We start from the raw sequence: 121,896 nt of genomic DNA on the forward strand, positions 1-121,896 counted from the left end.
AAATGCTGAAGAAAATGTAAATGTTTCTGAGATTAATTTTATACTTCCATCCCCTACTAAGAATGCCACATGTGAGCTAAATGCAGTGGGTACTGTACCATACACTTGCAGGATGGGGGTTATGGTTACATGTATCCTATGCAAAGTCACAGAAATTCCCAGTCTTCCTAGAGTATTGACATTTACATCCACCTCCAGCAGCTCTGTTCAGAATTATCATATAAGATCAGAGCGCAGCTTGGAGGTCAGCGTGATCATAATTTGGCCATGCTGGTATATTTACTCTTGTTAATAGAGTTTACTTCTTTTCATTTTTCCTTACTGCTGCTTTTACCTTGTTTTGTCCCTGTGGAAGTTTAACCACGGCCTATCAAGGAGGAAAAAAAAAAATCAAAATTCTGGGAAGAGTGTGATAGATTTATCCCACACACGAGGAAGAGAAACAACCAAACAGCAGAGACACAGATGAGCATCAGGCATTGCAAAAAGTGGGGTAACACAGGGTGCTACATGTTTTGGGAGCTAAGCAAAAAGCTAACGTCAATAATGCCTGCTTATAGGACATAGCTGAGTAAACATGTAAACCTAAAAGACACATGTTCATCATATGATAGATGGTGGATCCACCTAACTCTTCCCAGAGATTTCTTTATGGAAACCACCAAAGAACCTCTGTAATTTAATCACTATCCACTGCAACTGCCTGACTGCTTGTTAATTGCTCAGACAATACCCAAATTGTCAGACCAAAAGACCACCCAATGATTCATTGGGCTGTCACTCCATATAACTGAACCAACAAATATAAGAAACAGTGCCTGGAATGAGTCTTTGCTTCTGATGTCTTCCCTGATGCTTTTCTCAGTTTACAATCCATTAAAATTGTTCATCAACTTCTTTAAAGGCTTGAAATCTTATTGCAGCAAATCTCAAGTTCCTAAGGAGCAGTGATACTCCAAGGCGATTCTGCAAAAATACCTCTTAGAAGGCCATGTTTGGTAGTTCTCAGAGTTTCTATACGATATTGCTCAGACAGTTTTGTCAATTCAGCCTAACAAGTTTGGGCAGGGGTAACAAAAATCTATCAAGCTTTTTATTATGTAACTTTGGTGGTGTGTTTTACTTACAAAATGCCATTACCACCCACACAGCCCTTATTATATCCTAACAAAACTTCTCTGAGGTAGGGCCTTGCAGGTATTTCCATGCCACAGACAAAATACGAACACACATAAAGGGATTTTAAGTTTCCAAGAGCTTTTAAAATATGTATTCTTTATAGGTCATAATCAGCACTAATATGAACTGTTTGAATCTTAATGCAGTTTTGGTTGCAAGGCACAAAACTCTTCCGTAAGTGTGCTACCAGTGCGATAGAGGAAAGGTGAAGAGCTATTTTTATTACTTAAGCAGCAGCATCATTCTGAAAATACCAAATTCCCCCATGTGGATTTGGGAGACCTTGAATCTGCTCACTGGAATGGAATCTAAGATTGATTTATTGGTTGCTACGAAGTGGGGAGTAAAACCCACCAAATCTCTAAAACATGCCCTATAAGCAGCTAAAATACATTTGCTCTTGGCATGAATTTACGTGGAAGAAATGCAAAAAGGGAAATGCTTTTCCCATTTGCACTGTCCAATACAGCAGCTGTAGCATTGGACTCAATGTTATGCAGGAGAGACAAGAGCTGCCTATCCCAGTGCTTTGATGGGCCATGTATCCTGTTGCTGTTTTTTTCCTAACCATCATTCTACTCTTACTGTTGTCACAAGTTTTATCAGACACAAATTCATACTTTCCCTGTATTAGTCACCTGAAGGACATGTATCATGACAAGTGTAATGTCTTTTTGGTCCTTGACCTATTAGGTATTAGGAGCCTGTGTGGTCACAGATCATCCACTGACCATAGCTTGAAGCTATAATAGACCCTCCAGCATGGAATTCTGTCCTCTGAAGATTGTCTGCCTGACTACAAATGGCTGGATGATAAACTGGGCCAAGGATTTCTACTTCATACCATGTAACAAGGGCATCAGAGGGATAATGGTGCCTGTTTCTCTCCCAGCTTCTGCAGAAGCCTAGAACAGACCTGTCCAAATTTGCAGCTCTGGCACTTGCACGGGGATAGTTAAGCGCCACAGTCTGCCTACTTTACCAGGTACCTTAGCTGATTCCATGCTCAATGCAGATTAAACATCCACCAAAAGCCTGCCCAGACAGGATTCTGTGTACTGAGAAACGCTTTCAATTGGATATTTAATCTCTCTGTTACTTCAGCTGCTACTGGTTAAGAAACACGGAGGGAGTTAGTGCTGATCTACTTTGTATGACAGCTTACTAAACCACAACCGTTTGCCTCCAGCATTTAAACATTTCCTAGTTCAAGGAACTACAATCACTATGCCTTTTTGTGCTATTTTTTTCCTCTGTGCACAGTCACGTGTGTAACACCTGCTTTTATCTCCCAGGGCCTGGAGATGATCCCACAAAGCCTCCCTGAGGTTTCAGCTGATGCTGCAGAGACAGGCTGCCAGACAGCTTTGATTCTGGGTCTCAGTTTCGTTGCCTCTCTTACAAAACCCCTCTCTACTTCTTAGCCAAAGTAAATGTCAGTATAGACAATTCCACACTATGCCAAGCGAAAAGATATTTGGACCTTCAAAATGTTTTTTCCCAGGATAATTTATGATATTTTTTATAAAGCACTATGATTAGTAGAGCCCATAGCACAAAATCCTACACTGTGCATCCCACTGCCTTTCTCTGCCCTTCTTCTTTGTATCATTGACAAGGATACTCACAGCCGACAGCTTTCCTGCCCAAGCACCTGCTAGGTGCATCTCATTCTGCAGAAATGGGTGTAGGGATTATCCTAGCAAATCTTAACATTTTTCAACTTTCAGAAACACCCTGTGTGTCCTGACATCTAGCACATGAGAAAAACATACTAGCAATTTAATTTAGAGAAACAAAATACATCATAATGTGCAAAACCCCCAAATAGTGGCATCTCTATTAATGCAGGCACAGTGCCTTTAGAACACTGATACAACGAAGTTACAGGCTTCATTAAAGGTGTATATATAACCAAGCTGATATGCACCTTTAAGGTAATCATGCTTTCAGTTCACCCTCAACAATAATATTCTCAAAAATGGAGTTTCAGAATAAACTCAAGAAAAAGCCGGACTGAATTTCAAGGCTTGAGTGCTGCTGCCATCTACATGGCAGGAAGACTACAAACCAAAACAAACAACAAAAATATGTATGTTGCATCCACTGGGCAGGGCTGCAAGTTTGTTTGCCAGTGTGATTATGGAAAATACAGTTCTGAAACTGAACAGAATCTTTTATTACCCTGAGCTTCTGTGCAGAAAATTCACGATTGAGAGTATGATTTCCCCAGGTCCTGATTATCAAGAAGTTTAGACATTATTTAGATAAGGAATATAATAAGGAAAATATTATTTTATTAATGTTGAATATTTTTAATATTTCTCTGCTTGAGTATTAAGCTTTCAAATGCTAATATGTATATACATAAAATCTCCCAGTTGCTGTAAAAACAGAGAGTAAGGAACTTAAGGAAATGACATATACTACTTATTTCAGCGATGCTGGTTTTCACAGCTGTCTTACTGAGAGTATTGTCAGAAGAAGAAAACCAGTTTTTATCCCTGTTTACAAGACACAATGTAAATTTAGGCTGCACAACTCACTCTTCTCAAGCTAAGGTTTCTAGAAATACATGACAGAAAAAGATAAGTGCAATTAAATTTGTACTGTGTAAGAGTTTCATCAAATGCACAGTCCACTCTAAAAAATCCTTAAGTTTCATGTTTAAAATTCTTTAGCAACTTGCACTGCTTCACCTTGACAGCTATATTTGTACTTACCTATCTCACCATATCCAGGACGCTCAGATTCATTGGATGACAGGGAAGGTAGTCTTCATGTGATGTGCCTCAGTCCCGCAGCACAGTTCTTGGACACACTTTAGACTTTCCAGCAGGTGTCATTCAAGAAACAAACTTCCCATGGTCCCTCATAAGGCAATTCCAGGTTATTGTGTGAATTTTATGTTGCATCCAACATAAAATTACTTCTTCAAAACTAAGATTGATGAATTTTCACTTTGAGGATCTATGAACTCAAATTACAACCCATCTCAAACCCTAGTAATAATTCTAAAAGCTTTGCCTAACACTTCAGACTGCATATCCTATGAGTAAGGAAAAGCAGGAAGGCCAGCCCTTGAAATTCCTCTGCATCCTCTTCTCATGCAAGAAAAATGGCCTGCAAAATTCAGCAGAGATACCCAGTGCAAGAAGCAGGACTTTGCTGTCACAGATGTCCTGTCAGGAATGTGCATGCAACTCCACAGTTTTGTTAAAGTGTCTCTTTTTCTTAAAGAAACACCGAATCTCTCATACATATTTCAAGTTCCATGTCAATTTGCTTTCAGAACATCTTTCACTGGACTGGGGAAGAGCATTGCTCAACAAAATACAACCCAAAATACAACAAAATATAGAAGCCATTGATTTCAATGATCAAATTTAAAATACGTAAATAGCACAAGAGATTTCGAAATATAATACTTTGATTTGGAACCATAAATATTCAAAGTTTAGGAATATTTCAAGGCAGGAATCTAGGTCAGTGACCACTTAACAAGTATGAATCATTTGGAAAACTCAAAACCCCTGAAATCAAAGAGACATCAGTGAGTTTTTGTTTGGGCTTATACTAAAGGATCAGTAATTTGCTTTTTAATTTTCTGTTAATAACATAATCAATTATGCACATAACATAAAAAATGCCTACAGCCTCTGAAAGCTGAAAATCTATGGTCAAGACAGACCCCTGCATGTATCATCTTAAAACTGCAATTTCATGCTGAAATAATGCTGATGGATGTGTGGGTCATCTCAAGACACTTCTGTGGTATCTCTACTTTCTTCTGGCTTGCTTGTTCCTCCTTTGCTCCTTGAACTGAGGCCAGTGCTTGTCTTGACACAGCCTGGCTGTATAAGCACTAGTGCAAACCTAAGTGGGGAGACATAGAAGCATATGGCTGGAGAGGGGAGAAGTCATACTGACTTTGAAACCACAACAGTTTATTGAGCCCTGTGACTTCGGGGGGGGGGGTGGGGGGGGGTAGAAAAACAAAAGACCTTGCTCCTTAAGCAGTTTAGGCATTCATGAATTTTTTAACCCCTATCTAAAATTTAGACAACTAATCTAAAATATTAGCATATTACTCCGTTTGGCAGGATTCCTTCAGTGTAACCCAATGTAAAAACATATTCTTAATTACCTTGCAACTTCGTTATAAAATCAATCTCCATAAGCATTAATACAGCTTTACATCAGACTGCATTAGTATAGAGATGTTTCTTCAGTTATGGCTTACAAGAAACAATTGCAGGAGGTTAATATATATTTTTGTATATAGCTCTAAAGTTGTCACTTTGATGCAAAAAGAATGTTCTAAGCAAAAGTTCATCTTGAGCATATACTGTAAAACTGGTGTTTGAAAGACACTCTGACCACATGGGAAATATGTTTGCTTTACTGGGAAATAAATGTACCTACAAAAAAGTTCCTGCTTTACCTTACTGACACTGTAATTATAATTAGCACAAAGCACGCATAAGCATGTGCCAAACACCAATCATGACTGCACAGACCATTCCAAAAGGCTGTCTATATTGGCAGGCTGATGATGTGCACTGCTTTGCAGAATTAAAGACAAGCAATCAAATACTGTGTTGCACAAATGTAATTGCTACTACAGCATTACTGGGTGTTAAGGACAATGCCAATTCCTTGAGCTATGAGACCTCTTTGAACCTATCAGGTTTTAAAATAGCTAACAGAAATAGTCTTAAGGAGGTTTGTTACCCTGCAACTAAGAATGGAGCTGGCCCAAGCAAGCAGATGCTGATGCAAAGCAGGAATGTTTGCTGTGAAGGGAAATGGACATTTCAATGCCAGTGGAAGCCTACTGCAGCAAACTAGAGGTGACTGGTGACAAGGATGTGTGGCAAAGGAGATAGCAAGGTCCATCCTTTATTTACCACTTATTTTACAGACTGCAAGGTTCCTGTAGAGTTACTAAGTTCCTCTAGTTATATTTGCAATTTTATTTTTACATTCTTGATGTCTACATCTCTGATTTAACCATAAAAGAGTATATATGTCAGCTGAAGACATATTCTGCTCTCAGTTGTATTGTACAGGTATAAATTAGTCAACGAAATTATCCCAGACATCCAGCACAATAAATGAAAGAACGAAGCTCTAACACTCAACATCCAGATTGTTTAGTCACCATAATTCAAATACAAGCTCATATAAGTAAAAGATACATAAAATATCTTTATCTTCTCTGGATTGCAACCTATTTTAAAGACATATTCTTTAGGTGAATAAAAAAGGAAATGCTACTTCTCAAAAGGCCCATCCATCAATGTTTCTGTAGACCTCGCTGCCATACACTGCATTTAGAGATATAGACTTATGAGATATAAATAAACAAAAGAAAAAGGTTTAATGTTTGTTTAACCAAAATCAGGCCAGAGTACGGCAACAGAAACCTGGTTTTGTCACTCCTGTAGCCATGACATTTCCCCACAATTAAGAAAGAGATTCATTGCCAGGGAATCGCTCCACACTGGAGGAATCTTCATTCTGCTAGGTAAAGCAGCTTGACAGTTAGGAAGGATCACATCAGATCATTATCTCCACCAAAAGGTACAGATCCAGAAAAGCACATCCTCAAGTCCCCTTGGCTTCATTAGCATTCTGACAATTTGTAATACAGAAAGTGAGCTTACTGCTCTGAGTAGCCATTATTTATCAAACCAGCATAAATCCCCAAGAACATTAGGTGGCCAATGAGTCTAACAGGCTTCAAATATTCTCCAAACATAATAATATATATTTTTTAAAAGACAAAAATGTATAGCTGCTTTTCCCAGTGAGCACAAATAGAAGTTCAGTATCATTTCAGAAGAGGCCTCCAATCAGCTTCTCCAACTTCATATCGGTACCACATTTCCAGAGACGATGGTGATGGTAGTATTTATAGGAAATGAAAATTCACATCCTAGATACCACCAGATTTATAATCAATTTCCCATGCTCTTCTCTGCAAATAACATTGTTGTATTTTAGTTGTTTCTAACTACTCCAAGGTAATTAATTAAATGCAAGTAATTTTTCTGATTATTTCAAATGCATTTGCTTTTGATCAGTGCTAAAATGTTACTGGCAATAAAAGCCAGAAGCAAGGAGAGAGAAAAATTTAAATTTTATATATATAAAAGATTATTAAAACTGATGCAAATTTTTATGGTCAAAGTTCTAAGATTTGTGATCACTACATAAACTAGAGAAAAACATCTAAAATAAAGAGTTCATATTTTCTATGCTAGAACTATCTAAATTTAGTTGAATAAATGTAAAACTATTACTGATGGAAGTGTGAACTGAAGCCAATAAATGAGCAAAAAGAAGCTGATCTTATGGCATGTATTTCTTCTGAAAATGAATTGTTAAATGCATACAATAATAACTACAATAAGCCATTTCATGTCCAGACCACATATATTCTTTCTTGGTTGTTCTTGAGCATCTTCTAATTCTTCTGGCTATGCAGGTTTTCTAACACACCTTACAGGAGCACACCTTAGATATCCAGGGATGTGACTTCATCTCATCTGGAAAAGAAATGTGTTCATGTGCCTTAACGATTTTACAATTTTGAGGTAAGAGGCAAGATTTGTGTTTTTTTAAAGGAAATCACTTCACAATCTTTTTATAGAGTAATAAGCTCTATAATTTTTGTAACAGAATGAAAACTTTCAGCACTATCATGCTAGTGTTAACAAATATCAAAAGTCTACCTCCAGAAGACTCTTTACACAATCATTGCTATAGCACAGGGGGCAATATGGAACCCAAAAGAGCTCAAGAGAATAAATGGCATTCCTCAAAAATTTTCACCTGAACAGCCTTCTCCTTTGTCTTCCTTTTTTGTTGTAAGGGAAAACATGCAGCAGATCAGCAGAGAGATAATTTCTGTTTTAAAGTAAAAGATTGTTGATGTTTCCTCTGCAAATGTAATTTTCAAATTCTATGTATTTTCTTTTAGCAGAAACAATCGTACAATAGCTGTAAACGGAAGTAATGGGAAGTTACGCTAATGAGACACTGTACTTTAATTCTGTCGTGCCTTATTAGAATTCCACAGAAGAACACTCTCAATCATCTGTTTTCAGCTTAATGATTTCTCCTTGTTTGACATATTGTAATACTTATAACCCGAGTTTTAAATATTAGTTGTATCAGGAACACTTTCTAAACAGATGCAACACCTTCTATGAGTCCATGATTATGAAGAGAGCTTCACACACTGCATTTTCCCAATCTAATGGAAATCTTGTACATTTATCGTATCTATCATCTTTCTGCCTCTCTGTGTCCTAGAGACAGAGGTATACGTTTTCCTAATGTCCACTGTGTAGTCTTCCAGTTATACAGTTTGATTTACTATTTAAAACAAAACCAAACCTGTGATTCAAGATACTAAAAACCTAAAATGCTGATAGTTTGTGACACTGCATCTACTGCAGTGAAGCTCTTACAGGTTCATCTCTGCCTGCATTCCAGAAATTCTTTCTGGAATAATTCCTAGACACAGCCACTGTATGGGTGATCAGTGCCTGAGATCAGCAGGCTGCCCCTACATTGCATCCTAATCCTGCTTGTTATCATCATCAACAACCTCAAGCACTCCAGTCCACAATCCGTCCTACTTGTCATGATGATGCAGATAGAGAAAATCATGCTTTTCTGGAGTGTTTCATACTTGGAAATGTACTGAATATTTATTTTTATGTTCTGCCTGTGTACTGATAAACAGCCGTATTGGTGACACAGGGATGATTTCAATAACATTCTCTTCAGTGGATGAAACATGGAGCTGGCGAGTGAATATTCAATAGAGTAATCATAACCTGCCTGATAACAAGATAGTCACAATTTTAGTGCTGTATTTTTAAGCACATTGTGGCTAATAAGAATCTGTTCTTGATACATTCTCATTTCTATTTGCTGCAGTTCTGTCTCTCATAGACTGTATTTCATGGACAGTCAGAGATCTTTCCCCTCTCTATGCCAAGGTCTATCTAGGATAAGCAAGGCTGTGGAAACTGTTTGGATATTCACTATTATTTGCTACTCACCAAGAATCACATTCTGCCTTGAAAAGTAAAAAAATGAAGAAGGAAAAATTTAATATGGGCAATGTTTCTGGAATGAATGGATGGAAGAGGTCATGAGCTGCAGGAGGAATCAGCTGGCTCAGGTAGAGACTGGCTACTGAAGGCCATAAGCATATAGGGCTCTTACCATTTATATGGTTTTCATTCGGAAGATAGAAAACACTGTAATTTCTGTCTACAGCTTCCAACTCAATCTTCCATTAGGAAGACTCAATTTCCCCCTATAACCAAGTGAAGTAACAGTCTATTGCCTAGACTACTGCAGTATCTCTGCACATCTTCATAGGGGATGGCTTGTGCTACTGCTTGTAGTGCACTGATTAGGGCTTATTTGGAGTTTGATGCTCAGCCTGACCATAGGATCGAGTAGTCTGCTAGAGGGGATATAGCTAGGAGGAAGAGGAGGCCTAGGTTTGGGTCTATGAGGGGAACGGGAGGAGGAGTGGGGAAATAAGAGGCAAAGGACATCTCTGCCTACATTGTTTCCTGTCGCTTCAGCTAAAATCTACTGCTTTTTCTCACCAAAGCTGTACTTGCAGAACCCTCATTAGTGGGCTTGCACCACATATGAAAGCTAAGACACCTCAAATTGTGTCAATCCTCTTACATTTTGACTGGCAAAATTCAGAGTGTTTTCAATCCCCTTAAAACCCTTCTCAAGCAACTCCCTTTGGACAAGACAATCTGCCCTCTGGAGGTGCGAATTTTCCACCACTGTTTGTACAAGAAAACTTGGGTGAAGAGCTCAGACCTAAAAGTCTAACTTCCGAGTTAGACTGAGTTAGTCTTCTGAGTTCACTAACTGAGTGAACACATACGTGTTCACTCAGTTGTGGCCTCTTTCTCTGTTTTCCTAAATGTGGAAAATTTGTCTGATAAAATGAAAAACACTGCTGAGAGTATTTATTTATATTAAAGAAGCACTCTAAGGGATAGTGAATTCTTTATAGGAGGTTGATATGATCAAAAGTAAAGTTCTATAAAAGCTGATGTTCTATAAAAGCTGATGTAATTCTTATCTGATTATTATGTTCAAGGCCAAAGCAGAGACAAGTTTGAAAAGCCAAGGCTTTGCATGTCAAACAGAAGTAGTCCTCAGCATGGGGGGAAAATGGCAGTGATAAACCTACTATTAGGCATCTGGGAGAGAAACCCAGCATCTCCTCTGTGTGTGGGCTAAAATAGACATGAGCCACTATCACAGATAATGGCAGCTTGTAGGCACATGAAGGGAGCAACTAAAATCCATTTCACTTAGACAAGAAACTGCAGTCTGATATTTACCTGTGTCCATCACATGTGAAAAGTGTTTAGTGTGAATTATCCAAAAGAAAAGTGCAGGTTGAGGGGGTTTATTACCTATCTGAGAGTAGCTCCGATCACACATTGAATACAAGAAATCACAGGTAAATCTCAGGTTGGTGTCTTGGGTAGTCAAATGGATTCCTGCTATTCATCTGAGTATATGCCTTTTTCTACAATTGCTGGAGGCCCACATCCAGAGCAGTGAGAACATGTTCAGGACACAGGAAATGTGGAAGAGAAATAAGCAGAGTAAGCTTTATGTGATTTTAGGAAATGAAGATCACTTTTAAAATAAGTCTCAGTCTAATGTCAAGGTTAGAGACTGCTCCTCTCACCAGTAGAAAACACAACGCAGAGATCTCTGTTAATGGCTGCTCTAGAGCCTTCCTGATTCTTGTAGAAGTTGTAATAAAGGACCCTTTCTAGGAATAGTTGGAATTCCTTGCAGGTACATTGTCATATTTTCACCTTTTCCTCATCAGAAGAGATAAGAAAATTAATGTATTTCTTAACATCTTTTTTTTTCACATATGACAACCTATTGCAAGTGAAGCGGAAGAGGCTCCGCAGAACACATACAGTGACTTGAAAATGAAAACTGTAAAATGGAGTTCGTAAGTTTGCCCAGACTTTCAAAGATTTTAAAGTCAGAGGCTGCACCAAACCAAATGCTGACCTCCCAGGCACTCTCAGATTCCAAGATACGATTCAAAGTTAATGCACCTGAGAAATACTAGAGAAAATCATAGCCAACGGATTGTCATATTATTGTTTCAATGTTTGCTACTAAACGGTAAGTTTTAAGTAAATGTATTGTGTTACCAAGTCTTTCCTTTCAAACAAGCACTTCTGTCAGAAGTGTCTTAATTTCTTATCACAGAATTTCATCCGCACAAGGAGCAATAAATAATTCATGTTCCTAGCTCTTTGTTGTGTGTCCCTGAACTGCACAGAGCTGGAAGGCTGACAGCTGTGTCAGGACAAGCACCAAAGATCTGACATGACAAGTGACTAACAAGTTTCTTTCAGTCTATAGTGAAAGAAGACAATGGCATAAAGTGCAAAACCGAAATCCTGAAACAAAATGAAACTGTTTCTTTCTCTTTACCTAAGTGTTTGCTATGAGCTTATTTCCGACCCATAACCTCTGGTCATTTTATAGTACTGCCCAACCCCCTTTACTCCTCACATTCGCCTGGCCATTTACGCCTGTCCACGGATCAATATGAGCAATTCTTGGAGAAATACGATGTCTCCATGACAACCAAGCCACAAATTCTCAGTGGAAAGCAGTGAGACCAGTAGTGAAATCTCCTGAGGTTTTCAGACCTATAAGACAAGATGTCTTAAAATGCAGGAATGGACAGAAACAAAAGCCAGAGTAATTCATTGTTTATTACTAGTTTAATGATGTCAGATGGACCGAATGGAACTCAGTTTTTAAGTTTAGATGCTTTATCAACATGTATTTTTGCCAGTCAATATCACCTCCTGACAGGCTTTTATCCTTTCCATTACTTCATATAGATATGCAGAGTGCAGAATTGGATATTCAAGTTCCCATCCAAATGTGTACACTTTGCCACACAGAAGTAATTTAAGGTTAAAATTAATGTTATCTTTAAGGCACGTGAGTTCTTTACCTGGACACTTTAGTGTCATCTCTTTTTTAATTTTTAAAGTGTTTTAATTCTTTCTCACTTCAGAACAATCACAACTTGGACAATCCACATTTTTGTCCATAGTCATCATTGAAGGGACTATAGACAGTTTCTGAAGGAGTTGCCATGCACCACCGCAGGTGTGGTAAGGGACCAAACTTGGCTCCTTCCTGAGCAGATTATGTATTTCTTTCTAAATCTCATGCTGGTTTCTGCTGTACAGTGCTGAGTCCAAGCCTATGTGGCTTTAAAACAAATATGGATCTACAATTCATTGGTTTCAATTATTCTAACATATACTGGTGTTCATTTCTGTGGAAAAGATGAAAAGGGAATGTAGTTCAAATCAGGTATATGACAGCAGTTGAACTCCCAAGGAATCTTGGAGGAGTGGAGTGTGCTGAAATATAATCCCCCAGACATGGGTCCTATCTGGGGTCTGAGATGACTTAGGGGACCTGACATGGATTTCAGACTGCACCCTTTGACTGAAAATTAAATCTCAGCAGTGTTCCTTGGGGAAGGATCAGGGGACTGTTGGCAGCTGCCCCCTGTCAGCACAGGCTGCAAGATTTGGAAATCTCTTAACTAAGCTGACAGGCCACAGAGACGATGAATCAAAAATATGATACACGGATCAGCACACAAAGATGCAAGAGGGTACACAGAGACCAGATAAAGCAGGGAAGGGAAATAACAAGTGAAGAAAGACGTTTAACTCTTTCACTAATGAGTACTACATGCAGGTTACATATGTGGTGTATGTGGGTCAAACTCACAGTTTGCTTAAAAGATCTTAGCATTTAGTCACAAAGAATGTTTTTAATCAGCTGTGATTCGATACGTTTTATATTTAATTGTTTCCCTTTGGAATTCATTTAATAAATTTTGTAGTTGTTCCATAACGAGAAAGATAATGAAATGACATGAAGATAAATCTTTTAGTCACCAAAAAGGATGCACTCTATGGATGTTCTTGTATTTAGCTGAATCAATGTTAAAAGCCATTAAAATGAAATAAGGATTGTGAGCTGATTTAAAGAAAAGGACCAAGCTATTTAACGCCACCAATTTTCTTTCCCCCAGAAATACAGCATTTGAATGTCTGCCGCTACACTCAACTGCAGTATATACAGTCCTTCTAATTTTTCATAATCTCATGCTACCTTCAAAGGGTCAGACACTGTACATATATTAAGTAAGCAGTGTAGTCCAAAACTAATTATAATGAACTAGTAGTGTCAGCTTTCTTTTTGGTCATAAAGCCTTTATCCTTTCTAAGACCTGAATTCTTGATGAAAGAGGAAAGGATAACAGCTCCACACTGTGACCCCTGGAGGTGACCATTAATTTGACATTGCAGCTGCTAAAAAGGAAACAGCATTACAATGTGCTTTTTTTTACAGACCCAAAAGCTGTGTCAGATTTATCACTTGATACTTGGTGTCTGTCTTTAAATGCCTCTCACCTGGACTCTCAGACTCTTCCAAGACGCATCTGTCAGGCGTATCCTCCACATCTTGGAAGTTTGCCGAGTTGGAGCTCTTGTCATGCTTCAGCACACTGACTGGAGCAATACAGAACAAAAACAGGGGGAGGGAGAAATGTAATGTATTCACAAACAAACACTTCATGGCTTTCTGCAGAGCTTTCAATGCTGAAGACATAATTTGTAAACACAAATAAGAGATGGAAATAAAACAGAAACTCAAAGTACTTATATGCAACCACAGCACAGTTGAAAAATCTATAGACAAGAATTCATTCAGGGAGAAGTTTGAGGCAGTGGCTTAAATGCGATCCCTTTGAAGGAGAAAATCAGTTTTTTCTTACAGAATCCTAAAATAATTAAATGAATTAGAAGCCATAAAAAGTGTTCGTCTGTTTCACCAAGGAACCCAGTAAAGAATTGTAATTACTGCAGTCATTCACCAGGGAGAGAAATGGTGTTAGTTTTAAGACGAAAATATGTTGTATATAACAAGCTAAAATGTGTAATAAAATCAGTGATAATGGCAAAGTGCAGTAAAAACCAGACTGAGTTATGCTTTAGAGATTGCCCAATTTGATTTCTTCTTTTACTTAATTGCTAAAACCATTTTCATTTCAGAGCAGGAAAATATTTTCATGAAAACCATTATTTGTCTGTGTAGGGCAAATCCCACATAAGTCTTCCTGAACAGAAGAGAGGTATTTCCCTTGTCAATGTCCTCTCTTCTGCTCCTCATCATCACGTGGAGCCACAAACACAGTTTGAAGATCAAATACAATTACTAAACAATATTTTACAGAAAAGCACCGTAAAGACTCGATCTCAGTTTTTCAGTCCCATTAAAACTCTTAGCTCATCCCATTTCTTATGAAAATAGTGGTGACAAGGAAATACTTATTTTTTCCTAATACCTAGAAAATTAAGCAAGGTTCTAGACTTCCATGTGGATGGGGATACCAACGGCTATACACAGTCTCAGTGTAGTTTTGTCCTGTTCTTAAAACAAGAAATTTGTTCTCTCATAACTTTGGGTGGATTTTCTTTATATATTATTTTATTTTACTTAATGAATATTTGCTGCAGGATCACTTCATTTAAACAGCCCTTTAAATTTCCCAAGATTATGAGTGAATCAACAAGGCCTCAGGGCATTATTCAGACAGGAAGAGCTCAAAGGACACATATTCCACTTCAGTGCTTTGCACTTTCCCTCAGTTTGGAGCTATTGATCCCAGGTCACCAAAAGGTTCCATCATTTTTGACTCCTGCATCTATACAGTCTGTTTGAAGCAATCAGAGCTTCCATACAAGTGTGGAATTAGATCCTTGAAAATACAATATTAAAAAATGATAAATAATAAAATCTACTATAGTGACACCATGCATTTCACCTTCAAACAAACCAACAGAAGCCAGTAAGTTTTGCCTAAAAACCTGCCTTGGATGGCAACTAACCATCCAAGATTAAAACTCTGCTTGGGTAAAGGAGGAACACTGGTTAAATCTCTAAGCTTACAAAAAGCGAGCAGACTGGTATCAATGGCCAGCGTGTCCACGTGAAGTGGATTTTCAGTTCTTGCCTCTGCCATGGAAGTGCTGACATGATAATCTGCATGAGGTGAGTTGACCCTGAAGAAAAGCTTATAATAAATAACAAATGTTCTTGTTTACACATGAAAATAGTATGATATGTGCAGGAAGAAATGTCTTCAAAGATATCTGTACTTTTCTCTGCTTCTTCCTCCATGTAGATGATTTTCCAATACACTACTCGAAGGCCAGAATTCCCACTTCAAGAAAGAAAACTTGGAAAACCCAAGTGCACATATTCTGTTTTCAAAAAATTATTTTGTGCCAAATTTATGAAAACATTCCTTCTGGAGCAGCTCTTCCCATTCAGCAGTCAGCTCCACTGTGCTGTGATAGATGGAGTCATAACAGCTGCCTGAATTTAAAAGTCAGAGCTGCTCTGAAGTAGAGCAATAGGAAAATTTCCAACAGAGTATAAAAGGTGGCTATGCCTCTGCAGACAAAGAGAAAATCATAAGAGGTGTCTCCTCCATCACACAAAGCAGTGACCCAAGATTCAGAACGAGCCTTTCAAAGCGAGTTGTGTGTTTTCACCCAGTGAAGAACTCTCATAGTGAACCAAGAGCGGAGATGCTTTCGCAGCACCAAGCACCAGTGTCAGAAGACGGCAGGTACTTCCCTTGGTGGAAGTCTGTGCCGTAATTGCTCCTGAACAGGACTAGGACAAACCTGTTCAAGTGCCCTCCCTTTGTCCCAGACCCTGTCAGCATAAGTCATATAATTTAATCTGACCTGCTTGATTTTACAACAAGGCAGAGCTGAGCAGGTGTTTTTTAGTGACGGTATCACCTGAGAAATAACTCAGAGCATAATGAATAAAAGTCAGCTGGAAGCAGGTTTACACAGATGAGATACATCAGAAGGAAGGTGTGAAGTGAACAAGAAAGAAACCAAGACAGGCTGGCAAGATCCTCTGACAAAGCAGGAGGCTCTCCCATTGATATGCTTGAGTAGAGATTGAAGAGATTTGGGGAGATTCAGGAGAGGATGGAGTCATTGAAAGCTAAGAAAGACAAAAATGATAAGAAAGGGATCACAGGCAGAGCTGATAATGCTGACAAATGACAAAAACCAATGATGAAACACTCGCATGAGTAGCTGGTGGCAAGGAGTCATGAGGAGCAGTTTAAAGGGAGTGGAAAGCATGGATGGAAAGGGTTTTCGGAGGGACAGAGAAGCAGACCTCTAGCACAGCCTGTGTGAAAACAGCTCTTAGAGAACGTGGGTCAGCAGGAGAAACTGAAGGAAGGAAAGTGTGTATTTCAGAACAGCAGGAGAGAGGCCCGGCAGCTCGGATTGGGTCACTCCTGCGAGTGAGGGATGTGTATCTTAGCCCTGTCACCTTCTCAGAAGTACACACACCTCCCTAGACAAAACACAGGCAAATAAACTTCACCACAGCCTAGTTTGTGAAGTTACACAATGAGCGTATGCGGTGAGCAAGAAAGGGATCTAGGAGAGACCTTTAGCACTTTCTCTCTTAAAATATCACATGACATGCTCAATTTGGAGAGGAAGGTTGCTTAAAAATATCATAAAAGAACAAAGGGAATTGAAAGTTAAAAATAAGGATGGAACGGACTGGCCCACATCCAGAGTGAAAGTAAAAAAATGGCATTATATAATAATGAAAAAAATGAAAAACTCTTAACCCTAAGATCTACTTCACTGTATGTTCCTTTAGGGAAACAAGATTTTATGTGCAAATGTCAATAGGAGAATTACAGGATGCTGATGGAATTTAAGTTATTTAAACATAACAGTGTGATCTTTATTCATTCTGCGGATACTCTGTCCTACTTTGGGTTTAAATGGACCTTAAAATTACTTTTGCTTCCATGTGAAAGCTAATTTTTGTAGCCAAAGTGATGTAAATGTCCGGAGCATAAATGAGCCCCAAATCTACAAGTCAGAGAAAAAGTAAAGAAACAACAATCTCTCCTACAACAACTCCAATGACATTTTTTTTCTATTCAGTATGGTGTCATTTCAATTATTACAGGAAAGTAGAAATTACCTTTGTTTGTACGGAAATAAGGAAAAGCGACAGATTTAACTGGGGCAAATGACCTTGAACTTAGCATGTAAAAATGATATAAATCTTCATTGTACAGGATCAATCTTGAGAGTAGTGGCAATTTTTTCTGATTCATCTTAATAAGCTCTTAAGAGTTGTTTACTGAACTTGATAGCTATTCTCTTACATTATTGAAGCAGAAAAACACATTAAAAATAGGTATGGCATTTACAATAGTAAAATAATGTTGCAAGATTGTTGTATTCAATGAAACACATATGTAAGTAGTTTCATATCTATAAAATTCCACAAAATGAAACCAAACTATTCCTTAAAAGAGATCACAGCCTGATTGCTGATCAGTCTATGAAAGAACAGTCTTTGTGTGAATGAACTGTTGAACTATAAGCCGTTCTTTGTGAACATACACTAATCACTAATTACAGCAACAACTCATCACTATCATTTATTTCTTCATGTTCTGTTTAAACTCTGAAAATATCACACACTAAAGCCTAAATAACCTGCTCTGCACACCAATTTTCAGAGGGCAGCCGTTAGAGAGAGAAGTCTGCATAACACAGGTGAATAAACCAGTTAGAATTTTCTGATACGATGCCTTTGTATTGATAAGGCGGATTAGTAACTTAAACACAGTCTGTCTGCAGAGAAAACAAGAACTTATTTGTTATTCAAAAGAATTGGATAAGGCAAGATTATTTTTTAATAAAAAAATATTAGGCAATATGGGCTATAGATGAGAAATATATTTAAGGTCCAGTGCAGAACACAAAGCAACCTGAATCTAAATAAAACTGCATGAAAAAAAAGCTGCAAAGGGAAACAAAATGCTGGTATTTTTTATTTCATAAATGGATAAAACAATCGTGCTGCAATGCCACTTCTAAGATGCATGGGATCTATGGGCGCCTACCATATTATATCTAAGAAGCTTGATAGAGAGCAGGGCAATAAATGCTTTGAGTAGTATTTTAAAAAGCAGATTTCATAGATATCATAAAAAGCATAACAAGAGCTATACTTGCTGAGATGAAGTATCGTGAGGGTAGGACTCCAACAATCACACAGTAATACTCCTAAAGGCCAATTTGAAACCCAGGGAATTCCAAAAGCTGGTTTTTTTTCTTTAAACATTGACTAACCCACAGTTATTCCACAAACTCCTCAAGTTTCCCTTAAACACAGAGAATTTCCCCTAAACACATAGAATTTCCATATCCTTAACATCCAACTCCCTAACGTGTCTTAACATGGCAAGCTCCATTGCTTTACCACACAGGTAGGCATTTTGTTTGTTTGCGTATGTCGCTATTAGATTACTGTAAAACTTGTGAGAGAAAAGGAATGTGCACGAGCCCTGCACACTTTCTCCATGATGCTTGTGACTGAACAGTCCTTTGGTTTTACCCTCTTTTAACCATCTCTTTTCCTGGTTGAAGATTACTGTCCTACTTAGCTTTTTGTGCGTATTTTGATGCCAAACAAAAAGGTTTCACTAACATAAGAAATGTGCAAAACAGTCATGAAATATTAGCATCACTCACCACAATCACCTGTAAATGGAAAAAGCAGATAGTGAAGTTACACTGTCCAGTATGGAGCACCCATCCTTCCGCTAGGGTGGCAGCACTCTCTGCTGAGCAGAGCAGGGAGTCGGGTAGGCTGGGGATGTGCCCTTGATGGCACCAGTGCTGAGTACAGCACACGGGTTGCTTCACAGGTTTTACAGGTGATACTCCTGTTTACAGAGCCTGCTAAGGTGCCTGCCTTTGTTGCCACTGCACAAACGCTGTTGACTCATGCTCAACATGTGATCCAGATTCTTTTCTGAGAAACTTGCCTTGCTATTTCTTCTCCATCCTGTCTCTCTGCAGAAGATTAATCCCACCTCAGTCTAGATCCTTGCTCTTGTCCTTATTGAATTGAACCCTATGTTTTTTCCAGACCATTTCTCAGGCCATATAAACCACTAATTCATCTCACTGACAGAAGACATCAGTTGCTGGTCCTTTCATAATTTTGAGTGTCATTTAAAAAGCCCTGCACGGATGTCTGCAGTTGTCATTTAACTGAGAATGTCTGGCTGTTACCTTCTATGATTAAATATCATAGTGGCCCAATTTTCACTGCATTTTAATTTTAAAAAGAGAGATTAAGAAAATAACCTGGAAAACACATTATTAGCCTAAGTGAGTGCTGCAGCATATGGAAGTTAGAACTGTCCTTGAAAAAAGCCAGTATGGAATAAGTCAAACTGGAAGCTACAGTGATTTAAATCCATTACACTGAATGCAGAATTAGGACCTCAGTGCGCAGAAATACTAACCCACGCACCTGAGGTTGCTCTTGCACTGTGTGAAGTTACATGCAAACAAAGCTCATTCCACTCACTAAGTGAATGGCAACTAAACATTTCTTCTGTAGTGTGAGGCTTCCTTTAAGGCTTCTGTATATTTTAAATTTCCAAAGCTCCTAAAACTTCATTTTCCTCCCTCCCTGTATGGCTGAGGACAGCATTGCTCCAGACAGGAAAACTGAAATTTTCAGTGATTCTTTTCCCAATATACCTTGAAGTTTTATTCACCCAGAGGGACTTCCCTACTTCGCTCAACTAAAATATAATGGCATGTAACAAATTATGTTCTCAAAGGACATCCCATTTTTGTTTCATTAGTGCAATGAAACATTCACTCAATTTTAAAGGAGTTGTCTTGATCTTAGTTGTGATTTATACCAGAATCTGTCCATGTATTCTGTGCAGTATATATAATAAAACACCTAACTAGTTAAACTCGTCTCAGTGGGTTCTGCTGCAAGAAATAAAATACTTTCCCATAAAATCCCACACAATGTTCACAGCACAGCTCTGTAGCACGTGCTGCGGTAAAACTCAGGAGCATTTAAAAATGGATTTTTTAAGAATTATTATTATTATTATTAAAGGATTTAAATAATTAATTCTTGTCATTATGCACTCACTGCTTTTTCTCCTCAATGTCCTCCCCAGTTAGCAGGCCCAAGTTTCTTTTTTCCAGCATCGCTAAATGTGTGGTTGTGCATGTTTAACCAACGCGATCATATGTGATCAACATTCTTAATGCCTCTCTCTTTCTCTTTCCCCCCAACCCCTCCAGTAACTGAGATGCAACAGAGAAACAATTTTTACAGGACCTGGTAAAGAAGGCCGAATTTTCAGTTCTGATGCAGAAAATCAGCTTTGGGTTTGTTTCTGAACTGAAGCACAGAGCATCTTGTCACCTGTCCCCTTCTCTAAAAATATATAGCAAAATCCGCCCTCGTTTCTGCTCATTAGATCAATGGTGTGGGAGAGTACATAGTGCAGATATGGCTGCTTATCAGTGTATCAGTAGCTTCTATAAAACCAACAAATAAAGAAATACTTCATGCTTTTAAAATCGCAGCATTGACAGTATTGACATTATTATCTTCATGACAGTAGATTGATTGGTATTCAAGCAGAAAAGCATTAATCAGGGAATTTTCAGAGGGTTCTGGTTCAGTCCATTTCTACAGAGGCATTCTAGCTGTATATTACCTTAATTTGCTTTTAAAACCAAAATGAAATGCAACTGCGCAGCACAGTTATAGCACTGACATATCCCTGTGCATAATGTGAATGTTACAGCTTGCATACTTTTCCTTTCTCTTGATCAAAGCTGTTCAAATAGCTTAATCCATGGGAAAAAAAAATATACAGAGAGCTTCTTTATTAATCTCTTCTGGCCAGATTATTGTTATTCTTTTGCATTATGGCCTTGAAGATGTATTACTGATAGGGAGGTAAAGCCAACTGCAGCACAGCATGACTCTACTGAATGGCTGCTGCATGAAAGTGGAAGTACTTATTTCCAAGACATTTCTGTGATGCTCCCTACTGTTAAAATGTTATCTGACTTAAAAAGATTTTCAGTTCAATTGTAAGCAATAAGTAAACTCAGGCAGTACTGTACTGTATACTGAAGAGTTTCACTAGCTGGTCAAACAGGCATTATTCCAAGAAACTAATGTTGTATAGGACTGCTTCCTGGTGGCTGAGACCTCTGATTGGCAAAAGACTGGACTTTTCAGTCAGCAAGCTAGTTACCCATGGATGTGGCTCAAGGCTGACACACAGATTGACTGGTTCACACTAATTTACTTCACACAGATTCCATTTATCTCCTAGAAGATCCCCTGGCAGCAGCTTATAATGGCATATCCTAGGATGCCTGCCTGCATGAGTTTTTAAAGCGGCAGAGCTTGATGAATCTAAATCCAGAAAACAGTTCACAGATTGAGGACTAGGTGCAATCAAAAAACATCAAGTAGCACAGCTGGGACTTGCTAGCTTGCTTGACTGGTTTGAGCAGCTGAGCATTAACTACGCTTGCTTTCCTGCTGGCAGCCCTGTGTCACTAGGACAAATCGGAGCACTACCTAACAGAAAAGAAAAAAGAAGAAAGGAAAGAAAAGAAAAAAGAAAAGGGGAGAAAAGAGGAAAGGAAAGGAAAGGAAAGGAAAGGAAAGGAAAGGAAAGGAAAGGAAAGGAAAGGAAAGGAAAGGAAAGGAAAGGAAAGGAAAGGAAAGGAAAGGAAAGGAAAGGAAAGGAAAGGAAAGGAAAGGAAAGGAAAGGAAAGGAAAGGAAAGGAAAGGAAAGGAAAGGAAAGGAAAGGAAAGGAAAGGAAAGGAAAGGAAAGGAAAGGAAAGGAAAGGAAAGGAAAAGGAAAGGAAAAAAAAAGGAAAAGGGAAAAAAAGGAAAAAAAAAAGGGAAAAAAGGGAAAAAAGGGAAAAAAAGGGAAAAGGGAAAAGATGTTGAGCAGTACAGATTATCACATTGCATGGATACTATTAATAGATGCAAGAAAACCTCATTAGAACATTTAATCTTTATTCAACTGCAGGATTATCAAACTAAATAATTCTCTGGGTAGCAAGTTTTGAGGCTAAGAGTCTAGAAAATGCCTTTTGGTCACGCTAACAGTTCCTACGAAAAAGACCTGAATAAAATTAAAGCAATTTCTTTCCTGTTGACTATAAACCTATAGGCAACCTAGTAATACATGTACAATGAAAAATAGCTACAAAGGTACTGGATTTCATGTTATAAAAAGGCAAGGTAGAGGTCAATGCAATCCCTCGCCTCCATAGAGAACAGCAGACTTCAGCAGGAGCAAGCTTATAACCTGTATTTTTAAAAGGACTGAAAATACAGGCTTACACTACAGCTCCTCAACCTCAGATAGACAGAGACTATTCTTTAAAGTCCTTCTCAGAAAGGAATCAAAAATTAATATTATTAGACAATAACATTTGACAGCAAATGCATTGTGAGAGATCCAAAGCACATTTAGTACTTAGGAGGTTAAAGACTCAGCTGTAGTGCTAGTTGATGAAAAAGTAGGATTAAGGCTTTAGTATGAGTCTTGACATGATCATGTTGTCTGCCTGCTGTCTTAAGCTTCGAAAAACAGCTGGGATCATCTTCTTATAAGCTCCAACTCAAAGATGTTTAAGCAGTTCCAAATCCAATTAAAGAGAGGTAAATATAAGGAAGGGCCCTACTGAGCCCAATCATCTTATTTTTTTAATGAAACCCAGCATAATTGCAGGTTACACAACTCCTTAATCTCACTTTAAACCTAACAGACTGCTGCCTTACAGTGCACATGGCAAGCCCAGTTAACCCAAGCATTCTGTGTTGGTGTGCTTAATTTCTGATCATTATCCTTTATTATCTTACTTGTAATCCTAAAAGCCTATGATTGTGTCCAGATATTTGGCAAGGATTGTACCTGGATATACAGGGATTCCGCTTGTAAGAGTAATGGATTAATTGGATAGTACTGTATGACTAGTAGATAGTTTGCAGTGAAACTGCCGTGCAGTCCTTACTTTGTGAAGTCCACTTCCTTCTTCTTCTGTCCCTGTCCTTTAAACAAATTGCCTTTTTGAACATTAGCAGTGCTGAGGTAGTAAACTATCTATTCTCACCACTAACGTGGCAGTACTACGGAAATAACACTGCCCTACAGTGTATGCTAACTGAAATCCTCTTCACAAAAGTTAACAGAAAATAAGGAAATCCTTTTCTTTTTTTCAGAGGGATCTGCATCTTCAATATAAAACTGCCTATCTCACATGCATGACCCAATCATAGTATTATTACTTAAAGGCTTAGAGAATTAGGCCACTTATTTTCTATGCAGTGAAGAGATTTTTGAGGTGTGCATATGTGATCAGATTGTGTCAAGGTATGTATACTTTAATGCTTACAGCTAATACCATGAAAGCAAAAATCCACATATGTAATCCTTCTACTTTGTCCTATAAATATGCACAAGGACATTCTCCAAGGATGTAAAAGCAAAATCTCATCAGGGACTACTTCAAATACAGGCTCCTCATGTCTGTAAGAGCAAGAAGGAAATTTAAATGATCACGAGTGAACTGTTTGCAGTAGCTGTGTTACATTATGCATGATTCCTGGCTGCAGAGGATTTAATTAATGATTTCTAGTTACATGGTTAGATCTGCAGTGAACTCATGTTTGGGGAAGCAAACCAGCATCTGATGTATTTATATAATTTTGTGTTTTTTCCCAAACACCATCTACTAGGAGTTGCTGTCCTTTTTTTGTGTAGGTGGAAATCTATTTTGTATATACTGACAATGATTCTGGGCTGTGCTACAGGAGCATGGATCTAGATTAACATTAAGGCAGCTACTCTCCTCATGCAGTTGAAAACAAAATCTGGTCTTTGCTATTCCGTGAATTAATAAGCACTATTTGTTGATATGTGTAAGTATCAGGAAGGTGCATTGTTGAACTGATGAATGATACATAATTATATTGCTAATGAATGTTGACCATTTGTTTCAATTACCATAAAACAGACACAGGTTTAAGAAACAGACTCTCCCCTTTAAGCTCCAAAGGATATGTCTCCAGAAAATGAAGGTAGCATTCCCTCAAATAAGAAGATAAACAGAGAGCTGTGAGGTACTTAACAGATAAAAGATGATCCCTGTTTAATACTGCACCTCCACTTTGTACGCTGAACCTTATTCTTCAGGCCATCAGCAAGATGTATCTGTAAGTGAACAAAACAGCCTGGACCCTCCACTTTGAGACAGGTAATAAACAGGTAAGACAGACACTACAGGGATTTCCAAGAAGACAGGCATCTAAGGAGATGACTGACAAGTGTCCCTGTGGTTCAGAGGCCATTTGAAACCACACGTGTGAGGAACGAAAAAGAATGGTTCAGAAAATGCAGATGATGTGCTGTTGATAGGTAAAACATGGTACAAGACCACGTTCTTACTGGAGTTAAGCATCATGGGGGAGATGAAGAGCAAAGGAGAAACACAAGTGTGAGCTCCTACACGCTTTCTTTGCTGCATTCAAGTGCTACATGAGGGTGTGAGGCAGAAACTAGCTGGAGAAGCAGCAGGATTTTTTAAATGTTAAATTCTTTGCACTTTGCTTAAATATGGTTGGTAACAGGAACTCACTGCTCAGTGCTGCCCAACTTAAAAGGCTGCAGTTTTGGTACTGCCCCGCTTTGACCACAATACTTGATTCTTCAGTGGTACGAGGTTTCTTTCTCTTATACTAAAAGTTAATACTTTCATATTATCACTTTGCTGTAAGAACTGGGACATTCAGAAACGAAACATGAAGGGTACCATAAGATTTGCCATAAAATTACGAAGATTGGTGAAACAACATTACATTCACTGGCTGTATTATTGTGGTAGCCAAGTCACTGGTTAGAATTTGATATTTTGTTGATGTAAGAGCATTAGTTTCTTGTTAATTCTGAAAGCAAAAATTTCTATTGCTCTTTGCAATATACCTAGTCAAAAATATCTGGAATACCTTTATTTAGGTATTCTGAAAACTACCTCTCTCAGAGCGTTGTTTATTTGTGCACATTTAGATTTCAATTCACACATAGAAAAGTTAGGTATACACTGGCTATCTGGAAATGATCTGGTCCTCAACAAGAAATTCCATATGGAAGTGTCCCTCCCACATGTCTCCTGTAGGTACTTCAAATTGTATTGCTAGTATTCTTCTTTTTTACTGGTTGATTTGCTTATGTTCCTACATGCTTTCAACTATCAGCTTGTCTGCACAATCAGAGGTGAATCTAGGGACAGTTGTATATATCCCTTTATATATGGAAGGATAAAGACAAATTTAGTGTTTCAGGAAACAAAACTGCCACTTCAGGAGATCACTAAAGGTTGAACTCCAGCCTGCAAGATGAGTGAAGTGGAAATGCCAAAAAGGCTCCTGCACAAAAAAGGTAAAAACGTGCAGCAGGACCTTGACTGCAGTTTCAAAAGCACAGTGCAACGGCTCCAGCATAATTAACAGAGAACACAGCATTCTTGTAAAATAAATCACAGAATGCTCACGCCCTGCTCAGGGCACTCAGTTCATCTCTGTGTTAACCAGGTGCACTTTTAAACAAAGCAATAGAGCTGCTCTTGATTTACCACAACCTGAGTTTGGCCAAGGCGATTGAGATGAAGCAAGCAGTATAGAAATGATAATGGATGTGTAAAAATTACTAGAACAGATGATGTACACTAAAATGACTTTCTGTAACTAGGCTCAAAACAGCAGGAGACAAATTCACTTCTACCAGAATATAACTGGCACTCTGGAATCTGCCTAAGCTTTTCCAAAATAACCCAATAAACTCTCAGCTCCAAAATAATGCCTCAACCTTACTAGTCCAATGATTTGACACTACACAGCTGTAGCACAGCAGCATACGCAATTTCAATAATTAAATGCACAAAGCCACCAAAGCTCATAGGCACCCAAGTTTTTGCACATCCCTTATCACAGTCAAATGACAAATGCAGGTGAGCTTCTAGCCATAAACTGCTCCATGGCTGATGCTTTTTCCAGAGGGGAATAACCTGCCTCTGCCACTTTACATCTTTACAGAACTGCAAGAATTCTTGGGGCAGTATATGAAAGAATATCTACAATGCGTGTGGCCTATTAGACATCAAGTGTATGCAAACGAATCTGCTGATTCTGTAAGGCATTTACTACCTAGAGTTTGTTAATTAATTTAGAAACATTCTTTGTTCCTAGGAAAACCTGAAAGGCTAAAGAACAGATTAAAATTACTATACCAATGTGAAGAGTTAAACTCAAGTTTAGAAAATTCAGATCACAGCAGTCTATTACCATACTGTATTGTTATAAAACACATTTACTATATCTGACACTTTTATAGTTGCATTCAGAGCTGCCACTTCAGGCTTCATTCCAAGGGAATCACTCAGTCATTCAGAAAGTGAAAATGTGGTTTAGAAGAACCAACCACTTGTTTTGTTTTAGTTCATAAAGACAGCTATTGAGTGCAAATGAATAGTCAGGGCTCACTTTCCTTGTTGTTGGATTTTATACTCTTACAATGCCACCCACTGAAGAGCAGATTTTTTTTTTAAATCAGTGTCCTCAAACTGCACATTCCTTTGGATGTATATTCATTTTCTTCTCACTTAAGTTTCATGTAACACAAAATAGATCATCCTTTTTCTTTGTTCATTTAATTCTAGCAGTTAACCCTACTTAATGACAGGAATACTGATAGGAATACCTGTAAAGAGATGTCAAACTCTAAGCAGCTAAATGTTTGTTAGAAGTGAAAGACAAAACTTTTTTCACTCATCTACTTTGTATTGTTTTCTATACATTTTTCTTCTCATTTAATTCCACAAATTGTTTTTGGCTTCTAACTAGCAGTCTTGGTTTCTTTCATCTACAGCAATAGCATGCCATTTTCCACATTTCCAACCTAAATTTTAGAATCTTTGAAATCCTTTTATGTACTCTGAAATGTATCCCTGATCTCATCTGTATACACACCTTCTGCTAAGTATCTTTCATAGACATGCAATATTCATGATATGTGGAATGAGAATGATAAATGCCTTTTTTCACTTCATAAAGGACACTGGGATACGTGCTATGGTATTTTGCAAGTGTTAACATGGAAGGTGTTTCTCAAACTGTCACATACAGTGACTATTTATTTACTGCGATTGTAACAGAATTTGTGTAATAACAAAGGCTGGAATAGGACCTGGGGTGACCTCACATGTAACAATAGCCAGAGACATCCCTAAAACATTCAGAAAGAATACAGAGAAATCTCAACACAGCTCATCTATGCTAGAAATAGGTTACTTCTTTGGGAGCATAGTGTGTGCTTAAAAGCAAACAAAATTACAGAATGCCTGCAAGATACAGGTATTACTTATGTATATGAGAAACTCTGTACATCAAACTCTGCACAGGGCTAAGTACTACACTGTAATGTTAGCATTTCACTAACATCTGACAGCTTTGTTTAATTTTCAATTTAAAACAAACCAAACCAAATTCCCCCCAAATATGTGTGATCAAGACAGCTATAAAGAGTACAAGACTCTTAAAGCTAAGAAATTTGTTAAAAGGACCATCACACTGTTATAACTCTCCCCACAATAACTGGAACTCCAAGCTTACCACACTCTGAAGAAAACATCTCATTCCTACCAAACATTACGTACACCTTGACATCTTACCAGCACACCATTATTTCTCTCTGCTAGTGGAAATATCAAAAGAGAATAGCTGATAACCTAGCTGAATACTGAATTATGACAGAGCGGCATGTACAAAGAAAACTGACTACAGGAATTTCAAACACTAAATATAAAGTATTCACAACAATTTGAGTATCTGTGAATAGAGATGTCCTTTTTTTTGCATAACTTTCATTTCATGGCTGCTTGTTTAAAGTACTGCTCTTATTTATACATATATGGTTGGTTATACTTCAGATATGTATACATTCTGCTACTTAAAGAATATGTATTTTACAGCAATATTTAACATGCCATAAATTCAGTACAGTATTACTAGAAGAAAGCCATTTCTATGAAAGCTGTATATTCACAGTGTATCGTTGAAGTATATATTGCATTAATACTTCACTGTGCTTATAAATGTTAATATAGGTTATTTGTTTATTACTACGTCAAGGTTATTCATCATATGCAGTGTCAGAAAGCACAAGCTGACATCTCATATTGTCTGCTTCAAGGGCAAGACCAATGTGACCTTTGGCTCCTTCTTTTAAAAAGGATGAAATCATTCCAGAGGAATAATGCTGCACTGCACAGCTCCCTTTAAGAATCAGGCTGGCATTTATGGTTCCCTATTTCCCATACTGTAGTATGACTTGTTAAGAGCTGATGGCTAATTTTCTTTTCAAAGTTTAGTGTTGTAAAATTCCAAAAATATTTTTCTTACTGTCATTCATGCTTTCTATTTATTGATATAGAATGAAAGTACCAAAGCATCAGTTCTTTGTTAATTTTGCCAGGGTCTTCTTGATTCTCTCTGGGACTGAAATCATGCTGCCAAGTGATTCCCTAGATCAACATTGCGTTTGTAATCAGAAAATATTTAAACAAATATTCTACACTCAGGGATTATTTTTTCATTCCAGAATCTGTTACAATCTCCAAGAAAACAGTCTTCATGTTTATTGGCTTTTCTTGCTTTACAGTTCTTCTAAGTTCTCCAATATTCAGCTGGTATATGTGTGCAGGTAAAGGGGGAAATGTATTTCAGTTACTGCTGAAAACACGTTGGATATGTATATTGCACAAACAGTGAAAAGGAATCTATTGGTAAAAATGGGAGGTCATCTGTTAACTATGGAGCTCTGCCTTTAGCTGCCTCAGTACCGCAACAATGGTAGATGCACAATTTGAAGCACGAATTAGACGTGAAGCTACATGTGCTATTTCAGAAGGATGATAAAGTACACATGGTCTTGAAGCATACATGCATTTGCACAGGGAACTCTTCGAACTTCATCAACCCCAAAGTGAGTACATTTTTAGAGAGAGAGGGATGAGATTCACATGAATTGGTAATTATATTATCTGCGCATGATACTGATTTCACTATAAAATTCAACCAAGGAGAATGCAGCATTCTTTGACCTAGCTGATAAAAGGTCAGAAAGCAATTTTGAATAATAAATGAGACCTGCCGACCTCATGACCCAAGTCTGGCAGGGTCAGCAGCAGCCCTCTCACCAGATGCTGATGGCAGATATACAGACACAGACAGCTCAACTAATGAGCTTCCTGGATAAGGGGTTTAGATCCAGTGACATTTAAGTGCTATGCAGCATATAAACTTGCAAATATGTATACTGTAAAAAGCTAAAGTGATATTTACAGTGAGATGTAATATGACATGCTCTGTAATCCGTACTGCAGAAATTATTTTACTACTTCTCCTAGGTGGTCTTCAACCACCAGATATAATACCTGACTAACATTTCTTTAAGATCTTTTCACATGTAAAGGGTTCCCAGTCAGCAGATGCACTTTGAAGAGATCTACTTTGACAGTGCATTTCTTTGGCACCTCATTTAGTACAAATCAACAAAAATTTAAGATAAGTTTAAATTTATTTCATTTAAATTCAACCTAATGTATTGCTTCCCCAGTGAGTAAAAGACAAGCCTAGAACATGCAAGGCCAAGAAGAATTTTCTCCTGATCACTTCAACAGCTCCATTCAGAAAGAGTTACAAACTAGATGGTTCATGAAGAACAGAGGGCAGTAAACTAGAATGCGTTCTCTCACTCACTGTTAGATTTCACTGTGAAAGTGGCCTAGGGTCACTACTGCATTCCAGACCTTGGAAATGCTAAGATTTGACTTCATCCTGGGTGCTGGGTCTGATCTCCACAACCTGCTCATTCCTCAAGTACGAATTTGCAGTAGTGTATCTACATGCTTATGCTCCGCGTGAATTAGCAACGTAAGGCCAAATTTCTAAATACCCTTATCGGAGATTTTTTGTGATGCAATTTGTAAAGAAAGAGAATTGCTTGGATTCTTCTGGGGCCTAAATACTACACCATGAATACAATTAGTTACACGAACTACAAAAGCTATAGTAGCTTTTCTATGTTTTTTTAAAGTCACCATAATTACTTTTAGAAAGGATGTCCTTTAGACACTGAAATCTTAAAGCTACATTAAAACACTATAGAAAAGTTATTGTGCTCTATTCAATTCTTTATTACTTTGCATAAGCTAATTTTAACTTACACAGCAACTGGTATTTAAGAAATCTGAAACTTTCAATATTTTGTGGGGCTGGAGAAAAGATGCTGCCCCATTTCATTGAAGGGGAATCTGGGGAATTAAATGTAACCAAGAAACATTTCCTTTAAGCTATTTAAAGCTTCTGCCTTTCAGTTTAACTGCATGCCTGCATGTTCTTGAATCATGAGAAAGGATAAAAAAAAGTAGCTGATTTGCTTTTGCCAAACCATATATAATTCCTTATACTCCTACAAGATTATTTTCTATTTATCTCCTCTTTAAATTAACCAGCTTTTAAAATTGTGCTTATATATAGCCCGTTAATTTTTCTTGTCTATCTTTAAGTTCTCCTCTATTTATGCCACATCTTTTCAGAGTCAACAGAAAAGAACATAACCTCCCCAAAAGGACTTGATATCAATGTACATGACTTCGTAATATTTGCAGTATCATTCACCTTCTTTTTATACCTTCACAGTGTATCAGCTCTTCTGAAAGCCACTGTACAACTTTTGACTGAAATGTTACCCCTGACATTTATAGATAGAATTTACCTCCATTGTGGTGACTGGCATACCACAAGGGAGAGAGCATCTGTATCCTTCTGATCCAGGGGCTGCCTGGAGCCATTTAGATCTTTTTAATCAGTGCTGATTAAGGCAAGTCAGATGACTACCCTCAAATTTATCACTGCCTCTAAACACCTTGTAGCAGCCAATACCTAGGGTAGCTAGCGCAAGGGATTGTCTTGAGCACACATCCTCCTCCCTCTGCACTTGTGAGGACTTTGCAAGGGGAATTACACACTGTCTCTACATAATCTATCCCAATTTTTCACTGACTCAAGTGTGTGCCCAGAATACAATTTTGGGACTTCAGTACTGTGTGTAGATACCAATTAAACTCATTGTTAGTGAACCCAGCTTCTAAATCTCAGTGTATTCATTTAGGGAACCAGCAATAGCAACCAGCTCCTGCACTACCAGCCTGCTTGCAATTGAAATAAAAATTGATTATAAATAGATTAGATTACAAAAGTTGCTCAAAAATCTGCTTGCAGCTTCGCTTCATGTATTTAAGGCAGCAGCATCATCTAAAGGGGAAAGAATTCCTTACTGCAGCCACTGCATCAGTAAAATATACTTAGTCTTGCTGCTTTGATTTGTCTTGCTGCTAGGTAATACATGTATTTTTGTGAGTCTGCTAGATTTCCTTAAAAAAAAACCATTACACTCACTCTGCTTTATGATCAACATGAGCTCTATAGTAGGTAACCAGTATCTAATATACAGTTGTGCTCCTAATTCAACCCCTATGCTGCTCCTCCCTCCCAAATAGTGCCTTGGTACTCCAAAGGCACATCTCTCTTCAAAAAGGAATATATCTGGGATATTTGGAAAATATCAGAAAAAAGAGGGAAAAAAAAGTGCTGAATTTTTTTATGGCTGCCCTATTTTATAGCTATGAGAGTACAAGTCATCTTAGAAATCAACAAAGAGTTGTTCACAACAGCTTCATGCCCATTTTCCCCTGACAAGACCCTGCAAGGCTGGGCACCATCACAAGCTGCTGCCTAGCAGACTAAATCATCTATTACATAAATCGGCTGGGTTTATGTTAATTGTTTACTGGTTAAACAATGTGAAGCAGAACAGTACAGTCTAGAATTAGATTTCCAGGTCTGAGATACATCTCTTAAGCAAGATCTGAAAATGCTTTAATTGGAGAGTGAGAGAGAGGAGGAGCTCAGGAGATTTGCTAATGGGAATGCCTATAAGCAGAAATTCTATTTTTCTTTGCTCAGCAAGAGCCAAAAATGCTTGCTGCGGAGTGGATCTCTCTGTGGGCTTACAAGGGTTGAAGCGTGGCAAGGAGAAGTCAGGAAGAAATAATTTTGTTAAAGAAAATCATCCCAGATAGGTCCAACACACAAAATTTATTAAACACATCTCCTAGGGGTGCTCCGATGTACCCTCTGCCCCTGTGCCACTGTGGTGACAACTAATGCATGGTGGGCTGCAGTTTTCCACCATTTCTCCTGTTTTTCATGCAGTACAACCGCTCCGTTCCATTTTAATTTTTGTTCCGCATGCTTATGCAGTGACACGGACAATGTTATTTCTTACTACACCCACCAGAGGATCTATTTTTAGTATTACCTCTGTGCCCTAAATGAGGAATGTGTAAATTAGCACCATCCGCAAAAATCAACATGCTTTCCAGAGTATACAATATTTATTCTTCTTGACCTGGAATAGAGCATTCCCCAAAGCAATTAACATACCCTCTGCTCTCTCTTCTCCTACTAAAATCACTACAGAGAAAAGTAGAAAACTAGTTTTCCATTTTGGTATGTTTTATATCTAGCTTTGGTCCAAATTGAAGTACTAGTTACCAGTTTTTAGCAAATTTTGCTTTATAGGAGCCACCCTGACACATCCCAGAACAGTTTCTGCTATCTGTGGCTTTCATTTGCTGTTAAGAAATCATTTCTTATGCCATTATTTCCCTGAAGAGATTTTTCTACTGTGATGCTAAATGCAAACTACAGTTTTGCAAGCTGCATAACTAATGACCTATGCATAAACTAGTTTTCTCAGTAGAACTTGCACGTTGTCACAGTGATAAACACACTGCAATCATTTATTTTTTTTTTATTACAAAGGAACAGCTCCTCTGCACATAAGCTCCAAGAAAACAACCCGAAACACAGCGCTTTAACTTACACGCCTCATTAGGGCTTCAATTTTCTACAACACATTTACATGCTATTTTGTCCGAAATCATCACCCCTTCTCAATCATTAAACTGCACTGAATTTCAGTCTTCTCTTTTGAATTTTGGAAGACTAAGTGCTAAAAATGCATGAGCTATGCAACTGCCTGTGGAGTTTGTGTCCAACTATGAAAACTCTTCCGCTTCCCCAGATTTTACATATTAGTCCCCATATCCAATTTTTAACTTTTACCAACCTTGAGGTCCTTTTTCTGTTGTATCAGGAGTGAAGTTCATTTGCAGACAGCTGCAATACGAGTTTCCTCACCCTGCCCTGCCATTGACCTACAACCTGATCTAAAAGAACCACCTTCTTTCAGAGTGAGAAGTTATTCATTTGCTGTAATAGCTCTATTTTGGGCCTCCTCAGCAAAAACAGACAATTGTGGCCGAACAGCATGAGGTTGTGTGATACCAGCTCTGTTTTATATATACCGAAAAAAACCCATGAAAATGTTTCACTTAAGACTGGCTCACAAATGAGAGGCAAAAAAACTTAGATTTAAAAATAGCCGTAATATATACTTTGCTATAGAAAAAGTATTAGAAATTTATACTTCTTGTTCATACAGGTTCACTTTTTTCTTCATACCATGCAGCTTTTTCACTAAGTAAAATCTAGTTTTCTAGCAGGCCATTGTATGCAGGGCAGCCTTCAAAAGTTACCACTGCCAGAGAATAAATGAAAAAAGGGAGAATCAGGGACTACAGAATAATAATTGGAAAGAAATAAAATGTTTCTGATGAAAACAATTAGTCACAAGCATTACAAGTTGAAATTCAGTTCAGTGTTAAAGAGACAGTTTAGAAGCACATGGTACATTTATCACAGCTCCACAGACAAGTTATTGAGCTGTCTGTGAAAAACAGAGCCAAACAGGAAAGCTTTCAGCAGAAAGCAGTGGTTGAGGTCCTTGATTGATAGAGTTAGATGATGCAAAGCTGTCTGATGGCCTTTCTGCAAAATAAAGTGAAGGAACTCAAGGTCTTTCATGACGATCTCTGACCACAGATGAACAGCTACTTTATTACAGCACAGATTGAGGTTGCACCTTAGTCCATATTCTGCCACTTTTGGATGCACACGGTTAACTTTACCAACAATCCACTGTGTTTAACATAAGTGTCTGCCATCTTTACAGGATTTAAAAAGGGACAGCAGACTGCAGCAGTTAAAAGCTTCGCCTCTCTTCTGTTTAACTGTGGTAACTGAAAAGAATATAATCAAGTTTTAACACAGGCTTCTTATTGCAATGATAGGGCTGATTATTCAGGAAGAAGCGCCTCATTTAAAAGGCAGAGAAAATCCCCGTTGTGAGTAACAGCCACAATCTACCTGCTGCTCCTCTTCCCTCAGAAATGAAATTATTTACATTTCCCAAAATGCGATCTCTTTCTAATGACTTAGGTGTGGTTGCATTCTTCACGGACACGACAGCACTGATTTCACAGAACACGTAATTGCAAAACCTGAGGATTATTGCACTGCATTTGCTTTTAGCAGAAATTGAATGCTTATCTCCGTGCTTGCGATATCTAGGAAACATTTCTTTTAAGCAAAAGAGCCAACACTGCCTGACCAATACCACGTGTTTACAGTTGCCTAAATAACCCTGCCTTGTGGAGCAACTACTAAATTCAGGTGGAAGCACCGACTGCTCTTTAGGTGAGGAACCTGGGATACTTTATTCAGAATTTTAAAGGTATTTAGCTGCCTGTGATTCACACTGGCTGAGGCTGCTCTGCTTTTCTAGTCTGAAAGTCCCAACTTAGAGCCAAATGCTATGACCTCAGTCACTTCCAGGCTTCTTGCATGTAGGGCACGGATTCTCGCACTCCAGCCCATCCATGTCACTATTCTCACATAAATGCTGTGGTCTCTGTTTGCTTCATATTAAGACTATTAAGATCAATGCATGGGCTTGAGCCCCATGTTATTCTCCAATATTAACACAAGTATAGGAAGCTAATAAGATTTTCTTTGCTGCTGAAGTACCCAAACTCTGTTTACAGGGATTCTGGCCCTCTCTCTCCCCACAAACTTTCCTCTGGATATCTCAATGCAGCCGTAGGTGCTGGTTTTAAATTCTACGGGGTACTTTCAAATTAAGATGACCACAATAGGTGGAAAAAAAGAGGAGAAAATATATGAGGACTACAACTGTTTATTCTGTAGACATTTCCACACTGACTGACATTCTGATCTGAATTATTCTAGTCTAGTGCATTTTATATTTGAAGGGCTTTCATTTATTCTTGCATTCATTTGTATACTTCAGTTTGTGTTACTCTTTCAGCTCTAGTGCTCCAGTGTGAGCACAAAGGTTTAAGGGGGAGCATCCTCTTACCAGAACGAGTTACAGTAAAGCCCAGTAAACATCTCTCCCCAGAAGGTGTCTCCAATAAGCAACTGAAGTGTCAGCAACTACAAAAAAGCACAGTTCTAACACGGACAAGTTCATGTGTTCAGGCAATGCTTAAAAGAGTTATTCAGCTTTCTAACCACTTCTGTTCTGCAGTTAAGTGATGAGCCTTACTAATACCAACACACTTCCTTACCACCTCTTTGCCAGCCTTGTTTTTAAAGTCAGTGTTGATCACTGCTCCCCAGACTCTCTTCCTCAGAATAGCTTTTTCTTTTCATTACCTTAGCTTAATATTTGCTTTAGAGGCTGCTGCCTAAATTGTCTCTGGTTATGAAATTCAGTGTCACAGCTATAAAAGGACTGACAAGAGAAACCTGCCTTGAAATTCTGACTTTGGAGTGGCTAGTTTACAAATGCTTTTTAAACTATTTCTACAAGCACTTCTCACCAAATGCACATTTAAAATGTGAAAAATGTATTTATTTTGGTGTTAGGCCACAGTCACCTGACAGTAATAATGAAACCATGAAACCAGTAACTGATCAAGTAAAGCAATGAAATTGAGACTAAAAAAAATCCCCAATCTCAATGAATCAATGAAATTAAAATAAAAAAAAACCCCACAACAAACCAAAAACCAGCAAAATAACTGCCAGTATTTAGTGTTCAAAATAGAGAGTCTGGTACTTTAAGAAAACATTCCATAATTCTATGGGTTATTTAATGAAAGTACATTCATTAATTCATTAATGCAAGTAGCCAACACTTTTATTTAGAAAAGGAGCACACAAAAACATGTTCATTAATGACAGGCTGTATGAGCATTGTACAGAGTTTGCATTCACAGAACTACCTAGCTCCTTTTCCATGGCTGATGCCATGTATATACTTTGGCCTATGTACTCAGCTTTCAACAACAAAGAACTGCCCTTTTTTAAAATAACAAACATCAGTAGTAGTTTTAAATTACAACATTATAAACACCTCATGATATTATTTGGTTGGATTTATTCTGACTGATGGCATACATGGTGCAGGTCTTGCAGGATTTTTACGCAAAATGAGATTCAGAATACCAACTAGGTTTTTCTTCCTGTAGCATATACTCCTCACCACAGTACAACCTGATAAAAAGGAAGATGCTCTCTATTGCCTAGGTTAGATATTGGTCCAATGGAGTTGGGGAAAATTGAAAATAACATTATCAGTAGAGAAAGACATTGGGAAATAAAAGAGATTTCTGTATTAATCTTTAAATTGATGCTGTGTGTTTCTAACCACAGAATTTTAAAACAAACTTTAAAGCATTTAAAACTATTTCAAAGTGGCATTTCTCTCTGGTTAATATTGCGAACACTGTCTTCCCATACTGAAGGCTTAACTGTGAAGGATTGCAATATTACACTTTTCTGTTGCATAAATTCAATCTTGTAATAAAACCCCTTTAAAAACAAAACACCATTTGTGGTTCATATAAATAAAGGTGTTTTAAAAACCTGTATTGACTTTTCCATGTTATTAAGCTCTTTAGACGAATCCAGTTGTTAAATGGTTGTTCTAGTAACTGGCCTGTCATCTGGAAATGTTCTTAGATTGTTTTTTTGACACAATGTCCCTGCAGAAAGTTGGGCAGTGTGACATAAAGAGCACAGGTTTGCCTATCACGCTGATTACTTGATGTAATAGTAAGCAAGCTTAAGTGAACTGTGTGTCTTCAATCTTTCCAATCACTTAGGGATGGGCACCAGAGGATACCATCCATCATCCATGGCCTGAAACATATGGTGCATCAGCAATCTTAGGCTGACCTAAATGATAGTAAAAGCTGCTATGCTGTTCACAATAAGAAATTGTTGTCCACTGAATTACAGGTTTGTGATTAGATTGCTAACATGGCCAACTTGATGTATAAGTGAAGTGTCCAGGAAAGATATTCCCTAGGATCCTTTGAAGATTAATTTATACCCTTGAAATGTGCACCAATCACAAAATGAAAAAATATGTCAAGATATTTTTCTTGTGAACAAAAAAAGCTCTGCAGTGGTAACAGCTATTAATTTATTTTTGGCAGTTTTAGCCAACAGAATTCAATAAACAAGGCCCTTAAAGGTTTTGGGTTTTTTTTTTGTGTTGCTTTGTTGCAAGGCTTTTACTGCTTAACTCCTAAATGCACTGAGCATGACAACAATATCTTTTATAAAAGGGACAGCTCGTCCTCAGATTCTACTCTAAAATCTCACGTACAATTACAAGTATCACACAAAGACGGCTGGAAAAATACTGAAATTTCTTAAAGCTGCATTATTACGTTCCTATGTAGTTGTTCTATAATACAATATTAAGTATTTTTAAGATAGATAGAAACTATATTGTAATATATCTGACCACTAATCACCAAATTATCAGTCTTTCTTCTCCATAAAGTAGATTATGCTTCTCATGTTATTCATTTACCAATTTAGGAAAAAATGCATCCAAATCACACAGTTAAGGTTCAAATTGCAATTACTAACTTACCTGGGACTTGGGGACAGGGGGCAGTGAGGGAAGCGGGTGGTTATTACTCCTGTGTAGCCCTACCCCTCAAATCCTCTTTAGGTAATAGAACACAAATGGTGAAAGGCACATTTTAAAAGGCATGGTCAGAAAGTGAAAAAGAACACTGCCTTGTATCTTTGATCTGTATTATCACATAGCTAAAAAAACTAGGATAAGTTTCTCCCGACCATTCGAGACCATTCACAAAAACCTGTTTAGTCCAGGCTGAAGGAAATTATTCTCTTATAAGCCATGGAACTTTAGAGAAATAGTTTTGCAATTATGGCTGCTATGTACAATTATCACAAGAAGACTGGAAACAATGGTTCTCTCTGTCCTGTCCATCAGTCTGCCCCTTTTTGTGAGATACTTTGCTGTCCCCATACGTGTGAGATAGATCTGCTCGCTATGTCTGTTAGACTTTCTACTGATGCTTTTGCTTTATTTCTACCATGCTTATGACTGTTTTAAGTTCTTAACCACATACAGGTCCTATTTTACAACATTCCTAACCATGCACTAAAACATTAAATTTTATTACAGAAAAGCATGGGTTTACACTCATGGTCTTTTCTTACTATTCCTTAATATAGTCCATTGCCAGCAGTGTAATTCATATAATATACCATATATCATACCTTGACATTGATGACAATGGTCACTAGTGAAAGGGGTTCCTTTTCCAAAATGCATATACTAATTAAATAATGAATTCTTCCCTGTAGATTGAGGATGGCTTTAATCTGCTAAGATTATCTGGGACACACCTATTTGAAAGATCTTCCTAATTTATGTCAAAAAAGTACTCTTCCCTGAAAACACAAATTAAAACCAGTGCCTGCTTAACTTACATAACAATAAAAAAAATTAGATTGTCCCTTCAGTCAAGACAAAGATATATGTTCACTCTCAGCATTAAACTCTCCAGTCTCAGGAGATGCAAAACCCTGACAGCATTCCACTTCCCAAAAGAAACAGATAATTTAGCAACAGAACATTACCAGAACATAAAATTGAACAGGTGTGCTTTACTTCTGTCAGGTATATTTTGGTTTTTTTCATTTTAAATTCACTTCTGAAGCTTAAGGAAAAAGAGAAAAGAAAAAAGCCATCCAAACCCTATCCTTATAAAAGTGTAATAAAGAAGAAAAGAATACACAGAGCAGCTATTAATTATTCTACAGAAAGTACCTCCTGGATTCAGGACCCTACTTCACCCTCTTCACTAGGCTATCTGAGCATCTTCTGGTAGTGCAGCAGGTGATGTGACTACCATCCATCATATGAGAACAACTCAGGCACCTGGTCTTTAGGGAATTCGAGATAGGTATCTTAAGCGTGATAAGAGTTGAATTTTTCCAATAGTAGGGAAAGAAAAAGAAAAATCTGCTGCTGATACATCTGAGGAAATTTATTCTCAAATTCAAAATGCACTGGAAAGGTTTCTGTAGTCACTAACATTTGAACTGTCATTTTTTTGTAACTACAATTGAAGAACTAACAAATAATGCTGAGGCAAGATAGGATACTCGGTGTATCTAACTTTGGGCCTTAAAGCATATGATGAAACAATAAATATGAACCCAGGACAAGAGGAGAAAATACTAAACAACATGAGTATTAAATTTCTGAATTTGGAAGTAATCTTGTGTTAATCTGTTCTATGTACCATCCAAATATGAAACGCTATTTCTATTAACCATGTTTATCCGCTTTGAAACAACACTGATCTCATCTTTCTACAAAAAGCAAAATAGCTTCTGGATTACAGAAGAGATGTGAAATACAAATGGATGTACTAAGACTTCTAAAAATGTGTGAAGATACAGAAGTGCATACAGAGAGGAACACATTCTCCATCCTGAAATGTAACAGTTCTGTTGATACACTTTCTACATAGTGATGGCTATTTCCGTACCTCCAACTGGTTCAACATTTTCCTCATAAGTTTCATAGGACAGAAAGGCTTCTTGAGTTATTTCCATTTTTTTTTGCTGAGACAGATGTCTTGGTCTCTTATTAGATGCTCTTCCGCACCGTTTGGTTGTGTTGCTCTGCTGAGTGTTAACTAGACTCAGCTTCTATACTAATAATAAAGACTTGTATAAAGTAATTCTACCTTTCAGGGTGATTTTCACAAAACATAATGGAAAAATTCCATCTTACTGAAAACTAGATTCCAACTTATTGAAAACTCTACTCGCAGTAGAGTTTGAAGTAGTTTCTCTCTTTCCATTGGCTTTTTTTTTTTTTTTAAACAAATAATATTAAAGAATTGAACTTGTGTTACTGCCAGATAATTTGGGATAGGGAACATTATAATGGGGGTCTCTCCTACAGGCCACCTGACCAGGAAACCAAGTAGACGAGGCCCTCTATAGAGACAGGTGTAGCCTCACCTTCACAAGCAGTGGTCCTCACGGGGGACTTCAACCACCCCAATATCTGCTCATGGGACAAGACACCAGGGCACAAGCAATCCAGAAGATTCCTGGAATGCAATGATGACAGCTTCCTTCTCGAAGCGGTAAGAGGAACCAATGAGGGTTGGTATCAACTAAACCATAAGGATTACAAATTATATACTATTAGCAAGTCTGAACACTGTGTTTGACTGAGAACAGCAACATAGGCAAGGAGACGTTCAGAATAAGGAAGCAAGATGTGACAGAGTGGCTCTTAAAAAAAACCCAACAAACAGTAAAAGACAGAGGAGACAAGACTTGTCCCCCCAAAAAACCTGGGGATATCACTTTCAGAGTATTTGCAGTTCAGTCACTTCTTACTTTGAAGCCCCAACTCAGAACCAGCTTTCACATATTTGACAGGGTTGTGTTATGATTTGCCTGTACCAAATGAACTTCTAAATAATAGAGACTAAAATGAACCAACAATAATTTTATGTCTGTATTAACAACCCCAAAAGTGTTTACTTTAAAAGATCTAAATGGGAGATATATTAGAGATTCTTCCCAGTCAGTAAACACTGAAAAAAGCACACAGAAAACCAAATTGTCCAAACTATCTTGCACATTTGAATTTAGAATACATGTCATCCTTACTACCTCCTTGACCTATCCTTCCTAATGTTTTGGAGGAGTCTGAGATGGCGCCTGTACAATTTGATTTTGTGTAAAAATACACACCAAATCTGATTTCTGCTACATTAAGGAGTTCACTGGTAAAATATATGGCGTTTGGAATGAAATAAACTGTAGTTCTAGAATGAGTCTTTAAGCTTACTTCCTTTAGTACTTGACCACTAATATTAAAGACTACTGGATCAGAATACAGTTTTAATTGGATATGTAGGACATGATACAGTGGTATAGTTAAGCTGCAGGTTAGATGGTGAAATACAACATTGATTTGTATTCTTTTACTGGAAATATTTGTAATCTGAAACTAGGATACAATACACTCATTTTTAATGCATATTCAGTGCAGAGGAAAGCTCCTGCTGTCACCAGCTTACACTCAAAGTCCATTCATCAAACAAATGCTGTTTCACTAACTAAAATGAGATTACAGATGAATTTAATTCTCATTAATGGTGATGAAATGTTGATTACACAATTATTTCTTACACTGCTTATTGCTAATGTGCACACACACACAAAATTGGCCTGCCAGACAATTCTTTTAGATCAGCCTGAAGTAAATCATGTGGAAGATGTAACATGTGGCGGAAGAGGGTTAAACTGGAAAAATGTGAGAGATGCCAGACAGGAGGAGATCTGAAGCCAAAAGTCAAGCCGGATGAAAAGTAACAACTGCAAGTAAGACTGTAGTGGTTTGTTCAGATGTTGCTCTAAAACCAAAGTCTGGACATACTTCAAAGCAAGGAGACTATGTGAGAAAAGGGACAGTATTGATCAGTTTCATTCTAAATACTACGTGCTTTAATCAGACATACAGTGAGGCTCAGAAGGACGTTTCAGATTAGACATTTTGGAGGATTCAGGTATGACAAGAATTCCCAAAGTATAAAGACTTCTTCCTGTCAACGTTCTCACTCATTTTAACCAAGAGCTTTGCCTACCTCATGACAATGGTGGCCTGATTCAGATTTCCGTTTACATGAACAGGACTCTGACCTAAGCAGATCAGCTCTCATTACATTTTGTAAACAGAGTTTTGATATAATGCAGAAATGTTCTCGAAAAGAATTTAGGGTGGGTGCATGCAAGTGTAATTTCATCACTATTAAGTAAAATCTACTAGTCCTGCTGCATGCACTTTTTGGCCAGTGCAAACATAAGCTGTGGAGACATACTGTAGATCTTCATATGCCAAACTGAAGATACTTAATCTCAATACCCTTGAAAAATTGAGCTAGTCTGAGAAGGCAGCAGGAAGTACTATTGGTTCCTCTAAAGCAATAAAATCTTTAGAACAGCCTGCATATGGTAAATCATCTTAATGTTACTTCAGATTTCTGCATATAAAACAAAAAAAACCCAAACCAAAACCAGTAAAATTTGTGAGTTTCACAAATAGGTTATAAAACTAAGAACAATCCTTCACTTGCTTTGCTTTAGGATATCTGTCATAACGAAAGATGTTTCTTATTGTCTCTGGTTTTATTCCAGACAACTGAATTGTCCTTTTCTTTCACATGATTTTAATGTGCTAAGAAAGGAGCATTTTCGGTTATGCTCTTTAAAACCCATGCTGCAGGGATACACGGATTCTTAACTGCTTATGCATTTAATGGTCTTTTTTCTCAATTTCAATAAAAAAAAAAAGCCATGCACACTGTCCAAATTCACTCATTTCCTAGTTCCTACTAATCTCAAGAACCTTTATCAACCAGAAATGGGATCAAATGCTGCTCTTGAGTTTTCTAGTCAGCAACCAGCTTCCTGCTTGTGATATCCTTTAGAGGACTGCTAGCCCTCTGTACGCACTCACATTGCCATGCTTTTACTATGATTTTTTCTTCTCCCTTTTCCTATTTTTTTTCTTACTATCCCATTCTCCTTCTTCTCTTCGGCCTTTTCTTCTTTTGTTTATCAGAAATCCTTCCATGAGTCATCTGGACACCTATTTCTGTATTTTGCTTGATTACTTGTTTCATGCTGGATACGGAACCCAGCCACAGCAAGGCAAGCAGTTTCAAAGACTGAATACATTATCTAAACGACAAGCCCCCCAAAACCTTGAAACTAACACAGTAATGGGTAATGTAAGGATATGAGAAGATGTGCACTTCTCTGTATGCACAACGTTAAGCCTGAAATTGATTCATCAGATGTTCAAGTTTTCTGGGCATGAAGTATTTCACCAGAATGGAAACAGTACAAGTTACATTAATATGGCCACAGTAACAAGGAATATCAATGCATTTTATGTCCCTAAAAGTTACTTCTCCAACAATCAGGCAACCAAGTACAAGCTGGCATTGCAATCTTGTGTAATCTTTGTGCTATCAATGGTCCAAGCAGACTAGAGCTCAGACAGGGCTGTCTTTTGGGTCTTTGTTTAAATACAGAGACAGAGTGTATATTTGGACTAATACGAAAAGGCAGTAGGTTGTAACAAAATGGCAGTATGAAGGAAAATACCAGAGACAGAACAACCCTTCTCCTTATCTGCACTTCCTTAACAAAACCTTAATACTTTGCAGACAGGCAAGAAGATTCATTTGCTATACAGAAAGACACAGCCAAAGAATGACTTCCTAAGAGCCGACATAAAGTTGTCTGCAATTGGACAGATTTCTGAAACCCAGACAATAGAAGTGTTTGAAACCCTCTGCTGCAGGTCACTACACTTCTCCAGTGAACAGAAGCTGTTATATCCCGCCTTTCATTGATTTACCATTACTGAATGGATTCCTCATTTTAACAAAACATATTATTATATTCTAGATAAGTCTTTGACAATTTTTTACACTAACCTATGGAATTCAATTGCCACCATTAATTTCACTCTGGTATTTATCAGGAGAAGCTTTTTTCAAGCAAGAACCAATTTATTTAATTGAATAGTTTAAAGAGCTCCAAAACCACATACAAAAGATGAGGTTATAGCTAATAGCTTTCAAATATACTTAAAAGCTTGAATCATTAGCAGTTGCTTAAACTGGGAATTTGTAAGTGCAAACCAGAATTTAATGCAAGCTAGTCTTGGTGGTGTGATTTTTCACATTTACATTTTTCACAAATACAAGAGGCAGCTAAAATAACATTCTGTATTTAGGAATAAAGCCTGTAATTTATGCTTTCCTTTCATTTTTTTTCAGCTTGGCATGCTGCAACATCACATATATCAGTCTCCCAATTTAATATCTAAGCATTAACACCTTTAACACATTTATCCTCAGCTGTCTTAAAAGGTAAATAAATCCAGTTCTTCACACCACACAAAAAACCAAAACTGATGCACACAATTCCGGAACAGCTTATATACTATAAAGGTATTTCAGATAAGAGTTTTTCGGTCCTATGCAGTAGAAGAAATAGGCATCCAAGGATGCTTCAGTGCAGTAGCTAAAATGAAATCACAGTCCTACAGACAACACACCTAGGTGTAAAGGAATCTCATTTCTAACTCTCACCCTTGCAAATATTTTGAGATTCCCATTAAAAGTGAAACAATTTCTGTAGACGACATAGCAGAATGCCCTGAACATAAGCAATGAATTACTGTTGAAGATACAGGTTCAGATCAACTACAGGAGGGACTACCCAACTTGTTTGTACCCGATCACTGGGCTGTTGAATAACAACAGTGGTATAGCCACCATTTTTCTCCGATCATAGAAGTTCTGCACACAGCTAGGTATAAACTACATATGTATATCATAAGATTAAGTACTACAAATGAAAAATGAATGAAGAATGCCAGTAAATTTAGTTTATGCATGTAAAAGCGGATAGATTAAGACTGTAAAATCACTGCCTCTGACTCACATGGCAGTGGAAAACAATACCATGCCGACAACCTGTTAAATGGTACCATTAACCAGAGATTATCAGTGTTCAGGAAGGAGGCAAAAAGGAATAAAGTGCAGTGTACTTTTTCAGAATGATGATGAATGTCAAAAAAATGAAGGAAAACCTCAGCTTCTTTGAAGAACTGAAGCAAAGCTTGCAGAAATCAATGGTAAGATTGCTATCAATATGTTTGGAAAAGGTCCAAAATTATTATCTCTGACATTAACATAAAGAAATTGCAACTGTTTGCATTTATATTTCCTTTTAGCAACACTGAAAGAATGTACTAGGAGAGAACACAGTTAACCCTTTCCCTGGCATGCTTTACGTTACATTTTAGATGATGTCTAAATACTATCACCCTTAATGATGAAGTAAGGATGCAGGAGCTCCCTAAAGAGTTAGGAGCTTTTAGAAAAAAATAACTACACAATATCCTATAAACTTTAAAAATAATAAAAACTGAAGGTCAAATCCTGGAAGTTCTGTTTGTCTTTTTAAAGAAAACTTCTACGGACTTCAGTGGAAATCTGTTGAGTTAAACTAGGTTTAAACATCTCCATATTAAATCTATTAATTGCAATTAAATAAAAATGCAATATATTGATGTTGGCAGCCAAGATTCAGATACCTTTACTTTGGGTCACAGTGCATGATCCCAGTCTTGAATTATGACTTAAAAACCTGAAACAATATTTGACCTTTACCTTGACATTGCACAAGAGGACACCTACTGTACAACCCATGCATACAGAGTATTTAATAAGATGATATACCTATCAGGTGAATGACTAAGACTAGACATAATTACTTGTCTTAGTAATTACACTGGTCATGGACTTACTCTTGGACAGGTTTTTAACAATTTCTGCATATCATTGCATGCCACTTTAGCTTTAACATATTAAAAACCAGTAAAAAGTTGTTCAATTCTGAATAAACCCATCAAGTTTTGCAGTGCATTTTAGAAAACCATGCAAACTAAACCAAAAATATTTGTGCTATTTACAGTGATAGATAATGCAGCCATGTAAAGCACAAATGGAAAAAGAAAGTTAATATGGTATTAAATACTCAATGTAACATCTCTTTCCCAGTCTTCCCATATGTTTTATGTCTATTCCAGAATACATTAAGTTGCTGAACAATGTAATGTCAAAAATCCACTGTTTTAGAGGTTGTATTTATGTAGTTCAGATCATGGGTATGAAAAAAAAGTCCTACCCAGTATAAATGTATATGAACACTGTGCTTATTCTAGCAGAGCAATTTTCTAGTTGTTTGTTGAATAACCCTCAAATAACAGGGTTAAGAACAAAATTACAGTAAAAATCTTTCACTATATATACAACCAGCCAAGTCCCCCTTTGTGGAAAGCTGAAGTAATTCCTCTGAATTCCTAACTTGTGTGATCCTTAATATGTAAAATTAAACAACTGACTAATAGATTCTTGTAGTCATTCCAGCACGCTTTACACCACAAAAATGGCTTTGGGTTTGTTTTGTTTGGGTTTTTTTGGTTTGAGGTTTTTTTTTAGGGTCTTTCTTTTTAGTTTTTCTTTTTTTTAACCTCATATAGAAGGTTTTGAAACAAACCCAAATACCTAAACGTATCCAGAGTTTGCAGATTATCTGCATTTGCAACTTCCAGGGAGTCCTATTTCTGTTGGAAGCCATATCAAAATACCACACTGAAAAACACCCTGAAAATTCAGAAAATCTGAAAACAAATCCAGCTGGGAATGTTTTACTTTTAATGCTTCTTGCTCGAAACCACATAAAAAGAACAGGATTCAAAGCAAATTCAGTGTAAGAAAAGTACAAACTCAGACATGACAATTATTCAGTTTTGCTATATTCCAACAGTTCAAATTATAGAGATATTGTTTTGTTTCATGGCCTGAAGCAAGTATCACTGCTCATTTTTAGTATTCCGGAACAAGCAGGTCAGTAACAAATTTTTATGACAGACACACTCAGTGAGATTATAAATCAGTTCCCCAAGAGAAGGCTCACTAATAAGACTGGATCTAAAATTTAGGTCACAATTTTAAGACTCAGGTAATGGGCTAAAAATAAAGAGTATAACTTTATAACAAATTCAGGTTTAATCTTTTTTTTACTAGCATCACTGTAAAGTTGCAAAGAGCAAGCTTCTTGTAAAGAGAAATTATTTAATTGTAAAATGCATTTGATATCTCCTTGCAGGGAGGTTATTTCTCAAAGAAAAAGAAAATATTCTGTATTACACTATGAAGTTATAAAAATTAAGCAATTAATTTTTAGTGTCATTCCAGTTGTTTTAGATACTTGCAAAACTTATTTTCAATACGATTTATTGATTCTATTTCAAACACACTGCTTCCTTTATTTGCAAATGCATTTACAGTACCAAAACTATCATACAATCAAAGAAACTTTACCTTTTCTTGTTTAATGTTCAGGGGTGATGAGAGAGCATGAAAGTCTTGTTGACAATCACATGAGAAAACTCATAGCCTGATAAAGGCAGAAATAGGCTATTTGGCTTTTCTTACACAGAAATATATTATGAACTCACTCTTAACTTGTTCTGTGTACTACAGAAAGTTCTTCTAAAAGAATACACCAATAAATCTTCCACCTACATGGCTAAGAAACATTTTTAATATATTGTAAATCACTCTACTCAGGCTCTGGCAATGTCTGCCACTCACCATTTCCATTCTCTACTATGGCCAATGGCTCTCTGCAGATCGCTGTTTTTCTTAAGGTATCCGTAGTTCTTTGAACTTCTGCCAGCAGTACTGCTTGCATTGCCTCAATAACCTGTCATAAATGCAAATTATATTGGATGACATCAGTATTTCAGTTATTTATCCGAGCATTTGGCAATTTTAAATAACCACTACAAAATTTTAAGACTCTTCCAATGAATGTCATTAGAAAGTCAACACTTTCAGACACCGATAATTATGTGTCTCTACATTCATACTGAGAAATAAACATTAACTGGATAGCAATAAATGGTGGAAGTTGTCAATCATGACTGCTTCCCACTAACTGAACATTCATTTTCTTTAATCTCAAAACTAGAATCAGTTGTCTACTGTCTCCTTCATTTCGAGAGGTCATGACAATACGCATTAGTAAAGCACATGGTGATAACTAAACTACCTTTTTTTCCCTCCCGTGTGTACAAAAATGCTTCATAAACTGAACAAGGACTTTGTATTTTTGGCTTTTTAAGGAGTTTGGTGGCTAGTCTCTATCTGAAAAGTTTAAATAATATTTTGTGATTATAAATAAAGTGGTAATCTTCTATTCCTCTAACTTGGATGTCATAATACTGTATTTTTTGTCTAATACAAAGGGAAACACCACTCCGCAAACTCCTCTTATCCAAAAGCAGTATCTGCTGAAATTATAAACAGCCTATAAACAGCACTTGCAATAGCTAATGTGCCACACGTGGGTGGTAAGGCTGTATGAAAGTGTGGAGACTGTATGAAAGAATTATTACTTTTCTTCACTTCAGCAGAGGAGCCCCAGCAGAACTGAGAAACCCTAAGACGCTTATAAAGCATATGAAGACCTTGTATAATGGATCCAAACTTCCACAATCCTGACTCAGTCTAGATTTCAGCATGGTGCAGAAAAGCAAGATGCAGATCTTCCCTTCATTTGGCATTTCCTTCAGGAAGGAAATACAGTTCCACCCCCCACCTCATTTTCAAGAACACCGAATTTCCTGAAAGACAGAAGTTTCCAGGACAGTGTACTCCACCTCACCTTAAACATTAGTTTAAATTGGATATGAAAATTTAACTAACTTCATAAACATTTTGTGTTTGTATGATATTTGTAAACAACCTATTAAAGTTATTTAAAGTTTAATATGAAGGGAAGTTGAAATGTAGACTCCCACAAACTGCCTGGCAGAGAGACTGTTTCATCTCACTAATCAAGAACAGTGAATTCGTTGGCTGTCCTCAATCACATTTCAAGCTGCCCTTGTAAATTCAAATCATTAAGCAGAATAAAGGCTGTAGGTGTCCTTTGTGACAAAATCCTTTATTGTAGACAAATACACCATAGTCAGGTCCACAGTGTAAAAGTTCATAGCAAGTAACCCAGTCCTATGTGTTTTGATGTAGCACAAACCTTCATCTTGTTATAATAGCATTTTATTTTTCCGGGGAAGCCAAAAGCAGTTTCCAATTCCACAAATCCATACATCCCTGACCTTGGGGGATTACAGATCCTGACTTTACAGCAGACTTTTACAATACATCTACAATAATTAAGAAAGAGAAGGAAACACTGACATGTTTTCACTGTCCTGGGAAAAGTTTTGACAAAGAAATGTCTTACAGAGGTACACGAAAGAATTGCACACATTATGTGTTTTGCATGGTGTTCTGATCTGCTAAGAACCTGCCACTAATTTGGATCAGATAATCATTACCTGAGCCAGTGCTGTGTATGCCAGCCAGGCAGCATTTGTAATGTCACTTCCTCTAACATGTTAAGACAAAATAAAAAGCTGTTGCAAATGGCACAACCTGACACTGTAGAGGCACCTGAAGGTCTCTGCATACTACTTGTCTATCACCTTGTTGAATCTGCATTTCCACAGTGCTCAGAGTGGTTTCACAAGTTTAGTTTTGTCCTCTCATTGCATCTTTCCCACGAATTCGCATACCTCATCTATTGTTATCACCAAGTTTACAAATCTCCAGAAGTGGTTCCTGTTTCTAACACAACAAATTACATAAGAAACATCCACCTTCCTGGATAGTTTCCACTATATCATCCTTCTGGATTACATATACATTACCTATCTTTTTGGTTACTAATATGTGTTCATTTTTCCCCATTATTATAACTACTGTTATAAATACTAGCTGCTTTTTAGTTGGGGTGGTTAAATATGACAACTTATGCTTCTCCTATGGCTGAGAAAGTATAAATAGCATGTATCCATCTATAAAAACAGCTATAAGAAGTGAAAGGTAATTGTTTGATTCCTCAGCAGCAATGCTAGAAAACAATTCAAGAAGACAAGTGAACAAAAGTTGAGGCAAACTGTACCCTTACATCTATAGTAAGTTATAGTGGCTTTCCTTTCTGCACTTTATCAATTACTAAGTATTACTCTTTGTAATGAGTGGGACTAAGGAGAAAAGTCAATAGACATCACTCCTGGCTATTACTCAGGCCATAACCTATACAGGTCTGAGCCTTGCAGAAACTGCCTCCCACATGCCTTCATAAGGCAGTCACACTGGGGAGCAAAAAAAATATAGATCAAAATATCAGACTTGTATTATCCAGTCTGCTTTCCTTTATTTCTGGATAGTAACTATCAGGAGAGTTGTCTAGACACTTATACTGTAGTCAGATGGCTTCAGGTAGACACAAATGCTGTAAAAATAAATGCATTCAGAGATTGCTAAGAGAAATTACCGTAAACAGGCATCAGTGAAGAAGGCACAAGCTTACCAGCATTGCTCTCAGGAATGGCCTTTACATTCAAAGAATACACCAGTTCACATGAAGGCCATTGTAATATATGTGAGATTCATCCCACCTTATTTTAGATAGTAATGGAAATTAAATAACTGAAAAACATACAGGTGCACTGCAGGAAATGACAGAAAGAAATGAGGAAGCCTGCGATGATCCACTCCTAAAATTTCAGCAGACACTCCACAATCTCTGTATTTTTCCACTGGTGAAAGAGGAAGGCTAAAGCATCTACATTCTTCATGCAGATGATGATGTGAGAGATCTAAATATGGCACCAACGGTTTTCCTGAGGCAATACTGTGCAAAGCTATCAATGTTCACACTTTCTGCAATAATATAGTATTATTAATAATAATATATTAATATATATATAAAATGAAATACCTATCACAGATATAGGTAAGTAACTGGCTATTTTAAATGCAGAGTAAGGACAACTCAGGGCAGAAATGCAACCACTGTTTTCTCTTATTAAATGTTCCAGGGCAAGGAATTTTTTGTATCTATCTGAAAGGATGAGCACACTGAAGTCACTTCTGGGCAGGGTGGGAGCGTGGCAACAAGCAGCTATATTTTATCTGAAAAAACAGCCACTCACATGAAGATGGCCTTTCTCTTCAAATCATTTGGGCAAAAAGCCCTAGAAAAGTATTTTTTAAATATATGCATCATTAGAATTTAAGAAAGAAAAGGATGGAAAGGAAAGAAAAGGTCCTCAGCCCTTCAGATCAAGAGACCCCAGATCAATCATTGGCAGCAGGGTTTTTGTTTTGCAGGTTTCTTCTTTGCACAGAATCTGTTACAGGACTGTAAGGAGATGAGGAATCAATAAATGGCAAGTCCTTTGGGTCATGTCTGAGAGTCAGTATCATCCACTGAAGACCACGATATAAGAAGTTTTTAAAAGCAGGGTATCTAGTGATGTTTTGGTAAACGTACATGAGTGCTTAATCAGGCTGCTCAGCATTAGTAAATTGACCATAAATCTGTGTATGTATAAAGAAAGCTTTTACAAAACCACCACACTATCAACAAAAACTAAAATTGTATATAAATCATTGGTTGCTGAATACCCACACTTACTGCCAACATCACAAATTATTATGGATGTTAAAACTCCTTGTGGCAGTTTGGCTGTAAAGGACCCAAAATCTGCACTACAAAGCAGGGTAACAACGCTTATTGCAACTACAAAGCTGTGTTTGAATAAGATTGAAATTTGAGAAGCATTGATAGACTATGGTTTGCAGTACTTGACAATTTCAGTGTCTTAAAGTCTTTTCAGAGGACAAAAGAGTAAGGCAGCTTGTTTCACGCTTTATCCTCCTGCACACTTCTGTGATAGAGACAATAGATCAGTTTATACATTATCATTGTGTAAACTGATCAGTCACTAAATTCATCAGCAAATCTAAATACATAGATCTCACATAATGAGCTACACTACAAATAGAAGCTTCATGGCTATATCCCTCTACCCTGTAAAGAGTTTCAGTGACTGACCAGGTCAGCGAGAGATTATATGGATTTCACATAACAATTGCAGCTATTGAAACTGAGGCCCTGTATTCAATTTTATTAAAAGGATTCAAAGAAGCTAAAAACCCCACACCTTATTCTAAGAGAAAAGGAGAGAGTTTGAGGGAAGAAGAATGATGAATAATGCTGAAATAACACAGAAGATGTGCAGGCAGTGGGAATATAATAAAACCTGATAAACTCAAGATAAAATGCAGAATTCAACTGAATGTGAATATTTGCAGAAACCATTTCTGTCTTTCTAATAGAGCAGGGGACTATTGCTGCAGTAACCCTGCACACCCCAGCTCTGGAAAATATTCTTTGCACTTGAACTGCAGGACAGAGTTGTATTCAATTTTAAAAGTAACATCATAAAGAAAAAAAAAACAACCTTGTAAGACATATATCCCTTTTCTGGAGTAAAATCCCCTCTGGTCATAGTAGGCTGTCTTGATTTTTATATTCCTGAACATTAACTCACTCAAGCAACCACAAAACTTTATTTAAATGCATATTTTCAAAATGAAAAATGGTCTCCAGATTTCCCTGTTCAGAGTAGTTCACAGTTACCTGTCAACTCTCAAGAAACAGTAATTTATCTCTCAAGACATCAGATTCTTCACTAACAATAGGCATAAGCTTCACCTGACCTGAGAACCCATAACTTACTTCTCTAAGTCAGTCTTGAAGACTGGTCTAATAAGTAAGGACTTGGGATTAATTACTTATCCCTTTAAGATGACATTTTCTGTTTCTTCTGTAATAATACATTGGTATATGACTCTGCCCTTATTTTGGCCTTTATTTTTCTGGAACATAAAATGGCATTTGTAATGTAAGTTACATCTGGTTGATAGAGAACAGGTAACTTACGGATTCCAAATACTAAATTACAGCCAACTACTTAAGGATTACATTGCAACAACTGACACAGACTATTTCTTACCTTTACAGACTGGTCACTCCAACAACAAATGAGTTTCAGCAATGAAACACTCCCAAAGTCCAGGGAATGATATCTACTTTTACCTGAAACATAGACTTTATGAACTCACAATACACAGAGAAGTACACAAATAGATATTTAACATTGGAATTTTCTCACTTCAGCAACATACCTGAAAAGATCTGAAAAAGCGTAATTTCTTAGAATCTGCTTTCATCGGATGTGATAAGCACAAAGTTTCCAGATAACAGTGTTTAAACCTTTCCTATCCTAAATCAGATTAGGTTGGAGTTTTTTTTGTGTGGTTTTTTTTTTTCATTAGTTTTGGGTTGGTTTTTTTTTTGTTGTTGTTGTTGTTGATTTGGGGTTTTTGGTTTCTTTGTTTTGTTGTTTCCCCCCCCCCCGCCCCGTAACAGAGGTCTGGTATCCCACATAGTGTTTTTATCATTCTCTTTTTTTTAAGATATAAAGAATGCTTTCAGATTTTAACTTCTTAACTATGGATTTTACTATGCAAATTCTAAAACTATTTGAATATATTTCTTTACCTTTAAACCAGTAATACAGTCTATGCAAAAATACATTAAATAACATTTTGTACAGTTACAGATTCAGGTTTTCTTTCCTGCTATTGGGCACCAATACTAGTGTGTGGTCAATATGTCTCAATGAAAGTCTTTCACTGATCAAGAGTAGTACAGCCAGTAAGGCACCTATCATCTAGCTTTGTCCTCTGTTATTCCACTTCAGTTTCACATCCATGTATGCCCAAAAGAATTAGGCTCCTATTTTTTATTTTATTTTGTTCCCATCACTGCACACATGTAAATAGATACAGAAAGTCCAGAAACATCAGCAGAATCAAGATTGCCCATTCTGCTGTCCAGTGCGTCCTATTGTCAAAGAACGGGTCACTCCTAAAATGTCTGAGACATCTGCAAGTCTTAGGTAAGATTTTAATTTGCAAATCCTAACAACTGTGTGACCTAGGAGATACGGCATATGAGTTAGATTACTTCACAAGTTTTAGGTCACTAAGTAAAAGCGGTTTTATGTCTGCAAATGTTTTAGTCATCCCTACACCTTCCATCTACTTATTTTCTATTGTCACATGATTTTATGTTCCATCTCTTTCTTCCAACAGGGATTTCTGCTGTTGTAACAAGTTCTACAGTTATGGTGCATAGAAGAGTTACAGAAGGAAAGGTACACTAAAACCCGATTTTAGAAGAGAATATTAAGGCTTATTTACATAGGAGAGGGTCAAGATTTGACTTCAAATAATTAGTGTTAGCAATTCATAGGCAGTACTTAAGTCTATAACAGGAACACTGATTGCTAGGTAATATGTACTGACAAATACCCATATTCTATTTGGGTTTTTATTTCAACATTCCTTGCTTAGTTGCATATTGTAAACAAATTTCTACTTGCTTGCAAAGCCAAGATTGGTGAACAATTGCCTTTGGGATATTAACGTTAAGAGATTACTTTATTCTGCCCTAAACCAAAAGTCTAAGGGCATTATTGAACAGTCAAGGTAGCTCTTGCATTACTAAGGCAACAGTTTGCTTGAAGGGCTGTATATATTACTGGGCAGGCACATAATGGTGATGAGGGAGATGGGGGAAGGGGAAGTCAACTGTGTTTGTCTTATTACATTTCTGTTTTTCAAATTGCTAGAAAACATCTTTAGAAACTCAGCTGAATGTTTTGCCATCACAGAAAAAATATTCTTGATTCCTGTATTACTTAACAGTCAACTTTTTTTAAACGCTTTTGTGATATTCACAGAACTGGATAACTCAGTTTCTGTAACTGAAAACTGGACCTGCTTGAAGCAAAAGAATTCAATATTTTTATTTTTTGTTACTGAAGAATGACATATTTTAGCAATAAAAAGCATGCAACATATTAATATATAAAAGCTAGTATTGCCACTCCTCTATATACTTACTTCTTGTTAACTCTCCATAAAAACTGGGGAATGAATGTGTTAGTGCTTCCACAGTTCGCCATTTGTCATATACAGATTCTGATTTCTGTGGACTAAAAAATATGAAACTATTAAACAAAACCTGAACATATTTGCAGAAATCTTACATCTTAAGGTAGGGGTTTTTTTAAGGTAGGTACTCTGATATTGATTACTATCAATCACAATTCAGTTTCTCCTTAAATGTCACTTGCATTATTTCACCCACAACTTGCTATTGAAGCATTCACATAGACACTACTACTGAAAAATACCATCCGTATCAAGGGACTTTACATTCAGCTTAAAAGTTATTACATTTAAATTTTGTTGTATTAAAGAAACAATGTCATATTTGCAAAGGACTTGTGGTTTTTTTTCTATTACATGAGGAAAAAAGTTCAAGGAAAACTAGCAGCTTTATTTTAGAGGTTTCCATTTTTTCACAGTATTAAGTAATTTACAATATTATTGCAATGTTTGGGATTTCAACAGATGGCTACAATTTAGGAGGCTAGTGTGTATATCTACTGTTCTTCAGTACTTTATCACTAATTCAGCAACCTAGCCCTTGAAGACAAAGGATATAAATGGAGGGAAAAGAAAGGGAAAAGCCTCTCCAAACCCCTGCACTATTTTAAACTATTTCTTTTAAATACATTGCTATAGTGACCCTGCACAAACTATATTTAGGTGTCATTTAAAAATAATATTTCACCTTTCCACTTCACTAGAGTCAACAGCAAGTCATAATATTTCGAAAGCCTTGCAATACTAAACAACTCCGAAAGCTTTCAGCTCAAGAGCTTTAAGTTACAGATACAAATCTCAAAAGGCAGGAGAAAGACCTTTTCTTACTAGCTTCTTGTTTCTGTCCCACTTTTATAACCTGACATATTGTCCTGGGTTCAGCAGTAGCAGTATTTTACTGCAGGTTCCTTTATTTTCACAGGCTGAGCCAAGGTGCAAGAAAACAGATACAGAAACATCAGGACACTTACAAGCTGTTAAAGTTTTCCTAATTCTTTCTGCAAATGCTGTGGTGAGTTAGAATTCAATACTTAGTTGTCTCCCTTGAGTATGCTGTAGCTGCAGCTAAACCAGATGCCCAAAGAGGTTTGGCTACACACCGCACTTTTAGAAGGCAAACTAGACAAAACAGCATTTCCTTGGTTTCTTTCAAGCTTTTAATTTGGCAAAAGTACGTTAACAACTCCGTCTCACAAAGAAAACTTATTTCAACCCTCAATAGAGTAAAATACGAATAAGGACAAATCAGATAAAAATATCTAATGAATGAACTAACACAGATTACAACAGTTCATTTAGACCCCTATTATTTGCAAGAGGAAGAGGTGAAATGAAGGCTGAATCCTAAGATCATGGCAAATAGCCCAAGTCCTATTCATGCTATTCTTATGACTGGGGAGGGAAGAGGGAAAGGGAACTTCACAGGAACCAAACCACATCAAAATCTTAAATAAAGCACTCCAGAGCCTTTGAATAAAATTAATAACCTTTTTTTGTAACCAAAATTTATGGCAAATTCTTTTCCTCTCATTTGTAAAAGCATTCACCTTTTCCTACAAGAGATGCTAAAGCTTTCATGGCTTTAGCCCAGGAAGCCAACCGTATCCTGGCCTGCACCAAAAGAAGCGTGACCAACAGGTCAAAGGAGGTGATCCTGCCCCTCTACTCTGCTCTTGTGAGACCTCACCTGGAGTATTGTGTGCAGTTCTGGTGTCCTCAACATAAAAAGGACATGGAACTGCTGGAACAAGTCCAGAGGAGGCCATGAGGATGATCAAAGGACTGAGATAGGCTGAGAAAGTTGGGGCTGTTCAGCCTGGAGAAGAGAAGGCTGCGTGGAGACCTCATAGCAGCCATCCAGTACCTGAAGGGGGCCTATAGGGATGCTGGGGAGGGACTCTTCATCAGGAACTGTAGTGACAGGACAAGGGGTAATGGGTTAAAACTTAAACAGGGGAAGTTCAGATTGGATATAAGGAGGAAATTCTTTCCTGTTAGGGTGGTGAGGCACTGGAATCGGTTGCCCAGGGAGGTTGCGAGTGCTCCACCCCTGGCGCTGTTCAAGGCCAGGTTGGACGAAGCCTTGTGTGGGATGGTTTAGTGTGAGGTGTCCCTGCCCATGGCAGGGGGGTTGGAACTGGATGATCTTGAGGTCCTTTCCAATCCTAACTATTCTATGATTCTATGATAAAACTTGAAATTACATTGTATAGATTTCACAGAGAGGAAAAAAAAAGGGGGGGGGGGGCATTTATTCTTGTAACAACACCAATTGTTATAATTTTATGTGTGATACATTCCAAATCCAGGATGTTTAAGTCTGTGAAAAATGTTTGATTTTCGTATGCTTACTAACTTCAATTGCACCATATCTTTCCAACAGAGTACTGTATGACACAAAGCAAGCATAAAGTCCTTTCTTGGATGGAAAGGAATGCATGTTCAAGCTGGAATACTAAAACAATTTTCCATATAAGAGCTTATGTTGAATACGGACCAGTAGGCAATGTAATTAGCAGTAAATGTAACTTAGAATTATGCAACTGTCTTGCGGTATGGTGCGCATCTTGAGATATGCTGAATGCCCAGAGCTTTGTGGAAGATGTGCAGATATCTACAGCATCAGGATCAATATTTTTTGTCCCCCTTCTTGCCTCAGGGCCATTGCGTCACCAACATTGAAGTTAATTGTCCTTAAAATGCTAAATACAGACCAACCTAGGTCTGCAGAACAACAAAAGTCTGTGGACATATCCATTGCCTGATTAGTATGCTCTATTTGGCTTGCTGAAATCATGTTGAACATGCTATTTTTCCTTTAATGCTGAAAAAGCATTTAGGCAATAAATTTGTTTTGAGTAACACAACTGTTATTTGGGATGGCTGTCAGAACATAAGGGCTGATGAGGCACTCATTCCCAGTAGCTGCCATTATTACTGGGGGCATTGTACTTTACATTGTGTAACTAGGACAGACTGTTCTTGTGTCTCATGTTTTATTTATCTGTGAAGCCAAGGGTTTCATAGTAAAGGAATTATACTGCTTGCAGAGAACTGAAGTTAAAACGGCAAAGGTACTTAAATGAACATCTCGCAATGAGCCTGAAGACAACCTCAGTATTCTATTTAGTTTAAACTGTGAGGAAAACAGTGATCTCAGGAAAAACAGGGTGTGATAATTCAAATTCTTGTTCTCCTGAGAAAAATTCTTGCATCAGGTCTCACCTTCTAATAGAAAAATGTAAAGATAATTAAGTTTATCCCTATCTGCTTTTGTTCAAAGAACATCCTATAAAAAAACTCTAGAGAAAGACTGCAAACTCCATTGCAAAAGTCTGTATTTCAGAAAAGTTTGTTGCATATTTTTCAATTTTTAACCACTATATAAAAGACTTGCAATGAAAAGGTTCTTACCTTTCAATGTCATCTGTAACTGTTGAAGGTATGTTAATAATCCTGTTGATCAAAGCTATTCTGCTAAATAAGAAAAATACTGTTTCCAATCCCTTTGTTCCAAAAACATTATTCTCAGGTCCATCCTTCTTTCCTGTTTGTCCTTCAGTTGCAGCAAGGTACTTGTTTGATAAATCAAGCACTCTTTTTGAAAACAAGTTGATTATTGCATGTTCTTCTAGCATGCCACCATCAGTACATTTCCATCCTGGCAACATTAGCGATAGGTGGTTTTCATTTGACACAAGTCCAAAAGAAACAGGATGCTGAAGCCTCAAGACATCTAAATGTCTAACACAGAGATTGTCTATTTCTTTATCTACACCCCATGGTAAAAGACACGACAAAAGCAGTTTAGCTGTATCAGTGACAACATTCACATCAATGTTACCTGATGGCTGCATTTTGATTTTTCTGGAACTCTTCATTTTCTTCTGTCTTTTTATGCCACTTTCTTCCAAAGGCCTAGCTGTACTGTTATCCCTACAGACCTGGACTGAATGAACAGTATCTACTTGACTGTCCACTGGAGATACAGAGCCAGCAGTTTTATTTCTTTTCAATGTCAATGCCCTTTTCTCAGTAGCACTTTTGGCTCTTTCTAGAGTGTCATAATTGTGGAATGAATTTGATGACTTTAATCCATTATGTTGAGATGACAGCAGAAGTTCCTTGAGTCTTTCCAGATCAAATAAAAGAACATGGAAGTTTGCACTGTTCCATTTTGTCATAACTGGTAAAATAGTAAAGGGCTGTTGGATGCAGCTGGTATCAGTTAACTGAAAGAAAAAATACTAAGTGTTCAAACACAAATCCATAGTACTTTGTAGTTTTCAAAATATCAGCATATGGAATAGACCAAATCTATCAACTTCATTAAGTTCAACTTAATTACATTTATTTCTTACTAAGAGGGATTTTCTGATAAACAGCTTAAGATACACAAAGACATATGCATGTAAATACCACAATACAGGATCCCTAGCATCTTCAATTATACAATTATACAGCCATGCTCTAGGCTGATATTTCTTAAGTCTTACTTCAAGCTAAAAGACTTTTAGGAAAGTTTCGAAGAATACACATTTATTTATTTTAAAGAAATAAAGCTAGGGAAACAAATCCTACAATGTTACAGAATTCTTGTAAATCCTGGGAATTTGCATGTTTTGTAGCAACTTGATATATGCCTGAGAACGACTATGCCTTTTGCCATCTCAAAACATGCAAAATTACCTTGCAGTTACTTAATTCTGAGTTAAGCCACACATACTTCATCAGCAATAAAGAACATAGGTAATTAGATATCCACTTAAAAGTCATGCAGTTAGATAAAAATAACAGAGAAAAAGGCTATAGAGCTACTACAGCGTTTGTGAACATCTGACTTCACCTTGTGCCACCCTATCTCCAACCTGGATCTTTCTGAAATTACCCATACTTCTTCACATATTGTGCTGGTATCAATACATATGCTTGATTATTGCTGTTAGTAAATACCCAAATAAAACAGTTTTGGAATCCTCCTAAAATTTGGTAGGAAAGCATTTCAAATTCTTTCTGCCCTTTTCCCCATACAACTTTAGGCGGCTGTATATTCCCAACACGACATGCTTTTCATGAGAGCTTCCACAGGTTTCAGAAAGCAGAAGAAATTTATTAGTGAGGGCACAGTAGAATATTAGCCTGTCTGCTTACTTACTCCTTTTTTATTAAAAAAGGACTGAATCTACCTACCACCCATTACAAACACAAATTTCTAACTTCTGTCTGAGAAAGATTCACTTTCTCAGAAGTAGAAGAGCAACTACTTTCTTTCACAGGAATCATCGTGTTGCACTATGCAGCAGCATTCCATGAAGGTACTGGGAGGATCATCCAATGGTAAAGTTATGAGATTCTGACAACATCTTATATTAGAATCCTACTGTATCTATTAAAGAGGTATCTTTTACCTCCAGGGGAAGAGCAGATGTGAGGAAGTATAAATTCCTTGTTTATGCTTTCGCCCTTTTCTGTAAATGCTCTTGACTTGGATGTTTTTATTGTCCTGCTCAAGCCTATGCTCTCAGCATTGTGCTCAATCTAGCTACTGCACCTTTAAAAGCACACATGTATGACAGGAAGGATATCACCAAGAAGCAACTTTTCAGCCCAGTGATACTTTCGCAAACCATCATGCCAGCTTCCATAACAAATGACAAACTTTTCTAGATCACCATATCAGTTTTAATTTTCCTGTGATAATTAGAAATATTTCACTAATGCAAAGAACTGTTTTGTGCTGAAAATAGCTCAATCTTAAAAGAAACCATCAAGCGTTAAAGCCAGCTGTTGCCTGTTTCTCATCTTGATTACAACATTGAAGAACTCATCTTTCTCAAGACCACTCTCTACCTATCTCCTTTTATATTGTGATCTTATAGGATAACCTATTTTTAAACTGTTAATATTGCAGTTATAAATAACACAAGAAAAAATTATTCTATAGCCTGTAAGTTATTTCACTATTTAATTTTTGGTATTAAAGTAATTTGGCTTTCTCTTTTAGAGAATGATGCTCCCACCAGATGAGGATGCACACTAAATACATAATCTTATCTGAAGGTCTCCATAGGGAGTCAATAAGCAAGAGATTATGACTTGTTCAGGTTTTCTTTTTTATGCCTTTCCTTTTCAAAAGAATATACATCGTAGGTAACAATGCACTAGATTTTAATCTTTAATGATGCTCTTTCCCAATACATAGGGAGATCCCCGTGGAATGCAAACACTAGAATTCACAAGCTAGCCTATCATTTTAATTTTCTCTTTTGTATACATTTGTATTTGGTTGATTAACATTTAGAAACCTTTAAGAAAATCACCATCTAAAAGAATGTACTGTGACAATGTCTTTCTGTTGAGGCATCTGGTGATGCTACTGTGTACAAAGTCACATTAAATGTTTATTGGCAATATGAAAGCTTATTGACATTGATCCTAAAAGCATCTACCAAGTTATCTTAGCTCTCTGCCATAGGCATTTCACTGCATTGAAAGAAGGTGGACATCTAAAGCTTCAGACACTAAACACTATTTAGGAAATATGGACAAGCTATTGCCTGTAACATAAGGTGGCCAAAACCGGAAGGAAATCCATAAAACTAACTATGAACTACAGAGCTGGGAATAACATTGGATGACAGGTATTAAAAAGCAGATTAATAGATATTTACATTTAGTACTGTGCCTTTCCTAAAGATTTGGAAGTATTTCACAAAAATAAATCTTACTATATTCATATAAATATTGCCCTTTGGTTTTTCAAATATACACATTAAGGATTTAATAACTGTGTAAAAAAAAAAAGAAAGGTTAATAGCAGTAACAAAGCATGACTTGCCATCGAACCACACAGTCCAACTTGGAAGCCACCCTGCTACCAGCACACAAGATGCAGTAATGAAAAGATCCTATTTCCTTTTTTTCCAACAATTTTTGCTCAGCTCAGACCAAGTTACCACAGGATTGTCTTTCAAACTCAGACTGCTTACGTGGGCATGCCCAAATATAAATCCATTTAAGCCTGACTGTGAATTTCAAATGACCATATCAAAAAAGAATTAATTTAGCATTCCTTTAATTCTACCAAGTTAAATGCCCACCAGGCTACGACATACTGAACACAACCTACAGATTTTTACAATCATTAAGAAAAAAACCAACAGTAGAGGCATCTACTATCATTGCTATTTATCATTGCTAATTAACATTAACAATTATCATTGCTAATTTAACATTGCAGTTTATCATTGCTAGTTTTAACTTTTATTTCTGACATAGCCAACTCTCTGCTTCACTATTTACAAGTCTCCCCTGACTACCAACGTTCCATCTACTTTTATTGTTTACGTGAAAAATTGGCAAGATTTTTATTGTTTATTTAAACATAATCTTCTGGAAGCTATTACAGAGAATGCAAACTGTATGACTTCCCACAGCTTCAGTAATTTTGTCCAGATTTTGAAAGCTGATCTTTGTATTCTTCGCTGTTGTCTAAGTGTATGAATCTACAATAAATACTAATGTTAAGGTCCCCCCTGCTATAGTTCAGTTCTGAAAAAGCAGGATGTGCTACCTCTTCTTTGCATCACTAGCAGTAAGTCTAACAAGGAGTTACCCCAGAGAAGGTCTGTATGTTCCTCAAGACCAGTAACTGGTAATAAGTCATGTTTCCATAAAGTGTAAAATTTGCCATTTTTACATGACAATTTTTAGGGATAAAACCAGGTATTTACTGTGAGGGTACAGATTACCGCTTATTTTTGTTGGAAACTGAAGAACAAGAAGCACTTTTTAAATTTTCTATGTATGCATGCATTATCTCAAAATTAATCTAACCGACCCATCAGCCATTTCAGTTAATATACTGGCTAGTCCCCAGCAAGAACTGATAAATATCTCACAAAGCTTCTATAATTAACTATTAGATCTTCATATAAACATTTTAAAATCCCAAACTAAAATAACCCACTTTTAAAAAAAATTATTTTGTTTAGAATTAACAACTTGCTGTTTGAAGCTGAATACTTCAGTAAGGAGGCTAGACTGCCTTTGCTCAAAATAAAGCCATTTGTCTGCCAATAACATTCCTGCTTAACAACTGGAACTTGGAACATTTTTACTGCTTGGAGAGATCTTAATCACTTGATAAGGCTCCCTATGAGGCCTTCACCTATAAGCTTTAAAGCAGCAAAAAGTCTGATTACAAACTCAAATTACATCCTGGGATTCGTGAACCTCTCGTGCATCATCTCTGACTGACTCATAGCAGAACAAGCTTTCTACATGGAGGAAAGAGCAGGATTCAGCGCAGCTTAGAAATAGCAAGCTCTATTTCCATATGTGGAAATTATCACCTATGTAATAGCTCCCTATTTTCCACTGAAGATGTCTGAGTCAGGACAAGAGATACAACAGATTATTTCAGTTTGAAGGCACCTACAATGATCATCTAGTTGAACAAAAGTTAATGCATGTTGTCCAAATGCCTCACTAATAGACTTGGGGCATCAACCACCTCTCTAGGAAGCCTGTTTCACTGTTTGGTCACACCTTCAGTCTAGAAAAGTTTCCTAACGTCTAGTCTAACCCCTGCCCAGTGCAGCTTTGAACCCTCCCCATGTGTCCTGTCACTGGATACCAGGGAGAAGAGCTCAGCACCTCCACTTCGCCTCCTCAGAAAGCTGTAAAGAACAATGAGGTTGCCTCTCAGCCCCCAAACTGACAAGTCTGAAGTCCTCAGTAGCTCCCCTCAGGACATTCCTTCCAGCCCTTTCACCAGTTTGTTGCCCTCCTCTTGACACATTCAAGGACCTCCACATCCTTCTTAAAGGATGGGGCAACAAACTTAAAGCTAGTGCAACAAATACTGAAGACTCACTTTAATTGATTTATTCTGGCATGGAAGAACTCTGCTCCAGAACTTACAAACCTGTTCTTCTACCTCTTCTCACTTGATACATCTTTACCAAACCACCTTAGCACCTGAGGAAAAATTTTCTCATGTCTATGGAAGGAGGGAGGCAGGGGACTATCCTTACTGTGGACCCCAAATACATCAAACCATGCCATTATCTTTAACAGTTTAAGATAGACATAGCACATAAAAATTTCATGGGAAGTACAATTCAAGTGTTATTTTACCTAGCTGCCTTCTCATCTCTGAAGACCTGTTTCCACTGGGATCCAAGCTGTTTTAGGAATGCCATTCCACTTAAAATACACACTTCCATTAGCTAGCAGAGATTCCCATACTGTTTCAGCTCCTAATATACATGTACTTTCTCCACACACAAGCTTTCTTTACTAGATATATTCTATTGTGGGTTTTGTGATAAAAACAGATTTGACAAGAATGATCTTGACATTCATTTTACATAAAGGAAATAAAGTGGCAAAATCACATGGTAGATTTTTAGAGAAACTGGACTCAAAAATATCCTTAAAGGTCACTTCAATACCACTGAAAAGAAATTGCTCAGTTCTCACAGGATAGGTAGAATCAACTTCTATGTAAAACAAGTCCTTAAGTATTAAATTTGACCGTTCAACAGACTTTTGGACTTTTTTATCCATTGTGCTTTCACTTTATCCCAAACATAACAGGATAAAAGTGACGTAAAATTGGTCCCAAAGTTCCCAGTGCCTGCAGAATAAATCTTGCTGTATAAAGTATAAATGTGAGCTATCCTGCTCATTCTAATTGTTTTCTTAAACTAAGTAATATTCAAGAGGTTTAATTATGTTCTTTTGAGCTTTCTCTTGTGACAGTGTATATTTTTAACCATTAATACTAAACATGTCAAAGATCAGTGCTCTCCTTTATCCACCCACAAAAGCTTAAGAAAATGTAACACAGAAAATGAACAACTTATTTTTAGGTGAAATTTTAGATGGATTGAGGTGGGGCAGGGGTGAGTGTAATAGAAGTATTGTCAAAGGAGAGTGGAAAATTCTTTCATTAACAGAAGCTACACTGCTTCTGTTTTATTTGGGGTAGAGGATTTTCTACCTCTTATTTGTCGGCGTTTCTTTAGCAGATCTATACTTTCCTATTTTGAAAGTCATTAGACTATTGGCTTTTAATACAGGCACAATAGAACATTACACTTAAGCACATGATAAAAGTAAGATAAGCAAGACTGCCTCTTTTAAAGACTAATTATTTTATTATTAAATATACTTACTAGAAAGAAATCTGCCAATTTAATCAGTAAAATACCATCTTACTGTCCGCTCATGTGCATTCAATGAAGACATCCTACGAACAAGGCACATGTACATCAGACTTCCAAACAAGAATTTTTGAGCAAAACCCAATATGGAATCATTAAAACCACTGCATCTTACAGTCTTAAAGAACTTTCCCTGCTATGATGATAGTTTCTGAACTATCAAAATCAAGTTTGAGAATATCAATATGCTTATTTCAATGAATTTAACACTTATTTTTGTCATGTCTCCACTGTCTGACCTTTAAATACACTACAAAGACAATAAAAACTGTAAAGAGCATCTATATGTTTGAGTCACTGCCCATTACCTCTGAGGCAATAACATTGACAATAAATAGGATTATTTGTGTTTAAAAAATAAGATGTAAAGAACCTTGGTTACAGAAACTAAAGAGAAGGGAGGGGCAGTAGAAATCAAAATGCATTGAGGGCTACATCTGTGTCTGGATCATGCCAGTCACTGGGATGTCAACAAAGTTCATTGTTCATAACTTCTCTCAGAACCATGTTTGGCTCTAGGCTCACAAAAAATAAGCATGTCACACACCTGCTTGTAAAAGTCATTTAGCTGCTCCTACCCTCTTACAGCTGTACTTCATGGATCTGGAAGAACTGTTTTAACTGAAGCATGGCTACCGAACCTAGGGGTCAAACAATAACTTATATTGCCAATGACACCTCTATTCTATTCTCCACGATGCTTTATCCTTGCTGGCAGGAAGCAATAACCATGTTTGGTTTTCCATTTATTTATATTTTTTTTATCCAGAATAGCTTAGCAAATGTCTGCCTATGCATAGGCACTTTTTTCTTTTTAAGCTTTCCAAAGAAAATGATAGCATTATCTATAACATAAGGAAGAATTATGTTTTGGGGACATGTTTGCAGGTGCTATCTCACACACAGTTTTGCAAAATGGGAAACCTGTAATTGTCTCGTCGAACTCTCTCTGAAAACAAATACATACACAATGCACAAAATGGCTGGCACAGTGTAAATTAAAGCATTAAATTCATTTCTAAATCCTCTGAGCCCTCAGCTGCTAGAGATGGTAGTTGATAGTAGTGAAAAAAATTGCCTCCTTCAAATGTGCTTGGTGGACAGCAGCTTGATGATTGGCAGCACAAATAGAAGACAAACGAGAAAGCCTTCAATCTGCAGCTGATGCACAGGAAGAACATGGGGAGCTGAGTTTACAATAGAGAAAACATTACCAAGCTAATGGCACAGGCAATCATTTGACCACCATGCATCTCTGATAGCAGCAGGGCATCCATTTTCAGTTAAGTGTTAGAGTACCTTTTTGCTTTCTCTGACCACTGCAGGGGTAAAACAACCTAGTGCGTGAAACCCACTGACTGGTAATAAATTACTATATTGGATACTTTTTGTTTTCTTTCAGCAATGACTTTACTGTGTATTCCTGCTATCATTACCAATTAAAGGGGAGATCACGTTAGCAAGCTATATCTAACTGTATATCAGTCCCTATGCTCCAATTGCTTTGGCAAGTATCACAGGGTCAAGAGGCTCCTTTGACCTTTACCAGCTAAGTCTCTGACCACTCACTATTTGAAGCAATCTCAGCTGAACAGATGGATACTTTTGCAGACTCTATAAAGCTTAGAATATAAAGATAAATGAAACTGTGTTTGTGGCTTCAAACTGGTTTATGAGCATAAAATATTGTTAGCAAGTTCCACAAAAATCTGATTTGAAATAGCATGTCTTAAACCTACACTATGAACACAACACCTCTATCTACCAGGAAACTGCTTTTTTTTTTTGTAGTAGCTTCTACAGCTAAAACTAAAAACTTGGTATGACTTACATATTTAGCTAGTACAAAGTCACTTCTTTATTTAGAAAGCCTAATTTAATTACTTTAATCATTAAAAGCAAGAAGAAAATTTAATATAACCTTTACCACGGGAGTGCGTTAGAGCAGCACACAGCGTATGATCAAACAGATCATTCAGTGGATGATTACTAAAACAGTTGGATACTACAGGGCATTCAAAGAAAGCCTGGACCTCATTTCAAATTTCAGTATCTTAAGAGCCCTTACTCAAAATTGCTGCACCAAAATTTTAGTCATGCAACGTAAGAGAATGCTTCAAATTCCCTAGGTGATGCTTGAAGAACTAGTAATAATTAGATAAAAATATGGTCTTGCAATAACATTTATTTGTAACTGAAAAATAATCTGCTGTTCAACAATAACACTGAATGGTCTTTTGTTTGAGCTAAATCACACTGGCAAACCTGCCTTAAATTCACAACCTTTCTTGCATATACACAGCTGTTTAGTTCCTCAGCTGAAAGGATGAACAATGAAGGGTATGTGCAAAGATGCATTTGGTTAAAAATAGTTACACAGCAGGTATTTAATTGAAATAGCTCTTAAACATTTTCCATACACCATCTCTAAAAGAACCTGTAGAGAAAGAAGGGATGTAAATTACCAGCTATACTTTTATCTCCATGTAAAAACCATATGCACCTTCTAATCCAATATAGCTCCCATCAACAATCCACATGTACACACTCCCATGTCTCACCTTGCCTGCCTCCTGGAGCTTCAAATTTAGGGAGCATGTGAACAGTTTTTGCTACTAAAAGTATCCATAGCCTCTGAAAGCGGGCAGAAAAGACAGGCCTACCCTCTCCAAAGCAATGCTGGGCTTACGCACAGGGTGAAGATCATGCAGAGTAAAGGTGTTACTACAACACAAAGGTCATATTTCTTACCTTCAGACACTTCACTTAGTTGTAGGACAGAGGATACTCTTGAGGGGGTCATTCAGAACTTTTCTTGTTCATTTACCCTTTTTAAACCTCAGTACTCACACATAAAGAACTAAGCATAAAAGGCCTGGAGTCAACAGTGGTGCAACATTTTGCTTTCACATGCAATTTGTGCTTTATCTGAGGCTTCATCATTTGGACAATGCAGTCCCAAATAAACATGCCAATTCATGATGAATTTTCCCATATGAACTAGTTTAAAGAAACTGCTTAGACCTTGTCTTACTTTACGTCATTATATTATTCACTACAACTTTGATCATATTACTGAGGATGCCCAGATCCTCCTAAGAATCCAGCTCTCACACAGAAAAGGCTATAATACTTTTTTACATTATCAGTGCTTATCCATTTAACTGCAACATGAGCAGAGTCAAGCTCTGTCCTTCCACTACTACAATCTTTCGCCCCCTTTTTTATTTAATCCCAGTGTAGAATGTTACCATTTTTGCAGCACTTTGACCAGTAATTGTGTCATCACTCCTGGTGAGTCTGTGGCATAATGTGTGATGAACAGACTAAACCACTGCATAAATACCCCTTCTTATCATGTATGGAAGGCCACTGTCAGGCAGATTGTTGGCCAGATGGATATACTGGGCACAACAAATTTTAAGCCATTATGAGAGAACTGCTAATACATCTATCACTCAATGTAGAGAACTGAAAATTGAATGTTTCTCACATTTTGTTTTCATGTCCACACTGTCTCTCCATCACAAATACTGAACTTAAATTTTTCATTGGATTTAATGCAAGTAAATGTATGAAAGTGATTTTGGAGACAAATACCTTTGACAATGTCTCTAATACTATGAATACAGAAACAATATAAAACCAAACTGGAGATCCGCTGCTCTCAAAATAAGTCTTTGACATGGACAGTCTCTGCACCATGAAAAGTTTAGATGAAAGAATAAGGCGCTTTTAAATTAAGTCTCATTAATTTATATACTCAATATCCAAATATTCTGGTTATATCTTAACATGTATTGAACGTAGAAGTAAATTACCTAAGCATATCCTTAGAAATATATAGGGCTCAGCAATCAGTGGTAGCCAAGACATTTTCAGCCTTACTCAGCACTCAAGAAAACCTGTAAGATGGAACATTTCTCCCATGTTTCCTAGATCCTCAACTGGACAAACAGTGCTACGGTACTCCAGAAAATACAAACTACTGACTCATGGATCTAGGAATTATTATACTGAACAATTTACTGGATGAATGAACATCCAAATATCTGAGAATAATGCTGAACACAGAGATACTGCTAACACGACCTTCGAAGGAGGGTAAAAGCATGAGATTATTGCTTTGCCCTAAGAAGGATTGATGTATATAAAAATTAAGTTACCAACCCATGGCTGGCTGCTGACTCCAACTGAAATAACATATTTGCCCTGGGCTGCTCTGATAGTGCATTTTCCATATTGGATTATAAGAATCCCACCCATAAATTTATCTACATAAGTACTAGGAAAAAAAAAAAAAAAACCTAGGGAAAAAACCCACCATCACACCACAAAACATGTGATTAAATTCTTAAATTTTAATTGAAATCCTATCTATCCTAGAAAATGCCATTCTTGAAAACACAGGAATAAGAAAGCTGGACTTTACTCAGATCTTGTATCATACTAAAATGTATCAGGACAACTGCTGAGTCTCCATACTCAGATTTCGAACTGTTCTTTCCTTAACAGTTGTTCAACCTTACTGAAGGCACTAGAACTGCATAGGCTTCCAAGAGGACAATATTTGCAAACAAATATTCTCAGCCATCCAGTTGGCTAAGTCATCCTTTCCCATAAGTACTGCACAAACCAATTCTGACCACCAGAACAAATTAAGGTTTTAGTATTAATATGTAGAAAAGAATATCAAGAGAATAGAAACGTAAGCACTGGTGTTGCTTGGTTTTTAATTGAACCACAGTTTAGCTTAATGTTTTATTTCTGCTATTAAACTGAGATAAGAGAGTCAATTAGTTATCTTGAGGAAGGTAGCAGATAGCAAGTCTTTTGCAGAGTATGGTTTGGTGTTGCAAGTCCTAGTTCTATAATTGCATTCAAAGTGCCTACGTATTTCTGAAAAAATCACTGCTCATTTTTGGCTTTTTTAATAGGTATGTGGGGCAGCAAACAGAAGTCTCACACATCTGAGCTCCTGTTAATACTTTTCTTCACTAAAATGATACTTATTGAACTATAGGAAGCCACGAACTTACTATTTCAAATAGAAAATTTTATCGTAAGTGTAAAGATTCCACCACCCTCCAATCATGAATGGTGGGGAATTCTCAAGAACATCACTGGACAACTTGCAAATATAAAGATTGTAACAAAGATGATGTAATTTATTTTAGAATTATTAGCATTAGGTAGAGCACTTCCAAGGAAAATCAATTTGGCTGATCTCTGAAGAAAAAAATCACACCTTAGAGACTAGAAAGTAGTAAAGGTAAAATGTAAGACCGGAAAATTCAAACTGTGTATGACTCCACACCCAGAACTAAAAGAAACAATAAGAAGTGAAGAATAAGGTATCACAAACAGCACTTCAGTACGAAAAAAGCCTCTATATTCCTATCCATAAAGATATGTCCCTAAAAACTAAATACAAACTTTGCTACAGTTTCCAAGGGACAAAGAAGGGTACAACAGCGTGACAGCTGACGTATGGGAGAAGACAAAGAGCAAAAGCTAGTTTAGCTTCAATAAATGTTCCTCCAATGTGAAATACTTCACAAGGACTATTGATATTGACCTTAGAATTATATAGGTAGGACACCACAGCACCTTTTTTAGCTTTAACACAGGGTCCAATTAGTTGTCCAGGCAGGGAAAACAAAAATTTTATGTCAGTCACCTTCTGTATAACAGAAAGTTTTTAGAAGTACACAGAACCTGTATGGAGCACTGAAACACAGAGTTAAGGCTTATCAGATTTCTCTTAGACTGTGTTACTTTTTATCCACATCTGCAAGAGTAAAATAATCTGCAAGAGTGCTCTACTATCACAATGTCAGATTTTTGCTTTCATTGTGTTTTGAAGCAGTGGATAAAACACTGAAATCAACAAACTCTGGAGTTCCTGGACCAATTAAAAAAATTACAGTAGCTTCCAACAAATCTGACCTGTGGTTCAATCACTCAATCTCTCTCAGGATCATGATGCCTTTTAACTGGTATCATTTTAATCTCATAACTGCAGTTATTACTTCACTGCAGTTATGCTGCTACCTTGATCCCTTGATAAAATATTTAATCATGAAATTTCATGGGAAACAAAGAACTGAAATGTTTTGCATCTGAGTTACAGGAAATACATCTATACCTTCATTTCTTTACTCATTTTCCTACTACATGTATTTAATATACTACTAAATATAGCTTCTGAACACCAGGCCCAGTAAAAAAAATAGAAATGCCCTGGCAGTAGCAGCATAAAGGTTACCAGCTTTAAGGAGAAGTGCTCTACTTTGTTCTGCTTTGTTCTTAAATAATCCACTTCATAAAAATTATCAAGATCTGTAATTCCCCATCATAATACTCTAAATTTTACAAAAGAAATAAAAAGAAGCCATGTCTAGCATATCACTGTTTATGATACCACTCCTGATTTTGTATTTAATAAGTATTATTTGGTATTTGTGCTGGTAACTTATTTCCATTTTTCTATCAATTTTTCCATCAGTAAGATTTAACTAGCAGTGATTTTCCAGGCTTCCAATAACAATTTTATTTTCAAATTGCATCCTTTATTATACTAAAACAAGCAAACTGATATTGTCCCACAGTCTTCATTTGTCTTTTACTTATTCTGTGCAGCAACATACCAAGGTAGGTATTGCTGATTTATAATTTCTGTACGTTTTTGTTTCTTTCTTTAAGCAGCTATAAAAATATAAACTTTGGCTCTCCTCCTAAGAAAATGCCTGTATATATTTTATTTAGAGCAGAGCATGTATGCAATAATGTAAGTGAACCTTAAATTAGTCACCAAGTTAGACTACCAATGGTAGGCACATCAATTTAAAAAGCATCTAGAAGTGTTATAGTAACTGATACTTAGCTACTCTGGTCATAATTTGTAAACCAAAATGAACTTCTACAGGTACTGTATAAACCCTTAATTAGATACTTTGACACTATTTTCTGCATGACATCCATTAATACTGAAATAACAGTATTTTAATAAATAGCTGAGTGGATATAGCAAACAATAAATATACCTATCATTCCCACGGAACTTCTTATGTAAATAAATACTTCCCCCCCAACCTCATTCTTGCCTTGCTTGTCTCTGAAACAGAGTAAAAAAATCCCCTTTTCTGGTCTAGCTCTTCAGTAGTACAATTCAGCAGTCCAAGGTTTACATAGATTTTAAAATCTGTTCCTCCCTCAAGATTTTTACCCAGAAGAAGCTGTAAATACATTACTGAAATAACTGGAAATATCTGTGCATGATGAACACGGATTTATATCAGAATTATTTATCTGAAAAGCCAGGAAACCCTGTAACATGAAAGGTTCCTGGAACATCAGGAAAAAAATTCCCAGACATATCCAGCTTTTTATGTGCATCAATGAAATCTTCATATGATGTACTGAAGCATTTCAATCTTTTTTTTTTAAACCAGTTTTTCACACAGCTCCAATTTTCAAATGTAACTATGTCTTAAAGGTATAATGGGAGCCAGTTCCATATCAACACCATGAGCACACGATCTAGTGTGTAGTCTATTGTAATTAAGACCAGTGATTCAATACCTATTGCTACTGGCCAGGTATCATAGCAACCTTGTGTCACTGACTACTGCTGTAAAACTGTTCAGCACCAGCAAGACTATGCTTCAGAAAAATCTACAATGGCACTACGGATTGTCAACATCTGTGGGGGCTGTTACAGGGAGAACAACAAAGAAATCTGCTTTAAAAACCCCTATGCTTCGAAAATTGACAGGGATACTACAGTAGCACCATGAAAAAGAAAAAAATAAAGAGGAAGGAAAGACCATTTTTTGCCATTCATTACATAACTTATGCACCCACATCCTAATATCCATCCATATAAGCTGAGTTGAAATAATGCTGCATTACCACATTGTTTATGTATTTCCACAAAGCAGTCTTTTTCTTTCTTTCTAAACACAAACATCATTCATCACCAACATTAATCTGAAAATAAAACAGACCCACTTTCAAAATAATATTTAAACTTCCACAAATGAACTCTGGATAGTCTTGTATAAATCTGCAAAAAAACAGGTTACTATGAACAAGAACCCAATATTGATTTTTCTGCGGTGCAGTAAAGCATCTCCATTCTATTTGGCTGCTGTCAAAGCCACTCTTTAACAGCTGGAGTCAAATTGCACTATTTACAGCAAGAGCCCTTGTCAAGTGGACCATAAGTATTCTAACAATACACTATTCAAATGGCACTTTGCCACACAAATTGCTGACTTGATGAATACCCCATGTCAATGACTAAGGCCAATATAAAAGTTTCATTTTTATGAGAGGTTTTACATTCACATATTAAGTAAAGCTTCCTTGAAAAACTATTAAGCTATATATTTTTGGTCTTTTGACATTGAAAATAATTAAAATCTGTTTAAATATATCAAGAGGATTTGACAACATTAATATGGATCTTGTGTTAACTGCATTTGTCACACTCATCTGTTATTGGTACTCCCACTGGCACGTGCAGTACAATAAAAGAATTAAAATGGTCAAAACACCATGAAATCAAAGCATTCGGCTTTTGTATCTGTGATTTACATGATGACAAACGTTTTGAAAGAAAGCCTTTGAAGCTGGACTGCTATGTGAGGATATTTTTCTGCTTTATTCTTAGGATGGAGGAAAGAGACGGTTACTTTATAAATGTTATTTTGCCTTAAATATAATATTAATGATAAACCATGTGATATTAAACATTAAGAAAAAAAGCTGAATCTTACTTGCTATCTTCATGTGGATCACCCCACTGTACAAAATAAGGATCACTCAAAACCATAATACCAACAGGACAGAACAGCTACCCCTTATTTTTTGTGACAAATCTTCTGAAATTGAATTCTTTAAAAAGAGACTAAAATTGACATCTTTAAAAAATAATTAACAATTTTATCATTATATTGAATCTCTAATACACAATTTTCAAAAGCAGCAAAATGAGAATAAAATACTCGTTGTATACATTTATACTAAAGCCTTTTGGGAATCTGAAAATTTTATGATAGTTTCACCTGTGCGATCATTATGTTTTGTCATATGGTATGGGATGTTGAACTCTGATATGCCCAGAACTTTCACTAATTTCATGAGACTCGATTTCAAAATAGTAAAATACAATGACCCAGAAGAGTCAATACAGCACGTTCCGAAAAAACTGTTTCCTGAACAGGAACTAAGAAAACCAGCAGATTTCATAACCAGTCTTCATTTCAGCAATAACAAAACAGTGTTAAAGGAAGCGTCAGAGCTCCAAGCTCCTTTTGTATAGCCTGCATTTGGACTTCTGGAATAGTATTAAAGGGACCTCCATTGTTATTATCTTCTCAGATTTAGCTACACCCTATACATTTAGCCTCCAGCATCTCCCACACTAATCTACGGAACCTGCTGTAATGGGTATGGAGTTGGGAAGAAAAGCTAGATGTAACGGATGACAGATTTTTGATGAATGCAAAGTGGTTTCCTAAGAATAGGACTTCATTTGTTAGGAAATGAGACTAAAATAACAGTACTATAATGACAAAAAGATGAAATAAAAGATATTTTGACAGTCATAGGGAAGTCTAAGAGACATCAGTAATATTCTCTCAATAAAAAGTTTTTATCTGATGACTTTTTCATCAAGTCCCAAATATGAAAGTTGAAACAAGAAAATGGAATATTTTATTGTGAAATCAGAGCAGCCAAGATTTTTGTCTGATGAAGTGCTATAAAATATTATTACAACTCCACTGTTGCCTGTTGTGATATAAATCCCAAAACATGTGAAACTTCACACTTCACAATTTACCAAAACCTATTTTCCCGTATTCCATGGGCAGTACATTTTCTTCCCAGCCACTTTGTAAAAGCCAAGCAATTTTTAATTTAACAAGTATGACCAAAACTACACTCCAAACACAACTACAACTTTTTCCGTTGTTCCTCTTTAAAAAGGCAAGAAGAAACTATTCTTTTTAATGAACAGTGAGATCAGATTCTGTGTCAATGGCCAACTAGTGCACCATCTGCCCCACAACATGCTCAGCAGGATTACGCTCTAATAAGACTTTTCAGAAAATGGGATCAAACAGAACTTTAGAAATCAGACTAAGGTTACTAAAAGGTCAAAGATAAATATTAAGAGTTAAACAATAATTATTATAAACTCAAAGTTATATGTAAATTTTTAGGTAACAATTACAAAAGACTAGAAAAGAAAATTGAAGAATGAGGACTTGGATTAAGCTACACTTTAACGGACAGAACTTTGGAATATTCAGTATTTAATTGACCATAATTAATAAAGCCAGAAAAAGGCCTGAGACCATTCTGGAAGCTGTTTCCACATGCAAGCTGAGGGAAAGCATTTTTTCATCTTTTAACTTATTTCGCAGACTTTGGTGACATTCCCATACTAGTTGGAAGATGTTTTTAATCTAAATTCAGGATTGAGGAACAGCAAACATAACTTTTTATTGCAGTGAACAGAAATACCAAAACCCATTAATTAAAAGGTAACAAACAAGAAAAAAACAAGACTGAGGCCCAATTCTTCAAGATACACTCGTATCAAGAGCTCACTGAATTTATCCATTCCTGAGGCACAAACAGGGTTTTGTAAAAGTATGTACCATTATCTTCCAACCTGAATAGAGTAATATCCACCTAACTGAATTGAAAATTGTATTACATTTGATACAGTTTGAATACTTAGTTTGAATTTAGCAAATATAGGCTTTTTAAATATCTACACATAACTGGAAAATATAGGTGTATCTAGGCTACAAACAGAATTATTACTGCATTTTCAACCTTCTGGTAAGGTGCCTCTGTACTTGTCTTCTCAGCTTTAACAGCACATTAACACTTGTTTCAGCATGGTATTTCCTTCTGTTCTTTTTCAAAGCAAAGAGAAAGAGCACAGCTTCCCCATCACTCACAATTATTTGGTTTAAGGACTTTTACCAGGAGGTTCTGAGGTTACTGCTAATAGACACAGTCATAAGCCAGAGGCATAAGGAAATAGGGTCTAACTATGGGTGCAAATTCTCTGAGAAAATAATTCTGAGATTATCTACTGGTGACCTTGCATAAGGCACCCCCCTAGTCTTGCTCATCTGTTGTATGAAATAGGGTTGAAGATGTAAAACTGAGCCAGTCAGAACAAGCCTTTATAAACTTTAAAGCAAGCCCCCATACCACCTATACAGGACTACTTTCAGTGAAGGTGAAAAAGTAAAGAATTTGGATCATAACTCGCTCTGGAGAAATGCTTTACTTTTCCTTCTTACCTTATCTGAAGATTTTTCTGTATGAGTGAGATCATAAGAGACCATGCCACATCTATAAAAGCTAGAATGTTTGTATCCCGCATTTTTATTTCTTTTTGACTCCTGAGATACAGGAAGTAGAGCATCTGCCACCAGGTATTCCGAATCGTCAATGGCACTAAGAATTGCTTTTGCCGTTTCACCTGTTTCATGTCTTTCCAGTGTGCCTAGAGAAATGAAAACAGACAATGCATTTTTTCCAAGAAACTATACTAATTCATATTTCAGTGTAAGTATCACAGTATTAGCTTATTACATTTCATGTAAGCAGATAAATCATGAAGAATTTACAGATGAGCCAACTAATTCCTCATCTTATGGACCTTCAGAATATAATTTTACACAAGGGTCTGTTCAACAGCATTATTACATTAAAAACCAAAACCTAATTTCTATAGAAATCACTACAGCAAATGCCAACAAGAAACAGGCATTGTGTATATGTCAAGTCAGATGCAATTTTCAAAAGGAGAAAAAGAAATTCAAGACTACCACTTGCCCTAACTCTGCTCAAGAATCATTTGTTTTGTTTCCACAAAGCCCTCACAGAGCATCTGTATCATTAACAGTGTAAACAATAACACGTTTATGTAATATTTTAGTGCTGTCCTCTAGTGTTCTGGGTTACAAATAGCAAGGGAAAGCTCAAATTTTTCCTTCCATTCTTAAAAACATTGTTACTTCTTGCACTTTTTAAACACCTGAATATAGCACATGTATCTTAGCAGTCTGATTCTTTTAACTCTAGGCAATCTGGTTCCTTTAACTGTTATACAGTTCAGTTATAATTTTATTTAGTAATAATTTTAGTAACAGCACTTTATAAATGACATTAAAGATATGTAAACTGAGCTTAAATGTATTTGAAATGAGCTCCTACTAAACGCTACACATTTCCTATAGGAATAAAACTCATAAGAAATTGCTGAAACGGCATGTTTCCTATACATATCAGAGGTAAAAGACATGTGAAAGATTTTTAAAGTATTAAATATCTGCTGTAACATGAAATGTTTTTTCCCTTAAGTTTGAATTCTTTGTAGCCTCAAGTAACACAACATGAATTTTCCCTTTCACCGCTACCAGAAAAAAATGTGTAACATTGAAGTTCTATCAGTAACACCTGCTAAAAATATTGGACTGGGATTGAGGGATCTCATACGGTAAGTGTTTGTGTGTATATGTGTATAAAAACTCTTCATCTGAAATTATTTCTTTGAAACTCATCCATTTCTGTTCACTGCAGTATCACCTCTGTTATTTACAGGGCCAAAAGTCTTTGAATTCAAAGCAATGCAACTGATTCTTTGTTTCCTACAATATCAATTGAATACCATAGATTACTATAATATTGCACTGAAAAACTAAAGATCAGTCCCAGTTGGATTTAATACATAACTTTCTTTAACCCTCCCCAGGATTTGGAGCTACTGTTAGGGATCATCACAGAACTGAATATTTACTGCAAGGAAAGCTAGTTGCCTAAAGGTCTTTACAGTTGGAATATCTACAAATATTTCAAAACAAACCTTGATACAATGCTCCCAACATTGCAATGTTTCAATAGTTCAAACACAGAAACTATTAATAGAAGCCTAAAAGGAAGGATGATACAATACATACTAGACATAAGCAAACACACATCCTTAAAAGAATGAAAAGTGTTTGCAGCGTTACACTTAAAAATAACAGTCACAACAACAGTGACTCAGCTAATATTATTTTAGCATCTTTATGCATGCAATGTAGTCTTTCAAGCTGTAAGCATATCCTGTTTCATCACAGAACCCCCTCCATCATACAGAGCAAAAGATGAACAAAAATCACTAAAAAATGTAGCTCTTCTCCTTTATTAAGTGTGAAGGACTAAGCTTTCCCTACTACCTTCTGCAATAATTCCATTATGCAATGAACACTTACATGTGTATATATACGTATATACACACGTATATATCCATCCTTGTTTTCTGTATCACTTGTGTAATTCACTACCAGGAATACTGAAGTGCTTCAGAAAGACTATTATCATAATATCCTTATGAAATTACTACGTATCATTTTTATGGACAAGTATTAAAAGCAAGTATTATACTAAATTTTTAATCAATCCAAGAATTTTGAGGGCATGGTATTAAATTTCAAAGACCTGATTACATACTTTTTAGCATTAGACAGAACTTCAAAACAGGTTTTGCTAGCTTTAGATGTGCACACCACCAGTCATACCCTTAGAGCCAGACTGTTATGTGGAAGATTACGTGAAAGATTCTTGTATATACAGAATAGAATACAATAATTAAGGCTATCATACTACAGTAGCAAAAGGGGATCAAATGATGTTTCTGTCACAAATCAAGATATGAGCCACCTGACTTTTCATCCTCCTATAAATGCATATATACTCAGGAGAAAAAAAAAAAACCCAAACATATGTATTTAAAGCTTGCATTAGTTTCTATATAACAGAGCTTATTCCCTGGAAACAGCTTCAGAGCCAAGTATACAACTTCCGGTTGAACAAAAGATTTTTAGTCTAAAGGAAAAGAAACAAACCAGAAAAGTGGTAAAAATCACAGAAAAGGGGGACAGAAGCATTTCGCCTTTGAAGACCACAGCCTGAATGACATAAAGAGGCAGTCGTGATGTATGTGAAAGCAAACTGGTATTTCATACTTTACACTCACACACATTTCAAAATGCTGATAAATTGGTTTCTACATATTGTAGTCTTATGGATGTAAACAGAAACAACTGTACATGTGTTACTGAACAATTCTGCTACCTACTGAACTCTTTTCTAAGTGTCAGCATTGGAATCATGCTTGTAGCAAGTGTAACATTTTCCATGTGTAGTTTGGAGAAGAGAAAATTAACTATAATATGAAAAAAAATCCCTTCAGCATTCACACTGGGCAAGAGATGGGACTCAGCCTCTCATATGGAGTCACAACATTTACTATTTCTGTTTTTTATTTTTTAAGCACATTAATAGGCAGAAAACAATGCCCTGGACAACCAGTTTAGTTTCTTACTAACAGAAGTCTGTGATATCCTAAAATCAATTTCAGAAATTCACGAGTTCCATCTTAAATTATTTATATATCATCCACAACAGCTATCTAAACTCTCTCACAAGTAGTACCTTCTAGAAAATGGTTCCTTTATAAAGCATGGTTGCTTGCATATTCACCTTAATCATGGATCTCTGTATATGTGTGTAGACATGTACAGATTTGTGTACACAGAGCTCCAATAAAAGGGCACAAAGGGCATAGGGAAATGGGTGCGATGGAAAGGGGCAAATATTACAAAGTATTCGTTATCCAGTGTACTTTACACTTCTGAAGAGCCCAAAATACTTATTTGCAAAGTGAGTAGATGGCAGAGACAAAAAGAGGTATCTGTATTCTGTGATTCCTAAATACATATTTGAAAGAAACAAACAGGGAGGGAGAGGGGAATGTGTATATGTGACAGTGACATTCTGACCACTTCAAACAGTTAAAGCAATACTGGAGCAGGGTGGTTATTGTTCCAGGAAGTTATCTGTCAGGAACACTGCCTCTGATTTTAAAGGAAACAAAAATAAAGGAGTAAGAAAAGGGAATACAGGACAGAAATAAAGACAACTCTGAAACCTGAAGCATTTTAAATACAAATGCATGCAAAAGCTTTCGATTGGAGAGCATATGTAACAACAAATGAAAGGGAAAATATAGGGTTTTCTACATAGCAGCAACACCACTGCTATCACCCCCTACTATACATACAAAATACAGGAAAAGAAAGTCTTTATCTCTCTAAAGCTGTGACCATGGCAACCAAGTCTCAGGAACAGACAAGAGTGGAGTATTTTACTCTCCTGGGCAGCTTTGGACCACCAGATGTGACTGACTAGAGACTGTTAAAACATCTTATTCTTCTTCTAGACCAAATACTACAAATTGTGCCTCTTGGTGTTATCACTGTCCACACAGTTCTCTGGGTTCTGCTCTTATTGAATGATGCATTTTTACTGAGGAGGTCACACATATTATCCTGCCTCAAGACGAAGTATACACTGATATCACATGACCTGTCATATCATCAGGCTCCAGTGCTTTCTGTTTGCTGTCACAGCTAAAGTATTGAAAATCCTCAATATTGCAGTACTGCTGTGACCTAGTAACTCAGCTGAATCTTACAGCGTAACGGTGATCTGTGAATGAACAATGGTTTCAGAATTGATTTTATTTGAAAAGAGTATGTGGTCAAGAACAAATCCTTTAATAGTGGCAAAAGAAAAAAAAAATCACCTCTTAGAACAAGTATCCTCTGCAATACTGGTTTATTTTCTGTCAAGATCTCCCTTTCCATAAACACACATTTCATCTGAAGAGAAATTCCTACCCACTTTCTTCTATGTTGCTGGAATCAGGCAAACAGAACTTATGTTCCTTACTGGAAGATGCTTGAATTTCGCAAGTCTACCATCTTGCTCCAAGACAGCTGTCAAGCATTTCACTTGAAAGAGTTCTCCAAACTGCTAGTGCCTACCACTCTAGTATCAAATGGCACACAGCAAGTGGAACAAACATTGCATTAAGTAAGCATATATATTTCCAACCAATATCCAGACAAAAATAACTACATTCTATCAAACAGAAATAGGAGAGACCAAACAAACACCAGCCTATTAAAATCTAATAATCTTTAAAGGAATATTTTACATATAGGAATAGATTAACAAAGGAGATGCCGTGTGAGTATAGCACTGTATAGAGGAGCATGTAGAATGTCTTGGCAGACCATCCTTGATGTTTTTTTGCATTTGGAAGATTTGAGTCTTGTGGTCCAACTGCTGTGCATTACAGACATTCTTCAGAATATCCATTTTCAAAATAAGTATTGTCAAGATATCCTGTAGCTAAAGATGGCTGTGAAGAGCAACACAAACTACCAGGATCTTATATATAATGCAGTCTTACATATGTAGGTAAAAAGAGCAGTTCTCCAATGCAGCCAAGTCCTCATTTCAGGATTTCAGCTGCAGACACAACACACCAGGAAAAAAGACATTAGAACTCCCCTATTGTCTCCCCGACTCCATTTAAGCTATTCTAAACAGCAAAGGACAATAATCCTGTAATAGAAATTGTTGAAATACATTAAATATGCTAAACTGGGCTGAATGGAAGAGCTTACAAGAAATGTGAGCAGTTTCTGCCTATTTCTTTATTTTCACCTGAAACATGGACTGAGGATGAGAATCTTGCCCTTAATGTCTGGAATGAAAACCCTCCCTCATACAAGCTCTTCTTACCATGTCGATCTTCTCCATTTCCACTTTTTTGTTTTGATTTTTTGTTTGGGTTTTTTTATTATTTATTTTTGTTTTATTGTTGTGTTAAATATATATAATCTTACTTCATTATTAATAACAAAATAATGGAGATCAACTATCAGCTGTAAGAGGCACATCCTAACAGATATACAGCTACGTTCCATACACGTTCCAGCTAGTATAAAGTACATAAAAGTATGTGTGCACATATGCATATGAATAGAAAGATACCTAACTATTCTCAGTATAAGGGTATATCCTTAGCTTCTACAGACTAGGCAAGAGATGACACTGCTTTTTCTTTCTGAGACAGACTTTTCCAAGCTCCACTACACTTTATTATTCTACATCAATAAGTAGTTACGGAACAATGACTCAAATTTAGAGAACTATAAAATATTCAAGTGCAAGCTACAGACTGACCTGAGGTTTACACATATAAAATATAAGATGCTATAAAAAAGGCAAAACATTTGTCAGCCTTCAGATAAAACTTAACTAATTAAAACAAAAAGCTCAAACAGCTTCTAAAACATATATATTCATGCTTGCAACTTCTCATTCACATTTTCAAAATATGCTAACCAATGTTTCTTCATCGTTTACATCTTTTAGAAAGTGATTTAGGAGACAGCAAGAAGATACACAGAGAAACTATGGTAAACCGGTAACTTTCCATCTATCAGGTTATCATTTCATCATATATGTTACTTTCAACATACCTTGAATTTCTTTACAGAGCTGCTTTCTTAGAGAAAGATTATCTAAACCAGAAATAGTTTTATGTTGCATTGTGTTAACTGTTTAAAGTTACAGTTACTCTTGGTCCAAGAAGTTATCTTGTCTCAGTTCAGTACTCCACAGTGGGCTTAACTCACTTCCTGCAGGTTTTCCCTTTTTCTAAGGATGCTTCTTAAGCATGAAGGTGGAGGGGAGGAGAGAAATCAAGATCTTAACCCACGTGGTGTCTGCCCTGACTATTAATGTTGACAGTCAGACCATGACCTAAGAACAGAAGAGCTAAATCACTAGAGCCTTTTTCCAAATACGAAAAGCTCCCTTCAGGGGAGTTACAAGCCTTTCACAGCCTTCAATTAACTCCTCCTAGTAACGCACGGGGTACTTAATATTTGAGCCACAGTTTTGTAAAGGGCTATTCTTCATAGTTTCACAACGGATGGTGAAATCAGGTGCATTGTAAATGTTTAAGAGATCATTAGGAATATCAAACAAGACCTGTTTGTTCTAGTATCAGACGGGAGTATGCACAAAAGCCTTGCTTTCCAATACTATATTTTATAAATTCTAAAATGAAGGAAAGTTATCATGCAAGTATGAACTGAGTACATGCAGAATTTGTGAGAATTTGTGGACCAGGGCATCAGACCCTATAGGCAAACTTCATCAGCCAGGAGAAAGTGAACAAAGAGCCCGTGAATAAATAACATGAAAAAAAACCAAAAACAAACCCACAAAAAATGACACCCCCCCCCAAAACAAACAAACAAACAACCCCACAAAAAGAGGCAAAAAAACCCCAAACAAACAGAAGGCATGTAGTGAGTTTCACAGAAGGCTTCCCATATTTAGTTCCCAAGGACCCTAAAACAGACTTATACATCAGTCCAGATCTTTAGGCTACACAGAATTCATCAAAACCAGAAAGGAACTGACTCTATGACTTTGACCCTAGCTACACCACAGCCTTCAGCATATTAACTGCAACCACAGAATTCATCAACTAGGCCACACTCAAGTCTAATTCTGACCAATGACCTGACAAGTAAAAGAGAAAAAGATGGAGACACAGAGGGAGAAAAAGGAAAAATGGGGGAAGATATCAAAAGAGACTGTAAACGACCAAATTTTGCAAGGACAAAATCACCACAGGAGTGTAATTATTGTTGTTTTTACAATAATCTAGGCATAAGTTCAGAGCAAAATAATCACCATGTTTACAAGTTCTCAGTTTTTAGAGAGCTGATACTCAGACTCTGAAACTGATACTCTGAAACTAACAGAATCAAGTTTAAGAGTTTCACTAAAACTGTACAACTTATTTCCTCACAACCACCTGATGAAACATAAGCCTTAGTTATCTACATAGTTCAATCACTAATTTCTTTGAGATGGAAAAAAAAAAGTTTAGACTGAATGAAGGTCTACTTTAAAAAGCAAACAAAAACCCAGCCACACACAACCCCAAAACTTGTGGGATACTTGCATAGATTTTACCAGATATTTAGGAGATTTACTATTGTTAGCATCAATTATAAAAATATTGGAGCATATATAGCTATATACAAATTATCTTTAAACAGTGCCTGAAAGTGTTCCAGCATTTCTGACCATCAAAACGATCAAAGGTTTGATCTAATACACCACAATCAGTCATTTCATTTTCTCCAAAGCAAGAATGATTCTGAAAATAGAAGACCTTTTACATAACAGGTCAAATTACTCAATGTGGCATTAACACCATGAGAAATATTTTCAGGGTATTTCTGAACTTGTTAATTTTTTTCATATAGGTTTCTTTTGTAATAGAAGTGATCACACAGATTGCTAGGCACTGCATATTTTATAAGGGGTGCCAATCTTATTAAAAGCCTGTTTAAATTTACTGATACCTCTGTAGTTTTTAAATGCTCGAGCTAAAGTTTTCTATGCTTGACTTCTACCTTCTACTTGTTTCTCAGCAAGTGTTTCAAATCATTTATCATTCATGCTTAAGTCATGAAAGCACACAGGTGTTTCATAAAATCTTCATACCTTCAAGTATGGAATCAAAGCTGAACATGACACTTCCATGAAACGCACTGTCAATGCTGATGCCTTGTTTTCGCTACAGTGACAATTAATTGAAGCACCATTACTTTTTTTGTTTGGTCAAACAAGGCCTATACAGAATATATCCCACATGCTGACATACACAGAATCAATCTTATTTCAGTCAATGGAAGTGACAGTCTTTCATTTACCTCTACTAAAAAAAAACCAAGGCTTTTTAATGCACGTTTAAAATGCATGTAGAAAATTTTGTATAAAAACCAACATCATGTTAGGTTTGCAATGACAGGTAGTAATAGCAAAGAAAAACTTTGAATTGAGGTAGCAGGCACTTCTTTGCAAGTGTCTGGTACACTGTATACACTAAAACACTTTTTAATATTATGTAACACCTAGAGCATCCTAAGAATTACTCTACAGAACGCACTGCCATTTGTAGGGTTCCTGCTTTGGATGCAGAAGTTAGAAGCCAAGACAAGTGTGACAATTCTGCACTTAGCAGGAAAATGGCAGAAATATTGTTACTATGCACCCAGATAATGCGATATCCAACATGGCAAAATGCAAGAAAAAATATATTCAAAAAAAGGATACAATTAGGGCACAACTAGGGAAAACAATACACATTAAACAGTGAGGATAAAGCAATATTACAGATATTTCTTTAGTAATTGTCCTCAGGAGTTCAGAGGTACATGGACAGAAAACTAAATGCAGAAGTACACAAATCTATTTTGTGCAATTAGATTTGCACAAATGATCTTTACATCTCTTGAGCTATTTAAAGGTTAAACTTCTTTTCCTTCAAATACATTTCACACGTGTTGAGTTAAGCACTTTCCTTTAACAATTTGTTTTAATCTTTGTCATCTATAGCAACTCAATTTTATGTAGAAAATTTTAGTTGTCCTTTATTTTTTATTCAGTGTCCTGTATGTAATTAATTGGTATAGAATGTTACCAAGTAACTAAGGATCCATAAACAATTTGGAGATGAGACAGTCATTGAATAAAAAAGCAGCCAAGCAGGTACCATACTTAAGCTCCGTAATCAAATACGTTATGAATTTCATTTCCCAGAAATGCACATTTCAAGCAGGTACAGTAAAATCACCACTGCCATTAACTGAAACACAGATTAAGTGCTAAAAATCACTACGATCACCACAGCTCTTGCATAGGTAGGAAGCACAATGTGAAAAACAGTACTGAATTTGAAAATTATATATAAATAATTTAAGTATTTTGTAAAAATCTGTTAGATATTTTCAATCAGAGAAATTAATGGAGTTCCTTGTTTCTGAAGGACTGGAGCCTTCAGGAGTATTCAGTACTTTTGCAAAATCAATAAATCAGGTTTTGTGTATTAAAAAAAATAAATAAAAATTGCCCTTTTGTATGTGAAAAGCAAGACCCCTGAGGCTTGGGGCTTCAAATACGACACGGTTTTTTGAACTTCGGTTTTAGAGCTCACAGACCATTTAAAAAAAGAGCTTCTACACAGTTATTGAAAAATTATAATGGCACTAGTACGATAACAAGTGAAAGCACCTTTACTGGTCCGCTTAAAAGGAGCAGAAGTTACCTGCATTTTGGACACGTCCTTTGTGACATGGGGTACTGTTTAGGCTAGCACTATGAATGCAAGTGAGTGGTATCTGCACTTTATTCCAATATAGCATACTAACAATAACAGTAGTGACAGTGTTATAGGCAACAATGCAATAAGACAATCCCCGGTGTATTCAGATAAACAGCCTGTAAGATGATTTAGCCACCACATCTTCTCAAAAGGACTGTAAGCATACACTTATTTTTGACTATACAGGAGATCTGACCTCAGCAGAAATACTCTTCAGGCATATGTTTCAAAGGGGTTTTAGTGTTGCAGCTAGCATCATGCAAGAAAGTTATCAAATTTGCACTCCCTGGTCGAGTATGAAAAATACAACATAGGCAATGCAAAGTTAAACATGTCTTATGATAATGAACGGGAAGTTCTATTAAATGATGTTATTACATTTTTAAACTCACACTAAGCATGTTGTAAAACAATAAAACAGAATGAGACTTGCAAGGCAATAGAAACAGGAAATTAGTAGACAATTCATTCTGCAAGTATGATGAACTTCACAGAATAAAGTCATATTAAGCTAGTACTAATTGAAAGGCTAAATCTACTTCTGATAAATGGGAGATTGCTATCTCTGAGTGAGGAAGATTGCTCTTTAAATTCTACCCATTCTTTCCTTGCTCTGAATACATATTAGCAATGTGGCTCTGCAGACATGCTACCATATGCTGTATACAGCAAGTAAAAAAGCACCGATCCTTTTATTACTACATATTATCATACTGATATTTACCTTTAAAAAAAAAAGCAAAGAGACCAACTGGTTAGGAAAATGTAAAAGCAATACAGGTAACAGTTAATTTCCTTATTGAATTGGATTTCAAGTGGTGGCTATCGGAAAAAAAATTCTGCACTTTAATTAGAATAAAATTTGTTATTGATTTTCATATTTGTCCTCTAGCACACATAAGTTGGGAGCATATCCTGTACACATGCTATGTTAATATTCCAAATGTATTATTAGATCAATATTTGTCATGGAAAGATATCCTACTATAATGGAAAGTTCTAATGGAAAGTTGCCCTATCTGCATATTAAAATTTAGGTAAATACACTAAACTACACAATTAGTTCATGGCTTCTGTTGCGGTTTTTTTTTTTTTTTATACAGCACTAGCCCCCATGCATGTGTAATAATGACATTTAAACTTAGATTTCTTTGTTCCAAAGGACTACAAGGATGAGACTGAATTTCTTATTCTAGGCCTATAATAGCAGCAGGGAGCAAGTTACGCCATCCTCCGTCCTCCTCCTTCTTTAGGCTCCCCTTGTAGTTCGTGGGGAAAAAGACTTTTACTTATTCCTGCTTCCGTCTGCTCATTCTAAAACCAACATGACCAACTAGCTCATAGATAGAGGACTTAGTATAAATAGATTTCTTAAGTATGGACAGAATTCTCAAGTTGGAGAAGGTAAATTTCACTTGAAGTCAACTACACTCATGGTATTCAACACATTTCAGCATAAACTATGCTGAAATGCCTATTTATTTGGACTAAAGGCAGCCCATAAATCTCTGGTAACCTCCCATTCACTATGTAAAATAAGGTATCTTTAGCAGCCTCATGAATAGAGGGTACAACAAGTTCTACATGAAGCAGTACTAGTTTGGATTTTAATCTGTGTGACAGCATTCCTCCCACAAAGTATAAAAAAAGCTATTATGAAAGCCTTCTAAAAGACATTTATAAAATTTCAGAATGTTTTCTGAAAAAGTACATCAGCCTCTGTCCCAGGAAATTGGACAATGAACTGTTCTGTATAACAGAGTCTTTCATCTGCTTGAGAGGCCTGCCTCTTAATTACCTGATGGAAGAAGAGTTTTGAAGCTAAGCTGGTATAACTGAGAGGCAGTCATAGGTACCAGATGCCCCTAAACTTTCGTCAAATCATCTGTCAAATTCAGCAGAATTATTGCTGACTCTACACCAGTGTAAATACTGAAATATTCATGGAAATTCTTGAACCCAAGCCTGAAGTTACACACAGACTGGCTGTTCTCCCAGTTATCCATTAACTCCAGTACAGTAACACTGTTCAGATTTTTTTTTTTTAACTGCAAACAGTGATACAAGTTTGACAAAATCAGGTCCTCCCCTTTCACTTAAAGAGGCAAAGCTTCAGTCATGAAGCTAACTGCATAGCCAGAAGAAAAACAAACACTTTTTACAGAAACAACAAAAGTTTATATTATGTCCATTTTCATAACAGAATCCAAGCACAAGGCTACCACTGCTCTTCACCCCAGTTAACAGTTGGGGAATATGCTGGAGTTATAAGCATGTGGTACTACGCACAACTGCCTGTTCACTTGCCAACAGATGAAAATCACAATGAAAGGCTGCTGTGTTTCTGGAGAGGTTTATCTGTAATGCTGTGTACAGCTTTCCCATATATCTGAACAATACTTCAGTGCCACTTGGGCAGACAAAGTATCTACATAGCTCTTGATCCAGGTCAGGCCAATTTCAAGGATCAACGCCATGACCTCTTGTGTTCTCCTGCAATACAGATATAATTCAACATTAAACCAACTACACTACATCCTAGTAGGCTTTCCCAGGTATTCACCCTATATGGCATCTTTTAGTCAGCAATACCTGACAGGAATAAAAAATAAAAAACCCTGTTAATTGCTAATGTAGCAAATGACTGCGTCATTTCTTCTGTTACAGCTGTTTTCCTTCAGAGGTAGTGATTGTAACTTACTCCTGCTTGATATTAATAAAAGATATACAAACTGCAACTAAACCCCACACTTTTAACTATTGGCACCCATTCTGAGAATGCAGCAGATATGAACAGTGGCATCAATTTTAATTCCTTTAACTTTGAAGCAGACAGCATTTTTACATCTGGCAGTTACAATATACCCTAATTTTTGTCTCTGTGGTACCACTGCAATCCTACACTATTAAATTTCACTGGTGTAGAAAGAATTCACTATACTTTAGCACAAAGTTATCCAGATGTACTAAATAAAATTGCATTAAAGATATAATTCTGTTCCAAGCCCTTCTTTGGGCCGCCTTGGGCATTGTATGGTGATAGAAGCTATAAGTTCTTATGCTGTTGAGTGCGAGAATTTGCATCTCTATAGAATTAATGAGTCAAAATCATTTTCTATACTGTTAAGCACATGCAGCAGCACTGAATTTACTCCACAGTATTTACTGTCTGGAAATCTAGAAAGGAAATTGTTTGTTTAACTGAAGAACCCCACTGCACCATACTGTGCAATGTGTCCCCATTGTCAGGAGTTAATTTAAAGACACCACATACAGAACTGCCTTTTCTACACAGATAGTTCTTTATATCAACAACCAGAAGTTTCAGTTTGAAGATGACAGAGTGAATTATTTAGCAATTATTTACTTAGCTCCAGAAGGCTGCAATACTTGTAACCTGTCAGCACCATTTCTAATTAATATTAATTCCTGGAGTAATAATAAAAGGGTGAACAAGTAAAAAGCTGAGAACTTGCAGAATTGGTCTTTTTTTAGATGTGGGACATATTTTAATCTTCAAAATTTTTACCAGAATACACACTTTACACAAAATATCTAGACCAAAGAAAACAAAGATACCATGTTTATCTTAAAAGTGTGAAAAGTACAAGACGCAAGCCTCCTTAGTGCACAATACAAGCACAATCCTGTTGTGCATCCTCCTGCAAACACTAGTGCACAAGTCCTATTAAAGGTATGCCTTGATAGGAAGTAGTGTTTCTTCATGCTGCCCCTACAGCTCTAGAAATAAGTTTTGTTACCAATTCAACATTTAAATTTATTTTTTGTGATATGATGAATTACATTATACTCTCTCATATCATTAGCATAGGTCTTCTGTCTTGAAGTTTGGGTGGGGGGTTTCAGTTTTAGTTTTGGGTTTTTGTTTAAGGATATAAAGCGTTGCATTGACATTCTATGTGGTCTGAGTCCCTTTATAATCCAAGGTCTTTTCAAAAGGCACATGAAGATCTGCCACCTTGTGAACTATAACCTTAATTGACATCACAGGAGCACCTGAGAAGCTGCTGCAATGTACCCTACAAATGTAACAACAGCACAGACTATGAGAAATCCATGACAAATATATCATAAAAGTATTTATGAATAATAATCATTACATGCTCAATTATCTTTTAAAACTACTATCTCATCTATTTCCTTTCTTAAAGAAAGTGATTAAGTTCTGATAGAAAGTAACTGATGAAAATCACTTTCAAATTACAGCTATGAAAACAGATTTATAAGGAAACAAAAAATTCTGTTTCTTCCTTATTACACTTCTGTGCTCAATTTTATTGCAGATTTTCAAATGCATGCTAATCCTTTGGTCAAAAATTAGTCCACTAGAAATGCTAACTAATGTGCAAGTACAATCACCTTCAAGGATGCCTCACTCCCAAATTGATCTGTGCTTAGAAAACAGCCTACCTACGGTTACATGTTTTTGAGAAGTATCCCTTTTAGCTGTGAAATAAAAGGGATCATCTGATACCAAGGTTTCCCACAACTAAATTTCTCAACTGTTTTCAAGATCAGTTTTAAAAGAGCAATGAAGATGTAGACAGAACAGCCGAAAACTGGTGGCATCTTTACAAGCTTCTCCATAAAAATGTGTGTATTTGTTAATGATTGCTTAACATTGAGATACCTGTTCTCATTTCCCTTAGTTACAACAGGAATCTAGTATAATATTTTTCCATCCTACGTTTAATAGTTTACCACTAGTAAAGGTGACCTTCTGGCAATTGCTACAGAACAAGCAGGAAGGCAATCAATTTCACATTTTTGCTTTTTGGTAAAGGGCAGATAAATAGTATACATAGGGGAGATAACATATAGTATATATAGGGGCAGACATAACTTATACTGTTAACTGAAATACTATTTGCATAGAAAAAGTGCGTGCTGCCATTACAGAGGAGTAAATAATCATGGATCTTTTAATACCTTCAGGTACAGAAAAGAACACATTGGAGAGGAAGCATTCTTCCTTTAGAGGGACGAGAAAAGAGAAGAGGAAAGTAGCAGTTTGCAGTATTGCAGATGTGCTGATGGAGGCTAGTAAAATTAAGGGATTAAAGGAACAACAGGGCAGGAAGAAAGATCCCAAGACAGTATTGTTCCACTAACCCTCCAAAAAGAGGACTGAGCAGAAGGGTAGAACCCATTCCCCCTCCTGACAGGAGAAAACGCACAGAAAACAGAAGAAATCATGCACCTAGACAAATACCAGAACACACATAAGAAGGATCATAAATATTTATCAGAAAACAGAATTCAAAGTTATGCAGGAAGCCACAACAAGTAAAAGCAAGGTAAGTTTAGAGTACCCTAACTCAAAGTTTACTTTTGAAAATGTTACCTTGTATTGTTTTTCCCAGCACTGCAACTAAAGCTAAAATTCTAAGCAAAGCCATCATATAGTCACTCAGCAACAGTAAGACACCAAAGAAAAGTAAGTGCAACCCTGCATACAACAGTTGCACCTTCCCTTCTGCGTGCTTTTCAACACAGAGATAGAACGATTTTAAATCTCAAAATGCAATGCAAAACCGAGAACTTCATATTTTTACTAGTTCTAAAAGAATCATATAGTGTAAATCCACTTTTTTAACTATAATTGTTAGTTCAATTTCATTTTATCTTAAACCTTTTTATTTAAAGCAGCAATTCAGTACATTTGAGGAAAAAATAAGCACCAGAAGGCATTTCCTATGCCAGCTTAATAATATTAAATAGCTTAGTAACACAATAGGCTTGTAATTTATGCTGAACTCTTTCTGCAAAGTCCTTCATTAAATGCAGATCTGTTGTACTTTAAGCCAAGGGACATTTTCGTCCCAAGCAGGTAGCCTAGACAGTGTGTTACAATAACCTGCAAAGTAAAACGTGATCTCATTAGTTAAACTGTGTTGTCATACAGTATTAATATGCTGCACATTTCAGCATTTCTATACTCCTCCCTCGCAGGACACAACAGCTGCATCACATGGAAACACTGCATTGTAATGTCTAGTACCATCACAGCTCCTAGCAATTCTACCTGTCAAAGTTCAAGTAACTACATTTATTACCCTTGTGAATCAGCATTACACTCTCAAATCACCTGGGAATCTACAGTTTAACCTGCAACACCCAGCTTTAATTTTCCTGACTATGTAGTTGTGAGCTTTGCATTTATCTTCCCAATTAACTGATTATCAACTAACTTCCAAGGTTTCTCAGATTATGATTTTGCTAAACAAAGCAGAACTTAGCCTTCTCACTTGGCATTGTTAGGACAAAAAAAATTAATTCTAATAACTAAAGAATGTAACATTTATAGCTTCTAGAAATCTTCTCAATTCATTGTTATGGCAGTTAATCACCTGATTGTCAGGATCTGACTTAAGCTTGTATTGCATTTATTAATGACATATCTCACGCCATACAAGGATTTTATTTCTTGCTTGTTTATATAAATAAACTAATATATTCAATGGGGTAGATTTCTGTTTTGGTCTTTTATAAATTAGGTTTGTATAACACCACATGACAAATAAAACTTCAGGAAAATAAACAAAAAAATCCTTCTGTGTTTCTACCTGTTTCAATTTCCCAAATATAAACCGAATCGTCCTCACATCCAACAATTAGCAGATTTTCAACAGGGTCAAATTTTATCTTCTTCACAGGAAACAGATGCTTTCTGGCATGTAAGAGACATACCCTCTTCTGAAGGTGTAGAATTGCTACAGAGTGATCACTGCACATACAACACACTATACCATGGTCTTTTAACTGCAAAATAGAAAGAACTTCAGTTTCAACACTGTAATCAGTTACAAGCACTTCATTTTAACAAGCCTCATACAAGTTGCCCAGTGATTTCCTTCCCAAAACATACTCATTTTAGAAAATGTTTTATTTCAGCCTGTATCTCCAATTTGTTTTTAACAGGCTAAAGGTACAACTGATCTCCTGAGACAAAAACATACAGTTCCCCCTGTTTTTTCAGGGATAAATAAAGAATTGAAACACTTTTGATTCATAATACTTTGCCTATCAAAGCAGCGATTATATAACCAAATATACAGTAGCAGTTCTAGAAGAAAAGGTATTAAAAAGTTACCTCTAACCAAACTGCTGTTCATGTAAACAAAATTATGTCAGGTCTTATGACACAAAAGCCAAGAGTAATGTATTTCTAATGAAAAATCGGGTATGTTACTCTACATGGATCTGATTCCGAAAAGCCTTCCTTTCCATACCTGTAAGTAATTTTTGGTGACATGCAAAGGAATTCACCCTGTGGAAAGGTTCATCCCCATAAAGAAAACTGAAACACCACCCCAGCAGGCATTAAATCCTACCTAGTTTTCAGGAAAAAAAAAAGGCTAAAGGAAGCCTTACAAATATTAAGAAATTACACCATTGCAAAACATCTCATGCACTATTTAATATTGGCATGTGAGTAAACTCTTGAGTCAACCTTCAGTATCAAATATGATATCACAGGCTTTCTAAGAGGAAAAAGATGAAATCCCTATCCCATGGCATACAATGGGGACAGGATTTGTTCCACAAATTTTCATACTGCATTCACTACAATAAATCTAACATTTTATTATAAATTTCACTTAAAATATACAAAATTATTCTGAATCTCATAAACCACAAAAAATACATATGCAAAGGACCACAAGGATGTGTCAAGAACCAAAATCAACCATATACATTTAGATGAAAATACTACTGGTCGAAATCTTTCCTTACTATGTTCTAACCCCTAGCCTTACTGACTACACTTATAACTTCAGAAGTTAGGACATAATCAGATTAACATGTAGACTGATGATCATGGTATTAAGAACAGTGACTAGAATGTAAAGAGCTCCCACTTAACATATCACAGAATTGGGGTAATTTTTCTTTATCACTGAAGTTAAACTCCTAAGAAATCAACTCCCTGAAATTAAAAGCAACTTTCAAACAAGATAATTAATGAAATATAAACTAAGGATAGAGTGTTCAAGGATAAAAGTATTGCCAGATGGTTTTTAATCTTATATACACACACATATCTACAGATACTTTTTTTTGTTTGGTTTTTTTAAAGACATAATTTATTATGCTTTTACTTACTTTATAGTTTTCTGGAGACCGCAAAAGCTCTGTCACTGGACCAGCTTGCAGAATAAATTGGTGTAAGATGCCTCCAGTAAATATATCCCAGCAGATCACAATAGAATCCTGGCCCCCTGATAACAGCCAGCTTGGATCAAATCTTACTGATTTATCATGTGGATAAAGTAAACAAGTGACTCTGCTACTATGACCATTCAGAACCTTGTAAGGTACATTATCTGAAACAAGGTGATACATAAATTATTTCTGCTGTTTAAGAATAGGAGTTCTTTATTTTATAGTACATTTCATAAAATGTCAGGAGACTCAAAAGACTAAATAAAATTCTTTACATTGGATCAAAGAATTTCAAACATATTCTTAAAATGAGGACAGCAGCCTGCACTCTGAACTTTATTACTCAGCTGTACCCTTTTTATTCCTTCAGTAGAATGATCTTTTACAGGGGTAAAAGACCAAGATGTCATGACACAGGCGGTAGTTGTTCCATATATCTCACTTCCAGGTAACTCCATCCCCACACGATCCCCACAGCCATTCCAGGACTCCTAACAGAGCAAAGCACCTTAGTACTACTAAGCTGGAATCTAATAGATCAGTTAAAGGGGAAAGGAACATACTCATCATACCTTACCTTTCAAAGATGTGTTTTCCAAAAGTCTTGCTCTTGCAGTGTTTAAACCCAGCGTTACAAAAATTTTCCCATTTTCACATCCACACACAAGCTTATCGAGACTGGGTATGTATACAGAGGAACTGACAACTGCACTTTCGATTCCATCTTTAGATGCACAAAGATGATCAATAATGCCCTCTGACTTTGAATGTTGTTTACCAAAATTATCCTGAAGACTCCATGTTGCTGTAATTGGGATCTCTAGAGGGCGTGGGAAGTAAGTCAGGGATTTTAATTTTTTTTTTTTTTTTTTTCAAACCAAAATAAAAATCCAACCAAAGCAGAATATTTTTTTTGTCCCTTCATCACTTCCCCCAGCTTATCCTTTCTGCAGCCTAGGGACAGAAAGTCAGTAGGTGCTATTCCAACACTAGATTACATCTCACAAAGCCCCTTCTTTTATACCTCCCTATGAAGAACAGTAAGCAAGAGCAACTAAGTAAGTTTTCAGGACACTTGATATAGAGTCATTTATGGGCTGACAGCAAGGAAACAAACATTTTCTGTTCTGTGAAGAATTTCTAGACACCCATCTTTGTTAGTGTTTTGCTCCTTCTAACTTCAGGCAGTCACTACACAATGAATAAGTGAACCTCACTTCCTAGTGTGAAAATATTTTCATGAGAATTTCAGTTTTAACAAAAATTGACTTACAGACATAGTTAAAATAGGGTACCAAAGGCACAGAATTGTCAAACCTTTTGGAGAACCATCAAATGTTGACACGGGGACATCAGGAACATGCCACAAAGTGATCCTTCCTGAAGCTTCACCAGAAAAAAGAACCTTATAGAAAGGCTCCTTTCTTTCATTCATGAAGCCCATGACGAAAGAAAAACTCTGTCAAAAGAAACAGTAAACCAATATGCTGATACAAAGGAAAAAATGTGGATACCAGGCACATACGTTGGAAGCAAATGCTTAGCTTTGTGTTGTGAAGCTGTCTCGGAACACCAAATCAGGGTCCTTCTTGCACGAAAGTAAACTGAGAGATATGTGCAGGAGGATAAAAACCCCGCAAGCTTACAGTAAATGATGTAGATAAAAGGTTATCACCACAAACTATTTTGTTCTACACATCATGCTTACTTCATGTAGACAGAGCTTAAATTTGCTCCTTCAAGACAGTTTATCAACATCCCCATATGATGGTTATATTTTACAACATTGAAGTTAGTGAGTAAATTATACACTAAGCAATTCTACTGTAATGTGGTTAGGTTTAAAATTTAAGAATGAAGATCAAAACTGATCATGACAGGCATTTTTTTTTGTCAAAAATCTGCTATAAAAACTATTCAGATAGGTAAATATAAAAGCAGAAATATTAGAAAAGGGCAGGTGAGATTATTTTACAAATGCATATGCTTTGGGGGAAGCATATATGAGCTTCCTAACAACACTGTAACCCTATTATTTGCTAAGCCATGTGTTTTGGCTATTTCTTTTCCCTCACAATATCTGACCTTTTGGCATCCTTCAGCAGTTATCCTATCTGATTTTAGATCACAGCATTTGGGGGAAAAGCTGAATGGCCTGTGCTATTGTCCTTCAACTGAAAACGAAATCTGTCAGGCTTTGCAAGAGTATGCAACAAAAGTGCTTTCTAAGAACCTGTATTTGTCAACAGAAAGAAAGAATGCTAGAAAAACTCACATAAGTATACATTTGACAGTGTTCCTAGTCAGGTACCCTTGCATACCTTGAGAAATTGTTTAAAGACCTGCTTGAGCTCTCATGTAAATACACAAGCTAATGCAACTGCAGGCAGGAATTGAAGCCACATGTTCCAACAACTACTATTTCATAAACAGTATTAGCTATGCAACTAAAAATTACTTTAACCAGCCTTTCTATAGCTGAAAAGGCAGGATTTTTTTCCTCCTTGGAAAAAGGACACATGGCCAAGAATTAAGAAAAAAATTATGCTATTAGTTTGCAAGTGAAAAATTAAAAAAAGGAATGACTAAGTCTTACTCAGTGTTTTCATAGAACAACAAAATCTGTCAATGGACTCATTTTTTTTTAGGGACCACTCAGGCAACTGCAAACAAATAATGACTGAACTTCCAAAGCTTACTCTAAACATTTGTCAATTTACCTTTTTTTCCTTCACATCAGTAAAGCAGAGTAAATGAGGATAAACAGTTTCTTTCAGCACCTTCCCATCAGCAGGATATATGCTTTTAGAAAGCCCACTGCATTATTAAAAATAAAAAAAGCTTTAGAAAGCAATATATTTTAGAAAGCAGAACAGCAACATCCAAGATTCACAAGTTCAATTAAAAGTTACCGAATAAGTAATTACAAGCGACTTTTTGAAATCACAGCACCAGCTGCCCAAGTTCTACATGGCTAATCTTATTCCTATGTCCCCTGCTGTGTCAAACAAAGACTGAGGGCTGTCAAACTCAGGGTAAATCTTTGAGTGCCAAAGTGGTTTTGTTCTGGTTTTTGATCATTTGCAACATGCAGAGATTTTCCATAATAAACCTCCCAAAGTTCATCTTGTACCTGAACTTTTTGTGTGAATTTCCCATTTGAGCCCACCTGTTCAGCAGCTGGTAGATGTAACTGTGACCATCTTCTGTCCAGATGATAAGTCTGTAAGCTGCTAGTACTTCTCCACCAGCAAAGCACTGACCACTTCTACAGAACTCAGTACAAAGCAAGGAGAAATCACAGTAATCATAGACCTAAGCTCAGAAAAGAAATAAAACAAAATAATAATAAAATATAAACATTAGTCATTCATGTTAATTCAAGCTGGTTTGAGGCAATGGGTAATAAGTAGAACTTGACTTTTTGTAGTCTGACTAACTCTTTAAAAGCCAAAGCAGTTTTCATACTTCAAACTGCTGCAAAATCAGAATCAAGCCTTACACTTCTGAAATAAAGTGACAATAGAAAAAAAACGGCATTAAAGCCTTCTGTTACAGTAGGTGATTTTGGATTGGTTTTACTTCCTTGCCTTGCATTTATTAATATTTACAGGACTATTAATTTCTTATAGAGAAGTAGGTAATGAATTTAGCACAAACATGACGCTGAAGGCTAACAGAAGCTATAAATGCTTCTATGTTCTTGAAAAGAGGATCTGCTGGCATAATCACAGCACACATCTTAAGGAGATTCTTTTCTTCTTTGGGAGCAGAGATTTTTCTTTTTCACAAATTAATTGAAAGCAAAGAACATAATCCCCTTTGCTTGCATGAATTCTTCCATTTCTAGAGATGGTAAAAAGTTACAACTTGTTTACTTCCTCTGACATTCCCATTTTAAGATGAAACAGGAAATGACTAGGGCAATCTAGGATATTGTCTGCTTGTTCACAGAGAAAGCAGTCATAGACACATTTCATTAATTTATTCCAGCAGTGAGAAGAACTAGGATTTCTCTGAATAATTCATAGCTTAGTTCTATTCATTATGTAATTTCTAGTTAATATGCTTTACATTTTCATTACTACAGAATTGGGTTAAGGAACCACTGTAAACACATGAATCTCTCCTATGCTTACACACCTTTCTAATTAAGGAGTAAGATCATCATAATCTTTTAAAGATGTAAGTTCATTGAAAATCCAGCATTACCTATGTACCTATAACATTACCTTAAGCTTAAAATGCACAATGGAGATAGCACAAGAAACATGCACCCCTTGTGGAAAAAGCATTATAGAAATCAATAGAAAGCAATTCATGTTACACAGACTTTTCCATGAAACCCCTATCCACTGTATACATGGAATTTCTTTATAAATGCTTCTGTACAGACTTTTTAAATATCCCAAGAAAAGTCTCAAGGATGTCCTACAAATGTATTATTCAAAGTTGAGGCAGTTGTATGTAGAATTTCCACCACCCCCCAACAGGAGTGGTGTTTGGATCAGGCAGATATTGCACTAATAGCTCAGGATTATTTTTAAATCTAGGAAAAAGAAACAGTAATTTTAAAATAAAGTTAAGTTTAACTAAAATTTTAAATAAACTAGTAACAGTTTCAGCAACTGCATAATGCATTTATTTTCTTACAGCTATAAGAAAGAGATAAATTCTGGGGCACTTAGTTTTGCTGGCATCTATTAGGGGAATTCAGGCTATTGCTCCTGATGGAACAAAGGCCCCTGGTCACTGACTTGATTACTTCTGTCATACTTACAACAGTTTTTGTGCACCTTTGTCTCCTTTTGAAATTCACTGTGGACAGGACTGTAATACACCCAGTGCTCTAAAACTGACTAATAATGTAATCCCCTTTCTACCCAATGTTGAACTTCAAAAGCAGACATACATTAATAAAACAATAAGCAATCTCAGTCAGGCAGCTAGGATAGCAGAGAAGGGATGACACTATTATATCTGACAATTAGTGAACAATTTAAGCTGAGAAAAACAAGTATCTGCATGTAAAAATTACATAAGCTTTTCAAAGTTATTAATAAAATTTAAAAGAAAGCATAACGCTCAATAATGTACCTGCCAGCATGTGGAGGACACAAGAAGAAGGAGCCTTTCTGTGTATGTACAAAACCGTACCACATGACAATTTATACAGTCCAGAGATTTTGATTCCTTCTCACACACACTTTGTCTCTCCTTTATAGCACAGAGGAAGAAAGTTGTAAGATTTATTCTAGGTATTTGATCTTTTACTTTTAAGATAGAAACAAACCATTGAAAATAACTTTATTATCAAGACCATGATGCTCAGAATTATTATATTTGAATTATTTTAATTATAGATTAAATCACTGAAAACTTATGTTTTCTGCTTCAGTAACAGTATTTAAATCTCTCAAAAACAGGTATGCTAGTCATAGAATTATGGCTATCAAACTGCAAACTATTCTTATTACCCCTTACAGCTCCAAGTAAATACAACAACACTTACTCAAATACGGCACTTTAAAACATTAAGTAGCTGGATTGTTACTAACTCTGCACCCCTACCTTCACAAAAGAAGGCAGTAAAAGGATGGCACCATACCATATACGCATCTCTGGTGTGTAACCTACTGTTAAGGCCCTCAGTTTCTACAGTGTGACAGTATTTTTTACCCTAATAATGTTTTGAAGGCCCCCCTCAGAAACTTTGCAGATGAACGAAAAATGCATCACAAAACCACTAGTATGGTATCAAACTTGACAGAGTCTGAGAAGCTAGATTCTACCCATTAACAAGTAATGCCGTGGCATGCTCTTCAGTTTGTCAAGCAAGGCAGTAATTTATTATGGATGTTCAGAGAAGACTGTTGACATTTCGCCATTTCTGTTGATGATTCATAGTGCTTCACTGTAATACTGAAGTCCCTTTGTGAATATAGCTCTGGGTCTAATTCAAGTAACAAAACATTGTATTCCAATTCTAACATTTGTGCATGTCAAGTGACAGCTGCTGAGAATATTAACACAGAAAAGGACAACAGAGTTTGAAGATGGAGAAATAGGGCACTTGACACAGCAAGAGTCTTTTCCAAGTGAAGACAGCATTGTCAAATGCAGATAGAGGAAAACAAAGCCTAAAAGACCATTTTGAAAAAAACAAGGAAGGTGAAGAGGGAGTACTAAGGCCAATTTTGAAGAGCTTTGAATTTAAAGGACAGAGTGAAGGGGTTCAGAAAAAGGAGTGACATCAAGAAAGGAGGAAAGCATTATACCTTCAGCACTGTGGAATATGGGAAGACAAGAAGCTTGGGCAAAAGACTGCAGTTGTCAAGGCAAAAGCTGTCCAACAGCCCAACTAATTTTAAAAATGCGAGGGTGTGTTTTCAGATTTGTTATAAAAATTGTCTAATTCTGTTTAATACATATCCAGAAAATTCTCATTTATCTTCTGCTTCAAGGCATCCTTAACCTGAGATTACTACTATATTTATGTTTTCATATTGCTGTTTCACACCTCATACAAACTGACCTGTATGCTACTCAAAGATGAAGATAGGTCCCACACTTTAAGAGTTCCAGTTACAGACACTGCAACCAATGAGTCTTCTGTGAAGAAGTAACAGTAAGACAGTCAACTTGGAACCAAGTTCAAGCAGTGTCAAATACCAAAAGAAAACCTTGGCATAGACACTGATGTTTCATACTGCTCTAAAACATGGATTCTGCAGGACACTTCAGATGAAGTATTTCCAAAAAAATAACTAATGTTATATAAAAATACAGAACATATAAGCAAAGAGTGGATATTTATTTTGCCTAATCAGATATATTTTAATAGAAGGCAAAGAATAGTGGGTTTGTGTCCTTTATTTTCCTGATATTACACAATTAATTTGTACATAAAATCAAGAAATGAGTTGCTTATAACCAGCGTAGAGGCTGCTCATTTTTCTCTTTGAGAAACATTAAATAAAACATAACCAATATTAGGAGTATTAAAAATACCTTCTTAAGTGCCGTCAATGAAATGTTAACATGTACATAATGGCTTTGTAAAACATGACTGGATATTAAATCAGGTAGGATTGTTCCATCTATACAGACTTTTTATCAGAAATACATCTAGAACACATACCTTGAATTCTTGCAGAGTGTACAATACACATACAATTTACCCAATCAGAAGACTGAGATGATGATAAAGTGTGAAGAACATCCAAACTCTTAGCATCAATAATAAGAACATCTTGATATTCTCCACAACAGAGAAGCCAGCCTTCACCTGTCATTCGGAATGAGCAATGGTAATACTGTACAAGTGGAAAGAAGAGAATCAGCATACAGAACTACATATGTGCACATATTTTTCCAGTTAAGCATGTCATACTTTGAATTATAATCAACACTTGTAGCATTTACTAAAACTCTACTGCATATGTGAGACCATATAAAATTCTCCTAGTGACACAAGCATTTCACATATTCAGCTGTATGCCTATACTAAATCATTATAATGTAAGAGATGCTTTGGTCTGAAAGCAGATCTTAAATATTAGGATTTTTAGAAGCAATCAAGCCTCTACTTTGCATTATATACTGCTAAACAGTTTGGGACTTGTTTCTGAGGCAAGTATTTGATAAAGCTCTAGCTAAAGACAAAGATGAAAAAAAAATATCAAGTGAAAATGCAGAAGAATCATAATTACTTTTCTCATAACAAATTTTCCATTATTTTCTAGGAAGAATTTCTATTCCACAAGATATTATTTATCTTGACATTAACTGCCTTAGTGTTAAGATTCATTCTTTCTTTCTCAACAATCACAAAGAAAAGGTAGAGACACATAAAGTGCCAAGGAACAGAGATAACAGCAGTGCAGACCAACTATGAAGACTCCTTTTCTGCTAGGTGCTGTGTATGTTTGCATTTTATGTAATATCTATCCATATTTGTCCACATAATTGCTATAAATGCCTAAGTAGCCACCTCAAATGGAATTTACAAGTCAATACTCTCCTTAAAGGGAACAACTATGTAGTCACAGGAAAACATCAGACAGACGCACAACACTGTGCCTAGTTTACTAGAATTTTTCTGTACACTCATGTTCTGCTTAAAAAATAATTCTTGGTTTATCAGTTAAGTAATTGAAGTCTGAAAACAAAAGCAGCATAAATAACTGGGAATAGGATAAGTACTACCACAGGTATTATGAAAGACCAGAGGCAGAGATGCTTAGCAGCAGGAACAACTTGTAATTACTGTTCCTCTTAAATTAGGCTTGAACTGGAATATTTGTATTGTCAGTTAGTCCTCTGAGAAAATCCCACACTGATTAAGATCCAAAACAGTTAAGAGTTGACCCCGGTGTTAAACTTCATTTCAAATAGCAAATATTCAGTTTGCACTGCTTGACATCTGCCATTTACAGCTGAATCATCTACACTGAACAAAAGTAACCTACTAAACCAGATAGGCTCATTAAAATCTACTAAAACACCAACAAAAAATAAAGCAACAATGTGAAACAGTGATACTATCAAAATCTGCATGCACTAAGCCTCCCAAACAACAACATTACGCAGGAAACTGTACTCTTTCAGTTACTATTATGCCACAGGCAACCATTTCCCATGGAACAGCAGGAAAAAAAAATCCTATAAAAACAACTCACAAGAAACACCCCCCCCCACACACACAAAAACCACAAAGAAACAAAAAAAAAAAACACAGCAAAATCCATTATAAATGTCTGAAGGTTGCATTTTAAAAATATAGTTTCCCCTCCTAGAAACATCTATACCTTTTCATAAGAAAGTTTTCTTGTTAGGTGTTCCTATTTTCCTTTAGCCATCTTCCCCAGGTTATAGAACTAAAATCTTTATCTAGCCAAAATTAAGTTTAGTTCACATCTAATAGAAAAGTAACAGTTTTCTAAAGTATTTGCTACTTCTACTTGAAGGGCAAGAATGAAGATTCCGCCTCTAATCTCCACAAAAATGCAGAGACTGTCAGATAATCACCCAGGCCAGGTCTGCCTACTTTGAAGCAGAACTCTGCCATAACTTTAACTATTGAAATCTAATTAAGCAATACCATAAAGCAGATCATATCACACCTCTATTATAATTGACATATTTTATGTGTGTGTATACATACAAGTAAAAAGAGTATTTAAGATCAAACATACATAAAAATTATTGAAGAATAAATTCTCTTAATTTTTATGTTTACACACACATCTATATCTGAAAATAAATTAATAAAATATTTTCTATAACTTTCATTTGGTAATTACCCAAGCTTTTTCTCTTCCCTTCATCATTAACAACTATGCTCGAATTCATCATGTCAACCCTCAGTGTGTCATGAAAAACAGTGTTTCTTCTTGAAACTTTAAAAAAATTCAGTTCTGAATTTGGCTGTAGTCTACATCACTTAAGGTCTCACATTTCCACCATTTGGAGGCTTAGTTCTACTCTAGATTTCCCCACTTAAGGCAACCAGCATTTTACGTAACCCAGAAGCACTGAGTAGCTCTTCTACTAATACATCCAGAAATAAACCACCTCTCTGAATCAAATCCATACATGCTGGGCTCCTTAACCATATTTCAAACACAGCCTCAACAGTCCAACATCTAGATACTCAGTGTACCTAGATACAGTTCAAAGCGCGCAATTGAAATTACGCGAAGTAACACTGAAAGCAATTTGGGCTCTGAAAATAAGGGTTCTGTCTCAAGTTCTACAATAAATGAAAGTGTATTTTTGGAAGTGGGGCAGGGCAGTCTTTCGGAGGTCAGCAGCTAGCCATCAACACCTTTCCTACATTTAAAAATAAGATTTCTAGCACACTGTCTCCCAATGTTTGGCTAAATTGCTTGTACTTCTAAAATATGCCATCAAAATCTAACATAACATTTGAAGTTTCAATGCAATTTAAACAGAGGACAAGAGTAAAGATTAAGACAGTTTCACTTTGCTACCCAATGCCCAAACTTTACACTAAGTTAATTGATACTACATTCCAAACATTTGAAGCTTAAAAAGAATCAGTTTGATTTAAGGAGTTCAGAGGAACATAAAAGTCTGAGCTCTTCCCTTAGGAGGAAGTCAAAAAAGGAAATGTAACAGATGCAAACCTACTTACATTACAAAAATTTTCTCCTATTAAATATGTTATGAGCTGTGCATTTAAAATTGTATGTTTCTGAAAAACATCACACTTATTAAGCAAAACTGCTTCTGCAATGAACAGAGGAGTCCGCGAAAAGTTGCTGTACTTACATGGATTGCTGTATGCCTATAAGGAAGCTTTGCGTTCTCAATGCACTGTCCACTAGTGACATTCCAAACACACATCTCCCTGCCAAAGATAACTTCATATTATTCTCTGTCATTTCTACTCAATTGGCTGGAATAATTTTGTGCCACCAAGTTGTTCTGTCGTGCTGCACTTAAGTGCAGTCTGGTCCTTTATGTGGCTTTTTATTACAGATTACTGGGTAAGAAAATGTTGTAGTCATTAGTAGGAGATGACATACAGTATCTGTCTTTTTGTTTTGGTAATTACACCCTGCTGCCTTGCAACAAACCTGACTTTAAGGCCAACTCTAGTCTACAACAAATTGTAGGTATACTGCCATTACAGCTCGTCAACATGTCACTGTAACTATCTGTCGTTGGAACTATATCCTCCTGAAAATGATTCATTTCACTGGACTTAAACCACACGTCTTGAAAGGCATAATGCGTCTTCGGCAGCATTAGACTTCAGGCCTGAGAGGAACCACAACTTCTGTTAAAAAGAAACAGTGCCACCATGAGGCTATTCCTGAAATCTGTTAGCGGTACAGCAGCACTTGCATCTTGAAAACCTATGCCTGCACAACATTCTAGCTATACTTACTTTAATGCTTGAAAAAGACAAATCAGCCAGGCTTCCTCATCTAGACATTATTCAATATGCTGTGGGACTACAGTACAGCAGAAACAGTCAAATGTTGCAAATAAAGTTGCATGAGGTATGTTGTCATAGTTCAGCAATGTTAAACTTTGATGCTTTTAGATTTTATTTCCACAGTTGAAAATAATTTTATGATTTCTGAAATTACATTCTATGTATGAGGACTTAAAGAACACCTCAGGGAAAAGATTGTATTGTATTAGAAATTCTACTTAGTGTTTTACATTTTAATCCACACACACATTTTATGATAATCTAAACTGAGCAAAAGCAGTAAAATCTATGTAGCATCATCATAATGCTTAATGCAGCATCAGCTTCAGTAGACCAAAATTCATAATATAAACAGAATGCTTATGCTCTTTATTAAAGATTAAGGCAGTGAATTTCTCATCAGAACAATTAAATTTATTGCTTAACTATATTACTGTGATACATACGCGCAAAAGTGCACAAATGAGACCAGAAAATAAATTTTGCATTTTGTACTCCAAGGAATGCATGTTGTGCTAACAAGGAATGAGTGATACTATATGTTGATAAACTTGTCCTACAGCATATGTTAAACGCATGCATAGGACATTAGTGAGACCTTCTGAATCACAATGAATTGATTTACAGATCTCCATATAAAAACTACAGAAATACTGTTCAGTACTCATCCTTCTGGGACAAAACAGTTACACAAACACTTGAGATTCTGAAGTGGGATGGTGGGAGACCATCTTTTATACATTTTCTTCCACCCTCAATACAAGGGAATGTAAGCTTGAAAATGGCAGAAGTGAACAATTCAAGGCCAGGATGTACAGAGCCTTGGTGAGATGGCTTAGTGTGAGGTGTCCCTGCCCATGGCAGGGGGGTTGGAACTAGATGATCTTAAGGTCCTTTCCAACCCTAACTATTCTATGATTCTATGACTCACAAGCCAGAAAATGCTGTTCAACAAACAATGCCTCTTCTGAAGACAAGGCTCCATATTTGTAATTACCTCAACTTCACATCACAGCCTTCCAGGGATCAGTGATGGATGCTTCGCCCTTATGTAATACAGCTGAAAAGTCAGCAGTAATGTGGTAAAAGTGAACATTTAAACAGGCCAGAAAACTACCCAGGACACCTACATACACACATTCCAAGGAAGCCCGATGATCCCTTCAGAATCAGAACCTTTTGGAAGTGTGTGGTATATGTATAGCAAAAAATATCATTTGTTTCTTCACACTTTTCACCAGAGTTTTTTGGAAATATGGTATCTTTTCTCACAGCATGATCTTGAAACAGTACTACAGTAACAGAACTTCACAATTAAGATGAAAAATAGTTTTACCTCTGAGCCCTTGAGTAGAATTGAAGTAGGCCAGTACAAAACTAGTTTTGTAGATTTCTCACCCCCCCTTCTGCACACAACAACCAGAACTGTTTACCGCTATCTGTCCAGTGGGGCAGTCTAACCTTTGAAGATTACGAAGCCTGAACCAGTCTGCTTAAGTTATCTCTTTCTTGTATACTTATGATTGAGAGAATCAGGCCAAGAACCTAGCAGCTCGAAAGTATAAGCTCCTCAGCGAGAAAGCAGTAGCCTTAAGATGCTAAAAGGTGAAGAACTGACAGGAGCTCTTCACCTGAAGAGGTTTTAACAGAGCTCTTAATTGCAAAAGAGGGACCCAAAATGAGAGGAGAACATCATTAAGCAGCCAGACAGAATTTTTTGAGGAAAGCCCTTAAGGAGGTAAGAAGCTAGCTCTGGCTACTGTCAACAGCTGTAAGTCTGAGCAGATGGTCTACAGAACCCAGCTGAAAAGATTAACAAATATTCAGAGAGGGAAAAAAGTCTTGCATGCTAACCTAGCAGACCTGCATAAATTTTTTTGCCTGACATGATAAGCCAATCACAACAAACACAGGAGAAAAGCCGCAAGATCAGCCTCTTAAAAGGATATACTCCAAAACAGCAAGTCAGATTAAAGCAAAGACAAGTAATATATATGCCTTTTATGCAAGGGCAGTTGTTTACATGCTTCTGTATGTACTCAATGAGCAAGCACAACCTGGATCAGAGTATATTAACCTCTTTTACTTATTCAATTCTTAAGAGTGAACTTGTGAAGGAACAGAAAAAAGCACCATGATACTAAAATGCTTCTTAATCTGCTGCTTCCCTCCAATAATCCATTAGCCTCCATTTGAATGGGGCCTAGCTAACTCTCTGAACAATTCATTTTCATGACTACTAACTGGATACCTGAATCTGCCAAACCCTTTTGTCATCCAAGAGATGAGCTCTTACTTAGACTACTGTATATAGGCAACACAATCATTATCCTAAGTAGCTGATATCCTTCCCATATCACAGAAGTGGATTAAAAAACTTCTGCCAAATGCAGAATCTGACCTATACCTGCCGTACATTTTATCATTTAAGAAATGAATAATTGAATATTCAGTTACCTACCCATTTTCAGTAGCACTTACTACATACGGTTGTTTCTCAAACTCTCTTGCTTTTGCCAAACAAGTTACAGAAGCAGTATGGCCAAAGAGAATTTCTTTAGGTGAAATCTAGGAGAATAATACAATGGTTTAACATAATACTTTTTATTTAATCAAAGGAGATACAAAAGCAAGAGAATACTACTTGGAGAGGTCATTATTTATAAGTAATTCTCAATCTGCTTTGTTGTGTTTTTCAATCATATTTCTGGAATGCACAAAGATATGACTGGATTATGCAGTTTGTGTAAAGAGCAGACTTTGTGTTCGCTGTGGTCAAAAAAAAAGGGGAGAAAAAAAAAATATCACACTTCCTGAAGAATTCATGGAGTATCAAGTATTGTAAAACAAGCAATAAGCAGAGTATCTCTGCCCTTCACCCTACAACATGCAGTAAAAGTGGCAGAGTGAAGCAGACAACTGACATAGCAAAGCTCTTAAGCATGGGTTTCATACAACATGTTTAGTAATCCTTTTGATTAGCTTCGCTGCATGCAAAGATCTTGATAAAAAAAACCGTAGCCCCATAAAAGTGCAAACTAAAGTTTCAGGATATTTGTGAGCACAAATGGGACAACCAAATGCAAAAAGAATAGAACCATAGTCCTAGAACATAGAATAAAAAAAATGGACTTGCTTTTTTTTTTTTTACATTCTCAGGAAAAAAAAATATAAAATAAGCAAAGCAATACCAATTATATGCTAGGGGCTTTGCATCTTAATTACACTGCAAATACATATTTCATCTTACTTGTTTGATCTTTCTACAGATTTTTCCATTGCTAAACCTGGTAGAAAGCTCTGGTTTTATAAATAGATATTTTTTTCCTTAAATGACAAGCCATGCTCAGGACCTGATTAAAAAAAGCCTTTACAAGATAAGAATGGTGACATTCATATGTTTACTTGTTGTCATCACTCGTTATCATACACCATCTCAAATTATAATCCACAGGTCACAATAATGCATGAAATTTTTTCTGAAGTCTGCAAATAACTGATTGCTTATTTAGGCATTTTGACAGTTTTTGCTTCATGAACTACCTATAACAAATATCACATTATCTTTAAAACTTAATCTAAGTAAGTGAAAGTCTGGATAATCCTATACTTAATAAAAGATAAAACTCCACTCTGTCTATTTGGCAGACTGTAGCAAAGCAGACACAAACCTTTAATTCTGATGAAAGATCCCAGAAACATATTTGCCCTTCCTGACTTCCCGTAACTATAGTCTGCTGGTCATCTGTAATCATAATAGCAGTGATACTATGAGAGGGAGCTGCTTTCCCCCACACTGCCACAGCATGTACCGATACCTTCATAGTCAGCACCTGAAAACAGAAACAAGTCACAATGATTAAGAAACATGAAATGCAAGGAAAAAAAAAAACAACAACCCAAAACTTAATGCAATTAAATCAACATCCAAAAAAGGGGAGCTACGAAATACCTATTGCTGCAAAAGAGTTAATGAGGCATTGAAGCATTTTCTACCAGCTGCCAGCATCACACAAACACTTTAAGACAGCTATGTGCTAATAACTTACATATACAAAGCAGTGGCATACCACTATTTTAACTAAATAAGACCAGAGTTACCAGGAAATAGTACTATCACAATACTGAAATATCAGCAACAGAAATCATGTGGTACCCCACATAACCTGGCTTAGCTCTGATGGGCCCATATCACAGTCATCATCTTAATTTTGGTTGGTGGAATATGTACCATGCTTTCCCTATTCCCCACAACCAGCAGCTAACTACCAGAGCATGGAGATGGCACAGGAACAGGGTGTCAACAAAGAGTCTGCAGTTCCTATAAGGGTAAGGCAAAAGAAAGAGGTAATAGGCGTGGAGGAACAGGTGGTGGGTCAGGGATAAAGAGAAAAAAAGAGAGGCCCAGGGCAGCAAAGCACTATTTCCTCACCATTCAATAGAATCTCCTAGAGAAAAGGCACAGAAGAAAGGTGGAGGCAGAACTGCAAGCTGAGGAACAGGAAGAACAGACTCTTGCTGCTGCTCAACTCATGAGACTCTTGTGGGGGGAAAAAAAAACCCAAACACAACAACCAAAAAGGAAAAAGAAAAACCAAACACACCATATAACAGATTTCAGCCACTATGCCAAAACATTGATTTAATAGAATTGTCTAAAATGACTGATGGTCATTAGCTAATTCAATACAGATTCTTGCAAACTGCATTTCCTGGAAACTATTTCAGTATATGTTCAAAACCAACCAGTACTTAGAAAACATCCTCAAATTCTTTTTAATTAAAAAAAAAAAAAAAGAAATTCCTGCTTTTCTTGTTTTTAGACTTGATGCATGTTCCTTTTAAAAGCAGCTCTGCTTGTTAGCTGGATTCTGTACTTGTCTTGCTTCAAACAAAAGCCCTGAGAAAACTGCTTTCTCAGTCACCTCACAAGCCTTCTATCACATTGTTTACTGCTCAAATTCCCACGTCCATGAGCCTCAAGCATTTTTCTAAGGTAGTTCCAATGATGCCTTCAAAATGAAAAGCCAAAAAACCAGTACCTACTCACAAATAATTTGGCACTTAAAAATCATATTTGTCCTGTTAAGACTTTTCAGGGGACCTTACAACACATCCAACAAGTATGTCTCCTTTGGGTCAACTTAGGTTAAAGGATGGACTGCTAAAAACAGACACAGATGAGCAATACATTTAGCACATCCTTATCTTTTTATCAGAGCCTTACACTCAGCTGGCAGCGCCTACCTCAGCCCAAGCAGTTTCCATACCTGGAAGTCAGCTGTATCAAAACTCCCAAACTAACTGGAACATACAACAGCCTCCAGCAGTCATTCCCTGCACCCTGTCACAGTGCTTCTCTCCTTAATTTTCCCAGAAAGCCTGAACAAATGCTTCTGAAGCATCTTTGTCAACCTCCCTTCCCACTCAGTTTTCAGGAGAAAATGCCAGAAGATTGTTGTCACCTGCTCCTAACTGTTGTCAGGAAGGAAGGGTATGAAGTTGACTTGTGCCCAATAAGTGAGTCCTCTGAAAACTAAGGATTTTCTTAAACTGTACTGAGGACAGTTTTAACTACCACCAGTACACAGACAGCTGACAATGAGCAACGGAAATGTTTGTGTAACTCAGTTATTCCCAAGCATGAGTGAACAAGAAACAAATGTTAAGCCCTTCAGATGCACCATTGCCTAGGGTCACTTAAATACTTCAGTTACTCTTCTCAAAATATTTTATGTATGCCAGCTACTTGTTATCCAAACAGCATAATACCATTTAATAGATACCTCAGAGACCCCACTAACCAAAATACACCTTTCAGAGAAGGTGTGCTCCTGTTTATCCTGAAAAAAGGGGACACAATGCACATCCTTAGCAAAAATATATTTAAAACAAAACAGGTGCCAGAACAGCGCAGTTGGGAGGGATCAGACAAAAGACATGACAGTAACGCTGAAATCTTATGAGAGGAGGCAGGAAATGCATGGCAGCAGATAATAGCCAAAGGAAATAATCTAGGAACAATGCGAAGGGACATGAAAAGCAGTTCCTGTGATAATTCAGAAAAGACCACAGGACAGAAACAGAGCACAGAAGCAGCTTTTAAGCTTTGTTAAAAAAAAAACAAAAACAAAAACAAAAAAAAAAAACCCACACCAAAAAACCTGTAATACAAGCCATCACTAAATTTAGCATGGTAGCAGCTAAAAGCAGGGACACAGACAAGTATATCCATTATTCCTAATAAAAGCCTTAAGTAACACAGAACTGGAGGAATGGTCTTGCTTTCTGACAAGGACACAAGACAAAGGGCTCAGCTCCTGAAAAAAAGGGCTGAGAAGACTGGTATGGCAGACTATCAAGGTCCTGCCATACAACCTCAGCCAGAACACTGAAGGCAGAGAAAGAAGGGTCTAAGAGAAAATGAATTGAAATCAGGAGTTTATTAGGCTAAATCACATTTAGTTTCATTTTCAAGCTCTTTGTGGGTATTCACACAAAATCGTGAGACATGTTACTGATCTCAGCTTTAAAATTTGACTTTTACAGAAGTTACTTTTTAAATCTCTAGTCACATGAAGTATTATGCTTACTGGTGAACACTGACATCCTTTTCTCTTTCAATTTATGCCCTGAAATCAAAGTTGTTCTAGCCAAACTCTACTGATATGCTTTCAAGTGTCAGCAAAGCAAAGAATACTCAGTTTCTTACAAAACAGCTTACAAAATGTTGGCTGCCCAGTCAACAGTTTGATAGGCTAAATCCTGAGTCTTTCAAATGTGTTTCCTTGCATATCATGTAGTAATTTATACTTGTGCCATGGGAGGGTTCACTTAGTGTAAAACACCGTAAGACAGCAGAATTCAGATTTGCACTGCACTGAATATGAACTCATAAATTACATTTTCTTGTAAAAGCAGCATAGATTCAAGATCAATATTCTTAGAAGGCCTTCTGCTGAGCAAGTGATGAGTAACAGAACTCGAACAACCAACAGAAGTTAAAAACTAAAATTGGTCAAATTTGCTAATGTATAGATGATCTATTTGCACACATTTTAGATATCCATGAGTGTCATATTAAAAAATAGCTACTAAAACATTGGTTATACATTTCAGTCTAATTCTCTTACAAGACAAAGAGAAAACAGAAGGTATGTGAACTTCCATGTTAATTTAACAGTCCTTAACTCTTTTCCTCTTGCTCCCTTGTTAACTTCTCTTTTGGATTAAGGTATTTTGATGCACAAGTACTTTGCATTAGTTTTGATTTTAAGAATACTCTGACTTTCCTAGAAACACCACACACTTACATGAAGATATCCACATTTTGTCTGATGATACTTACCTTTATCAAAGCTATTTAGCAATACTGATGGCACCTAGAGCAAACTTTTTTTAATAAAAATCAACAGATATTTAATCACACTGTTCCTTTAAAAAAAAAAAAAAGGTAAAAACTGTTTCCACAAAGTCAAATATTGCCCACGGCATATCTGAGCTGCATGTTGCTTATCAGCACAAATTCTTCCAGCTCTGCACACTCAAGCATGTCTGATTTGCAGCATTAACCCCTCATTCAACTTCAAATCCAGTTCCTCAGTCCTGCTTCCCATTTCTCTCTGCTTAGAACCTAACAAACTTCTTTTTGACCTGCCCTTACAATCACACTGCTAAAAACTCATGACTAAAAAACCCTGCTCTGAGTTAAAACCATACCAATTCATCCCACCACTAACTTGTGCCATCCTGTCTCTAGTTCTACAAGCACCTTTCACTTCTGAAATCACACAGCAAAACTTCTTAACTTGGAAAATTATTCTAGTTTACGCTGCTTCACAGACTTTGACTGTACTACTTCAGCAACTCTGGACCATTTGCACAGTGTTAAATTTTCATTCAGAAAGCTGAGTATACCACTTTTTATTCTACAGAAGCCGTGAGGTATTTTAAAGGGGCCAGAGCACAGGAGGTCTGACCTTGAATGCCCTTCTAAGCACATAGTAATGCAAGGGGTTTTCCTCATCACTCAACTGTTTTGAGTGGGACTGGTCACTTATTGAAAGAGAAAATACCCTGATTTTTAAACAAATTAAGAATACACCAGTTCTCATATACATAAAGGTTCTTAAAACTAGGAACTGAACTTCGCAGAAGCTTAACCTCAAACATCATAAAGCACTGGCTGTGACAAAAACCTCCTCTTAGCTACAGCCCATAACAGAAGCTACCAAATTGGAATTTATAGTAGAAGAGACTTCATAAAACAAAAAGTCACTCTACAGGCAACAGTCGACCTGCCAAAAAAACTTTCAGTTTATATTCATACTTATTTAATACTTCAATACAATATAAGTTTTCTCAAGATCAGCTTGTCCAGGTCAATGTGTGGCAATCAGCGCAGGCACAAAGAGAGATGCAGAAATTGGCTTACAGTCCTGAAAATATTACGAGATTAGCAGCAACTAACAGTTTGTATTGGATTAAAAATACAAATAATTAAAACAAAAACACACCAACAAAAAGATAGATGGGCCAAAGCGATTAAAACAATTATTGACAGTTTTAGAAGAACAGCATGTGTCTTCTCAGTCTAGCAAAATCGTATTGGTCCAGGCTTCAATGTTCTTGGCCAAATAAAATAAGAATTTTCCTCCACACACATCCCTTTTTAGATTCATCATTGTAGCAAAGTGTTTACAAACTAAATTTTAGGCAGAGCCTAGTAAGTTTTCATGACAAATTCAAAAGGTTTGTTTGTAATCAATTTCATTATCCTATTCCCGTCTATTCTTTGGCTTTATCTGACATACTTGCTCCTACCACCTATGTAAGAAAATACAGGTTTTATCACTATTTTTGTACTGTTAGTAAAAAAGCTAATTAGCTTCCTAAAATAGCTTTGACTTGCAGTCTACTAATGTTCACTGCTTTCATAACTTTCTCAATTTACTTTATGATGTAGATGTTGCACTCTCCTTAAAGATAATCTACAGTATTTTTGCTGATTATCAGAGACATCTTTCCCTAACTAAAATTATTCACCCATTGTTCACAATATATAGCAAATCCATCTAAGAGACATAAATAATAGATTGCATTTACAAAATACTTGGCTAAAGTATCTCAATTACAAAATCTGAAGACAGAGAAGTGACAAAGTGCTGTCTTTGTAAGCCTGCAGATGTACCACGTACATGCTCCTGATGCAGGTCACAGATCTGCTGTTTATATAAGTTGCTATTCAGAAATCCATTGCATCCATGAATCTGAAAATACAGGTCAACAATACTTGGCAATTTGTGAAGCAGCTGGGTAGGCACACACTTGTATAAGTGTAAGCAGTGGAATAAATTAGAAAACATAAATGCTGAAAAAGATTCTTAATAGAGAAATTGAAATAGAATGGAGATACAGGGCTACAGGGCAGATGGCAGGATGTGCAAATCAGAAAAAGGTAAAAGGCATATGAGGCTAGGTAAGTGAATAGAGAATGACGACCAAAGAAATGATATTGAAGACAGCAAGAGAAGACAAAGGTAAAAGACATTTGAAATAATGGAAAAAAGTAAAACCTAGAAAGATTATTATGATATTTTTAAAAGGTAATTAAAAGCTAGTTTGCATTTAGCACATCACACAAGGGAACTAATAATTGGCTCCTTTCAGCTGCATAGTCTCTGTAGGTACAGCAGCAAAAATATTTCTGTATTTCAAATTTTTTTGTTAACATACCTAACCAGATAGCAGACGAGAAGTAAAATACTCCAATCAACCTTTCTATCCTATAGCTCACTTCCTTGTGTTTTAATATATCCTGCCAGAACCCTCGGTACTCCACACCTTTTTCCATTCTACTTCCTTTTTTAGAGCTCTACTCTGAGACACTCCCTGCCTGCCTACCACTGTGGTACCAGTTTAAGTTCATGGGACATCCCTGGAGACCTGTCAGGGTTACAGCCTAACCTGCCCAAGGACTCTCTGCTGAATGACATCCAGATCCCTCTTGGGGTGTGAATGTACTGCAGTCCAAGGGAGCAAGAGGCTGGGACCAGGAATCAATACAACCCATTTTAACTAGCAAGAACCACCTAGTAATACCTTGTTTGTATTTCTTGAACGAGTGACACAAGAAACACTTATTTCATTCCACACAATAATTCACCACAATCAGAAAGAGCACAGTAAGGGCAACACCATCTCCCAGCTGCTGATTACATCAAAGGTTTGCAGCACAAATTCAATTTTATGATGTTAATCTCAGCCTGCCACTCAGAAATTTTCTCTGAGGGATATGATTTTTCTCTGGATTTCATTTTAAGAATGATTTTCTTCTTCTACAATCAATAAAGATATGTTTTCATCAAAAGAGTCTATCTTGGCAGAATTCAATTGGCCATCTCAAAACCTTTTGGTGACACAATATTAATTAAAATAGTTTATGTTGCACCTAAGCTGGAAAATGGGGCAGTGAAAACTCAGCACACTTGTGCTTCACACAGTCCTGAGGTACAGTAGAATAAATCTTCACCTCCTTGAAGTTATCATTTTACCACATTAACAGTTCATTATTTTAAGCTTGCTAGAAAAGTGTCATGAGATGCTCTTTTGCTAAGTAAAAAAAATAAAGATGTGTGCAAACCTAAAAATTCCTACTTTTTTTCCACTGTTATTAAAGGCTTCTGCAACAACAATGATATGATAGCTGTTTAAACATGTTAAAAATTGATACATGTGAGACAGCTAACTTGGGTTTAGGTCACATATATCAAGGATAATGCATATATTTGAAGTTCATGTGGAAAAAGTATTACAAGTGCTTGGAGCCATAAAAGATGTCTTTAAAGACAGAACAAACACATTAAAGAAAAAGAAAACACACTTGTTTTTACTGTCTGAAACTTTATGTCTGAATGTTTTATGAAGTACAAACATAGCTAGCTACAGGAACAAAATGCTGCTTAAGCACTATACAGAACTATATATATATATATATATATATGAATTACTTGTCACTTCCAAATCCTTAAGCATACGAACAACATCACTTAAGTCATCTTCAGTGGAGTTATATGCAAATCATGAAATGTTTTACTGAAGCAGAGCTTTAATCACGTGTTAGGAAATTCACCCATCAATTCTTACAGGAAAGTACATATGACAGAAAAGGGCCATCACTTTCTGCAGAATGCAAGTTTTGATTTCAACAAAACTGAATCTTACTGATTTAAAGACAGGTTTCCACCTTACATATATTAAGTTACCAAACTTAATTGAGAGTAAGTTTTTCCAGTTAAGAAAGTACTGCTTCCTTATGCCTGTGAAGAAACAGCTCCTTACTTTTCCCTAATTATAAATCGTCTTTTGAGCAGACACATACCATGCCCTTTAAAAGAGTCAATGATCATAAAATCATCCCCCATGAATCAAAGGGTGTACTAAGAGGGTGTACTAAGGGGGTGTCAACTTCAAGTTTATGGCCCACGTAACTTGGAAAGTCTAGAGAGTAATAAAATTTAAGCCTGTATCAAGACTTCCCACAAATGCAAGTAAAAGTCATTAATGTAATCCACAAGAACTTTGACCAAGTTCGATTTTTACTAAACATCACAGAATCTGTAATGAACTAGCCATAATTAATCCTACAGAATTAATTCTTATTTACACTACTGCAACAGAAGATACAAAATCTGTTAAAGTCAAGACACATGAAATCTAAAAAAAACCCTAACTTACAAAAACGTCAAACTAAGAGGCAATGAATATGCATCAAAGCTATAAGTCACTCATTTTGTCTTCCTTAAGTGACCTTGAACTCATTTAAGATAAAAAACCCCACTGATCAGAGAGGTGATGTTTTTGGTTCAGCTACACTGTACTCAGGAATGTTTAAATAACAAATAAATTGGAACCAGATGCTGGAAATAAAACAACTGAAACATTTCATCAGCCTTTGGGTTTTGGACAGTGATGTAACATTCGCTAACCACTGGTGTAATTAATTGCATCATAATGAGGATTTCCAGACTCTGACAAGAACTCCTTATTTTTCCATTTTGTTCTTTGAACACTCCTGATTACCAAACAGGCCTCTCCAGTGTTCTTCACTATGGGGCACGCACCTGTTTAGTGTAAACAACTTTGAAAGATTTATTAGATGTACACAAACAGATCTGCTTAAGTAGAGAGACACTATTATGAAGCAGAATCAAAGTCCATACCTGATTCAATGCACTGCAATGCATGGATTGCAGTTGTAACTACAATAAAGTTCTAATTTTAACACTGAAAAAAATTTTATGAGAAAAACCTGCTCTGTGTAACCAATCCTACCACCTGACACAAACCTTTTGAGCAGAACTGGCTCACCACAAAGCCATTTCTGCAATGCATTCCCAAAACATCATAGTTCTGTAGCAGCAGCATTTCTGATATGCTAAATCTCATGATACTTTCAGAAAATACTACTACTGTTCCCGAGCAGTAACTAGGAAAGTGATTGTGACAGAACCACCACAGGGCTCCAAGTGAGCACTACCTAATTCCATCACTGAGCAAGTCTCAAGAGACATTTCTAACTGAATTATGCTCGAGAGAAAATAGAACTGCTACAGAATAAATTTCTACTCTAAGGCTTTGCACCTACTCTAAAGGCATCACTAAAATAACACAGAAGCATTTTCCCATTTCAGTGAACGAGTATTTTGAACTCTGTTATGTCCTCCTATTACTGTCTTTCTGCAAGAAGTCCACTGAATAAGTATACTCCAAGACAACAGATGGAATATATGTATATGCATAATATACGCATAGCAATACGTACATATCACTAGATGTCGGAAAGGGAAGTTCAGACATCGAACATCACATGTCAAACCTGAAACACAATGAAGCTATACAGCTAATACTAAACGTACAGGGGACGAAATGGAACTCCCAGAAACTTGGCTGACATCGGCCCGAGTAAAGCGAACAAACGCCGCACCACGCAAAAAGGCTTCACCCCAGCGGAAGAGCTCTGCAGTACCCGATGTTACCGCTGCTCTCGGCCAAGACAACATCCAAGCCCACCCCTCAGTCGCTTTCCTAAGGCGCCGGAGGTAGCGGAGCCTCGCGGCCACAGACCAGCCCCGAACGTGCAGGGGCGATCCCAGCAAGCGGCCTGAGACTCCGCACTGAGGCGCGACCCCGCTGCCGGCGGGCTGGGGAGACCAGCACCGGGCGGGGAGAAGGACCGGCGGGGCAGGCAGCTGAGAGGAGCCGTGCTGAGCGGCGAGGCCGCGGCACAACCCCTTACCTGCAGGGGCTGCAGGCACCGCCACTGGGAAAGGACCGGCCGGCAGCAGCGAGAGCTCCGAGGAGAGAGGAAGCGGACGGCAGCGGGACAGGTTTTATCCCGCTCGGGAGCGGCTACCCCCAGCCCAGCCCAGCCCTGCCCAGCCCAGCCCTGCCCTGCTCCCGCCCTGCTCCCGGCCCGGCCGCGAGGCACCTGCTGAGCCTCGGCCTCTGCGCGGCGACAGCAGCAAGGGCAGCGCGTGCTGCCCGCCGCTGCCCGCAGTCCCGCCAGGGCCCGCCGAGAGGAACTGCTCCGCGGGTCGCTTTCTACTCTGACGGCTCCGAGCGGAAGGCGAGGGGAAACAAGGACTAAAGAAACAACCTGTGAGGTGGTGCCTGCGCCGCTGCCGCCCTGCCCACCCACCTGCGCCTCCGCGCTCCGTTGCGGCTCAGGAGACCCGAGTGGGGCCGGCCTGTTCGTTACAGAGTTCTCCTTGCTCTGTAATGCGATACAAGAAACTTCTTACGTGTCAGCCTTACTTGAAGTGCGGAGAGAAGAGCATTTCTGCCGGCCGCAGGTGGTGTCGGTTCCTCACGTCTCCGGTCAGGTGCTCTGTTTCTCAGCAGCTCCGGGTTTGAGGGCAGTAAGGGGAGAGCTGTGTGCCTCATTGTTGAGGTCGTGAGTTTCACAATTTCAGGTATTTTTTCCTCATAAGCGCCAAGTTCCAGTGAGTTAACGTAGTGAGGAGGAGAAATGCGATGTTTATTTGTTGATTGTGTGTTTCTTTTTTCTTAAAAGGTCAGTTTCAGAGAAGCTATGGTCTGTGAAAGGGGACCATTATGAGGAGCCAAGTTGAGCTGTACGTGTGGGTTCATCTTAATGAAAATGAGTTGAAGTGATTATAGTTTGCATCTATGGGCTGCATTTTAGAGGTAATTGGATATAATGAAAAAAGAATATGTAAAGTTAGTAATGTTTTGAAACCTTGCTCCCCAGCTTCTGATTTTTGTTTTAGCAGGACATTACTCACAATAAATATGAGACTGTTTAAGCTGCTTCATCTAATGAATGATTTCATGGAATTTTATAAACCCTGGAAATAGAACCTTAGTGGAGATGGTGATGTTTAGTACGATAGTATTAGAATAAGTGAAAAACACTGGAATATAGTATCTTATATGAAAACTTAGATGTAGCTTTTCTTTGGGCTTACTTCTGGACATTTTAGTAATACTCTAGTTGAAAACAAACTGAGATGATACAACGTAGTTTAAAAGCCATAATGTTATTTTCCTTAGAGAAGATGAACTCTGGCACTTCAAAATCAGTAGCGGTAATTGGAATTTCAGTTAAAGTCTTTGTAGTCAAAAATGCTTATCAAGAAAGTGAAATAATTGTATGAGACCATGTAACCTAATGGATAAACTGGGTATTGCTTGTGCTTTATGGCACAATATGAATTGTGAATTCTGCCTGTGAACCTAAATAAGTTATTTCAACAGCTTCTCCTTAGTTGTCAATACATGAAGGTTTTTGTAAGACAAAGTTGTTGCATACACTTTAGCATGATTTAACACAAAGGGAAGACTACTGCAAAGACCTTAATTACATCTTATGTTCAGAGAGGGTCATGAAGCTGTGATTTCTATTTTGCCTTCCAACAGTGTTGTTTTTTTGTTTTTTTTTTTACCTGGGTAAAATAAATTATTCTGTAAAAGCAGTGAACATATTAATACTATTTTAATGTATTTGCAGATTCACAGCAGAAATAGTGGTTATTATTAAAGCTGTATGTACCATATATACTAATAATACTTCCAGAGATTAAGAACTATCTCCCAAAATCAGGTTTTATTTCATTCCCAATCTTTAAAATATGAAGCATTGTGTTTAAAGATACATAGTTTTTGAAGTCTTGTGAATGATAAAGTTTTTAATGTAAGGTGGATGTGGTAGCATCCCAAGCTATATGTTGGCTTTGTTTTGTTTTGGTTTTTTTAAATGGTTCTACCTAAACATAAAACCTCCCATACTTTGTATAATATTTGTGTGAAGTTTTCATTTTAATAATTCATGTTGGAAAGAGTGATTGAGCTGCTACAGAGGCTTCATTATGGGAAAAACAGAATGAACATGTACTTGCCAATCTACCTGCCATGGTTTCAGGTGGGTTTGCATATGGAAATAAATTACAAATAGGCATGAATAAATTACGATGTTTGGACTGTTCTTGAGTTGAAATCCATAATGGATCGTAGCCCAAGTTAAATGTATCACAAGTTGAAATATCACATCTGACAACTGGTAAGGAAACGGAGAACATGCACAAAGTAATTAAAACTGCCCATGATCTTGAGCTCAACAGAGACCACTTTTTCTTTCTGTTGAGAAAAAGGAGATCTGTTGTGGACTGTTGGATTTCCACAGCCTCTCCAAGGGAGGCAAGGGCAGTTCACAAATAAAACAAAGTACACAAAGAAAATCCTTCCATGATTTAGGCAAGGAAAAAATCTCTTCTAAAGGAAGTAATACGTCTTTTCAAAAGTGAACTTTCTGTATCAAACCTTCAGTTGTCAGTCGCTAGTTGTGTTCTTGGGGCATTACTTTCACATGCTGTTACAGAAGGTTTGCATTCTAACTCTAGTTTTTCACCTAATTTTTGTTCTGACATGCAGACCACTTCACCTCATTTTACCCAGACATACTTGTCTGCAACAAAAGGGCTAAAATGAGCTTTTATGAAGTATTTCTCAGATTCTTTTGTCGAGGAGGGTTTATTTTGGGTTGGTGACTTAGTGCTAGATCCGGATGTGCCATGTTGCGTTGCAGACTTGGGCACTGGTCTCCTGGGAGGCAGTGTGTCAGTCTTTTATTTTCCACATATGTAAGGTAATAAAAATGAGATTTACTTCCATTATGAAAAGCCTTGAAATCTATTAGTGAAAAGCAATTTAATTTGTTT

At 36.7% G+C, this 121,896-nt stretch overlaps 1 protein-coding gene and 1 long non-coding RNA gene across 8 annotated transcripts; one reads left to right on the forward strand and one right to left on the reverse strand.

The window, feature by feature from the left end:
* Positions 1–6,065: 6,065 nt before the first annotated feature.
* On the reverse strand, positions 6,066–119,468 carry WDR72 (WD repeat domain 72). Of its 7 annotated transcripts, none has more exons than XM_065688910.1 (20): positions 119,358–119,468; positions 109,330–109,491; positions 108,120–108,226; positions 104,986–105,064; positions 101,831–102,005; positions 101,225–101,301; positions 99,787–99,906; positions 97,859–98,004; positions 97,410–97,506; positions 96,007–96,148; positions 95,267–95,509; positions 94,630–94,850; positions 93,090–93,285; positions 76,709–76,914; positions 58,558–59,375; positions 55,096–55,187; positions 53,139–53,221; positions 47,857–47,968; positions 13,734–13,832; positions 6,066–7,733 (listed from the first exon to the last, which is right to left on the reverse strand). In XM_065688910.1, exons 2-20 carry the CDS (start codon positions 109,480–109,482, stop codon positions 7,678–7,680), a joined length of 3,222 nt encoding a protein of 1,073 aa, XP_065544982.1. In that variant the 5' UTR covers positions 109,483–109,491; positions 119,358–119,468; the 3' UTR covers positions 6,066–7,677. The 7 variants fall into 7 exon arrangements, with proteins under 7 accessions (XP_065544982.1, XP_065544983.1, XP_065544980.1 ...); XM_065688911.1 differs by lacking the exon at positions 119,358–119,468 and adding an exon at positions 119,148–119,275; XM_065688908.1 differs by lacking the exon at positions 119,358–119,468 and adding an exon at positions 118,956–119,054.
* On the forward strand, positions 119,142–119,999 carry LOC136019094 (uncharacterized). The gene is made up of 2 exons (XR_010614741.1): positions 119,142–119,631; positions 119,733–119,999. It is a non-coding gene; the product is annotated as an uncharacterized LOC136019094 (long non-coding RNA).
* The last annotated feature ends 1,897 nt before the right edge of the window (positions 120,000–121,896 follow it).

Source organism: Lathamus discolor, chromosome 8, assembly GCF_037157495.1.
Source record: "Lathamus discolor isolate bLatDis1 chromosome 8, bLatDis1.hap1, whole genome shotgun sequence".
NCBI lineage: Eukaryota > Metazoa > Chordata > Aves > Psittaciformes > Psittacidae > Lathamus > Lathamus discolor.

What these genes read in the sequence shown, in the direction of transcription:
- WDR72 (XM_065688910.1), bottom strand. Translation starts at nt 109,482, where the DNA reads ATGAAGGTATCGGTACATGCTGTGGCAGTGTGGGGGAAAGCAGCTCCC. An exon ending in GTTACAGATGACATTGAAAG is followed by an intron (nt 55,188 to 58,557) that starts GTAAGAACCTTT and finishes CATATTTTTTAG; the next exon opens with TCCACAGAAATCAGAATCTG. An exon ending in GGAAGAGTCTGAGAGTCCAG is followed by an intron (nt 7,734 to 13,733) that starts GTGAGAGGCATT and finishes TTTCTTTTCCAG; the next exon opens with ATGAGATGAAGTCACATCCC.